The sequence below is a fragment of the Phyllobates terribilis genome, unplaced genomic scaffold (genome assembly GCF_046119375.1).
Source record: "Phyllobates terribilis strain yellow unplaced genomic scaffold, ASM4611937v1 Scaffold_1__5_contigs__length_1240528914, whole genome shotgun sequence".
Lineage (NCBI taxonomy): Eukaryota > Metazoa > Chordata > Amphibia > Anura > Dendrobatidae > Phyllobates > Phyllobates terribilis.
This window is the reverse complement of record NW_027362761.1, coordinates 815,014,864-815,159,042: the sequence shown is the minus strand read 5'-3', so window position 1 is coordinate 815,159,042 and position 144,179 is coordinate 815,014,864. Positions and strand designations below refer to the sequence as shown.

The following is a 144,179-nucleotide window of genomic DNA, read 5'->3' as shown; positions in this document are numbered from 1 at the left end:
AAGCGGCAACAGGCTGTGCTGAAGTTAATATGCTTAGGTGACAAACCGCACAATGCTGAAGAGTTGTGGACAGCTCTGAAAGAGCAGGCAGATCTGTGGCTCACACCGCTGAACCTACAGCCAGGCATGGTCGTGTGTGACAATGTCTGGAACCTGGTGGCGGCTCTGAGGCGAGGAGAACTCACACACGTACCATGCCTGACCCATGTGCTTAACCTCGTGGTTCAGCGGTTTCTCAAATTCTACCCGGAGCTGCCAGATCTGCTTGCTAAAGTACATCGCCTGTGTGCCCATTTTAGAAAGTCACCTACAGCTTCCGTCGCCCTTGCCGTGTTTCAGCAGCATTTGCAGCTTCCAACTCACAGACTGGTGTGTGATGTCCCCACACATTGGAACTCTACACTGCAGATGTTGGGAAGGATTTGTGAGCAGAAGAGGGCAATTGTTGAGTACCAGCATCAACAAGGCCGTCGGTATTCAGTTCAGACTCCACACATAAGATCTCAGGAGTGGACATGGATGTCAGACATATGTACCATCCTCCAAAACTTTGAGGACTCCACCAAGATGGTGAGCGACGATGATGCCATAATTAGCGTCACCATCCTGCTTCTCTGACTTCTGAAAAGCTCTCTGCTCACAATCAAAGAGGATGCATTGCAGGCGGAGCACAATGAGATGTAGCAAGGAACCATACAGGGTGATTCCACACAGCCCAGCCTCATCTCATCCTATCGTGGATTGGGTAACAATGAGGAAGAGGAGGAGGAGGATGAAGAACAGGAGCTAGTTTCATGCGTTATAGACTGTACTACCTGCACAACTGTCATGCCGTCTGTTCAGCGTGGATGGCCTGAGGAAAGAGAGGAGGAGGAGGAGGAGACCATCGTCACTCGTCCTCTTGGTGAGGACACGGAAGTCTTGCCTGTTAGCACATAGCAGAGTCACAAGACGTTTCAGCCCCTTACGGGCTTTTTTCAATTGTGGATAACAAAGTGGTTTGTAAACATATATAGGAAATAATAAGGAAATTACATCACAAATTTATGAAAAACACAAGAGAATATCTCAATCAAATCCATAGAAATAAGGTTAACAATAACAAAAATATATAATAAAAATATATAACAAAAATATAAATAAAAGATTTTTCCTAATATCATATAAATTAAATTTAAATAATTAAATCTTATAAGGACAAAATTGGTTACATACAGATTCAAATAAAAATCAATAATGTTGAAGAGAAACATAGATCCAGGGGTATTATTGATACCAAATTGGTGGAATATTTGATCAAAATTGATCCTATTACCCCTGTGATCTATGTATTACCTAAGGTCCATAAGACTTTGATTGACCCCCCTGGCAGACCAATTGTTGCATCAACAGAATCGGTGTGGAGTCCCCTGTCACTTGTTCTTGAACGTATTCTTACACCTTTCACCAAGATGAATAAATCCTTTTTGCTGGATACTGGCGACTTTTTACAAAAAATAAAGAGTACTGAAAATATATCTGAGGGAGCCATTCTTGCCACTATTGATGTGACGAGTCTTTATACGTTGATAGAACATCATAAGGGGTTGACAGCACACAATGCATTGATTGAATTTTTTTAATATTTGAATCAGATCTGGATTGAATTGAAATTTACTATATCACACAGTATCGAATGTATGAATTTTTTAGACACAATGGTTATAAAAAATGGCATTGGAGGAGTTGAGGTGGGTTTATATAGAAAGAATACAGATAAGAACAGTCTCCTACATTTAAAGAGTGCACACCCATATTCATTGAAAAATGCAATCTCTAAATCTCAATTGTTGAGGGTAAAAAGAATAGTAACTAATCCCCTAACCTGTAAAGATCGTATAGGTGAAATGAGAGAGAAATTTTACTCCCGTGGTTATCCCAAACATATCTTGGATCAAGCTGAAAATGATATTCAAATAGTGAGAACTGAAGAAGGTAGAAGATACGGATACCTTTTATCAGAGAATATCATCCTATTAATACTAAGGTGGACTACATTGTGAGAAAACACTGGCACATTTTGAGGGAAGCCCACCATCGCGTATATGTAACAAAAGAGTTCCCAATATTAGGGATAAGATCATACATGCTGACATTGGGAGTAACATACAAATTCCTAAACAGACATTTCTCTCTACAAGAATAAGGGAACTTTTCCGTGTTTGGGGTGTGCGCAGTGTAACAATGTTATTAAAGGTGAATATTTTTGTCATCCACATACGGGGAAAAGATTTTATATAAAAGGCTTTTTTACTTGTAAATCTACTAATGTAATCTATCTAATCAAGTGTCCCTGTGGTTCCATCTATATAGGGGAAACCACGCAAGCTGTTGGCACACACATAAATAAACATAAGTCTACAATTCGACGTTGCGATATTACATTACGGTTGCCACGACATTTTATTGAAAAAAATCATTCTGTGGCTCAATTAAAATATCAAGTCATAGAACAGATTGATACACCCAGGAGAGGGGGAAGTCTGAAGAAGCTCCTCTTGAAAAGAGAGGCTTTTTGGATCTTCACGTTGAATAGTCTATTTCCTAAAGGTTTAAACAGAAAGTACAACGTGAGTCATTTGTTTTGATTTTATTATTAATTGTAAATTATTTTTCTTCTTCTAGACTCAACAGGATCATTGAATATATTATACACCATGCGACAGAGTATTTGTGCAGGATAAGAAATCGTTCTGAGGAGTTGAAGTTGGGATATGTCGGGATGTGTTGGAATATATTCAATACGATAAATTGATGTTTTTGTGACATTGTACTATCTTGATGAAACATTTTGGATAAATTATAGTACAACTAGGGGTGATGGTTATTTTGATATATGGAATAAATAAAATGATTATGATAACATATTTGGATATATCCGCATATTCTCATGCGTTTTTTGAATAAGATGATGTGAATAATGATTTTTAGTCAAGAATGATTTATGAGATATATTGTCTAATAGGGATATTCTATTGATATAAAGGAAATATCGATCTTTGGTCAGGGATATATTTTTTAGTATTTACAATATAAATGGTATTTTTTGGGTGAAGCAATGGTATACATATATATAAAAAAAAAATACAAATTAAAAAACAAAAAAAGAAAAACTATTATAAAAATGTTATAAAAGTTTATAAAAATTATCTAAATCATTAAATGTGCTTATATACAGTATATGTAGGTCTGTATACATATGAGATATTGGAAGGTAGAATAGGTGATTGGAGGATTGATCATGTATGTAACCAATTTTGTCCTTAAAAGATTTAATTATTTAGGCATGGATTACATGATATTAAGAAAAATCATTTATTTATATTTTTTGTTATATATTTTTATTATATATTTTTGTTATTGTTAACCTTATTTCTATGGATTTGACTGAGATATTCTATTGTGGTTTTCTTAAATTTGTGATGTCATTTCCTTATTATTTCCTATATATGTTTACAAAACACTTTGTTATCCACAATTGAAAAAAGCCCGTAAGGGGCTGAAACGTCTTGTGACTCTGCTATGTGGAATAAATTAATTAACTACTTTCACTTAAGTGCCGGGTTTAATTTCTTTTCTATTGGATTTCCACCTTCCATGTACACCACAGAGGACTCTAGTGAATGGAGTGCAAACTATATTCTTTTTGTATATTGCCTGTTAGCAGTCTGGCACGCATGGCTGAGTTTATGCTACGCTGCCTTTCCCATGACCCTCGTGTTCTCAAAATTTTGGGTGACAGTCATTACTGGTTGGTGACACTTCTAGACCCATGCTACAAGGAGAACTTTATATCTCTTATTCCTGAGGCGGACAGGTCTACAAAAATGGGGCTGTACCAGAAGGCCCTTGTTGCAGAACTATTAAAAAAATTCCCATCTGAAAACGCTGGCGGCAGAGGTCATAGTTCGTTGGACAACTAAGGACTACAGGCGAGAGAGACACAACTTCAATCCAGCAGAGGCAGGGGAACACTGACAAAGTTCTGGGAGAATTATCTCAGCCCCTCCCATCGCACAGGCCCTGAGGCGCGGGGTACTCTCACAAGGAGTGCAAAGTTTGGGAAGATGCTGAGGGAGTACCTTGCCGACCATACCAACATCCTCCGTGATTCCTCTGTGCCTTGTAATTATTGGGTATCCAAGCTGGATACGAGGAATGAACTGGCTCTCTACGCCTTGGAGGTCCTGGCCTGCCCTGCTGCTAGCGCTTTATCAGAGTGGGTTTTTAGTGCCGCTGGTGGAATTATAACTGATAAGCGCATCCGCTTGTCAACTGAAAATGCTGACAGGCTGACTCTTATAAAATGAACAAGGGGTGGATTGGGCCAGACTTCTCAACACCACCGAATGACAGCAGCGTAACATAAACTCAAATCCAGTGTCTTTTTTTGCGAGGTGTATTCCCATGCACCTTTTCACACCCACACATGGGTATAACGCTTCCTGATTTGGGCTATTCGCTCTGGTCCTCCTCCTTCTCCTCATCCTCATCCTCCACCACCATATCACCAGGGTGACCGTGGTCTGTGATGCAACACCCACATAATTTTTTTAAAGCGTCTTTATGATGCCCGTAAAAAAAAATTTTATACAGTATGTTCATGTATACCCCCCAGGGGTAAATGTTTGTCAGCCTATACACTTAGTGCATGGGCATTACAAGTATAGGAGACCCGCTCCTTTCTAATGGGAACATTTTTTATGAGGCCCTCCTCCACGTCTCTTCCAAGGGGCATTGGAGTGCCTCGCAATTTTTGCCAGCCGTTGCATTCACTGCATAGGCCAACACTATGGGAGACCCACTTCCTAATAATGGGAACATTTTTTCATGAGGCCCTCTATGTCTCTTCCAAGGGGCATTGGAGTGCCTCCAAATTTTCAGCACCTTATGCATTCACTGCATAGGCAAACACTATGGGAGACCCACTTCCTAATAATGGGAACATTGTTTTTAGGAGGCTCTCCGACCTCTACATCTCTTGCAAGGGGCGTTGGAGTTCCTCCAAATTTTTGGCAGCCATTGCTTCACTGCATAGGCAAACAGTATGGGAGACCCTCTCCTTTCTAATGGGAATTTGTCGTTACTGTGGCCCTGCTCTATGTGTCTTTAAATTGTTAGTGGGGTTTTTCCTAAATTTTGTCAGCCGTTGGACTCACTGCATACCCTATAACTGTATAGCACACCCACTCCTTTGTAATGGAAACATGTCATTACTGTGGTCCTGCTCTATGTGTCTTTAAATTGTTAGTGGGGTTTTTCCCAAATTTTGGCAGCCCTTGCAGTCACAGCATGGGCATTACCACTATAGGAGACCCGCTCCTTTATAATGGGAACATTTTTTTTTGTACTGAGACCCTCCTCTATGTCTTCAAAGGGGTATTGGGCTGCGTCCGAATTTTTGGCAGCCCTTGCAGTCACTGCATACACAATAACAGTATAGGAGACCCACTCGTTAATAATGGGAACAACAAAGCATAGCCGGTTGATGGCTCTCTAATAATAGCGAGGGCCGACTGCTGGCCCTTTAAGAATAGTAAGGGCCACCTGATGGCCCTATAAAAATAGACTTTTTGACTTTCAGAGTCCCTCCATCATAAAAATGAAACAGGATGTCTCTGATGATGTGTCACACACCACATGGCCAGATAAGGTTGTAAAATGTTAAAATGACATTTCCTGGTGAATGCATTTGTCTTAATAAATAACGTAAAAAAAAACAAAACAGTAGGATCTTTTGTTAGTATAAAAAACAGAGTCGCCAATGTAACCTGAATGTAATCACATTGTTCAGCTCCTGCAATTCCTCCTCCATCTCCAAAATGACCACATCAGTCACAAGCTGAAAGCATTACAGCACAGCCTTGGCCAAGCGGCAACAGGCTGTGCTGAAGATAACATGCTTAATGCTTAAGTGACAAACCGCCCAGCGCTGCAGAGTTGTTGAAAGCTGTAACACAGCAGCCTGATCTGTGGCTCTCACCGCTGAACATACAGCCAGGCATGGTCATGAGTGACAATGGGCGGAACCTGGTGACGGAGAAATGACAGCCGGAGTAGATACGGTTTCCCTCTATGCCAGTCCTTTCACCAATTTAAAGAATATGGCTGTGGTGAAATACAACTCCAACTGAGAAGCTGTTTCAGATTGAAAAACATTGGGCCCACCAGAGGATTTGATTCTGAGGGCTCACCTTTTTCCCCCGCTCAAGAGCCCCATAGCAGCTGCAAAGTTTGCGCTATCATGAACTCTCCTGATGTAGAAGCCAGGGCACACCAGAGGATTCTCTGGTGGGACCGTCCAACCCTGCCGAGAAGCAGTCCTAGCTAAGAAAAGTGTGTGGGAAGGTTCCCGGACACTCTATGGCTGCTTTTTTTACTGACCTGGAAACCCACGCAAACACGGGGAAAACATACAAAATCCTTGCAGATGTTGTCCTTGCTGGGATTTGAACCCAGGATCCCAGCGACTCTCCTAACCCCCGCCTCCAGGCCCCAATTTAAAGGGGAAGCTCCCCTGAAACTGGGTTAGAGCTCCCCCTTCTGGTCTGGGGCCAGGAAAAGTGTTGGATACTGGTGTTACCTGATAAGGGGACTACTCCTTGCTTCCAGGGACTGGGATAAAGTTGGACACCTCCTAGCAGAAATTGTAACAGTAAAGACAAACATACAACATAGGACATAGAGGTCAGAAGACCTAGCAAAACTAACAGAGAAAGGTAACAAAGTATCAAGGTAGCTCAAGAGTAGAAAATACAATGAAGTCCAGCAAGGCCAGGAAGGCGGAGCCGGATTAAATAGGCAAAAATGGTCATGTGACCAGCAAACTAGAAAAAACCTAACAGGAGAGTTCTAACAGTACCCCCTCTTCTAAGAGGATCCTCCGGATCCCCTAGGACCGGGCTCATCAGGAAACCTCCTGTGAAACGCTCTGACAAGTCTGGAAGCAGAAACATCATCCGCCCTCACCCATGAGTTATCCTCGGGTCCGAAACCCTTCCAAGCGACGAGATACTGCAAACTCCCTCTATACCGTCTAGAATTTAGGATGCGGGAAATTTCATATTCCCCGTCCTCCACCACTGGAGGAACAGTGGCAGAGGCGTCACCAACCGACACATCAGCTTTTTTCAACAGAGAAACATGAAACACCGGATTAATCTTCCAGGAGGTAGGAACCTCCAACCTAACAGCAGATTGGTTAACTATCTGAAGCACCTTAAAGGGCCCTACAAACTTGGGACCCAATTTTTTTGAAGGAATCCTCAATCGCAGATTCTTAGAGGACAACCAAACCATGTCACCAATAGCAAACGAAACCTCTTGCCGTTTCCTATCAAAGTACCTCTTAGATTTTTTGTTAGCCTCCTGAAGATTATCACGCACATCCGTCCAAACTCTCTCCAAATCACCGGAAAACTCTCCTCCTCAGGCACAGCCGATACCAATTTGGAGAATGACCCAAAAGACGGATGTCTCCCAGAACAACAAAAAAAAGGCGAACACCCAGCAGAAGAGGATGTATGGTTGTTAAGAGCAAATTCAGCAAGTGGCAGAAACTCAGACCACCCCTCTTGATTGTCTGCCACAAAGCAATGCAAAAACTGCTCAACATCCTGGTTCTTTCTTTCTGTCTGGCCATTAGACTCAGGATGATATCCGGATGAAAACGACAAATGAACTCCCAACCTGTCACAAAAGGCACGCCAAAAACGAGCCATGAACTGAGGTCCCCTATCAGAAACAATGTCAGTAGGAACGCCATGTAGTCTGACAATTTCCTTGACAAAGGCCTTAGCGAGTGTCTTAGCGCAAGGCAGTTTGATGAAGGGAACCAAGTGACACATCTTGCTAAAACGGTCCACGACCACCCAGATGACCGTGAAACCTTCAGAGGGGGGAAGGTCAGTAATAAAGTCCATAGCCAGATGTGTCCAAGGTGCACTAGGAACCTCCAGAGGGCAAAGCAACCCCGCAGCAGGAGCATGCGAAGACTTAGATCTAGCACACACAGTACATTGACGCACCCACTTAATGACTTCCTTCTGCCATCCAGGCCACCAAAAACTGCGACCCACAAGTCTCTTGGTCTCAGAAATTCCTGGATGACCTGCCAACCGAGACTCATGACACTCAATAAACAAATCTCTCCTAAAGGTCCTAGGCACAAACAACTTCCCATGGGGAGTGTTAGATGGGGCATTCTCCTGAGCTTTAAGAATCTCATCCTCCAAAACGGAGTCCAAAGCAGCAATTACAACACCTTCTTGTAAAATGCTCTCCTCCTCCTCCTCAGCACTGACCATGGGAGAAAAGCTGCGAGACAAAGCATCCGCTTTAACATTTTTGGTACCCGGGATGTAAGTAACGGAAAAATTAAACCGCGAGAAAAAAAGTGCCCACCTAGCCTGACGGGCATTCAAGCGCTTGGCAGCATCAATATAGATCAGATTTTTATGATCAGTGAAAACCTGAATGGGAAATTCAGCACCTTCCAAGAGATGACGCCAGTGTTCAAATGCGAGTTTAATAGCCAGCAATTCCCAATTACCAATATCGTAATTAAGTTCAGTCTCAGAAATTTTTTTTGAAAAAAAGGCACAGGGATGTACTCCATCCTTGATTTCCTGAGACAACACCGCACCGACCGCCACAGAAGAAGCATCAACCTCAACCAAAAACGGCTTAGTCACATCAGGCTGCATAAGGATGGGAGCAGAGGTGAACCTCTCCTTTAGAAACACAAAAGCTTCAATGGCCTCAGAAGTCCACTGAACCGCATTAGCACCTTTCCTAGTGAGATCGGTCAGCGGTTTGACAATAATAGAAAATTTTTTTATGAATTTTCTGTAATAATTGGCGAAACCCAAAAACCTCTGTATCGATTTCAAACCAATAGGCCTAGGCCATTCCTGCACAGCTTGAACTTTAACCGGGTCCATCTCAAAACCTTCACTGGAGATAATGTAGCCCAAAAAACTAATTCTCTGTACAGCGAACTCACATTTCTCTAGCTTAGCAAAAAGCGAATTGTCCATTAATAACTGTAAAACCTCACGTACGCTCCGCCAATGAGACTCCAGATCAGGCGAATAAATCAGAATGTCATCCAAATACACACCCACATTTTTGCCGATCAAAGGTCTAAGGATGTCATTAATAAGATTCTGAAAAAATGCTGGAGCATTGGTGAGACTAAAAGGCATAACCAGATTCTCAAAATGACCCACAGGAGTGTTAAAAGCAGTCTTCCATTCATCACCCTCCTTCATGCGCAACAAATTGTATGCCCCCCGGAGATCAATTTTAGAGAACCACTTGGCCCCCACTAACTGGTTAAACAAATCAGGAATCAATGGCAGTGGGTAAGGATTGCGTACAGTAATTTTATTAATCTCACGAAAGTCCAGACAAGGACGTAAACCGCCATCTTTTTTTTTAACAAAAAAAAATCCAACAGCCACAGGAGACTTGGAAGGTCTAATGTGACCGGCGGCCAAGCTTGTCTGTATGTATTCCTCCAAAGCCTTTCTCTCAGGAATAGTAAAATTAAATAAACGACTTTTAGGAAGAGTCGCTCCAGGGACAAATTCAATGGTACAATCATAGTCTCTATGGGGAGGCAAAATTTGTGACTCCTCCTCAGAAAAAACTCTCCAAAAATCCTGAATAGGTACAGGTAATTCCCCTTTTTCCACCGCAGCAATACGTCCGTTACAACACTTGTCATAACATTTAGGGCTCCAGGACTTAATTTCATTCGTAGACCAATCCAGTACAGGATTATGAAATTTTAACCAGGGCAACCCCAATATTACTGGAGAAGGCAAATTATTCAATACTACCAAATCCAAATTCTCTTGATGAACACCATTAATAGTGAGGGGAAACTCACAGACCTTGTGAGTAACACTCTTCAAGGGAGAGCCATCAACAGAAACCACAGCAATAGGGGATGACAAAGGTTTAGGTTTTAATGTAAGTTTTTCCAAGAATCCCCCATCAATCACATTCAGAGTAGAACCACAATCCACAAATACCCGAAATTCAATTAATTCTGCCTGAGCAGCGGTAGTAGCAGATAGGAATACTCCCTTAGAATTTAAACAGGCAATACGGGCATAACTGACCTTTTTTTTTTTCTTTGTTCATACGAAGCACGCAGTTCTTAACAAAATGACCAGAATTTCCGCAATAGAAGCACAAACCTTCAGAAAGCCTGTGGTCTTTTTCCTGAGAGCGGGGTGTCATCGCCCCAATCTCCATCGGCTCTCCTTTGTCAGCACAGACCCTCTCAAGACTCGGAGCTGACATGGCAGAGGATTTACTTTCATTAACCCTTGCACGCAGTCTCCTGTCCACCCGTATAGCTAATTGCATAGCCTCCTGCAAGTTTCCAGGTGTGGGATAAGCAATCAGCAAATCTTTAACCCTTTCACCTAGCCCCGCAAGAAACAAACTTTTCAAAGCTGAATCGTTCCACCCCACCTGGGCAGACCACCGACGGAAGTGAGAACAATATTTTTCCACATTACCTGATCCCTGCCTCAAACGTCTCAATTCAGACTCAGCAGATGAGACACGATCAGGATCATCGTACAACAAACCCAAAGCAGAAAAAAAACTATCCACTGATCTAAAGCACGGATCACTAGGTTGGAGAGAAAAAGCCCATCCCTGAGGATCCTTGCGCAAAAGTGACATTATGAACCCTATGCGCTGTGATTCATCACCAGAGGATCCGGGTCTTAAACGAAAATACAATAAACAAGCATTTTTAAAAGAAAAAAATTCTTGTTGTTCACCAAAAAATAGATCAGGCAGACATACCTTTGGCTCCACAAAATGTGCTCCAGGGCAGCTACTCACGTGTTGTTGGAGCTTGACCACCTCCAGAGAGAGTCCATGCAAGCGTTGAGCCAAATCCTGAACCGAGACCATGATGGAAACTGAGGGTCTTTCCAAGAGAAATTTTTTGGGCTGGACTTACTGTTATGATCTGCTACAAGCACTAAGGAAAGACAGGAGATCTGTCCCTACAATAGAACTAAACTGGATCCCCACGATGTAATGGGGAACCTGATCCTGCGATCAGACCCGCTAAAGTCCTCGGCTAGTCTGTACGAAGACCTATAGATGCAAGGGAGGGATCCCTACAAGAACTAGGGACTGGGATAAAGTTGGACACCTCCTAGCAGAAATTGTAGCAGTAAAGACAAACACACAACATAGGACATAGAGGTCAGAAGACCTAGCAAAACTAACAGAGAAAGGTAACAAAGTACCAAGCTAGCTCAAGAGTAGAAAATACAATGAAGTCCAGCAAGGCCAGGAAGGCGGAGCCGGATTAAATAGGCAAAAATGGTCATGTGACCAGCAAACTAGAAAAAACCTAACAGGAGAGTTGTAACAATGGCATCACGCCCTGTGAGGGCGGCAATGCCAATGTGGCAACCGGACTCCTGGGGTGTCACATTCCCCCCTAGTTAAATTCAGTACTCCCGGACTGAGGACACCTTTAGAGTTAAACAATTAACAACAATAACGATTTATATTATCAAAAATTTACAAAGTCTCAAAAAGGCAAAAATTACAGAACAAAAAAATGGGAGCAGTCATTGTGGCGCTCATTCTTTTCGCCGCTATCCGGGAATTGTCTTTTTCCGGGTACCTGAAGGTTGGTTGGTGGGAACCGCCTTAACCCACTCCAAGTATCGTTTCTGGGCGTGGCTTCAGGGCACTCTGTCGATGGGCCTGGTTTTCAGCCACGCCTGTGGTTTATTTTCAAGGCTAACAATTAACTTTACTCAATATTGGTCTGATCCCATCTAGTCCTGTGGTCCATTTGCCCATAAATATAATAACTATATGCACTCATGATTGCTTAAAAGTTCTTACAGGAAGTCTCTGTAGGCTCTCATGCTTAACGGTTGCAATTATATACTATACACTATTATCTTATTACACCTTAGTCCCTATAACGGGCAGGGAGCTGACCTCTGGTACTACGGGTTGATCTACGCAGTACAGTTACTGCTAATGACCTACCCAGGTTTCTTGTATCTACTGCTGGTGTGGTGGGTGCACTATTCACTACGCTAGTTGAGGACCTACGTAGTACTGGTATACCAGATTGCCTACTGCGAACTCCTAAACTCACCATGGGACTGACAGATTCACCACTAGCAGAGGGTAGATTCACTTGTTCCACTGCGGTTGTGGCATCTGTTGCTGGGGCCCTCTGGTCTCCCAGCTGTTCTAGAGTCTCTGCAGCTTCTGGTAAGGCTACTTGGGGAAAGGTTAGGACAGGTACCACGAATGCTTGGTTCACCTGCGTCCAAGACCAGGGAAATTCTCCAAGGATGGTTTGGAACGTCTCTTCCACCTTTTCTGTGTACTGGGGGGAGTTTTGGTCTTCCTCTTGGTGTCTCAATTGATCAGGGCATATCTTTAGGTGGTCTCTTGAGACTGCCGCCGAGGTCTCTCCTCCATCTTTACTGATGAGGTATAACTTGGTGTTGTCGAAATTTGAAGGTAAGACAGTGTATGGCTCAACCTCCCCCTGATCGTCTAATTTGTGAACTTGTCTCTTCCTTTTGAGTACCTGTTTTCCAGGTGACAAGGGAACTGCAGGTGCGTGCTGATTATAAGTTCTTTCCTGCCTCTGTCTCGCCTGGGACAAACTTCTCTCTACACATTCTTGCACCTTGCGGTATTGTTGCTGTCGCTCCGTATCCCAGTCTGCATCTGGTGATGTCATCTCAGGTGTTAAAACTCCCATGTCTAAGTCAATGGGTAACTTGCCAGGTCTTGCCCTCATCAGGTAGGCGGGTGTACAGTTGGTGGAGTTCACCGGGATGTGGTTATATAGGTGTACCAAATCCGGTAACTTCTCTGGCCACAGGCTACGCTCTTCAAGGGGCAGCGTCTTCAACAGGTCTATTACTACCTGGTTTATTTTCTCGCATAACCCGTTGGTCTGGGGATGATACGGCGTCGTCCTTGTTTTCTTGCAGCTTTACAAGTTACAGAACTCCTGAAACACTTCTGCTTTAAAGGCTGTGCCTTGGTCGGTAAGCACTCGTTCAGGGTAACCGTGCGGGCGACAAAAGTGTTGTTGAAACGCTTTGGTTGCCGTCTTAGCCGTCTGATCCTTCACTGGCACTACTACCAGGAACCGGGAGTAGTGGTCTACTATGGTGAGAGCATAGACATAGCCTGACCGGCTTGGGGCTAGCTTCACATGGTCCAAGGCTACCAGCTCAAGTGGTTGTTTGGTGACTATGGGTTGCAGGGGAGCCCTCTGGCTATCACGGTCTTTCTGTCTCAGGTTGCATGGACCACATTCTTGACACCATCTCTCGATTGCTTTCCTCATGCCAACCCAGTAGAATCGCTCATGTAGCAGGACTTCCAACTTCTTCTACCCGAAGTGTCCTGCTCCATCGTGGTACGCCTCTAAGACCATTGGCGCATCCCGCTTCGGGACTACCACCTGCCAGACCAGTTTGTGTGTCCGGGAGTTGATGCTTCTCCGACACAGCTTTCCCTCGTAGATGAACAGCTTGCCCTTCTCCTTCCACAACTGTTGGGTCTCCTGTGGAGCATCTGGACCAGGGTGCGAGTCAGCTTGTGTCAGAAACTCCTTTACTAGGCGGACAGCCTGCGTCTCTGCCCATCCATGGTGGGGCAATGGGTTAAACGTGGCCTCTCTGTTGGCGGAGCACTTGTCCATCACACAGTGGGAGCACTGGGTCACCCCGTGACGATGGAAAGCTGGTAGCTCTATCTCCTCCAGCTCTTCAAGGTCTTCTCCCCCATCTGACAAGTCGGGCATCCTGGACAGTGCATCAGCATTAGCGTTTTTATGCCCCACCCGATAATTGATGGTAATCTGGTTGGACAGCCAGGCCATCCATCGCTGCTCCAACACACCTAGGTTCGCCGTTTCGAGGTGGGTCAGCGGATTATTGTCTGTGAAAATTGTAAACTTCACTGAAGCCAGGTAGTGTTTGAAGCGCTCCGTTAGAGCACAGACTATGGCTAGAAACTCCAACTTAAAGGAACTATAGTTGTTGGGGTTACTTTCCGTGGGTTGGAGCTTCTTGCTGGCATAGGCAATCACTCTCTCTCTCCCTTGCTGTACCTGGGACAGTACTGCTCCCAATGCGATGTTGCTGGCATCCGTATAGAGTATAAAGGGATGGCCATAGTCGGGGTAGGCCAGGACTTCGTCTCCCGTAAGAGCCACATTCAGCCGAGTGAAGGATTCTTCTTCTTTTTTACCCCACTCGAACGGAGGATTCATATTCTTGGCCTTCTTGGACTGGCCCACTAAGAGGTCCTGCGTGGGTGCCGCTATCTTGGTGAATCCCTTGGTGAATCTCATGTAGTAGCCTACCAGCCCGAGGAACTGCCGCACTTCCTTGATAGTGGAGGGTCTTGGCCAGTCCTTAATCACGTTGACTTTTTCAGGGTCTGGTGCTACACCTTCGGCGCTTACCACATGGCCTAGGTACTGCACCTTGGGCTTCAACAGGTGGCACTTGGACGGCTTTACTTTCAGGCCGAAACTGGATAAGGCCTCGAACACCTCGGCCAGGTGCTCCAGGAGTAGATGATTACACCGTCCAGGTACAGCAGAACGGTTTCGAAGTTTTTGTGTCCAAGGCAACACTCCATTAACCGCTGGAATGTTCCAGGGGCGTTGCAGAGCCCGAATGGCATGCAGTTGAATTCGCAGAGGCCCATTGGTGTCGTAAACGCGGTCTTCTCTCTGTCCACCTCTGCCACAGGAACTTGCCAATTCCCACTGGTGAGATCTAAAGTGGAGAAATAGTTAGCGGATCTCAGTGCAGGTAATGATTCCTCAATTCTGGGTAATGAGTAGGCGTCCTTATGTGTAATGCGGTTAATCTGTCTATAATCAACACACATCCTCATTGTACCATCTTTCTTTCTAACGAGGAGTAATGGAGCTGCCCAGGGTCTACAACTATCTCTGATCACCCCAGCCTCCTTCATCTCCCGTAACATTCCCTTGGCACATTGATAGTGAGCTGGGGGTACAGGCCGGTACCTCGCTTTAATGGGCGAATGATCTCCTGAGGGGATATGATGTTGGACCCCTTTTACCTGCCCAAAGTCTAGTGGGTGTTTTCTAAAGACTCGCTCATATTCTTGGACCACCCGGTATACCACAAGCTTTTGGTGCAAAGGGGTGGAGTCAGTGCCTACTTGTAGCTTCTGACACCAATCCTCCATCTGCCCCTTGGAGCCATTGTCCTCCGCCTGTTCAGACGGAGGCAAGGGTTCCACTGCCTTTATTGGGTTGTTACTGACAGTGAACAGCTTAGCAAGGGTGGCATACCGGGGTAAATGGACCTTTTTCTCCACACAATTCAGGATGCATATCGGTACTCTCGCCTTGCAGACATAGACTACCCCCCTGGCCGTCAAGATGGTGGGCCTACTATCAGAGTATACGGGTTCTACCAGGGCCTGATAATCTTGACCCCTGAGACCTATTGCTGCCCAACACCATATTAACATTTCACTCCTAGGGGGTATTGCAACGGGGAATGGATCACTCACTCTGACACTGCCGAATTCTCCACCAGACAGCTCTACCTGTTGACTCTGCATCAGGGCTTTGATCTCCTTCTGCAGAACTCGCTGCTGACTAGAACTGGCAGTCTCTGCGACCTGTTGCAACCATACAATAATTTCTCCAAGACAATTCTCTATCACATTGGTGCCTAAGGTTATCATAGGATGGCTTTCTCAGCGATCAATATCTACAATAATCAACCCTTGTGATGGCACTTCTACTCGGCTAACCTTTATGGTCACCTCTTTATACTCCACCTGAGGTAAGGGCTGAACATTGCTGGCAAAGTGTTCATCTGGACTGCAGGTAATGTCTGAATCAGCCCAGTACCATTTAAAAAGGATATATGGCATTGTTGTCACCTGGGAACCGGTGTCCAGTAACCCGTTCATCAGGACGCCATCAAGCATGACAGGCAGGACTGGTCGTCCTCCCACGTACTTGTCTTGCCAGCTTTGTGGGCCTGGTCGTCTTACTCCTGGGGTTTGACCCTCTGCCCCAGGGGTTGCTCGTTTAAATCGCAGAATCTTGCGATGTGCCCCGCCTTTTGACAGTGGGGGCAGATGGGTTGTCCGTTCTGGTCGTAGCGATCGCTGTCTCTCCCTCTGGTCGGTGGAATGCTTCTCTGCCGTCGCCACGGTACGTCATCTGGACTGGAAGCCAGCTGGATCCTTTCCTTTGGAGACACTTGTATGGCCTGCACGGTTTTGGTTAGTGTAGCCACACTTTTGGTCAGCTCCTGGACCTGAAGGCGTAGGTCTGCAGAGGGGTCATTATATAGGGTCTGTGCGTCAGCCTCCACAGGTGCCGGGGAAAAGGACGCCGCTTCCTGGTGGTATGTGATAGCTGGGCGCCGGAGGGGTGCAGTGCCACTTGGGGTTGATTCTCGCAGCACCTGGATGGCCCGGTCTTTAAATTGCGCAAAGTCTAGATCAGGGTTTTGCAGAGCCATAATGCGCAGCTGTGTCCGGTGAGCGTTAGACAGGAGCCCCTCAATAAACTGTTCGGTTAGCAATCTGTCCTCGTCTCGCACACTGTCGGGGTCTATCTGTTTAATGGCCCGCAGCGCCTCCAGCAGGTTTAGAGCATAGTCCCATATACTGTCCTGCACCCTTTGTTTGCACCCATAGAACTTCATTTTAATCTCCGCTGCTGTGCGGGTGTCAAAGGTATCCTTCAACCTGGCCAGAATTTGCTTAACAGTTCTTTTGTCCCTGCCCGGCCAGGACTTCACCTCCCTCTGGGCTGCACCGATTAGCTGGCCTATAAGGATGCTGACTTTTTGCTTCTCAGACAGGGGGTACACTTCGAACAAACTATGCAGTCTCTCCTCAAATTCGCTCAGGGTGTGCGACTCCCCTGAGTACTGAGGCAACCATGCCGCCCCTAGGATACACAGCATGGATAAAGGCATTACAGTTGCTGCGACCGCGCCCACATCTGGACCCTCTTCTAGGTTGGGCACCTTCCTCCTCCCCTAGTGAACCTCAGCCAGGTCCTGGGTTTCTGCTGGTGTACCACTCTGCTGCTCTGCAGGCGAGAGGGATTGCTTACCTGGCGGTTCCGGATAGGGGCCTCCTGCTTCCCCCCGGCTGATGTCAAATGATGCAATTATACAGTTCAGTAAAGTCTATGGCACACAGTACCCGGTTATACCGGGCTATGACAATCCTGTTCATGACGCCAAAAATGACGCGCCCCCTAGGACCATGGGGTACTCGCCAAAAGGGTCGGTCAGTTCCTTGGGATAGTCTTGGGGCGTGACCCGGTCCGGGACCCTGGGCGGTCAATAAAAAGGACAGTTTATTTAGCGGAAAATTTTGTGATGCCACCAGTGGTATGCGCTATAGGTGGCCGCCGCTGCTGAAAGAAACTGCTGGGGCCATTGGTCACACAGCTGGGATGGATTTGCTCCCCACGAGTAGAGCGGGGCCCCAGGGCTACCGGTACGGTTTATGTAGGGGATTGTGGATGTTGGGGTACAGGACTGAGGGTGCAGATAATGACCAGACAACACAGTAATGGTGGTTTCCTCTACCTTTACTTGATGTTTGATGGTGCAGACTGGGGCACTGGTAACAGAAGGTAATGGAGATCTGGGCAGCCGAGAAGCAATTTAAGATCCACCTCTCCAGGTGGGGTTGTAGGCCTTCCTTCTGTGCTGTCCTCTTTGGCCCTGCTGCCTAAAGCTATGCTGCGGCCCTCTTTCGTGAGTGATCGTTAAATCCTAGCCCGTATGGCAGGCAGCTCGAGCCTTTTACAGGTGTCGCTCCTTCGTGGCGGATCCGGGCTCTAGTATGCTGCTGAGCCGCCGGGTGTTTGGTGGGGCCAGGAGACCTGCAGTCTCCTGCCCTCCGGATTTAGCTGCCGGGACTTCAGTATCCGAGCAACCACGGACTCCAGTGTCCGGTTTATGGAGCTTTTCTCTGGAGCGAGCTTGGTCACAACTCCCCTCCCCAGGTTCTCCCTCGTCTTTCACTCACTCTCCTCCGTTCCCAACTGACTTTCTTCCGTCTCCAACTGACTCTCCTAACCCCCGCCTCTGGGCCCCAATTTAAAGGGGAAGCTCCCCTGAAATCGGGTTAGAGTTCCCCCTTCTGGTCTGGAGCCAGGAAAAGTGTTGGATACTGGTGTTATCTGATAAGGAGACCCCTCCTTGCTTCCAGGCATGGCATCACCCCCTGTGAGGTAGGCAATGCCAATGTGGCAACCGGACTCCTGGGGTGCCACAGATAACTGTTGTGAGGCAGTGAGGGGGATCATATGCGAGGGATGGTATGTATCCCCCAGGATGTGCATAGAGGCATATTGAACCCGCTGGAGTACATTGCAATCACAGAAAAAGGTGTGCTTGCAGTGAAGAATAAAAGTAAAAGTTTTGACTTGGTCAAGCTATTTGACAAAGTCAGATTTAAGAAAACCTGACCTGGGCTTTTATTTTTTGAGTGATCTACAGTGGGACGGGTCACTCCCTCTAGCTCGGGTCTTGTGAAGGCAATGTAATGGGTGCACCTCTAAGTAAAACGACACTGCCATCGCCCACGGCGGCCAGTTTACACAGACTGTTTGAACTACCTAGCTGCGATCCGGAGGACATTATTTTCATTTTTGCAAATAAAGAAATTTAAGTTGAACTTTCCTTGGGTCACTGCCTCATTACCACACAGTGTGAACACCACCGCACTACCCTGTCCACAACTCATTGATCAGTTTGACTGCGATATCCAAGGCATATTAATTGAAACACTGCCTGATTGCAGTGAACTCTGGCTGCGCAGTACTGAGATGGGGGGGGGATTCTATCTGCACTGTTGGAAGGTGTGTCTCATTAAGGCAGAGGTTAAGGGTGCAGGTGGAGGCCCTAGAGGAGGTGTGGGAGGCAGTAGCACTGGAGGAAGTGCTAGATACAGAGGTTTGTCCCGCAAGCCTTGGGGATTCCAAGACATGCGGTCTAGTGACACCGTGGTGTCTAGTGATTTAGTTCTCCATCGCCTGGTGTGTAGTAGTTTAGTTCTCCAACCCTAGCTGTTTATTAGTTTAGTTTTCCAATCCCTATTGTCTATTAGTTTAGTTCTCCATGTTCTGGTGTGTATTTGGTTCGTTCTCCAACCCATCCATGCCCACCCCCGGGGGTTAAAGTCTGGTGACAGGGGTTTGGATTCTGCTCCGACCCTACTTCGCCTGGCCCCGGATCAACTGAAAAAAAATTTGGGGCATTGCTATACATGCTTTCCCCCTCTTGAGTCTGTGAAGCTTTGGATCAGACCTCTGAAGCCCCAGAATAGAATGTGTGAACAGCTCTGAAGACTCGGCCATCTGTAATTCCCCAGAGTCAGTTGGGCGGTTGGTGAGCTGTGACGCAGGGGAAAACAAGGGTAATTGGGGTCCCACCTCTGAGGACTATACTGTGTGAGATGTTAAGGTGGAGGAAGAGAAGCAGAGGCCACTTGATGCAGCGCTTGTCTTCTAATGGAGCACATGTTCATTCTGGCCCTCATCTATAAAGCGTACCGCTGTCTCGGCTTCACAGACTTGGCCCTATTTTGGATCTCTTCATACCTAACCGACCGGACATTCAGTGTCTCCCACTCACACACCACCTCCTCATCTCGCCCACTATGTGTCGGTGTCCTCCAAGGTTCAGTTCTAGGACCCCTGCTCTTCTCCATCTACTCCTTCGGCCTGGGACAGCTCATAGAGTCTCATGTCTTTCAGTATCACCTCTATGCTGATGACACACAGATCTACCTCTCTGGAACTGATATCACCTCCTTACTAACCAGAATCCTACAATGTGTGTCCGCAATTTCAACTTTCTTCTCTGCTAGATTTGCAAAACTTAACATGGATAAAACCAAATTCATCATCTTTCCACCATCTCATTCATCCCCTCCAAACTGACCTATCCATCAAAGTCAATGGCTGCCCACTCTCCCCAGTCCCGCAAGCTTGACTCTGATCTGTCCTTCAAATGTCAGATCCAAGCCCTTTCCACTTGCTGCCGACTCCAACTCCAAAATATCTCTGGCATCCGCACATCCTCAACCATGAATCTACCAAACCACCAGTGCATGCCTTCATTATCTTCCGCCTCAACTACTGCAAGGCCTCCCTTCTACCACTCTCACACACCTCCAATCTATCCTAAACTGTGCTGGCCAACTAATTCACCTGTCACCCCCCTATTCCCCGGCTTCTCCTCTCTGCGCTGGCTCCCCATTGCCCAGAGACTAAGGTTGAAAAGCCTAACTTTGGCATACCAAGCCATCAAAAACCTGTCTCCTCCATATATGTGTGATCTAGTCTACCTGTACTTACCTGAGTGCAACCTCTCATCCTTACAAGATCTCCTTCTCTACTTCCCTCTTATCTCTTCTTGCCACAATCACATACAAGATTTGTCCCTTGCATCTCCCCTACTGTGGAACTTTGTATCCCAACACATCAGACTCTCGCTTACCGTGGAAACCTTCAAGGAAGACCCACTTCTTCTGACAAGTGTACAATGTGCAGTAACCCTCGCTCCAGCATACCGCTGCATGACAAGCTGTACCCTCACCTACTGTATACTCACCCATCCCTTGTATATTGTTTGTGCGCCCTCGCGGGCAGGGTACGACTCCTCTCTCTTCTTGTACCTGTCAGTGATCCTTTTTCACATGTAAATTGCCACGTAATAAATGGCGCTATAATAATAAATAATAATAATTATACTACTTGTACTCTGAGTCAATTGATTGCACTTTCCAGGTGTCTGCCCTTAATTTGATGTGTTTTGGCAGCTTTTGGGCCCGTTTGAAGGTGTTGTGTATGCATTTGTTTTTGCCCCCCCAATGAATCCAATGGCGTCCGGCAATGTTCGATGAATATTCGACAAATAAATTGGCGAATATTGCAAATTCCATCATCGTAATCCGAACTGAATATTTAAATATTCGCTCATCTCTAGTGAAGACAAAGGAGCTGTCTGAGGATATCAGAACTGCTATTATTACCAAACACAAGACTTCCAAAAGGTAGAAGGCCATCTCCAAAGACCTTGGTATCCCAGTTTCAACAGTGCGCAATGTTATTAAGAAGTTTGATAAGCATGGAACCTTCCTGGACGTGAGGGAAAGAGGAAAATTGACAAGAGATGTCCTCAAAGGTTGGAGACAATAGTGGAAAAAACACCACGTCAAATATCCAAAGACCTGAAGGCCAACCTGGGACAGTCTGGGGTCATGGTTTCAACAAGTACCATACGCCGCACACTAAACCAATCTTCGCTTTATGGGTGAAAGCCAAGGAAGAAACCATAAAAAGGAACATAAAAAGGAATGACTGATCTTTGCCAAAGAGCACCTTGACAAACCATGATCCTTCTGGGAAAATGTTCTGTGGACAGATAGAACAAAAATAGAGCTTTTTGAAAATGCAAAGCAGCAGTTTGTTTACAGATGGCGCAATGAAGCTTATAAGGAAAAGAACACTTTACCAACAGTTAAGCATGGTGGAGGATCCATAATGCTGTGGGGTTGCTTTGCTGCATCCGGTACTGGAGGCCTTGACTGTATCACAGGAATCATGAAATCAGAGAATTATCAAGAGATTTTAGAGCAAAATGTCCTACCCAGTGTAAGAAAACTTGGTTTGAGTCGAAGATCATGGGTCCTCCAGTAAGACAATGACCCAAAGCACACATCCAAAAGTACACAGGAATGGTTGAAAAAGAAAAAAATAATTGCTTTAAAATGGCCAGCAATGAGTCCTGACCTCAATCCCATTGAAAATCTTTGGGATGAGCTGAAATCTGCCACTGGGAAAAAGAACCCTGCAAACATTCAAGAGCTTGAACAAATTGCAAAGGAAGAGTGGGAGAAAATTCCATCTGAGAAGTGCAAGAAGCTTATAGTAGGCTATGAGAAACATTTGGAGGCTGTCATCAATGCCAAAGGGTGTGCAACCAAGTATTAATTGGGGTTGCTTTTATTGCTGCACATTCTGTTTATTCTGTTTCTTCTTTGAAATTACAACATGGAAGTTGAAAAACAATGTTTTATTGTTGTATTACTTTGGACCACTAATTAAAAAATCCTGAGGACATAATTGGTACATTCCCATTCATTTCTGAAGATATTGTACAGTCTATGAAAAAAATGAAGGGGTTCTAATAATGATGAGCAGCACTGTAGACTTTTTTTTTAGCTCTCCATCATTCGGTGACAATTACTGTGCTGAATATTGCATACTACTTGTTTTATATTGCTTTGCACTAGTCACATCAAATAGTTGCACTACAAAAGGCCAAAACTGTAATCTCATTTATTATAATAGCCATGTCAGGAAAAGCGATAGCGGCTCAATAAATCCAGTAAGTAAATGGTGAGGTTTTCTCTGATTGTAGTTTGTAGACATATTCATTGCTTTTCTTCTCCTGACCTCCCAGACTGCCATTATGACTTCTCCTAATTACTACAGTCTTTACTGTCAAGTCATATTATGTCTGAAGCCATCATGGGAACAAAAAATAATTTAGATCACAGACTAAACAAATTAACGCCCCAGACTATATTCATAAAAATATTAGACTCATTAACAGACCTTTCCTTATGCTTACACTCCTCACCCCAAGTTCCTCTTCCTTTGCATATGTTGCTGCACACCGAGTCCTTACTCAAGTAGTATAAAGATATAATGGGTTATACTAGACAGTGTCAAGAACCAAAATATTTGCGCTCTCAGAAGAAGAGAAATCCAGGAGCATGGAGGAAAAGTATTATCAAATACTATGTACTAGATTAAAATACTGCACTACTGGAAACCTTTTATTCCGCAGCATTTTTTGTATGAACTATAGGTTATGGCACATGTAGTGAACATGCTGGAACATGTATTTTTCCAGTGAATTGGTAAGATATTAAGGTCTCATGCAGGGCCGGCGTCAGCACCCGGCGCACCCGGGCAAATGCCGGGGCCCTGAGCAGGCAGAGGGGCCCACTGGCGGTCGCTCACCCCGCTGGGCTATGGGCGGAGGAGAGCGGTGTCAGCGCCCGCCCTTCTCCGCCGCTTGCTCAGGGCCCCGGCAGCTGGATACTTACCTCTCCCCGTGCCTCCGCAGATCAGCTGTCTTCCTGCTCTGCGCTCCCTGTGACGTCTCAGGTCAGAGGGCGCGGTAACGTCTTTACACCGCGCCCTCCCCTGAGCCGTCACAGGGAGCGCTGAGCGGGAAGACGCCGACAACGCTGGAGTTCGGACCCGAGCAGCGGGCAGCAGGTAGCAGGTGAGGAGAAGGGAGGTGAGTATTTGATTTTATTTTTTTAAATGTATGGAGGCATGGGGCATTATAAAGAGAAGGGGGGTGTGGCATCCTCCATGGAGCATTATAAAGAGGGGGGGCATCCTCCATGGGGCATTATAAGGTCGGGAACAGCCTGCATGGGGCATTATAAAGGGGGGCAGCCTGCATAGTGCATTATGTGGGGGGGAGCAGCCTGCATGGAGCATTATAAGGGGGGGGCAGCCTGTATGGGGCATTATGTGGGGGGTAACAGCCTGTATGGAGCATTAAAAGGGGGGGCTGTATGGGGCATTATGTGGGGGGTAACAGCCTGCATGGAGCATTATAAGGGGGGGCAGCTTGTATGGGGCATTATGTGGGGGGTAACAGCCTGCATGGAGCATTAAAAGGGGGGGGCCTGTATGGGGCATTATGTGGGGGGTAACAGCCTGCATGGAGCATTATAAGGGGGGGACAGCCTGTATGGGGCATTATGTGGGGGGTAACAGCCTGCATGCAGCATTATATGGGGGCCAGTATCCTGTATGGAGCGTTATAAGGGGACCGGTATCCTGTATGGAGCGTTATATGGGGGCCAGTATCCTGTATGGAGTTTTATAAGGGGACCAGTATCCTGTATGGAGCGTTATATGGGGGCCAGTATCCTGTATGGAGCATTATAAGGGGACCAGTATCCTGTATGGAGCGTTATATGGGGGCCAGTATTCTGTATGGAGCCTTATATGGGGGCCAGTATTCCGTATGGAGCCTTATATGGAGGCCAGTATTCCGTATGGAGCCTTATATGGGGGCCAGTATTCCGTATGGGGCCTTATATGGGGGCCAGTATTCCGTATGGAGCCTTATATGGGGGCCAGTATTCCGTATGGAGCCTTATATGGGGGCCAGTATTCCGTATGGAGCCTTATATGGGGGCCAGCATTCCGCATGGAGCCTTATATGGGGGCCAGTATTCCGTATGGAGCCTTATATGGGGGCCAGTATTCCGTATGGGGCCTTATATGGGGGCCAGTATTCCGTATGGGGCCTTATATGGGGGCCAGTATTCCGTATGAAGCCTTATATGGGGGCCAGTATTCCGTATGGGGCCTTATATGGGGGCCAGTATTCCGTATGGGGCCTTATATGGGGGCCAGTATTCCGTATGGAGCCTTATATGGGGGCCAGTATTCCGTATGGAGCCTTATATGGGGGCCAGTATTCCGTATGGGGCCTTATATGGGGGCCAGTATTCCGTATGGAGCCTTATATGGGGGCTAGTATTCCTTATGGAGCCTTATATGGGGGCCAGTATTCCGTATGGAGCCTTATATGGGGGCCAGTATTCCGTATGGAGCCTTATATGGGGGCCAGTATACTGCATGGAGCCTTATATGGGGGCCAGTATTCCGTATGGAGCCTTATATGGGGGTCAGTATTCCGCATGGAGCCTTATATGGGGGCCAGTATTCCGTATGGAGCCTTATATGGGGGCCAGTATTCCGTATGGAGCCTTATATGGGGGCTAGTATTCCGTATGGAGCCTTATATGGGGGCCAGTATTCCGTATGGAGCCTTATATGGGGGCCAGTATTCCGTATGGAGCCTTATATGGGGGCCAGTATACTGCATGGAGCCTTATATGGGGGCCAGTATTCCGTATGGAGCCTTATATGGGGGTCAGTATTCCGCATGGAGCCTTATATGGGGGCCAGTATTCCGTATGGGGCCTTATATGGGGGCCAGTGTTCCTTATGGGGCCTTATATGGGGGTCAGTATTCCGTATGGGGCCTTATATGGGGGCCAGTATTCCATATGAAGCGTTATATGGGGGCCAGTATTCCGTATGGAGCCTTATATAGGGGCCAGTATTCTGTGTGGAGCGATTCACCGGTTTCTGAGCTATTGTGGAATTTACAATAGATATCACTCATGTAATGTAAGAAGTGAAATCTTTGCATTCTACTATATATATATATATATATATATATATATATATATATATTTCTCCGCCGTATCTCTGCATCATGAATCGTGGTATGTGTTAAAGGGGCCCACTGAGACTCTTTCGCCCGGGGCCCAGAAAAACCTGGAGCAGGCCCTGGTCTCATGGTTCCAGCTTGAGCATGCATCTTTGTGTATATTCAAAGGTAGCAGTCATCGTATGGTTTACTGCCATGATGCCACAAGTTGCAGAAAAATGTATCGGTTTTCTCAAAATAGTAACAAAACCTTAACATTTTCCCATAACTTTTCTATAATCACGTCTATAAACTGCAACACAAACTTTACGTTTGAAAATTTAATAAAGTGTGGTTTTACTACTGATGGTACTTCTCCATAGTAGATACGTAGAAAGCTTATCTCGGCCTTCATCTCCATCTAGTGGTGATAATATTATTTCAGACACCAATAGTCCTTATATCATTAACTTTAGCATTAATTTAATTTGACAATGGATAAAAGAAATGGAATTTAAGGTAACTGTGACATTAAGATTGAGGAATATTGAGCTTGCACATTCTCTCCTTGGTCTTATGGATTTCAGCCAGACACTCCATTGGTCTCTCCCTAAAAGACTAATCTGATTTATTGGCTTCTTATTAAATTGACTCAAATATTTGTGAAATGCACAATTTAGATTGTGAACCCCACTGGGGAGAATGACCAACTTGATGGATAATAAGCAGCCAAATGCCTGCCTGGACAATAGTCAATAACATTTATTGTGCAGTTTTCACCTGGTGTTTGGCATAACCATTGCTGCAAAAATTCAAGTGAAATTGTGTTATTTTGTTCCACAAAGGTGTGCCTGCTCATAGATTTTGAACACTGTCAGACAGTTCCAAGTGAACCAAAATTTTAAGAGATGGGCACCTTATCAATAATTCCTATTTACTAATCAAAAGTTATGGCCTACAGATTATGGCAATGCAAAATCTAAGAGCATTTTATTAATAAGGGCTCATTCAGACTAACGTATAATCGGTCCGTGTGTTTGTGCGTATGCAAAACTGATTGCATACAGACAGCACAGTGACCAATGCAAGGCAATGTGGTACTTTACATGAACGTTTTTATACATGGACCAATGGTCTACATGTAAAAAAATAGCAACATTCTCTACTTTCATATTATGAATCAGACTTCCCCTTTATAAGGCCGGGTTCAGATGAACGCAATCGTCTGTTTATCATTAAAAAAAAATCATCATCAAAATTATCATTAAAAAAACTATCAACTTTTAATCTGTATTGACCGTATTATATCCGTGTCTGTTTTTTTACAACCATATTGTCATCCGTGTTCCTGTTTTGTACATCCGTATGGCATCCAGTTTTTAAATGAATAATTTAAGAAATAATAAACATCCAAATGCATTTTCCTATGTTAATAATTGCAATGGATCACTGAAAAGTACACGACATAACGGAAGATAACCCACATGTGATCCGTTTTTTGCGCACCCACTGACTTATAATGGGTGAGTCTGATCCGAAATATGGATCAAAGTAGCGCATGCTGCAATATTTTTATACTCAGACCATCGGTCTATGTGTAAAAATGTTTATGTGGACACCACATAGCATACGGACAGCACATTGAGCAATGTAGAGCAATCAGTTTTTTATACGGACAGCATACTTACTAGTTATATAAACCCTTGTCTCAACAAGGTGTTTTTATTATGCAACAGTAATGAAACATTAAAAATCGACATACATTTTGCAACAATGTAATGATGCATTCTCAGAATTGCTGTTTATTTTTTATCCCTTAACCTAATTTTTTTTATTTTTCTATACATTATAATATACAACTCATCCCTTAAAAAATAAAAGCCATATGGCTATTTTGACAGAAAAATAAAAAAGTTCATTACTCTACTATAAATTTTACAAGACAGACAACAATGTTCTTTTGGTTGCTGAATCTGAAAGTTGTTGCCATTGTAGGAACGTGATGAATGGTATCTTTTAATGCTTCCTCAAGGTACTTGTGATATTTCTACAAAGTAACTTATGTAAATCAGTATTATGTGAATTTCCCTAGAAAAGATTTAGGAGATCTAAATTGTAAGCTCTTGAGTAGAAGGCGGGATTCTGTAATCTGTGGAAGTTCTACAGGAAATCTTTTCTCCTCTGACATGAATCAGTCTGGGAGTATAAAAGAAAGTGGAGCAATGAAGAAGTAACACAGGCAGCAAACAGACAGAAGGGGAATCAGACTGACATACCTTTCCTTGTACAGCTAGAAAATGAAGTGCAAAGTCCTATCCTCTGAATTTGTTATCCTGGTTCAACTCTCTGCATTATTGTTTATCTGCTGTGGTAAGAGACATTTTCTTGCCTATAGTTGTACTTGTTTCATGGATTGTCCATTGTATTTGAATTTATAGCCTTATGTGGATAGACAGAATAAGTCTTAATATTCTGTCACCCTGAAAATGCAGTCTATTCTACAGGTATCATGTTATAGAGCAGGGGGTGGAGCAGCTAGATATATCGTTTTGTGGGAAAAGATTCAGTGTAACTTTTATTTTAAACAATTACACCTTTGCCCTTTCTGGGATTTTTGATCCAATGGGCAGTCCTGTCAATGACTGACAGCTTTCTTTATATAAATGTGCATAAAGAGATAGCTGTCAGTCACTGATATCCCTGCCCACTGGACCAAAAATGTTAGAAAAAGCAGAGGATTAAATGATGAAAATACAGATTACACTGAATCTTTTCTCACAAAACTCTATATCTAGAGCTCCCTGGCTCTATAACCTGGTGCCTGCAGATTGGACTGTAATTTCATGGTGAGAGGATCCCTCAAAGGATGGAGATATAATTGTAAACATTTGATAAATATTTTGCTGTATATAAATACAGTACAGACCAAAAGTTTGGACACACCGTCTCATTTAAATATTTTTCTGTATTTTCATGACTATGAAAATTGTACATTCACACTGAAGGCATCAAAACTATGAATTAACACATGTGGAATTATATACTTAACAAAAAAGTGTGAAACAACTGAAAATATGTCTTATATTCTAGGTTCTTCAAAGTAGCCACCTTTTGCTTTGATGACTGCTTTGCACACTCTTGGCATTCTCTTGATGCATGCAGTGTATGTGTAGGACGGTTGTACGGAAATGTGTGGGTAACCTTTATGAAGTGCAGTTTCTGAAAGTCAGCTGTGCATTTTATGTAACATTATAGTCTTTATTCTCTAACTAATTAATTCTGTCCAGATTGTGTTAAAGGGGTGGTCCGAAGGCAAAGCATTTTTCCCTATCTATTTAGTCCCATAATCTAAGCTATTTTCTAATATACTTGCTTTAAAAATTCCCTACCATTCCCTAACTACGCTATCTAACTACTTTTGTATTTTTTTCTCTACTTCCTGTCTGATGACGATTCGTTTGAGTATCCCCAGTGCATGCTCAAAGCATCATCAGAGCAGGTGGCAGAGGCTGCGGTCATTGTCACAGCCCCCTCAGTTCCCAAGATCTCAATCTGCGCATGCACCGCCTCTGCCAGCCATTATCCCACCGCAGGGAAATCAATGGGAAGGTGACTCCGCTTACCGCTGACATTTTATGAAAGCCCAGGGCCTGCAGCCTCGCAGCACCAGAACACCCCTTCCTCCCAGCCCGGAGCCCGCAGCATCGCCCCACTTCTGCCGGCGCCGGCCTCCTGCAGCAGCGACCCTGCCTCCTGTGATCCCGCTCCACCACCATGCGCCTTCCCTGGTAAGCTACCTTCAGATTATAAGACGCACCTCCATTTTCCTCCCAAATTTTGGTGGAAATAAAAGTGTCTTATAATCCAAAAAATACAGTAATTACTAAATACAAAACTGTAGAATTAATAGAAGAATGACATACATTACTATTACCTACCTCACAACTTTTGAAGATCAGAAAGAGGGACAAATTATACACGCTGCAGCAAATTCTGGCCATGCCCCTGGCCATAACCAAAGTCACACCCATTTACCATTTCTTTCTACCCTCGCAGGAGGAGATGTTAGAGGGGTGGTGGCAGTGAGGAACATTCAGGGCGTAGACCCATGTCAGAAACTGTCTACTGTATCGCTGTGCAGGCGCGATCACCGCCGGGTGTCAGCTGATTGTCACAGCTAACACCCGGTACTATGTGCAAGGAGCGGTCCCGCACTGCTCCCAGGATATTAACCCCCAAAATGCTGCGATCGAAGTCGATCGCAGCATTTCCGGGGCAAGCTGCGGTGACAGGGCCCCCTCTTACCTCTATCCGGCATCCCGCGCTGTGTCTGCCAGGTCCGGATAGTTGCCATGGTGACCCGAAGTTGTCATGACGATATCCGGGTCATCAGGCATCAGCAGGATAGGTAGATCGTGCTTAGTGTACAATCTACCTAGCTTATGTGTGCAGGGACTGACAGCCTACACAGCATAGGGCAGTGATGGCGAACCTTTTAGAGACCGAGTGCCCAAACTGCAAACCAAAACCCACTTATTTATTGCAAAATGCCAACACGGCAATTTAACCTGAATACTGAGGTTTTAGTTTAGAACAAACAACTCATACAGAGAGCAGGCGAGGGCAGCCGAGTAAGCAGGTATATCAGAGAGCAGGCAGGGCCAACAGAGAGCAGGCAGGGCCAACAGAGAGCAAACAGGGCCAACAGAGAGCAAACAGGGCCAACAGAGAGCAGGCAGGGCCGCCAGTGAGGAGGCATATCAGAGAGCAGGCACATCAGAGAGCAGGCAGGGCCAACAGAGAGCAGGCAGGGCCAACAGAGAGCAGGCAGGGGCAACAGAGAGCAGGCATATCAGAGAGCAGGCAGAGCCAACAGAGAGCAGGCAGGGGCAACAGAGAGCAGGCAGGGGCAACAGAGAGCAGGCAGGGGCAACAGAGAGCAGGCATATCAGAGAGCAGGCAGGGCCAACAGAGAGCAGGCAGGGCCAACAGAGAGCAGGCATATCAGAGAGCAGGCAGAGCCAACAGAGAGCAGGCAGGGGCAACAGAGAGCAGGCAGGGGCAACAGAGAGCAGGCAGGGGCAACAGAGAGCAGGCATATCAGAGAGCAGGCAGGGCCAACAGAGAGCAGGCAGGGCCAACAGAGAGCAGGCATATCAGAGAGCAGGCAGGGGCAACAGAGAGCAGGCAGGGGCAACAGAGAGCAGGCAGGGGCAACAGAGAGCAAGCAAGGGCACCAGAGAAGACAGGCGACAGAGCGCAGGTGGGGGCATCAGCTGGGGGGTGACAGAGCAGGCGGGGGCGTCAGCTGGGGGGTGACAGAGAGCAGGCGTGGGCGACAGAGAGCAGGCGTGGGCATCAGCTGGGGGGTAACAGAGAGCAGGCGAGGGCGACAGAGAGCAGGCGGGGGGGCATCAGCTGGGGGCGACAGAGCAGGCAGGGGCATCAGCTGGGGGGCAACAGATAGCAGGCGGGTGCGACAGAGAGCAGGCTTGGGCGACAGAGAGCAGGTGGGGGCATCAGCTGGGGGGCGACAAAGAGCAGGCGTGGGCGACAGAGAGAAGGCGGGGGCATCAGCTGGGGGCGACAGAGAGCAGGCGTGGGCAACAGAGAGAAGGCGGGGGCATCAGCTGGGGGCGACAGAGAGCAGGCGTGGGCAACAGAGAGCAGGCGGGGGCATCAGCTAGGGGGCGACAGAGAGCAGGAGGGGGACTAAGTGCAGCCACAGACAGGAGCAGGGCACCAGACTGCAGATATAAAGAGCAGTAAAGTGCAGGCAGCTGGCAAAGGAGAGACAGTGGTAAATTGCAGAATCAAGAAAGAGCAGAGATAGCAGAAAGCCAGGTAGAGAGTGTGGAGAGAAAATAGAGAGTAGAGATAGAGAAGAGCAGAGGGTTAACAGGCAGAACCCAGTTCCGGGCAGGGAGAGGTGCCGTAGTGCGATCCTCAGTGTAGAGCAGATCAGGTTACTGACAGGCAGTGGTTTCCGTGCGCACTGCAGGATGTATCTCCCCGGGCACCCGCCCCATCCTCCTCGGAGGTCCTGTTCCACTGCTCGCAGTGCAGCCAGGAGCACCTGGCCGCCTGCCTCATAGCCTCCTCCCGCCCCGCTTGTGTGGAGCTGATGCGGGCTCCGGCTCCATGTGCACCCGGCTGGAGGGGAAATCGTGCACTCGTGCAGGGTGTACGCTGCACTGCCGAACTGTGCTGCTACCCTAACCCCGGCACTGGTGCTGAGCTAATGGCGCGCGTGCCCACAGGGACGACTCTGCATGCCCGCTGTGGCACGTGTGCCATAGGTTCGCCACCAGTGGCATAGGGGATGATGCTTCATCCTTATGCTGTGCAAGCGATCAGACTGCAAAATATGAAAGTCCCATAGTGGGACAAAGTGTAAAAGTTAAAAAAAAAGTCTCAGAGAGTGAAAACAAAATAAAAAAAAATTGGAAGAATATTAAAAAAAAAAAGAAAAAATAATCCAAAAAATAAATAAAAATATACTGTACCCATAAATATTATAATGAAAAAGATAAAAAAAAAACAATAAAAGTACACATACTTGGTATCGCCACACCCGTAACGACCTGACCTATAGAACTGTTCCACTAGTTAACCCATTTAGTGAACACAGTAAAAAAAATAAAAAAATAAATAAAAAAATGATACTTTATCATCGTACCATGGAACAAAAAATGGAATAAAATGCAATCAAAAAGACGAATGTAAATAAAAATGGTACAACTGAAAACATCATCTTGTCCTGCAAAAAAAAGCCGCCATACAGCTCCATCAGCCGAAAAATAAAAAAGTTATAGCTCTCAGAATAAATCAATGCAAAAAAAAATATTTTTTCTATAAAATAGTTTTTATTGTGTAAAAGCGCCAAAACATAAAGAAATATATATAAATGTGGTACCGCTGTAAATGTACTGACCCGAAGAATAATTCTGCCTTATCAATTTTACGACATGTGGAACGGCATAAAAAAGCAATTACTGAATTGTTGGTTTTTGTTTATTCAGCCTCCCAAAAATCGGAATAGAAAGCGATCAAAAATGTCACGTGCCCGAAAATGGTACCAATAAAAACGTCAACTTGTCCCGCAAAAAAAAAAACACTCTTACATAACTGTAGGCTGAAATATGGAAAAATTATAGCTCTCAAAATATGGCAATGCAAATACTATTCTTTGCAAAAAAAAAAAAGGTGTGTTAGTGTGTGACAGCTGTCAATCATAAAAACCCGATAAAAATCTGGTATCGCTGTAATCACACCGACCCAAAGAGTAAAGTCGTCTAATTAGGGTTGGGCTAGGGTTTGGCTCGGGTTAAGGTTGAGCTAGGGTTAGGGTTGTGCTAGGGTTAGGATTGGGCTAGGTTTAGGATTGTGTTAGGGTTAGAGTTGTGCTAGGGTTAGGGTTTTGCTAGGGTTAGGGTTGTGCTAGGGTTGGGGTTATATTAGGATTGGGGTTAGGGTTGAGTTGGGATTTTTTCAAAAGTAAAGAAAAAAAATGACTACGATATGGTGACTAGTGTTGAGCATAAGTGCTTGCTACTTGAGTCTGTATCAGGTGCTCGGGTATGCACCAAGTATCGCGGGTGCTCGAGTGACATGCTCGAGTCTCCGCCCCATATGTTTTGCAGCTGTTTTACAGCCAAAAAAACTCGCGGGGATTGTCTGCCATGCACGAGCGATCCTGCATGTTTTTTTTGGGTGTCTAATAACCGTGAAACATGCGGGGCGGGGACTCGAGCATGTCACTTGAGCACCTACTTGGTAAATGCTCAAGTACCCGAAGTAAACTCAAGTAGCGAGCATTTGTGCTCAAGACTAATGACAACTTATTCAATATGATGACCTAATGTTATCAAATTCTGTGTCGTACCTCTGGGTTCAAAATGTTCACTATACCCCTTGATAAAATCCTTGAGGGGTGTAGTTTCCAAAATGGGGTCACTTGTGGGGGTTTCCACTGTTTAGGCGCATCATGGGCTCTCCAAATACGACAGGGCATCCGCTCTTGAGTCCAGCCAATTTTGCCTTCAAAAAGTCACACAGTGCTCCTTAACTTCTGAACTCTGCCAAGTGCCCAAACAGTGTATTTTCCCCATATGAGGTATCGGCGTACTCAATAGAAATTGCACAACAGTTTTTGTGGTTCATTTTCACCTCTTACCCTTGTGAAAATAAAAAATTTGTGACTAAAAGATAATTTTTGTGGAAAAGTTAGATTTTTTTATTTTCTTACGTAATAAACTTCTGTGAAGCACCTGGGGGTTCAGGGTGCTCACCACACATATAGAGAAGATCCCTGAGGGGTCTAGTTTCCAAAATGGTGTCACTTGTGGGGGGTTTCCACTGGTTAGGCACATCAGGTGCTCCCCAAATGCAACATGGCGTCTGCTAATTATTCAGGCAAATTTTACATTCAGAAAGTCAAATGGCGCTCCTTCCCTACCACATATGGGGTATCTGCAAGCTCAGGAGGAATTGCACAACAAATTTTGGGGTCCATTTTTTCCTGATACCCTTGCAAAAATAAAAAAATTGGGGTCTAAAGTAACATTTTTGTGAAAAAAGTTAAATGTTCACTTTCTTCTTCCACATTCCAAAAATTCCTGTGAAGCATCTGAAAAGTTAATAAACTTCATGAATGTTGTTTTGAGCACCTTGGGGGGTGCAGTTTTTAGAATGGTGTCATTTTTGTGTATTTTCTGTCATATATACCCCTCAAAGTCAATTCAAATGTGATGTGGTCCCTAAAAAAATGGTTTTGTAAATTTTGTTGAAAAATGAGAAATCGCTGGTCAACTTTTAACCCTTATAACTTCCTAACAAAAAAAAAATTTGTTTCCAAAATTGTGCAGATGTAAAGTAGACATGTGGGAAATGTTATTTATCAACTATTTTGTGTGACATATCTCTCTGATTCAAGGGCATGAAAATTCAAATTTTGAAAATTACGAAATTTTCTAAATTTTCACCAAATTTCCGATTTTTCACAAATAAACACAAGTCATATCGAAAAAACAGTCTCAGAATCAGGGGAATCCGTTAAAGCGTTCCAGAGTTCTTATCTCATAAAGTGACAGTGGTCAGAATTGTAAAAATTGTCTTGGTCATTAACGTGCAAACCACCTTCGAGGGTAAAGGGGTTAAACACAGCAGAATTTCTGGGCAAAAAAGCAGCAAAGAAAATGCAGCATTTACGCTGTATGTGAACATGATCTAAATGTCTATGCAAAGTGGATGTGATTTCATGAGATCTCCGCCCTCGGTGCGTCTAAAGATGCTGCTGAACTCTGTGGTTTTGGTGCTTTTTTCTCTATATACTTCTGAAAAAAATGCATGAAGAAAAAAAAATGCCATTGCATTTTTAAGCTCAAAATTAAAGCTTTTGTGTAGTATTAAAAAAGTATTAATAACGCGGATTCGCATCTTCACCAAAAACACATGACATATGGGGGGAAGATGCATAAATGAAACACAGCAAACACACAATAATCAGAGAAGATTGTTATTGTGTTGTGTGGTGAGGACATCTTCAGAAAAAAGGCAGGAGAAAAAATGCAGTATTTACGCTACATGTGAACATGACCTCAGCGTTACATTTTTATTACATTTTTTATGAGTTTAACCCCTTTACCACCTAAGGCTGTTTGTACATTAATGACCAGGCCAATTTTTACAATTTTGACCTGTATCACTTAATGACCACGGCTCCACTATCAGTATTTGGTCAGTATTCGGTCAGTATTTTTTCTCAGGAGTGGGAGCCAAAACCAGGAGTGGGTGATAAATGCAGAATTGGTGACTTGTTTCTATTATACCCTTTATCTGATTGTTCCTCACCCTATTTTGGCTCCCACTCCTGAGAAAATATACTGACCGAATACTGACCAAATACTGATAGTGGGGCCGTGGCCCATGAGGTAATAACTCTGGAAAGCTTCAACGGATCCTACTGATTCTGAGATTGTTTTTTTGTGGAAAAAAAAGAAAATTTTGCAATTTTCAAACTTTCAATTCTTATGCCCTTAAAGGGGTTTTCCCACGAACAAAAGTTCATTTTAAAAATTGTCTGTGTTTGATAGTGTACGGAACATACCACATCTCCTGGGCAGGCAGGAAGTGACTCGCCCCCTGGGCCGTGGGGCACTCGAGACCGGTCTTCAGGGCAATGCTGGGAGTAGTAGTGGCGACCCGGTCCCGTGGCTCAGGGTGGTCTATCCAGTGGTAGTCTATGATGTGCTGTAGGTAATGTCCGACTACGCCACCCGTGGATTGCGGTCAGGGCTAACCGCCGCTGCAGTGCAGACCGCTGAGGCTGATGGTGTTTGCAGCTGAGGTAGTGTTACTCCCCACGGGAAGAGTGCAGCCCCAGGGCAGTGTGGAGGATGGTGGGGGTGATGGTGTAGAGAGTCCCAGTGCCGTTAGTGCTGGAGGAGCAAGGAGTACACAGACAACGTACTGCAGTCCAATGTCTTTTACTCACAGTTCATATGCTCCGGGTCACTTCAGCGCCAGCAGTGACCAGCCAAGCCGTGCAGTGTCCACCAAGTGAGGGACTCGGTCAACCCCCAGGCACTTCAGGAGTATGGTTCAGAGCTCCTTCCTATCCTTCCTTCGGCTCATGCCCCGCCAGTGACCAAGCGTTTGTCCAGCTCCCGCGGGTCTATGCGGTCAAACGTGGGCCCCTTTTCCCGCTACCCTATATGGTATGCCTTCCTAGCAAGGTTTAGCAAGGGGTCGCACCAAGTGATGGTCACGACCTCCGGTTCTTGGCTGAAGATTATTAGCTTCCACCAAATTGGGATCCGGTACCCTCTTCTTGCTTGACCCGTCACCCGATTCACGTTGGTCCTTAGGGTCCCTTCCACCTTCTTGTTCCTGAGTCATTCTGTTTCTTGGCCACTTCTTTCCCTTTCCTGTTCCTTCTCTTCTCCTCCGTTCCTTCTCCTCTCAGGCCCCGGCCTTTTCTCTAGGCCTGCCTCTGAGCAGAGCTCCTACAAAGCCTCTGCTCCCTGTCTTCTCTTCTCTCTGTACTTCCCAGAACTAAGATGGTGCTCACCTTATATACCTCCCTCTAGAACATGAGCCCAGGTGACCAGCAACCAATGGGCTCCTACCTACGCTCAGGAACCGTCCCCTCCTGCTCCTACATCACCGGGTTTTCCTCCCCCCTCCCCACTCCAGCCAGGGACAGGTTCTGTCGTGCCTGCATTACTGTCTAATGGGAGCACCGTTGAGCTGTCCCCCGGAAATGGGGTGTGTGTGATGCATGCAGCCTACCGAGCCCTGGTCCATACTCCATCCTTACCCGGGAGTGGAATATCACACCTCTGGCAGAGGTGCAATACGTCTGTAGCGACCGAGCCCTCGGGGCGCTACAGAAGCAAAAGACAATACAGACATTACAGCAGGGGATCACAGAGGATTCATTTTGTGAGGTAAAATATTGTTTAAAAACAGGCAGGGAAATGTTTTACCTCACAGAAAGAATCAGCTGTGATCCCCTCTGTAATGTCTGTATACTCTTTCGCTTCCTCCAATGCCCAGGAGATGTGGTATGATCAGTACATGGTCAGACACAGACAATTTTTAAAATGAACTTTCGTTCGTGGGAAAACCCCTTTAAATCAGAGATATACAGTTGAAACCAGAAGTTTACATTCACTATATAAAAAGACACATTCATGTTTTTCTCAATATCTGACATGGAATCAGAATAAACCTTTCCAGTTTTAGGTCAATTAGGATTACCATAAATTTTAATATTTGCCAAATGCCAGAATAATGAGAGAGACAATGTTTTAAGGCATTTTTATTACTTACTGCAAAGTCAAAAGTTTACATAGATTTCATTAGTATTTGGCACCATTGCCCTTAAACTGAATGACTTGGGTCAAACGTTTGGGATATCCTTCCACAAGCTTCTCACAATAGTTGGTCGGAATTTGGGCCCATTCCTCCTGACAAAACTGGTGTAACTGATCCACGTTTGTAGGTCGCCTTGCTCGCAGCCTTTTCAGCTTTGCCCATAAATTTTCAAAAAGATTGAGATCAGGGCTTTGTGATGGCCACTCCAAAACATTTACTTTGTTGTCCTTAAGCCACTTTGTTACCATTTTGGCAGTATGCTTCGGGTAATTGTCCAATTGGAAGACCCATTTCTGCCCAAGCTTTAACTTTCTGGCTGATGTCTTGAGATGTTGCTTCAGTATTGCCACATAATCTTCTTTTCTCATGATGCCATCTATTTTGTGAAGTGCACCAGTCCCTCCTGCAGCAAAACAACCCCACAACATGATGCTGCCACCCCCGTGTTTCACAGTTGGGATGGTGTTCTTAGGCTTCCAAGCTTCTTCCTTTGTCCTCCAAACGTAACGTTGGTCATTATGCTCAAAAAGTTCAATTTTAGTTTCATCAGACCACAGGACATGTCTCCAAAAATTAAGGTCTTTGTTCCTGTGTGCATTTGCAAACATTAACCTGGCTTTTTTATGTTTCTTTTGGAGTAATGGCTTCTTCCTGGCAGAGTGGCCTTTCAGCCCATGTTGATACAGTACTCATTTCACTGTGGATCTTACACAATCTTACCAGCTTCCGCCATCATCTTCACAAGGTCTTTTGCTTTTGTCCTTGGGTTGATATGCACATTTCAGACCAAAGCACTTTCATCTCTGGGACACAGAACCCGTCGCCATCCTGAGCGGTATGATGGCTGGACATTCCCATCTTGTTTGTACTTGTGTATAATTGATTGCGCAGATGAAAGAGGCACCTTTAGGTATCTAGAAATTGTATCCAAAGATGAGCCAGACTTGTGCAAGTCCACAATTCTCTTCCTGATATCTTGGCTTATTTCTATAGACTTTCCCATGATTCTACACAAAGAAGCAGTGTGTTTCAGGTGTGCATTAAAATACATCCACAGGTGTGTCTCTAATTAACTCAGATGTTGCCAAAAAACCTATCATAAGCTTACAAACACATGACATCATCATATGGGCAGTCCAGAATTGTTTATAGGCATAGTAATCTTAGTGTATGTAAACTTTTGACTTTTCAGTAAGTATTTAAAATGCCTTAAAACATTCTCTCTCTCTCATTCTGGCATTTGGAAAATATTAAAAATGATGGTAATCCTAATTGACCTAAAACGAGAAAGGTTAATTCTGATTTCATGTCAGATATTGAGAAAAACATGCATTTTTTATGTCTTTTTATATAGTGTATACTGTATATATATATGTATATATTTATATTTATATATGAAAAAGATGTATTTTTATATAGTGTATGTAAACTTCTGGTTTCAACTGTATGTCACACCAAATAGTTAATAAATAACATTTCCCACATATCTACTTTACATCAGCACAATTTTTGAAGCAAAACTTTTTTTTGTTAGGAAGTTATAAGGGTTAAAAGTTGACCACCGATTTCTCATTTTTCCAACAAAATTTACAAAGCCATTTTTTTAAGGGACCACATCACATTTGAAGTGACTTTGAGGGGTATATATGACAGAAAATACACAAAAATGACATCATTCTAAAAACTGCACCCATCAAGGTGCTCAAAACTACATTCAAGAAGTTTATTAACCCTTCAGGTACTTCACAGGTATTAATGGAATGTGAAAGGAAAAAAAAATTTGCACAAAATTTTTAATTTAGACAAAAATTGTTTTATTTTCACAAGGGTAATAGGAAAAAATAGACCCCAAAATTTGTAGTGAAATTTCCCCTGAACATGCCGATACGCCACAGCAGGGCTCAGAAGGGAAAGAGCACCGTTTGACTTTTTCAGCGCAAAATTGGCTGGCATTGAGAGCGGACGCCATGTCGAGTGTGGACAGCCCCTTATGTGCCTGAACAGTGGAAACCCCCACACAAGTGACCCCATTTTGGAAACTAGACCACTCAAAGAACTTATCTAGATGTATGATGAGCACCTTGAACCCCCAGGTGCATGTCAGGGCTCGGAAGGGAAGGAGTGACATTTTGAAATGCAGACTTTGGTGGAATGGTCTGAAGGCATCATGTCACATTTGCAGAGCCCCTTGTGTGCCTAAACAGTGGAAATGCCTCACAAGTGACCCCGTTTTGGAACTGATCTACTGTTTCCTGGTATGTAAATTTTATAATGTAGTGGGATACAGAAGTTGTGTAGTGTTCATCAGGTTGGCATACGTGAGTTGTGTAATGTTTCTCAGGTTGGCATGCATCAGGTGTGTAAGTCAGAATTTAATTTAGTAGTCTATAGATTTGTGGTACAGTCTGAAACATTCTTTTATACACAGGCCAGGTTTGTTGGGGCAGGTGTCACATCCCCCTTCTGTAACACACTCGACACCTCTTTTGTGGCCTTTCTTTTTTGTGTGGTTTGAGTGACCTCCTTTAGCAAATGTTGGTCTAGTATGATACAAGCACCTTCAGTGCCCGAAGTACTGGGGCCTGCTCATTCCTGATCTCCAAAGATTAGGGCCTTTAGGGCCTTGATCACTACCTCCTGGAACTGAAGGTACAACATATCGGTCTGGCCTGCACATCGTGATAGAACAAAAGCATGGTGAATTGCCAACTGTTCGATGTGCACAGCCAGCTTCTTGTACCACACCCTGTCCTTTCTCATGGCACTGTATGGATGGAGGACTTGCTCAGAAAGATCAACTCCCCCCATGTTCTTTTTGTACCCCAGTACAAAGTGTGGTTTCTGGACCTGTGTAAAGGTACCTCGTACAGTGCTGGGAGTGCTGCCATTAACATGTATGGTGATGAAAAAAGGACATCCCTCTTGATCTTGTACTTGACCACCAGCATTTTGTTGCCACATTGGTCTCTGCTTTCACCTCTTCCGAGCAGCTGCCCAATTAGCGTTTTCAGGAGGCCTTTCTGATTTTTGCAGACAGTACCACAGGCTGCGGTAGCTCGTGCAGAGAGGGACTTGAAGCGTGGGATGCTGGTATAAAAGTTATCTACATAGAGGTGATAACCTTGATCCAGCAGTGGGTGCACCAAATCCCACACAATTTTCCCAGTCACTCCCAGGACAAGGGGGCATTCAGGGGTTTCAATCCGAGAGTCCTTCACATTATAAACCCTAAACTTGTGAGTGTACCCTGAGGTACTCTCACACAGTTTGTGCAGCTTAATTCCATATCTGGCCCTCTTAGGGGGCAGATACTGTTGGAATTAAAGCCTCCTCTTGAAATAGATTAGGGACTCATGCACGCAGATGTCCCTTATGGCACGTACACCTCTCCAAACTTTTTGCTGAAGTGCTCAGTGACCGGCCAAACTTTGAAAGGACCGTCAAAGTTGGGGTCATCTCGGGGAGGACACCATGCATTATCACTGTAATGCAAAAATTTTTGGATGGCCTCAAAACGATTATGGGTCATGGCCATTCTGAACAGTGGAGTACAATGGAGTACTCCACTGCAATTGTGGCGCCCCTGAGGGTTCAGTAGCCATAGAGATACTGCACCTCACCCCGAGGTGTGGTGTCACCCTTCTCTCAGGTAAGGAGGGAGTGTCGCACGGAACCCCAACCACCTACATCCAACACAACACTGCTCCAGGCCAGCCGGAGGGGCAAGACGCAATGTAGTTTTCTGCTGAGCCCTGGCCCTGGCTGGAGTAGGGGGGAACCCAAAGGTAGGGGGAACCAATAGTGGGTGTGGGTGGAGGAAACAGTTACACGGAGCACATATACAGTAAGTATTTAATAGGAAGCCATATTAGGTCTGTCGGTCAGTCAGTTCAGTACAGTCCGGGAACAGAGGCTCAGTCAGAGCTCTGCTCCACAAGTTAGGGCCCAGGATAGAGGCCCCGGAGGGGAGCAGGGAGCAGGCTCCATTCTACTTAAAGGATCCCAGGGGGTACGGCGCGTGCCGGACGGCACCCGTACGCCCCGCTCCTGCCAGGTGTTCAGGAGGGATCGGTTGCTACACTCAAAACCCCAGGGGGTCAGGTTGGTCCCGGATCCGACGTACAGGTAGGACTTCAGCATACCCGAGCGGGAATGAGAGTGAGCAGCGTAGGGCAGCGGTTAGAAGGACCGAGTCTGGAAAAGGTCAAGATAGGTACATAGGAATGCCTGGCGGAACCCCACGTTCATAAGTTGGCTGAGAAAGGACTGAACCCCTCCCCGGCGAACGCAGCACGACGAGCTAGGCCTTCACCTGCAAAGTGCATTTGTGACTTGCCTAAAGACTGTGAGTAAAACCTTGGATGACTGCAAGGAAATTTCCTCTGTCTGTCTCTTCACCGGCGCTAATATTCCTCACTGCACCACAACGTCCAGCGCACCCATCCATTCATCAATCTACACTGCCCTGAGGCCCGCTCCACCTGTGGGGAGTTGTACCATCTTTAGCTGCCTTGTCACCTGCCTCAGAGGACTGCTGCAGCGCTGGTGACCTTCACCAGACACCACAGGTGGCGTCACGAAATTCTCCGAACTTTATTAATAATCACTACCCCTTTTTGTGCACTGTCCGCCCTGGGCTGGCCACCGTGATATACATATATACTGTCCTCAAACAGTAAGGCCCATGGGGGCGCAACACAATATTGACAAAGTTCGGGCTTCTTAAATATCCCCATGTGAAGGACCAGGCCCCAAAACATCATCATTTCTACTGCGTCTACAGGAGTCCAGTTAGAAAATGATGAAGAATGGTTTTGTGCCAAAAATTGTTGGGCGTACAAATTTGTTTGGCTCACCGTGAGGTTTACAAAATCCTAAGAGAAAAAGACTTTGAAAAAGTCAATTTCTGTGAGGTTGGTGGTGTCAAATTTGATTCCTGATTGTGCGACACAATCAGGAATCAGAGGCCCATAATCTTTGGGGGCGAGGTCCTTGTGGAGTCAGTAACGGTGGGTGCTGGCTTACTTTCTGTCCTGGGCTGACTGCTTGGTGGTTCAGCATCACTTAAAGAGGTTGTGCACTACTATTAACAATGCCCCCATCGATTTAAACTGTGGAAACAAGTGTTTTTGTAAATACCTTCTGTGGTCATTCTTGCCTGTTAGCGACGCTATCGTGACCGCTCACTGAGCATCACATGACCCCGTCTGCAGCCTGCTCCTACATCCGCTGATGTCATGTCACTTTCCGGCTGCATCCGGGCGTAACTCAGTGATGCACATCCTCCTGATTGATGGGCGGTGGGCGGGTTTCACCGCATGTCACAGCCCAGCATCCACTGCTTGCTTTCCCTCTCCTCTGCTTTCATTGGGAAAGTACACGGCGGAGTCAAGGGGGTGCGCGTCACTGGGTTACGCACTTCTGCAGCCGGAACTTGATTGGACATCAGTGGATGTTGGAGCAGGCTGCAGCCTGTGTCACGTGATGCCTAGTGAGCGGTCAGCGATAGCACCACTCACAGGCAAGAATGACCTCAGAAGGTATTTACAAAAACACTTGTTTCCACAGTTTAAATCGATGGGGGCATTGTTAATAGCAGTGGACAACCTCTTTGAGGAAGAGGAGGAGGAAAATAAAAGAAGGTGGGATCCTCTCTCACTATCAGTGTCAGAGTGCCTCATTTGCTAAATACAGTGATTGGGATGAGCGGGACATTTTTTTTATGTACAGTACAGACCAAAACTTTGGACACACCTTCTCATTTAAGGATTTTTCTGTATTTTCATGACTATGAAAATTGTACATTCACACTGAAGGCATCAAAACTATGAATTAACACATGTGGAATTATATACTTAACAAAAAAGTGTGAAACAGCTGAAAATATGTCTTATATTCTAGGTTCTTCAAAGTAGCCACCTTTTGCTTTGATGACTGCTTTGCACACTCTTGGCATTCTCTTGATGAGCTTCAAATGGTAGTCACTGGAAATGGTTTTCACTTCACAGGTGTGCCCTCTCAGGTTTAATAAGTGGGATTTCTTGCCTTATAAATGGGGTTGGGACCATCAGTTGTGTTGTGCAGAAGTCAGGTGGATACACAGCTGATAGTCCTACTGAATAGACTGTTAGAATTTGTATTATGGCAAGAAAAAAGCAGCTAAGCAAAGAAAAACGAGTGGCCATCATTACTTTAAGAAATGAAGGTCAGTCAGTGCGAAAAATTGGGCAAACTTTGAAAGTGTCCCCAAGTGCAGTTGCAAAAACCATCAAGCGCTACAAAGAAACTGGCTCACATGAGGACCGTCCCAGGAAAGGAAGACCAAGAGTCACCTCTGCTACTGAGGATAAGTTTATCCGAGTCACCAGCCTCAGAAATCGCAGGTTAAAAGCAGCCTAGATTAGAGACCAGGTCAATGCCACACAGAGTTCTAGCAGCAGACACATCTCTTCAACAACTGTTAAGAGGAGACTTTGTGGAGCAGGCCTTCATGGTAAAATAGCTGCTAGGAAACCACTGCTAAGGACAGGCAACAAGCAGAAGAGACTTGTTTGGGCTAAAGAACACAAGGAATGGACATTAGACCAGTGGAAATCTGTGCTTTGGTCTGATGAGTCCAAATTTGAGATCTTTGGTTCCAACCACCGTGTCTTTGTGCGACGCAGAAAAGGTTAACGAATGGACTCTACAAGCCTGGTTCCCACCATGAAGCATGGAGGAGGAGGTGTGATGGTGTGGGGTGCTTTTCTGGTGACACTGTTGGGGATTTATTCAAAATTGAAGGCATACTGAACCTGCATGGCTACCACAGCATCTTGCAGCGGCATGCTATTCCATCCGGTTTGCATTTAGCTGGACCATCATTTATTTTTCAACAGGACAATGACCCCAAACACACCTCCAGGCTATGTAAGGGCTATTTGACCAAGAGGGAGAGTGATGGGGTGCTACGCCAGATGACCTGGCCTCCACAGTCACCAGACCTGAACCCAATCGAGATGGTTTGGGGTGAGCTGGACCGCAGACTGAAGGCAAAAGGGCCAACAAGTGCTAAGCATCTCTGGGAACTCCTTCAAGATTGTTGGAAGACCATTTCCAGTGACTACTTCTTGAAGCTCATCAAGAGAATGCCAAAAGTGTGCAAAGCAGTCATCAAAGCAAAAGGTGGCTACTTTGAAGAACCTAGAATATAAGACATATTTTCAGTTGTTTCACACTTTTTTATTAAGTATATAATTCCACATGTGTTAATTCATAGTTTTGATGCCTTCAATGTGAATGTACAATTTTCATAGTCATGAAAATACAGAAAAATCTTTAAATGAGAAGATGTGTCCAAACTTTTGGTCTGTACTGTATGTAGTGTTTGTGTGAGTACTAGTGTTGAGCGAGTATGTTCTGTTAACCCTTTCGCCGAGTATGCTCGGGCCGAGCTCCGAGTATTTACAGCTGCTCGTTGATATGTTTGAATCGCTCCCGTGTGCATGATTTGCAACTGTTTGACAGTTTTATTACATGTGAGGAATGTCTATTTCTTACACATTCCTCACATGTTATAAAGCTGTCAAACAGTTGCAAATCATGCACACGGGAGCGATTCAAACATAACACTGAGCAGCTGTAACTACTCGGTGCTCGGCCCGAGCATACTCGGAACAGAACATACTTTCTCAACACTAGTGAGTACCAAATTTTATTCAGGTGTGTGTGTGTGAGAGTGCTTAATGTAAACTTTTTTTGCTTAGAAAACAAAGAAAAAGATAAAAGAAAAAAAGCAACAACCAGAGGTTGAGCATTGATGTGCTTCAGTGATCAGCACTCGACGGCTGTAGGACGGATGCATGGATGATTCTTTTTTTCTGCGCTGACACAAACTCAATTCAGCAAAAAATACCATAGTAGCCAGCGATTACTAAGGTTTTTTTTTTTACTCTTTACTAACTCTAATTCAATTCTGTAAAAAATACCGTAGTACACAACGATTACTATGATATATTTTTTACTCTTTACTAATTAATACTCAATTCAGTAAAAAAATACCGTAGTAGACGACAATTACTATGGTAAATGTTTACTCTTTACTAACTATAACTCAATTCAGTAAAAAATACCTTACTAGAAGATGATTACTATGGTGTATTTTTGCTCTTTACTAACTCAATTCAGTAAAAAAGTACAGAAGAAGATGACAATTACTAAGGTATATTTTTACTGTTTACTAACTGAATTCAGTAAAAAATACCTTAGTAGACAACAATTACTATGGTATATTTTTACTCTTTGCTAACTATAACTGAATTCAGTAAAAAATACCTTAGTAGATCACAATTACTACGGTATATTTTTACTCTTTACTAGCTAACTCAATTCAGTATAAAATACTGTAGTAGACGACGATTACTACAGTATATTTTTACTGTTCCTAATCTAGTCCTATCAACTAATCTAAATGATTTTTTTTATTCTTTTTTTACAAAAACAAACAACCAGAGGCCAGTTAGTCATGTTCGTCACCAATCAGCGCTCGATGGCTGTATGACGCATGCACGGATGTGATGCTACTGCGCATTCGCAGCGCCATATTGCTGCACCCAAATTATTTTTCCAAAAGCAAAATGGCCCCCGCACGAGCGCAATAGCATCTCTCGGCAACTGAAAGATGCTACTTTGGGACATGTAAATTTCACAATGGCAGAGAAATTACAAAGACAATATTTAAAATAGTAGGCAGGTCACTGAAATCAAAGTGACCTGTCAGAGGCCAGAAATAGACATACGTAATGAGAGCACCAGTTATAGCCACTCCCTAAAATCCCGCTCCAGAGCACGAGCATATCATTATGGCAGAACTGAAAATAAAGATTATAAAAGAACCACTGGACGAATTTCATCAACAAAGGTATTATTTTACTCTGTGTAATGTCACCCACCTGACAGTGTATGTATTTTACTAAGCACAATCCTGCTGACAGGTGCGCTTTAAGGAAGGAACTGTAGCAGCCCAATGCCAAAACTGTGTAGGGAGTGATCCTTTTAAAATCTCTTAATGGAGGTTAAATCAGTGGAATTGAATCCTAGTGATTAAGTTAACAGTCATTTGAATTGAGGGCAAGATGCAATAATATCAATATCCAATACATATATGTGGCTGCAAAGTCCTTAAGGATGTGTAATTTGTGTTGCTAGTGCGATATGAATGTATTGTGAATATTTGAGGGTAAATTACAATAACAGACTGTAGGGTATTTTGAGAAAAAGAATAACTTCCTCATGATTATTTGAGGGTAAAATGTAACATCTTAGAAATCTGATATACGGTAGATATTTAAATAGAGACTGAGATATACATCGAGACTAAATACCTATAAGCACTACATTAAGTGATCTAAATTAGATTGAGTATTGTGCAACAGATAATACTCACCCATTAGTATATGTGTCTGACACTCAACAAGTGCGGACAGGATAGACTGCAATTTTGGTAAGGTGGATTTAGGGGATTTTATTGAATCTAATATAATAAAGGTTACATTTTAATTATTGGGGATTCCACCGTAGTCAGTGAATTTTGTTTAAGAATAGTGGAATCTTTTGTGTTTAATGGTCCTCGATCAGTGATTCTTGCAGGATAATAGACAAGCAGCTTGGTGAGAAGGCAACAACTGTTGGCACAATTATTAGAAAATGGAAGACACACAAGATGACTGTCAATCTTCCTCGGTCTGGGGCTCCATGCAAGTTCTCGCTTTGTGCGGTAAGGTTTTTCTGAGAAAGGTCAGGAATCAGCCCAGAACTACACGGGTGGAACTGGTCAATGACCTGAAGAGAGCTGGGACCACAGTCTCAAACATTACTGTTAGTAACACACTAAGCCGTCATGGATTAAAATCCATGACGGCACATGGCAGCACATATCCAGTCCCATTAGAAGTTCACCAATGATCATATGGATGATCCAGAGGAGGCATGGGAGAAGGTCATGTGATCAGATGAGACCAAAATAGAACTTTTTGGTATTAACTCCACTCGCCGTGTTTGGAGGAAGAAGAAGCATGAGTACAACCCCAAGAACACCATCCCAACCATGAAGCATGGTGGGGCAAACATCATACTTTGCAGGTGCTTTTTTTGCAAAGGAGACAGGACGACTGCACTCTATTAAAGAGGGGATGGATGGGGTCATGTTTCGCGAGATTTTGGCCAACAACCTCCTTCCCTCAGTAAGAGCATTGAAGATGGCTCGTGGCTGAGTATTCCAGCATGACAATGACCCAAAACACACAGACAGGCCAAGTAAAGAGTGGCTCATTAAGAAACATTTCAAGGCCCTAGAGTGGCCTTGATATTCTCCAGATCTGAACCCAATAGAAAATCTTTGGAGGGAGCTGAACCTCAATGTTGCCCAGTAACAGCCCTGAAACCTGAAAGATCTGGAGAAGATCTGTATGGAAGAGTGGACCAAAATCCCTGTTACAGTGTGTGCAAACTTGGTCAAGAACTACAGGAAAAGTCTGACCTCTGTAATTGCAAAGAAAGGTTTCTGTAGAAAATATTAAGTTCTGTTTTTCTATTGCATCAAATACTTATTCCATGCAATAAAATGCTAATTAATTATGTAAAAATCAAACAATGTGATTTTCTGAAATTTTATTTAAGATTCTGTTTCTCACAGTTGAAGTGTACCTACGATAAAAATTACAGACTTCTCCATTCTCTGTAGGTGGGAAAACATGCAAAATCGACAGTGTATCTGACTCGCCCAGAGGGATATGGGGGACTCGGTACCCGGGCCTTTACCTTCTTGGGATGTCACGGCAGTCGGCTCCCGGGCCCGTACCCTGGGGTCACTCTTAAAAGGGGGTGTGTTACTTGAAGGGATGAATAACAGTTTTTGTCTCGTGACGCCACCTGTGGTTCCCGGTAATGGGTACCGGTGCTGCTGCAGACCTCTGGAGCAGATGTTAGGGCAGCTGGGTTGGTGCGGCTCTCCACAGGCAGAGCACAGCACCAGGGCAGTGTAGGTGCAGATGGTGATGCTGTGCGTTGTAGTGCAGGAGCGATAACGTGGTAGAAATAACTGACAGAAACAGTGGGGTGCAGTCATCCGAGTTTACTCACAGTTATTTAGGTTCCTCAGGTAGCACTATACAGCTACGTCATGTTGCGTTTACCAGGCAGGGGTTCAGCACTCTCCCAAGTATTTCAAGAGCACTTAACGGGACTCCTTTCTGTATGTTCCTTTCTTAGCCAACTTCCCGCTCTGGGTCTTCTCCCTCCTGCCCTGCGCCCCGCCACACAAAGTCCCGATCGGGTACCTTGAGATCCCACTGGGCAACTTGAAGTTCCCGGACCTGGCTTGGTGCCCTTTTCGGTGGCTTAGGTGCGTATGTGGTAACTGCACACAAAGTGCAGAAGCCTCCAGTTTTCCAGCTGAGACCTAAAGTAACTCGGCTAGTCCAGGGACCGGTTCCCTTCTTGCGGCCTGATCCCTCTGACACCTGGCAGATTCTGGCGTACGGGTGCCGTCCTGCACTCACCGTACCCTCTGGAATCCCTTCAGTTCCTGGAGCCTTCCTTCCTTGCTCCCACTACTGGCAGATTTGCAATTTTTACTTAGCAACATCCATTGCTGCTTGTTTCTGGAAAACACCCATAGAGTCAAAATCCTCACTACACCTGTAGATAAATTCCCAGAGGGGTGTAATTTCCAAAATGGGGTCACATGAGGGGGAATCCTGCTCTTCGGGCACTTAAGTGCTCTGTATATGGACTCAGCAACCTATTCTATGAAAATTTGTTATCCAAGAGTCACCTAATGCTCCTTCCCTCAGAAGTCTCACTGTGTGGCTATGCAGTACTGTATAGCCATATATAGATTATTGCCATGTTCAGCTGAAAATATATGACAAATTTTGGTGCTATTTTTGCCCATTTCCTTTTGTGAAAATGTAAAACCTTGGGCTAAAACTAATTTTTATGGTAAAAATGTTATTATTTTTTCTTTACCGCCCAATGGTATAAAATTCTGTTACATACCTGTGGTGTCAACTTGATCGTTGTACCCCTAGATTAATTAATTGAGAGTTGTAGTTTTTAAAATAGGGTCGCTTATGGGAGGTACGGCTGTTTTGAAACCTCAGGGGCTCTGCCAATGTGATATGGAACCCGCAAACCATAATAGCAAAATCTGCACTGCAATGCGGCGCTCCTTCCATTCTGATCTTTGCACTGTGGCTCAAAAGTAGTTTTCGATTACTTATGGAGTATTGACATACTCAGGAGAAATTGCGTAACAAATTGTAATATTCATTTTCTCCTATTACCCATTTTGAAAATTACAAACTTGGGCCCAAATCAACATTTTAGTGGAAAAATGGTAATATTTCATTTACATAGCCCAAAATTATACAAGTTTCTGAATCGCCTGAGGGTTATAAATACTCCCTGCTCCCCTAGATGAATTCCTCGAGAGGTGTAATTTTTAAAATGGGGTCACTTGTGGGGCTTTCTGCTGTTTTGGCATGTCAGGGGCTCTTCAAATGTGATATGGCATCCGCAACCTATTCCAGAAAAAATGGCATCCCTTCCCTTCCGAGCCATGTGCCTAAACAGTAGTTTCTTACCACATTTAGGGTATTGACGTATTCAGGATCAGGACAAATTGAACACCAAATTGTATATTCATTTTTTTCGGTTACCCTTGTGGAAATAAAAACATTTTTTTTAATTTAACAGCTCAACATTATAAAATTCCTCTAGATAAATTCCTTGAGGGGTGTAGTTTCCAAAATGAATTCACATGTGAGGTGTTTCCACTGTTTAGGCACATCAGGAGCACTGCAAACATGACATGGTGTAAGCTACAGGTGCTTCTCACAAAATTAGAATATCATCAAAAAGTTAATTTATCTCAGTCCTTCAATACAAAAAGTGAAACTCATATATTATATAGTTATTACAAACAGAGTGATCTATTTCAAGTGTTTATTTCTGTTAATGTTGATGATTATGGATTACAGCCAATGAAAACACAAGTCATTATCTCAGTAAATTAGAATACATTATAACACCAGTTTGAAAAATTATTTTAAAATGTGAAATATTGGCCTACTGAAATGTATGTTCAGTAAATGCCCTCAATACTTGGTCAGGGCTCCTTTTGCATCAATGCGGTGTGGCATGGAAGCGATCAGCACACTGGGCTGAAACTCCTCTCCAGTTTATTAACTTATTGCTTTTTGCCAGCAGTGCAGGAGTTAATCTGGGTTGCTGGCTTTTCCTGAGATTCTGGTCTCTCAGCTTATTTGGGTTAGCTACACTTCCCTTCTATATAGACTCAGCTCTGACTTCCTGGGTTGTCAGTGATCAGTTCTTCTGCCTGACTTGGAGAGTGAAGGAGGAGCATTGTGTTTAGGAGCTTGGAGATTTACTTAAGCTATAGTGGTTGCTGTTTTGCTGCATGTTTACCTGCTTTCTCTCCTTTTTAGTTTCCCCTCCTTAAGGCTATGTGCACTCGATGCAGAAATGCTGCATATTTTTTCAGCTTCTCCCTGGCAGGAAAAACGCATGCGGTTTTTACATGCGTTTTTCCCGCCAGGTAGAAGCGTTTGTCAAGCGTTTTTGCATGCATTTCTGCATGCGGGTTATCAAGCGCTTTTCCAAACGATTTTAGCATCACTTGGAAAAGTGCTTGACAACTTGTTCACACTATATAAATCCATGCAACTGGCATGGAATTATAGTAGTGTGACCAAGTTAGTTAAAAAAAAAAAGAATCAGAATGGTAAAAAATAAAAAAAGATTATACTTACCTTCCGATATCCTCCCGATGTTTTCTCTGCTGCATCCGGTGTCTTGGGCGGCTCGCGGTGGTGTGAAGGACCTGCGGTGATGTCATGTGACAGGTCACATGACTCAATGACGTCATGGCAGGTCCTTCACAACAACGCGACTCATACAGCAGACCAGACGGAGGGGAGAAAACACTGGGAGGACATCGGAAGGTAAGTATAATCTTTATTTTTTATTTTAAATTCTTTTTTTACAGTTTCTATGGTACCCAGGTCTGGATGAGAGTCTCTTCTTCCCCAGACCTGGGTACCATCCGCACATTGAACCGTGTGATATCTGCTTGTGCAGATGCAGTGATGCGGATGTCACGTGATCCAATGCAAGTCAATGGCGGCGATTACGCTGCGTGTCCGCAAAATTAATGGACATGCTGCGTATTTTTCCGCAACGATAATCCGCAGCGGAAATTTCCGCAGCATGTGCACAGCACATGCGGATTATCATTGGGGACCATGGGGCACGTATTACCAAGCGTTTTTAAAGCGTTTTCGCTGCGGAAATTCCGCGGCAAAAAAACGCTTGAAAAACGCATAGTGGGCACACAGCCTAACTCTCTTGTGTTTCCTTTGTGGCAGAGTGAGCATTTCTTGTGACTGCTATTTATGTGCACCCTGTCTGTATTTCCCTGTCTTGTCACAGTATCATTATTTTGTACTGTCTTCCTCCCTGGGGGGAGAGGGGGTCACTGTCAGGGCCTGCGCTGGAGATAAGGAGACGCTGGCAGCTCAGGCCTCCTCACCTTCAGAGGTACTCCTGAGATAAGGGAAAGTCAGGGCCCCCCTAGTTTGGCAGGGACAGATGCAGGTCCCAACACTCTGCCTTTTCCTGGTTTCGCTGTTTACGGAGTGACACACAGGTTGCTTTGATAGCAGCCTTCAGCTCATCTGCATTGTTGGGTCTGGTGTCTCTCATCTTCCTCTTGACAATACCTGACAGATTCTTTAAGGGGTTAAGGTCAGGCGAGTTTGCTGGCCAATCAAGCACCGTGATACTGTTGTTTTTAAACCAGGTATTGGTACTTTTGGCAGTGTGGACAGGTGCCAAGTCCTGCTGGAGAATGAAATTTCCATCTCCAAAAAGCTTGTCGGCAGAAGGACACATGAAATGCTCGAAATTTCCTGGTAGATGGCTGCTCTGACTTTGATTTTGATAAAACACAGTGGACCCACACCAGCAGATGACATGGCTCCCCAAACCATGACTGATTGTGGAAACTTCCCATTAGACCTCAAGCAGCTTGGATTGTGTGCCTCTCTATTCTTCCTCCAGAATCTGGGACTTTGATTTCCAAATGAAATGCACAATTTACTTTCATCTGAAAACAACACCTTGGACCACTGAGCAACAGTCCAGGTCTTTTTCTCCTTGGCCCAGGTAAGACGCTTCTGGCGTTGTCTATTGGTCATGAGTGGCTTGACACAAGGAATTCAACACTTGTAGCCCATGTCCTGGATACGTCTGTGTGGGGTGGCTCTTGAAGCAATGATTCCAGCAGCAGTCCACTCCTTCCCAACATTTTTGAATGGCCTTTTCTTAACAATCCTTTCAAGGCTGCGGTTATCCAGGTTGCTTGTGTATCTTTTTCTACCACACTTTTTCCTTCCTCTCAACTTTCCCTTAATATGCTTAGATACAGCACTCTGTGAACAGCCAGCTTCTTTAGCAATGACCTTTTGTGGCTTACCCTCCTTGTGAAGTGTGTCAATGACTGCCTTCTTGACATCTGTCAAGTCAACAGTCTTCCCCATGATTGTGGAGCCTACTGAAACAGACTAAGGGACTTTTTTAAACTCGTAGGAAACTTTTGTAGGTGTTTTTTTGTTAATTATTCTAATTTACTGAGATAATGACTTTTGTGTTTTCATTCCATAATGATTAGCATTAATAAAAATAAACACTTGAAATAGATCACTCTGTTTGTAATGACTATATAATATGAGTTTCACTTTTTCTAATGAAGAACTGAAATTAACTTTTTGATGATATTCTAATTTTGTGAGGAGCACCTGTATTTCAACAAATTTTGCGTTCCAAAAGTCAAATGGAGCTCCTTTCATTCCAGGCCCTCCCGTGTGCCCAAACAGTAGCTTTCCACCACATAAGGGGTATCAGCGTACTCAGAAGATATTGTGGCTAAAGTAACATTTTTGTGGGACAAGTAAAATTTTCCTTACATATTGCTTTAATTCCCGTGATACACCTGAAAGGTTAATCAACTTCTTGAATGTGGTTTTGGGCACTTTGAGGGTTGCAGTTTTTAAAATGGTGTCACTTTGGGGTATTTAATGTCACATAGGCCCCTCAAAGTCACTTCAAATGTGATGTGGTCACTATAAAAATTGGTTGTGTAAATGTTGTTGGAATAATGAGAAATTGCTGATATACTTTTAACCCTTCTAACTTCCTAACAAAAAAAATATGCTTAAAAAATGTAGCTGATATAAAGTAGACTTATGGTAAGTGTTATTTATTAACTATTTTGTGTGATATCACTATCTGGCTTAAGGGAGTAAAAAAAAGTTTGAAAATTCTGAAGTTTTTTTACATTTTTGCCAATATTCCGATATTTTCACAAATAAATGCAAAAAAATATCAACCTAAATTTACCACTAACATGAAGTAAAATATGTTACACAAAAAAACCAGAATCCTCAGAATCACTGGGACAAGTTGAATCGTTCCAGAGTTATTAGCACATAAAGTGACACTGGTCAGAATTGAAAAAACTGGCCTGGTCAGGAAGGCGAAAACAGGCTCTGGTGCAAAAGGGTTAAACCACTTTAAATGCTACAGTTTTAAGAAATTATCAATACTAAACATCTTATCCTTCATTTACAGGTATAACCGGGGCAGCAAAAGCTGATCTGCGTTGTCAATGTATTAAAAGTGCTACTCTGTCAAAACCTATTAAAAAGATACAGGTTATGGATATGCAGCTTATTAGCAGCGGTCCTCACTGCTCCAGAGTGGAACTCATGTGAGTAATAATATACCAGTTGTTAAATTCAGATGCTGTCACTTGTTTGTATGTTGGATATAGTTAGTCCACTCCTGGATAAAGTTTATGTCAGTCATATGTTTGAATGGACATATATTTAATTCAAATAAGGGCATGTCTGTTAAAGTGGAAGCCACTGATACTCAGTGGCTCTTCGCTTACTCATAGAAATGGTCAGTGTAGAGAGCCATCCAACCTACAGGTGCATCTCACTAAATTAGAATATCATCAAAAAGTTAATTTATTTTAGTTCTTGAATGCAAAAAGTGAAACTCATATTATATAGAGTCATTACAAACAGAGTGATCTATTTCAAGTGTTTATTTCTGTTAATGTTGTTGATTATGGCTTACAGCCAATGAAAACACAAGTCATTATCTCAGTAAATTAGAATACTTTATAACAACAGCTTGAAAAATGTTTTTAAAATCCAAAATGTTGGCCTACTGAAATGTATGTTCAGTAAATGCCCTCAATACTTGGTCGGGGCTCCTTTTGCATCAATTACTGCATCAATGTGGCGTGGCATGGAGGCGATCAGCCTGTGGCACTGCTGAGGTGTTATGGAAGCCCAGGTTGCTTTGATAGCAGCCTTCAGCTCGTCTGCATTGTTGGGTCTGGTGTCTCTCATCTTCCTCTCAACAATACCCAATAGATTCTTTATGGGGTTAAGGTCAGGCGAGTTTGCTGCCCAATCAAGCACCGTAATACTGTTGTTTTTAAACCAGGTATTAGTACTTTTGGCATTGTGGACAGGTGCCAAGTCGGCTAGAGAATAAAATTGCCATCTCCAAAAATCTTGTCAGCAGAGGGAAGCATGAAGTGCTCTAAAATGTCCTGGTAGATGGCTGCGGCGACTTTGGTCTTGATAAAACACAGTGGACCTACACCAGCAGCTGACTTGGCTCCCCAAACCATCACTGATTGTGGAAACTTCACACTAGACCTCAAACAGCTTAGATTGTGTGCCTCTCCACTCTTCCTCCAGATTCTGGGACCTTGATTTCCAAATGAAATGCAAAATTTACTTAGCATTTACTTAGTGTCAATGACTGCCTTCTGGACATCTGTCAAGTCAGCAGTCTTCCCCATGATTGTGGAGCCTACTGAAACAGACTAAGGGACTTTTTTAAACGCGTAGGAAGCTTTTGTAGGTTTTTTTGTTAATTATTCTAATTTACTGAGATAATGACTTTTGTGATTTCATTGGCTGTAAACCATAATCATCAACATTAACAGAAATAAACACTTGAAATGCAAAGCAAGGTTCGAAGTACCAGGAGGTGGAGCCTTGGGCATGACCTTGGCTAGGCAGCTGGAAGCACAGTGCGGTCCCCAATGAAGTACCTGACCTGAGAACCAGTCAATATATGGCGTGTGTAGGTGCAGCCATGGAATGCCCAGGAGAACAGAATTCACAGACCTGGGTAACACATAGAAGACTCCAAATCGCAATCGTTGTGCCAGGAGTTGTCCGTCTATGTAGGTGACAGACAAAGGATAATCCAGTTGTTGTGTAGGGTGCTGAAGTAGACGGACCAGATCAAGATCAATGAAGTTGCCGGCGGAGCTGGAATCCAGATGTTCAGTGGCCAAGAGGACCTCTCCTGCCAAGTCAAGGCGACTTCAGACAATACTTTTGTAGAGCAATTACTCCAGTCTGACCAGGCACTTGAGAACAAAATGTCCCTTGCCTCCACAATACATACAAATGTTCTGTCTTTATCTCTGCTGTCATTCATGTATAGGAAGTGTAGTCCGCTCAACCTGCATTGGCTCAGAAGCTAGTGGTGTCACTTGAGGTAGCCAAGGGGACCTGAAAGTTCAGAGCCAGTCTGGGTGGTCCTCTGGCACGAGGAGACACTGACGTTTGTTCCTGAGCTTGCTCATGGAAGCAAAGATCTATCCTGGTGGCCAGTTGTATCATGGCGTCCAGCAAGGATGGTAAATCTCTGCCAGCCAACACATTCTTAATTCAACTGGACAGACCCTGCCAGAAGGTCACCACCAGGCCAAGGTTTTTTTTATTCCAAGCCAGCTCCACTGCCAAGGTACGGAAACGTAAGACATACTGGGCCACGGTATCTGTGCCCTGTCTTAGACTCATCAGGGATGAGTGTAAGGAGGTAGACAAGAGAAAAGACGAGTATAGTAAGTGGTTAGCCGAGTAACTGCAAGCGAACACCGCCATCTGTTGGTCAATGGCTATAAAGGAAGTGAAAGCAAAAAGGATCAAGGTAGTAGGAACCCCAGAGTAGAAGTTCTGGTCCTCCTGAGAAGAGTTTGAAGATGATGGCAGGTCAGGTGACAGTTGTGTCACAGTTACTAAATATAAAAGATTAATCTCATATGTCCAAAAATAACAATACTAGACAGTTATACATATACTATACACTGGATCCCTATTGGCCACAATGAAGGCTGAAAGATTGAAGAGACTCTAGCTCAATATAAAACATATAGTTTATTAGTGACAATAATTTAAAAAAAGCAACAATAAAATCAGGACAAAAAGGGGAACCTCCAGAAAATGGGGAGACACAAAAAATACTCAATCCCGGTGGTAAAGTGGATATATAAATTAATCAGGTAAACAGTAAACTTTAGAACATGATTATATATCAAAAAATAATTGTACACTGCTATCTCTAATATTGAATAATATTACATGATTGCACTGTGCACTTTATTAAGTTATACTATTGGAAGGATGGCTTATTTATTGGATTTTCGGCAGCGTTATTGGCCACAGACATTGCACTGTCAGTCTTCACTTTCTGCTGTCATGATTTCTGCATGGCTATACCTTGATATTATCCAATATTAGAGATAGCAGTGTACAAATATTCTTTGATATATAATCATGTTTTAAAGTTTATTGTTTACCTGATTCATTTATATATCCACTTTACCACCGGGGTTGTGTATTTTTTTTTTTTGTGTCTCCCCATTTTCTGGAGGTTCCCCTTTGTTGTCCTGATTTTATTGTTGTTTTTCAAAATTGTCACTAATAAACTATATGTTTCATATTGAGCTAGAGTCTATTCAAACCTTCAGCCCTCCTTGTGGCGAATAGAGATCCTGGGTATACTAAATATAAAAGGCCTGGCTGGGCTAAGAAGGGGGTAGTTGGCATTAGAGTCTTTACCAGGCAGGTCATGTGGCTGCAAAGTTAGCTTACAGCCACCATCTCCACAAAAGGGTCCAAGAGCAGTCAGATCCTAGAGAAAGCCTGAGCTAAGTAGAAGACCGTGACCCGCGCCAGTGGAAGACTGTGACCGGAGTCGAACGAGGCAGGAGATGCAATCTGGCTGTAGCGGTGGACCGTTCCTGTGGGCCGTTACTTCCAGTGTAAGCGTACGGTAAAGAGTGTAGGCCCGGGCCATGCTTCAGGGAACAAAGACGGCCAGTGTCATGAGAACACTGTGTACCAAGTACCTCACACATCTAGGACTCATGGCCTAATGAGAAATACCGGTGACCCCTGTTACGGCCAGTGTAATGATCAGAGTCACTTAAAGAGAATAAGACAGTGATGGGCCTTGTATTGAGAGTGGTACCCGTTAAGCTGAAGCAGAAAGGTTGAGCATAGCTGATCAAGCATGGTTTACTTGCTACATAATAAGGACAGTGTATATGTAAATAGAATGTTGATTAGATATCGTACGTAGTCGCATTGCTGCGTTCTGATAGTATGCTAATATACAGTATTGACCTTTTTTCTGTTACCCACAATATAGTGCCTACTTGTATACAGATATACTTATAGATAGATTTTCTTTCTGTGTTAGTCAAATAAATAGTGTTGGTTGATTACCACTGTCTCCTCATTGTCTGTGCCGTTGTATCCAAACAACCTGTTTACACAAAGCAGCAGAGAAAGTACAGCCTGGAGCCTCAAAGACCACATGGAACATCTCCAGGAACCTCTCAAAATTGCGGGTCTCCGGACCTCCACACTCCCAAATGGAGTTTGCCCAGGTCAGGGCTTATCCAGACAGCAGAGAGACCATAAACTCTACCTTAGTCTGGTGGTTCAAAGGAAAGAGGAGAGCGTGGAGTGTGAAGTGGATCTTAAACTGATTAATAAAGCTGCGGCTCTCCTTAGGGTCTCCATCATAGCGAGAGGGAAGTGGAAGCTGAAGCTTAGCCGTTCCACCAGACACTGGAGCGAAAGACGGAACCCTCGGAGAGGAGGTTTGGCCAGACATGGTAGAAGCGGAGGGCAGGGCGGACATAGTGGTGGACAGACCCAGCAGCTGAGTTGGCACCACATTCATGGCCTGCATCAGCTGGTCCTGACGCTCACGCTGAGAGCGGACTTCATCGTACAATATTTGTAAACATGTCTTGGGATACCTGGGTCTTGACTTGTCAGCGAGGTCCATGGTCCGAACGTAATGTAACACTGATGGATGTCGACCCACTATGCCACGGGCCAGGTTTACCCTGGAGGGGTGTGACTAAGTGTCTACCGGGTCTTCACTGGGGCCTCTCATGGTGAAGATAGGCTCGGCAGAGAATCAGAGGCACAGGTAATTGGTACTGAAGTGCAAGATAGTGGCATAGTCAGACGGTCTGAGGCCGGGTCAGGCAGCACAAGATCAGAGTATAAAGCTGAGGCCATGAGCGGAAAGGTCAGACAGGACGAGTGTACAAGTCAGATTGATAACGGGTGAATCAATACAAGTAAATGCATGAACAGGACACTAGGCAGACAAACTCACCAAGAACCAAAGTTTGGGTGGGGAGTGGTAGGCGGAGCTGTCTAATAAAGGCTCTGCCAGCACGAGATGGGCCGGGGAACCTAATCTCTGCAGGACCTACCCGGGTTAAATTCCTGTAGAGACCGGTCACGCACCCCTAAGGCTAAATAAATGCCACAAGCAGGTGCAGCATGAGGCAGACTAGCAGAATGGTCTTATGTGGGTAGAAACCGCCAGGGGACAAGAAGGGCACTGAGGAGTCATGCGAGTTACTGTCGTGACAGAAAATTGGATGTGTGCAAACCTGGGAGACCACAGTCCCAAATATCCACCATGCATAAATATGAAAAAAATAGCAAATAATGAAGCCGCACCCTAAATGATATTCCACAGTATATTCAAATCCAAGATGCAACATTTCTCTTACTGGAGTAAAAATTGTAGCGAGGTGCACACAGAGGTGTCCACCACTTTTCAGATATGCCTGATTCATTAAGAAGCATGTGCCTCTCCCGCCTACTATACCCAATGCAAACCATCCCTTTACTATTAAAACACGGAGACATTAGGAAAATACAGTCAACATTTGTGAAATTCATCTGGAAGGGAAAGAGACCAAGAATATCTTATAATAAATTAGCTTTAAGAAAAGAAGGAGGAACCCAGGCACCCGTAATCAGAATATACTATTTTGCAGACATATAAAAGACTGGATACACGGGACATCACATTTTTCTAATATAAAACTGGAGAGAGAATTAGCAAGCCCACTAGATCTTATGCACAGCACATGCGGATTATCATTGGGGAACATGGCAGGCCTTCTACCATGCGTTTTTTAAGCGTTTCTGCCGCTGCGGAAACGCTTAAAAAACGCATGGTGGACACACAGCCTTAGAGCAATTTTACACATGAATTGGTGAAATCTGCCGTCATATATTAAAGCAAGCTGCCTATTGAGAGACACGGTGGGAGCCTGGAGAGTAATTAGAAGATTATATAAACTACCATTTAAAATATATAAATATACTCCGTTGTGGGGAGACCCGACATTTACCCAGGGAAAACAAAACAAATTATTTGGAATATGGAGGGAGAAAGAAATTAATTATCTGGGAGATATATTAAAGATAGAAGAAGTTGGTCGGAATTGTCATTCAAATACAATTTGGAAAGTAAGCAATATTTACAGTTCCTCCAAGTGGTCAATCATTACAATTCATGTATAACAAATCTGGGGAAAGTGGAAAAGAGAAATAATTTTGACAAATTGATAGGGGACAAAACAAGACATGATTCATTATCTTATATCTATAGTCAAATGCGAACACATACACAAATGTCATGGAGCGAAAAAGTGTTCGGATTCTGGGAAAAAGCTCTGGGAGATGAAGATTTATATGACAAAATAATAAGGGATGGTTAAAAGTGAGGAAAATAATAACAAATGAACAATGGAGAGAAATGCATTTTAAACTAATACATAATGCAATATACGCCTTTGGATTCTCATACCAAAACTCTCTGGCTCATTTCATTACTAGCTGCCCAAAATGCAATTTACACAAAGCAAATTTACTACATAGCATCTGGGAGTGTCCAAATATTCAAGATGCCTGGGAGGATGTACTTATCTATATAAATAGAATATTGAAGATAAAAATCCCCAAAACCACACATAGTGAACCTGATTTTGTTGGTAACAAAAAAATGCATTCTTATACATTGGTTGGAAAAACAAACACCTAGGATAACAGAAATAACTGATACATTGAAATCATTATTATTGTTTAACAAAATAGACACAGAAAGACAAAAAGACAAAAAAACACAGGAAAATTCTTTAATAAATGGAGAACGTTTATTGAGTAAAATTACCCTCTATCAGAAATATCAAAGCTGATGGTTACGTTTAAAGGCATATCATGGTACAATTTTAAAGACTTGGGAGGAAATTTGGGAAAACTGAAAGTTCAATGTTAATACTCTGAGATTGGTTATTGGAGAATTGTGAAATGTTTATTGCAAATTTATCTAACTAAGGTATTGTTGAGACATTCTAAATATTGTAAATCTGATGAGACGAAAATGATGATGTTTGTTTACCTTTGAAATGTATGTTTTTGATTTTCTCATCAAATAAAAAAATTGGTTAAAAAAAAAGCATGTGCCTCTTAAAAGGGGTGTTCTTAAGTTCTTAAATTGCTTTAACTAGTTAGCATGAAAATAAGCAAGTTTGCAATTGAGTTGCTTTTTCTATCTGCTGTCATTTTCCTGCAATCAGAGATTTTATCTTTTACTGTGTACAGCTCTTTTTCCATGGAGCCCAGAGTCTTGTACTGATCCAAAGTGTGCAATAGTTACATTCCAAGAGACAGGTGTGCTCTTAACATCCCAGTCAGCTCTCTCCAGTCCATTGAATTCTATACAAGGTCGGACTGGGGTGCCTGGGGTCCACAGGGGGAATTGACTCTGGGGTCCACCCTACAGCGTCGACCGTAAGACACAGGCGGCTCCTGCACATCTACTGTGCGCCACCATAACTGGGATGTTCAATTATGATAGTTTGCATTAAAGTGATTCTTTGGTTAAAACAAGTTATCACCGATCCACAGTGGATCGGTGGAATCCAAGCAGTGGAAACTGCACCGATCAGAAGAATGGGGAACTTTTATCCCTGGCAGGGCACTTTTATCCCCATTTTAAAATGCAGCGGCATATGGGACATCTGACCACAGTTCCATTCCCCTATTCTTTTGGGCTTCCCAAGTGCAGCCACTTAGGCAATGAATGGATCAGTGGTCGAGTCGTGCGTGCCGCTCCTTACTAATGGGGATAAAAGCTCCACATTCTGCAGATCGGTGCAGGTCCCAGCAGTTGTCCCCCACCAATAAATAACTTATCATTTATCCTTTGGCCACATTCAGACGTTCAGCATTTTACCTCAGTATTTGTAAGCCAAAAGCAGAAGTGAGACAATCAGAGGAAAAGTGTAATAGAAACACGTCACCACTTCTGTATTTATCACCCACTCCTGGTTTTGACTTACAAATACTGAGGTAAAATATTGACCAAATACTGAAAGTCTGAACAAGGCCTTAGAATAGCTGAGGATTGTTTTTACTGTAGAACTCCTGTAAGTGCATATTTGCTATTGTGTAATAGTCACAGGAAAGGGAGGGGTTAAACATCCAAGTAATTAATCTCTATTGGAGATAATTATTTCCTTTATTGATATCAGAGAGAATAAATTACCTCCATACACAGCACAATCCACTACACCAGGACCAATAATACCACATACAAGGGAGAAATACTGCCACACCATGACCAGGCCACATATTACCACCACATAGTGACCGAATAATACCATATTCAATGGACAAATACCACCACAATATGACCGGACCACATATTACCATCACATAGTGACCTAATAATACCACTTACAGGGGATATATACCGCCACACCATGACCAGACCACATATTACCACCACATAGTGACCTAATAATATCACATACAAGGAACAAAAACTGCCACACCACAACTAGACCACATAGTGATCGAATAATATCACATATAAGCGAGAAATACTGCCACACCATGACCAGACCACATATTACCACAACATAGTGACCGAATACTACAATACTAATAACAGTAATATTACCACTGGTGACATTATACACAGGAGCTCTGTATATAGTGTCAGTGTGCAGGTAATACAGTGATCACCAGTGACATTACACTATGTAGAAAGCTCCTGCATATAATGTCACTGGTGATCACTGCATTACCTGTACACTGACACTATATACAGAGCTCCTGTTTATATAGTATACATCTAATACAGTGATGACCAGTGACATTATATACAGGAGCTCTGTATATAGTGTCAGTGTAGAGGTAATACAGTGATCACCAGTGACATTACACACAGGAGCACTGTACACTAAAAGTTTGGGGTCATTTAGAAATTTAATTATTTTTGAAAGAAAAGCACATTTTTTTCAATGAAGCTAACATTAAATGAATCAGAAATACACTCTATACATTGTTAATGTGGTAAATGACTATTCTAGCTGCAAATGTCTTGTTTTTATTGCAATATCTACATAGGTGTATAGAGGCCTATTTCCAGCAACCACCAGTCCAGTGTTTTAATGGTACATTGTGTTTGCTAACTGTGTAAGAAGGCTAATGGATGTTTAGAAAACCCCAGAGGAAGATTGGAAAAAAGTTTTATGGACAAAGTTTGAGGTGCAGTGACAATCGTCTCCCGTGCTCCCAATTGCATGCTTGGGAGCCGCTTGTCACTGCGTATGTGCGGGAGCCGATTGTTGAGGTGACACACGGCTTTACAATACACATGGCATAAGCGTGGGTGACAGCACACAGTGCGCAAGTGCGGGACCACAACAAACCTAATCATGTGACGTCGGTGCAAACCAGGGACAATTCAAATTGAGTGGGCGACGACAAGTTGGACTGAATAAAGAAAGGAACACCCCTATGACTAAACGAGCAAGTAAGATATAAGTATATAAAGTGATTTTTTTACTAAAGATTATAGCACCGATATTAATGCAAAAAGCATGTTAGTGATGCATATTGCAGTGGGCAGTTTACATGCTCCAACTGACATGACAGGTTCCCTTAAATGGAGTCCCCACCCTGAGCCCCTTTATTTAACCCTAGAACGCATGACCATAAAAATCTGCACTTTCACATACCTGGGGCCTTTTAGGCCCGTGTGCAAATAATAAATAAATGACCAACTGGAAATGACAAACAACTATATACCTGAGGAATACCTAGAGTTTCAAAATTCTAACTAAAGTAATCTTGCAGAAAATAGAAAACAATTAACAGGGCGGGCCTGCGAGGCCCCAGGTATGCGTTCTAGGGTTAATAATGTCCCAGATCCTGGGCCCCTCCACCTAGTGGTGTCCCCATCCTGGGCCCCTCCAACTAGTAGTATCCCTATCATGGGCTCCTCTACCTAGTAGTGTCCCCATCATGGGCCCCTCCATATAGTAGTGTCCCCATCCTGGGCCCCTCCACCTAGTAGTGTCCCTATCCTGGACCCCTCCAACTAGTAGTGTCCCTATCCTGGGCCCCTCCAGCTCTGACAGGCCACGCTCTTACATCATATAGCAGGAACACTGAAAGGCTGCCGGCTCATTAGAGACCGCAAGCTAACAAGTGCGGCCTCTGTTAGGCCAACGGCCATGTAATGTCACTGCTATGTAACATCGGCGCGTGGCCTGTCAGAGCAGAGCGCCCTCCACTGCTGCAACCAGCATTCATCTTGATGTGCGTCGCCACGGCGGGTCAGGCAAGAACCCTGAGTGTGCGCGCCTCTGCCTTCGCCTTTAAAGGGCCAGTGTCGTGCCAAAAATTTTTTTTTTCCTTTTTTATTTTCTTCCCTCCTTCTTCTCTGGGGCCCACCTGATATTTCACCGGTACCTCGCCAGGCCAGTCTGACCCTGATTCTATACAGAAGTTAGCTGCTCATGACGCGCCCCCAGGGCCGTGGGGTACTCGGCAGCCGGGCCTTCAGATGCTTGGGTTAAATAACGGTGGCTGGCCCGGTCCGCGGCCCAGGGCGGTCAACAAAATGGGGAATGATTATATTTATAGGGTTTTTAGAATAATTTGTGACGCCACCTGTGGATTCTGGTAAGAGGTTACCAGCGCTGCGACAGTCCACTGAGGCTGATGTTAGGGGCAGCTATGATGGGACGGCTCCCCACAGGTGGAGCAGGCCTAAGGGCAGTGTAGAGGTGTAGAAAGATGGTGGAAGCAGGAGAGAGACGGCAGGATGGTCCCAGAGGAAGTACAGGCACACACACAAGGGCAAACTTCAATACCTTTACTGGTGGTGATGCAGGTACGGTCCAGGGCACTCAGGGCAAAGGGTACATTTCTGGACTCTCCCCAGTGAGAAGGTGTAAGGCCTCCTGGTCTGTGTCTTTTACTCTCTAAGCTTCGGGCCTGCCTGGAGCTAGGTCTGGCTTGCTTACTGCTTCCTTCTTGTACCTACTGACCTGGAGGTAGGGTTTTCTCCTGGTTCCCACTATTCCTGGTCGCTGGAGCCTTAGTGGTACCTAACCCTGTTGCTGTGGTCAGCGGTTGGTTAACCTGGGACTTGTAGTTCTCCAGGGATTCCGGTTGTTCCTACGGGTCATAAAGATCCCTGTAACAAAGAAAATGACGGCACTTCCACTACAAAAACTAGGTGTGAACAGGTGCTTACTAAGAGCAGCTGTGGCACCCCAGGGGTCTGGTTTTCCACAGTAATGTAATGTTAGGTCTGAGAGCAGGTGGGAGGTCCTTTGGTCAGGGATCCTGTGCATGCCACACCTCCTGCCCAGTCTTGGGAGGGGAAGAACTTCCCCTGTATAAACCCTGGGCTGAGGCAGGGTTAGTCAGTCAAGGAGAGTAGAGACAAGAAACAGCAGAAGCAATACTACTACGAGTCAGGGGCTGGCAGCTGCAGAGCTCGCCCTGACTGAGAAGCTTTCTTACCGGACCCGGCGTCCGAGGCTGTGGGGACTAACTCTTACCCAGCAGCAGAAGCCGACCGGCAGGGGATTTCAGGTCCTCAGGCCCAGAAACCCGAAGGCACGGTCCCACGCGTGGGACCAGCACCGCCATCGTGGAGCGGAAGCCATTAGAAGGCCCCGAGTCACCGGCCATACGGGTGAGCACCACACGGTACACTCAGGGACGTGGGCTACTTATATCCGCTTCTAGCAAGGTAGCCAGAAGAGTACAGTCAGTTTGGGAGGCCTACAACTCCGCCTGGCCAGGGGAGATCCCATCTGCTCAAGGACTGACCAGGCCCCGTTCACTAGCAAGTACTCCGGGAGGATCTATCGTTGTTACCAGTAAAGACCCTGAATTACACCGCACCGTCTCTGAGTGGTTCCTGCTACCCCCATCATCCACATCTGCTGCCCTGAGGCCATACCCCTCCCGTTGGGGGTTATACCATCTACGCTGCACCATCCATCCACCGGCCTCAGCGGACTGTCCTGCAGCGGCAGCTCCATAGCTGCATTCAACGGGTGGCGTAGTCGTCCTACATCTACCGCTGTTACATCGCCGCTCAGTTTGACTCCCTGGGCACGGACCGGGTCACCGCCACGAGACTACAACCCTCAAGAGATCCGGCTCCGGGTAAGCTCCCGCGTGCGCAACGCAGCGCGACACAGGCCCAGGGGCGCGTCAACTTTGGCGTAGTCGGCAGGATTTCGTGCCCGCAACCACCGGGTACTGCGTGCCTGAAAAAGAGACTTTTCAAACTTACCTGTGGTGAAGATTCCCGCCATCCGGCGCCATCTTCAGCCTTCTTCCCGCCATCGGTGAAGTTTCCCGCCATCCGGCGCCATCTTCTGCCTTCTTCCCGCCATCCGTGGAGTTTTCCCGCCATTGGACGCCATCTTGAGGACGCCGCGCGGGAAGAAGAGGGGCGTGGACTCCGAAAGCGCGCGAGAACTGAAGCCCCGCCTCACGTCCGGACGTTGCGTAAGGTCCTGGAAGGAGCCCAGCAGACGCCGACGTCACAGGAGCGCGACGGAAGGTCCTCAACCCTGACGATCCACTGCGGAGCCGCGGCCTACGGAACAGAATCATCGCAAGGTAGGCCACGGTCCACTAGGGGGGAGGAAGATGTCGGATACGGAGGAGAGCTTCACTGCCTCAACCCCCGCCAGCGCTACCGCTGCTGCAGTTATGCCCTTCACCATGCCCTATATCCCGGGAGCAGCTTGGCTACCCCAGTACTCAGGGGAGTCACATACCCTGCATGACTTTAGAGAAAAGCTGGATAGCCTCTTCCAGGTGTACCCCCTCACAGAAGAGCAAAAAGTGAGCATCCTGGTGGCCCAACTAACCGGGGCAGCCAAAAGGGAAGTAAAATCCTGGCCACCTGGGAGGAAGACTGTCGCAGGGATACTAACCCGGCTGAAGGACACCTTTGATACCCGCACCTCAGCCGAGATTAAGCTTAGATTCTACGGGTGCAAGCAGCGAGCGCATGAGAGTATAAGGGACTATGCACTAAACCTACAAGAGGCCCTGAGGGCCATTAAGCAGACCGACCCTGATGGAGTGGGAAACGAGGACAGGCTGTTGACCGAACAGTTTATAGAGGGACTGTATTGTAATACCAACCGAACCCAGTTGCGGGCAATGGCCTTACAGGATCCCTATCTGGGCTTTGCACAGTTCAAGGACAGAGCCATCCGGGTGCTCCGAGAACCAGCACCGGGTGGCGTTGTGACCCACAAGCGCCCTGCTATCACTTACCACCAGGAGGCGGCGCCCTTGTCGGCAGGGCCTGTGGGAGCTGATGCGCAGGCTTTGGACAATGACCCGGCTCCAGACCTACACCATCAGGTCCAAGAGCTAGCTAAGAGCGTTGCTGCGCTAACCCGAACTGTGCAGTCTTTACAGGCTTCCACCCCAGGGAAGATCCAGCTGGCATCCGGACCGGAGGACATCCCGTGGCGTCGACCAAGGAGGACCCCACCGGCCAGAGGAAGACCCAGTGACCGATACAGCGAGGACGGACGACCCATCTGCCGCCGCTGCAATCAACCTGGACATATGGCAAGGTACTGTTCTTTAAACGGGCACAACCTGGGGTAGAAGGCCAACCCCCAGGAAAAAGATCACCAGGCCCATCGAACTGGCGCGACAGATATGTGGGAGGACGTCCAGTCTTGCCTGTGGTACTGGATGGCATTCCCATGTGTGCCCTACTGGACACCGGGTCACAGGTCACCACCATCCCGTACGTGCTCTTTAAGCAGTACTGGAATGACTCGGATATTACCCGCTACCCTGACGACGACTTGAGTATCATCGCCAGCAATGGCCAGCCCGTGCCACAGATCGGATTTAAAGAGGTGACCATCAAAATCGGTAGAGTCGAACTGGCAGCACAGGGACTGATCATTGTAGATATTGACAAACATGAGAGTCACCCAAAAATAACTCTAGGAACTAATGTAATTGAAAATTGTCTTGCAGAGGTGATTTTTCTTTTACAGCAGGTTGCCAAGAACGCCAGCTCCGGCGAGCAGCGGGTGCTCCAGAAAGAGATCCGGGCACTGATGCGACGGCAACAGGTGGAACTCTCCGGCGGTGAGATTGGTAGCGTAAGAATGTGTGACCCTTTTCCTATTGCCATGCCCCCAAAAAGTGAAATGATGATTTGGTGCCGGGCAGCTATTGGTCTGAGAGGTAGAGATTACCAGGCAATGGTAGAACCAGTTTACTCGGACAGTAGGCCCACCATTTTGACAGCACGGGGGTTGGTTGATGTACGCCATGGGAGGGTGCCCATTCGCATAATAAATATCGGGGAGAGGGAAGTGTACCTGCCCCGGTATGCCACGCTAGCCAAATTATATACCATTAACCAAAATTCTATACAATCTGTGGAACCCTTGCCTCCATCTCACCCGGAGGAAGGTAACGGCTCTAAGAAAAACATGGAGGACTGGTGTCAGCAACTACATCTGGGTACTGACTCCACTCCCGCACACCAGAAACAAGGAGTCTATCGGGTGGTTCAGGAGTACGAGAGTGTTCAGTAAACACCCGTTGGACTTCGGGCGAGTCAAGGGGGTAGAACACCACATCCCCACGGGAGACCATCCTCCTATAAAAGAGAGGTATCGACCCGTACCCCCTGCCCACTACCAACACGCCAAGGGGATGCTTAGAGACATGAAGGAGGCTGGGGTGATCAGGGATAGCTGTAGCCCCTGGGCAGCTCCACTAGTCTTAGTCCGAAAGAAAGACAACACCATGAGGATGTGTGTAGATTACCGGAAAATCAATCGTATCACACACAAGGATGCGTACCCCTTACCAAGGATAGAGGAGTCATTGGCTGCTTTAAGATCTGCTAACTTCTTCTCTACCTTGGATCTCACTAGCGGGTACTGGCAGGTTCCTGTAGCAGAGGCGGACCGGGAGAAGACCGCATTCACCACCCCGATGGGACTTAGCGAGTTCACCTGCATGCCGTTCGGACTCTGCAACGCACCGGGAACCTTCCAACGACTAATGGAGTGTTGTCTGGGCCACAGAAACTTCGAGACGGTCCTGTTGTACCTGGACGATGTCATCGTATATTCCAAGACGTATGAGGACCACCTGAAACACCTGGCGGAAGTGTTCGAAGCTCTGGCAAGTTACGGCCTAAAGGTGAAACCCTCCAAGTGTCACCTCCTGAAACCAAAGGTGCAGTACCTGGGACACGTGGTGAGCGCTGACGGAGTGGCTCCCGACCCTGATAAGATCACCGCAATTAAGGAATGGCCAAGCCCCTCCAGCGTAAAAGAAGTGCGGCAGTTCCTCGGGTTGGTAGGCTACTACCGAAGGTTTATTCCCGGTTTCACCAAAAAGGCAGCACCTATGCAGGACCTCCTGATAGGCCAGTCCCGGAAGGCCAAGAACCAGAAGCCGCCCTTCAAATGGGAGGAGCTGGAAGAAGAGTCCTTCCGCCAGCTGAAGATGGCCCTCACGGGGGACGAAATCCTGGCGTACCCGGATTATAGCCAGCCCTTTATCCTCTACACCGACGCCAGTAACATCGGGCTAGGAGGCGTACTGTCCCAGATCCAGCAGGGGAAGGAACGAGTAATTGCCTACGCCAGCCGAAAACTGCGACCCACCGAAAGGAACCCCGAGAATTACAGCTCATTTAAGTTAGAGTTCCTGGCCGTAGTATGGGCAGTCACCGAGCGCTTTAAGCATTACCTCGCTTCTTCCCGGTTCACCGTGTACACGGATAACAACCCGTTGACACACCTGGACACGGCAAGACTCGGTGCCCTGGAGCAGAGGTGGATGGCCCGTCTGTCCAACTACGAGTTCACAATCAAATACCGGGCAGGACGCTCCAATACCAACGCGGACGCCCTGTCCAGGATGCCCAACCTGCCGGACGGAGGAGAAGATCCGGAGGGACTGGAAGAAGTTGAACTCCCTGCATTCCACCGTCATGGGACTATCCAGTATTCCCACCGGGTAAGGAGTAAGCAGGCTGCTACGTTGAACCCCTTTCCCCACTACAACTGGGCGGAAACGCAAGACAGCGACCCTGCCGTCCGACTGGTGAAGGAGATGCTGACTCGGCCGGAGGCTCGCCTTGAACCAGACGCTCCGGAGGAAGCCAAACAACTATGGGCAGAGAAGAGTCGACTGTTCCTTTACAAAGGGAAGTTGTGCCGCAGAATGGTTAACTCCCGGACGCATGAATTACTCTGGCAAGTAGTGGTGCCACGAAGAGACGCAGCCATGGTGATGGAGGCATACCACGACGGAGCTGGACACTTCGGGTGGAAGAAGCTGGAGTTCCTGCTGCGCGAGCGGTTCCACTGGGTAGGCATGAGGGGAACCATCGAGAAGTGGTGCAGAGACTGTGGCCCGTGCAACCTGAGAAGGAAGGACCGTGCCAGCCAGAAGACTCCCCTGCAGTCCATCGTCACCCGGCAACCGTTGGAACTGGTAGCCTTGGATCATGTAAAACTGACCCCAAGCAGAAGTGGCTACGTCTACGCGTTAACCATCGTGGATCATTACTCCCGGTTTCTGGTTGTCGTCCCCGTCAAGGACTTAACGGCTCAAACAGCGGCTAGAGCCTTCCAGCAGCACTTTTGCCGTCCACACGGGTACCCGGACCAAGTGCTGACGGACCAGGGACCTGCCTTTGAAGCGGAGGTCTTCCAGGAATTCTGCAATCTGTATGGCTGCCGGAAGATAAGGACGACACCCTACCATCCGCAAACTAATGGACTTTGTGAGAAAATGAACCAGGTGGTAATGGATCTTCTAAAAACGTTGCCCCTGGAAGAACGCAGTCTGTGGCCTGAGAAGTTGCCCGATCTGGTGGACCTATACAACCACATCCCGGTAGGTTCCACCAACTGTACCCCGGCTTACCTAATGAGGGCAAGACCTGGTAAGTTACCTGTTGACCTGGAAATGGGAGTCCTGACACCCGAGGACACTTCACCAGAAACAGACTGGGACACAGAGAGGCAGCAGCAGTACCGGAGAGTACAGGAGAGCGTGGAGCGAAGTCTCTGTCAGGCTAGGGAAAGACAAGAGAAAACTTACAACCAGTATGCTCCCGCTGTTCCCCTGGTACCCGGAGAGCAGGTCTTGAAGAGGAAGAGACGGCTCCACAAGTTGGATGACCAGTGGGAGAAGGACCCGTACACCGTACTGCCCTCAAGCCACGAGAACCCGAAGGTTTGTACCATCAGTAAAGACGGAGGGGAAACCACAGCCATTGTATCCCGGGACCACCTGAAGAAGTGTCCCGAACAACTGAGGAACCCTGAAGAGGAACAAGAAGACCATCGACCCGTAGAGGAAAGGGAAGATATGGTTAGTACTGTGCTCGGGGACTTCCCTCGGTCTTGGACTCAAGTCAATGGTGCAGTTGTGGTATCCGTACTCACCTTCCTCCAACCAGCATCCCAAGCACCTACGGAGCAACAGGTAGAGCTGGAAGAACAGCCGGTCCAGGAGGCAGAAGACTCCACACAAGCAGAACAGGAGGATCAACCCTCTGCTTATAGTGAGCCTGCCGTACCCCTAGTGAGACAAAGAGCCGGTAGACAGCTGCCCAGTTTACCCTTGACAGCTCCTACACCCTGTAGTTCAGGGCCAGACAGTCAGCTCCGTAGGTCCACTAGGGCCACTAGAGGCCAGTTACCCGCACGCTGGAGGATTTGAAGTGTATAAATTGTTTTATTTATGTTTATCTGTGTATTGTTGCTTGTGTATAATTTTGTGTTTCCAGTTATTTTTAGGAATCCTTGGTGGATTTACCGGGAATCCTTGTACATAGTTGGAGCATAACCCAGGATGGACTAGAGACTGTTAAGAACTCGGGGTAGGACAGACCCCTACCTGGTTACGTCTCCCTGTTTTGGTGAAATGGACACCTTGCTTTCTTCAAAGACTACACCCGGTTACGGACATGCCGTGACCACCTTTATGTGTTTCTTCTTATTGTACTATTATTGTTGTTATATCTTGTTATGTTTTTTCTAAAATATGTTTAGTCCCGGAGTACTAAATTTCACTAGGGGGGAATGTGGCACCCCAGGGGTCTGGTTTTCCACAGTAATGTAATGTTATGTCTGAGAGCAGGTGGGAGGTCCTTTGGTCAGGGATCCTGTGCATGCCACACCTCCTGCCCAGTCTTGGGAGGGGAAGAACTTCCCCTGTATAAACCCTGGGCTGAGGCAGGGTTAGTCAGTCATGGAGAGTAGAGACAAGAAACAGCAGAAGCAATACTACTACGAGTCAGGGGCTGGCAGCTGCAGAGCTCGCCCTGACTGAGAAGCTTTCTTACCGGACCCGGCGTCCGAGGCTGTGGGGGCTAACTCTTACCCAGCAGCAGAAGCCGACCGGCAGGGGATTTCAGGTCCTCAGGCCCAGAAACCCGAAGGCACGGTCACACGCGTGGGACCAGCACCGCCATCGTGGAGCGGAAGCCATTAGAAGGCCCCGAGTCACCCGCCATACGGGTGAGCACCACACGGTACACTCAGGGACGTGGGCTACTTATATCCGCTTCTAGCAAGGTAGCCAGAAGAGTACAGTCAGTTTGGGAGGCCTACAACTCCGCCTGGCCAGGGGAGATCCCATCTGCTCAAGGACTGACCAGGCCCCGTTCACTAGCAAGTACTCCGGGAGGGTCTATCATTGTTACCAGTAAAGACCCTGAATTACACCGCACCGTCTCTGAGTGGTTCCTGCTACCCCCATCATCCACATCTGCTGCCCTGAGGCCATACCCCTCCCGTTGGGGGTTATACCATCTACGCTGCACCATCCATCCACCGGCCTCAGCGGACTGTCCTGCAGCGGCAGCTCCATAGCTGCATTCAACGGGTGGCGTAGTCGTCCTACATCTACCGCTGTTACATCGCCGCTCAGTTTGACTCCCTGGGCACGGACCGGGTCACCGCCACGAGACTACAACCCTCAAGAGATCCGGCTCCGGGTAAGCTCCCGCGTGCGCAACGCAGCGCGACACAGGCCCAGGGGCCCCAGGGGCGCGTCACAGCTACCTCCATATATAATGAACAAATAAAGTAGCACACTGTAACACTGAGTATATAGATATGAAATATGAATAGCATAACTGCTGTAGAAAATGGAAATAAATGAAAAAAATTTTTGAAAAATTTTTTTTTTTTTTTAGCGCATGTAAATATGAAGTATGGAAAATGAATAGCATTACTGCTGTAAATAAATGAGAAATCTTAGCGCATAAATTGGCCAATTCAGGTGTACCTGACAGCCGCGGTAAGGCGTTTCTCGAGATCCCTGTAGGCGCGGACCCGGTGTCCGGTATAGAAATCGGGGTGTGCTTACTATGCTCCTCTGCCCCCTTAGTTCCACTTGCCTTCGGCCGCTCGGGGCCCTCACTAGGCTTCAGGGCTGCTGGAGGCCTAGCTTGCCTTACACATCAGACTGCGTGCAGCTACATCCTGTCTCTCTGCAGACTGAACACTGACTGAGCTGCCTGGCTCCACCTTCCCTTTATATATGCCTATCAGGGCTCCCTCTGCTGGTATGAGGTGGAAGGTGGAGGTGTTTGCATGTAGTGAGGGCCTCTTGTGGAGAAATCCATCTATGCACCCTTCTAGGTTCTGTGGCACCAATGCGCAGCAGGGGCGCCACACTCACCTCCCTCCTCTCCCTCTCATCTTCTGAAGAGATGCAGTGATAGGCAGCTTTCACAGGAGGTCCCCTAATCATGGCTTTCTGTTCTGGCTGTCCAGACCTGTGTGCTTGTTCAAATGCATTGTTACCTCTGTGTATAAATACAGGCATATCAGTAGATCACTATTAGCTGAATGTGTTATATCATAACTTGTGCTGGGCTTCACAGTTCTACTAATACTACTGTTCTGTTCATCACAGCTGTCATTGGAGGAGGAGAATCTGCCCTGCCAGAAACCAGGAAGGAAACCATAAGGAGATTGTATAGCTCTGAGCTGCTCAAGAGACAACTTGAGAATACCCCATTTATGAATCGGGCGTCTCTGACTCCAGCACACTCCCTCATCAAGACTGGTGTGAACAGCATCTGTCTTGAGGAATATGGATCACAGTTCTGAATGGAATATTTATTTAAAAGATTTACTTTTAGGATAATAGTTAATTTTGCATAAAAGGTATTTTATAATCGAGAAACAAAATTGCAAAAAGGCATAATTTTAAGTGTATTTTCTTTACCTTTTCCAGTGTGACATTTAAAAATGGGAACAAAGACTGTTTAAATCCAGAAGTCAAGTGGGTGAAACGCATGATCAAAAAAATGTTAAGAAAAAGGTATTATTTTTAAATTCTCTCAACATATTCAGTCTGTGAAAATCTTATTCAATACAGAAACACATACATATCCCTATAATCTCATCTCACAGGATTGTGACTACAATCAGATTACATGGCTAGTTGTATTTGTGATAAGGCTGTTCAAAAATCGTGTTAATTTTCTCATTTTCCGCTATTAGAACAGCTCTAGAATCTGATCTGGAAAATAATAATTCAAATTACATGGACTATACTCATAAAACCAAGTAGCAATGTAGGCATATGCACAGTTATAAATATCAATATAACTTTTTAAGTATATAATGATAGCATTAATAATATAAGTGAGAAGCAACACAGAACAAAAGTTCATGAGAAATTAATCACATAAGGGGGACACATACGTGGCCAGTATAAAGTCAGAACATGATATCACATGTGCCCTCAAAATAAAGGATATATGTAAAATGAAATAGTAAGTGCAAGATGAGATAAGGGGACATGGATCCACAACAAGTCATATTAAAGGGCATCTGTCAGTAGGATCAACCCTCCCAAGTCGTCTATATGGGCATGTAGGTCATAGGAAGCTGAATAAAATGATACGTTGATATCTCCAAGCCAGTGTTTTATACCCGAGAAATCCATGCTTTACTTATATGTTAATTAACTGTTAAGACCTATGGGCCAGACATAGATCTACCTTAGAATCTGCCTCCACAGCTTATTTTAAATGAAAGGGGGTGGGGGGGTGGGGGGGGGGGGTTTCCAGTGTGAGACATACCAGTGTAGATCAAGAGAGCAGACTGTTAAGGCCCCGTCACACTTAGCGACGCTGCAACGATCCCGACAACGATACGACCTGTCAGGGATCGTTGCTGCGTCGCTATGTGATCGCTGGTGAGCTGTCAAACAGGCAGGCTCACCAACGATCAGGGGAGCAGCGACATCGTGGAAAGAATCTTTCCACGATGTCCTGCTCCTGGTTACGAGCCTGCTGAAGCAGGAGCAGGCTGGTAACTATGGTAAACATCGGGTTACTAGGGGCACACGCGCTCCTAGTAACCTGTTGTTTATCATGGTTACCACTCTGCTACAGTGAGCGGGAGGTTACCGCTCACCGTAGCAGGCTCCTAACCATGATAAACAGCGGGTTACTAGGTGCGCGTGTGCCCCTAGTAACCCAATGTTTACCATAGTTACCAGCCTGATCGCTGCTACCCCTAGTCACACATAGCGATGTGTGCTAACCAGCGGGAGAGCAACGACCAAAAAATGGTCCAGGACACTTTGCAGCGACCAGCGACCTCACAGCAGGGGCCTGATCGTTGCAAAGTGTCACACATAGCGACATCGCTGGTGAGGTCGCTCTTGCGTCACCAAAACCGTGACACAGCAGCGATCTCGCTAGCGATCTCGCTATGTGAGACGGGGGCTTTAGTAATTACATTACAAATAAACTTATCTGCAACACATATGAGGCATAAGGGAGCATCATAGTCAAAATATACCTGAGGGATCCACTCAATGTAAAATCCACAAAACCAGTTGAAGACAGTGCTCCTTCTGAAGTTTTAGAAATAAGTTCTTTATTCCTCCATATGATAGCAGCAACGTTTTGAAACTTCTTAAGGAGCACGGTCTTCAATTGGTTCTGGGAAAATGTTTATCTTTGTACCCTGTTAGCCAGTAGATAGAAAAATATTAAGATTTGAGAGTTCTCGGTGGTTGATACCATCTTTTCAGTTAGCCATTAAAAGGTAACAAATTGCAAGCTTTCGAGACTACTTAGGTCTCTTCAAAAGGCATAGTATAACACAAAATCTGAAGAGTCACATATTTATACACAATAGGACACAGAAATAATGCAATAGATGAGACAAGTGATGTGAAGCTGAACTTTGAGTATGGTAGACGGATAAACAAATGTAGCTGTAAATATTAGAGCACTTCATATATAAGGAGTATGAAAGTTTTATTGTTATGTGATTGAGGTCTGGTCGAGTTTTGTGATGATCCCACAGGTCCCGAGGAGCACATTCCTTAGTTGATGTAGAATGACATAAATCCATGCGACACATTCATTCCTGCATTGAGTGTGTCAAAGGTTGTAATAAGTTTATATTCCCAGAATCTTCTGTCTCTCTGAGATCTGAAATTACCTTTTAATACCAGTAATTTCATGTCCATGATGTTGTGATCAGGGAAACAAATGTTTTGCCACAGGTAGATCTATTCTTTCTTCTTTTATTGTGTGGTGATGAGAATTCATCCTTGTTCTAAGTTTTTGTCCTGTCTCCCCTATATACAGACCCCAGCTGGACATTTGATACATATAATTAAGTACACCACATTAGATGTGATGCAGCTGAAAGTACCTGGGATCTTGTATTCCTAACGTGAGTTGGGAATCTTTATCTTGTCTGCGGTCATTATAAATGGACAGGTTTTACATTTTTTCTGGTTGCAGGGAAAGGTTCCTGTAGCTGGTGGAGAGGACAGGGAGCTTCTGACAATGATGCTTCTTAGATTTGGGTGCTGCCAAAAACACAGGAGTGGGGGGTCTGGAAATATGGATTGTAATCGGGCATCTTTTTGTAGTAAAGATTGAGTTTCCGTGCAACTCCCCTTAGCGCCTCCAGATTTGGATTGTATGTGACTACTAGAGGCACCCGATTGCTTTCTTGTTTAGTTTTGTAATGTAGGAGGTGATTCCTTGGTATTCTGGTGGCTTTTGTAATCTGGTTCTCAATTGTTCTTGGATGGTAGCCCTGATTTAAAAAGGTCTTTCTGAGGCCACCAAGGTGTTTGTCTCTATCCATAGGGTTGGAACATATCCGATTGTATCTGATGGCTTGACAGTAGACAATAGAGTTTTTTATGTGTTTTGGATGGAAACTGTCCCATTTAAGGTATGTTGGACGGTCGATTGGCTTCCGGTACAGGGATGTCTCTATTTCAATGTTCTGTAGCTTAATGATGGTGTCCAAAAAGTTAATTTCAGTACAAGAGTAGTTGAGTGTTAGGTTGATGGTGGGAGGAAATTGATTAAAGTGTTAATGGAACTTCTTTAGCAATATTAAATTATTATTTAGGACTATTACAAGGAACTAAACAAGTTGGTATCTTGTCTGCCTGATGAATCCATAAGAGCCGATGACCTGATACCAGAGAGTCCAAGAATAAGGACATTCTATATGCTTCCCAAAATCCACAAATCTGGAAACCCAGGAAGACCAATTATTTCATGTGTGGCACCCTTACTGAACAATTTTCTGGATGGGTAGAGGGTGTTCTTAAACTCCTGGTAAAGAGTACACCCAGCTACATTCAGGATATAATGGACCTAATGAATAAACTACCAGCAATAGGTCCTCTACCAGAAGGAACCATCCTGGCCACCATGGATGTGGAGTCTTTGTACTCTAATAACCCACACCAGGATGGATTAAATGGCTAGAAAATCTTCATGAAAAATACAGGAATTGATGCAGATTTTGTGGTGAAACTTACAAAATTCATCCTTACCCGCAATTACTTTGAATTTGATAACATATATCTACAGGAGACTGGTACAGCGATGGGAAGTAAAATGGTTCCACAGTACGCAAATCTTTTCATGGCCAAGCTTGAAAGTGACTTTTTGTCCTCATGTCCCATCAGGCCTCTGGCCTACTATCGTTACATTGACGATATTTTAATCATCTGGACGGAGTCTGAGCAACAGCTAAAGACGTTCCATGAACACTTTAATCAATTTCATCCCACCATCAACCTAACACTCAACTATTCTTGTACTGAAATTAACTTTTGGACACAATCATTAAGCTACAGAACATTGAAATAGAGACAACCCTGCACTGGAAGCCAATCGACCGTCAAACATACCTTAAATGGGACAGTTTCCATCCAAAACACATAAAAACTATTGTCTACAGTCAAGCCATCAGATACAATCGGATATGTTCCAACCCTATGGATATAGACAAACACCTTGGTGGCCTCAGAAAGACCTTTTTAAATCAGGGCTACCATCCAAGAACAATTGAGAACCAGATTACAAGAGCCACCAGAATACCAAGGAATCACCTCCTACATTACAAAACTAAACAAGAAAGCTATCGGGTGCCTCTAGTAGTCACCTACAATCCAAATCTGGAGGCGCTAACGGGAGCTGCACGGAAACTACAACCTTTACTACAAAAAGATGCCCGATTACAATCCATATTTCCAGACCCCCCCACTCCTGTGTTTCAGGCAGCCCTAAATCTAAGAAGCATCATTGTCAGAAGCTCCCTGTCCTCTCCACCAGCTACAGGAACCTTTGCCTGCAACCAGAAAAAATGTAAAACCTGTCCATTTATAATGACCACAGACAAGATAAAGATTCCCAACTTAGTTACATAGTTACATAGTTAATAAGGCCAAAAAAAGACAAGCGTCCATCCAGTTCAGCCTATTTCTTGTGCACTGCAGCTATTCCGCAGCGTTGATCCAGGGGAAGGCAACAAAAAACCATGCGGTATAGGCCAATTTACATCATTGAGGAAAAATTCACTTCCCGACACCAATCTGGCAGTCAGATTAAATCCCTGGATTAATTAACTAAGCATAAGATGTAATTTTATTGTTCTCAAGAAAGGCGTCCAGGCCTCTCTTGAACTCATTAAGTGAGTTGGACATCACCACTTCCTCTCCCAGAGAGTTCCAGAGTCTCACGGCTCTGACCGTAAAGAATCCCCTTCTATGCTGGTGCAGGAACCTCCTTTCCTCCAGACGCATTGTGTGCCCCCTCGTCTTTGTCACCATCCTTGGTATAAACAGGTCATGGGAGAGATCTCTGTACTGCCCCCTGATGTATTTATACATGTTTATGAGGTCTCCCCTAAGCCTTCTCTTTTCCAACGTAAATAGGCCTAATTTTGACAACCTCTCTGGGTATTCTAGTCCCTCCATTCCCTTTATTACCTTAGTCGCCCTCCTTTGTACCCTCTCTAGCTCCAATATGTCTTTCCTGTGCACCGGAGCCCAGAACTGTGCACAATATTCTAAGTGCGGCCTTACCAGCGCTTTATACAGAGGAAGAACAATGTTCTCATCATATGCCCCTATTCCTCTTCTGATGCATGCCATGACTCTATTTGCCTTCGCAGCTGCTGCCTGACACTGGGCACTCCAATTTAATTTGCTATTAACCAAGACGCCCAGGTCCTTCTCCATGTCAGATTTCCCCAAACTCACATCAGGAATACAAGATACCAGGTACTTTCAGCTGCATCATATCTAATGTGGTCTACTTAATTATATGTATCAAAAGTCCAGCTGGGGGTCCGTATGTAGGGGAGACAAAAACTTAGAACAAGCATGAATTCTCATCGCCACACAATAAAAGAAGAAAGAATAGATCTACCTGTGGCAAAACATTTATGTTTCCCTGATCACAACATCATGGACATGAAATTACTGGTATTAAAAAGTAATTTCAAATCTCAGAGAGACAGAAGATTCTGGGAATATAAACTTATTAAAACCTTTGACACACTCAATGCAGGAATGAATGTGTCACATGTATTTATGTCATTCTACATCAACTAAGAAATGTACTCCTCGGGACCTGTAGGATCATCACAAAACTCGACCAGACCTCAATCACATAACAATAAAACTTTCACACTCCTTATCTATGAAGTGCTCCAATATTTACGGCCACATTTGTTTATCCCTCTCCCTCACTCAAAGTTCTGCTTCACGTCACTTGTCTCATCTATTGCATTATTTCTGTGTCCTATTGTGTATAAATATGTGACTCTTAAGATTTTGTGTTATACTATGCCTGTTGAAGAGACCTGAGTCATCTCGAAAGCTTGCCATTTTTTCAGTTAGACATTAAAAGGTATCAACCACTGAGGACTCTCAAATTTTAATATTTTTCAATTGGCTCTGTCAGTCATTACATGTCTCACACTTGTAACGCCCCCTATTACAGTGAAGGAAATAATTATTTGATCCCTTGCTGTTTTTGTAAGTTTGCCCACTGACAAAGACATGAACAATCTATAATTTTAAGGGAAGGTTAACTTTAACATTGACAGATAGAATATCCCCCCAAAAAATCAAGAAAATCACATTGTATAAATTAGATACATTTATTTGCATTTTGCAGTGAGAAATAAGTATTTGATTCCTCTGGCAAACAACACTTAATACTTGGTGGCAAAAGCCTTGTTGGCAAGCACAGCAATCAGACATTTTTTGTAGTTGATGAGGGCTGTGCACACGTCAGGAGGAATTTTGGTCCACTCCTTTTTGCAGATCATCTCTAAATCATTCAGATTTTAAGGCTGTCGCTTGGCAACTCGGAGCTTCAACTCCCTCCATAAGTTTTCTATGGGTTAAGGTCTGGAGACTGGCTAGGCCACTCCATGACCTTAATGTGCTTCTTTCTGAGCCACTCCTTTGTTGCCTTGGCTGTATGTTTTGGGTCATTGTCTTGCTGGAAGACCCAACCACGACCCATTTTAATGTCCTGGTGGAGGGAAGGAGGTTGTCACTCAGGATTTTACGGTACACGGCTCCATCCATTCTCCCATTGATGCGGTGAAGTAGTCCTGCGCCCTTAGCAGAGAAACACCCCCAAAACATAATGTTTCCACCTCCATGCTTGACAGTGGGGACGGTGTTCTTTGGGTCACAGGCAGCATTTCTCTTCCTCCAAACACGGCAAGTTGAGTTAATGCCAAAGAGCTCAATTTTTGTCTCATCTGACCACAGCACCTTTTCTCAATAACTCCCAGAATCATCCAGGTGTTCATTGGCAAACTTCAGATGGGCCTGCACATGTGCTTTCTTGAGCAGGGGATCATGCGGGCACTGCAGGATTTTAAACCTTTAAGGCTTAATGTGTTACCAATGGGTTTCTTGGTGACTGTGGTCCCATCTGCCTTGAGATCATTAACAAGTTCCCCCCGTGTAGTTTTAGGCTGATCTCTCACCTTACTCATGATCAAGTATACCCCACAAGGTGAGATTTTGCATGGTGCCCCAGATCGATGTCGATTGACAGTTATTTTGTATTTCTTCCATTTTCTTACTATTGCACCAACAGTTGTCTGCTTCTCACCCAGCGCCTTACTTATGGTTTTGTAGTCCATTCCATCTTTGTGCAGGTCTATGATCTTGTCCCCGACATCCTTAGAAAGCTCTTTGGTCTTGCTCATGTTGTAGAGGTTAGAGTCTGACTGATTAATTGTGGACAGGAGTCTTTTATACAGGTGACTATGTAAGACAGCTGTCTTTAATACAGGTAACGAGTTGATTAGGAGCGTCTAACTGGTCTGTAGGAGCCAGAACTCATAATGGTTTGTAGGGGACCAAATACTTATTTCTCACTGCAAAATGCAAATAAATGTATCTAATTTATGCAATGTGATTTTCTTGATTTTTTGGGGGGATATTCTATATCTCAATGTTAAAATTAACCTACCCTTAAAATTATAGACTCTTCATGTCTTTGTCAGTGGGCAAACTTACAAAAGCAGCAAGGGATCAAATAAATATTTCCTTCACTATATATAAAATAAGCTCTAGAGACAGATTTTCTGAGAGATCTTTTCCCCCCATAGTTCTTAAAAGTTTATATATTGAGAAAAATGTGGATTTCTCTGGAATAAGACATCAGATTGCAGATATATTGCATACCCATATAGACAGCTTGGGAGGGTTGATCATACTGACAGAGTCCCTTTAAATAGAAAAAATACTATTGTTTAAATTCCCATAATAATAGTTAGATTGACTAAGGAGAAAAAAGCCCCAGAACTCCAACACACACTTCATCTTGACTTTTTCATAGAGTAGACAGAAGCTAAAATATATTTTTTATGTTTAGAAATATCTGAATTTTATTCCACCACTTAAATAAAAAAAAATCTATTCAAGTTTGGTAATCGTTGTAATGCACACGCCCGGGCTGAGCGGCGTGTGCGTGTATATGTAGTGATTCCACTTGACCGTGCCGGAGAGTGAATGCCTGGAGGGGCATAACTAAGTATTCACCCGATCCGACCAGGGTCGCACGACGGCATACGACGCCAGTGCACCAAGGAGGAACCGAGCAGAGGGACCAGGTGCTACTCCAGGACAGACCCCGGACACGGCTGTTGACCCACACAGGGGAATACAGGAACAGACAGGTTAGGCAGGCACACAGACTGATGGGTATAGGCAGGCACGACTGGTATGCAGGCAGGGGGGTACAGGCAAGCACGGCTAGAGTGCAGACAGGGAGGCACTAGCAGGTAGGAACACAGGCGGGATAGGACCCAGAACACACTGGGACTCAGGAACAGAACCACAGATGTGGTGGACAAACACAGCAGAGTGAGGCCGCCCAGAGTGGTGAGCGAGAGCAGGGCAAGACGAGACCGCCTAGAGCGGTGAGAGAGAGAAGAGCAGGATGAGACCGCCTGGAGCGGTGAGCAAGAGTAGAGCAGGACGAGACCGCCTGGAGCGGTGAGCAAGAGTAGAGCAGGACGAGACCGCCTGGAGCGGCGAGCAAAGGGTCAGAGCAGAGCGAAACTGCCGGAGCAGCGAGCAAAGGGTCAGAGCAGAGCGAAACTGCCGGAGCAGCGAGCAAAGGGTCAGAGCAGAGCGAGACTGCCGGAGCAGCGAGCAAAGGGTCAGAGCAGAGCGAGACTGCCGGAGCAGCGAGCAAAGAGTCAGAGCAGAGCGAGACTGCCGGAGCAGCGAGCAAAGGGTCAGAGCAGAGCGAGACTGCCGGAGCAGCGAGCAAAGGGTCAGAGCAGAGCGAGACTGCCGGAGCAGCGAGCAAAGGGTCAGAGCAGAGCGAGACTGCCGGAGCAGCGAGCAAAGGGTCAGAGCAGAGCGAGACTGCCGGAGCAGCGAGCAAAGGGTCAGAGCAGAGCGAGACTGCCGGAGCAGCGAGCAAAGGGTCAGAGCAGAGCGAGACTGCCGGAGCAGCGAGCAAAGAGTCAGAGCAGAGCGGAAACCGCAGGAGCGGAGAGCGAGGCAGGGCAGAGGGGACAGGGCTCTGTTCACATGGAACAGACAGGAAGGGAAAGGCAGAACCAGATACCCACAGGGTACTTGCAGTGAAGTAGCGAGTGGACCACAAACTCACAAACGGAAGTACAGTGACAACGAGCAGGAGTTAGGTACGAGTTCAGACTCTGCAGAAAAAGGAAAGGTACGGACATAGAGAAAAACAGGAAACAGGCTAGAAGAGTATTCAGACAAGAACAGACACAGTAGCAAGATACAGGAGCGGGTCTAGGTATGCAGCCCCTAGAAGGCGGAAGGAACAGGCTAGGAGCGTGTTCCGACAGCCTCCAGGAAAGGCAGGCAAGCAAACACAGAAAGGGACCTGGCACATTCAGAGTGAAAGAGCACACTGAATGAAACACAATGCTCAGACAGGGTTTCCTGGGAGGAGCTGGGTTAAATACCAGGTGACAGACAGCAATAGGCTGAGGACGCACAAGGAGTGTGCCCGCAGCAGGTACAAGAAACAGGAAGTGATCGGGCGCCGCCCTTAAGCAGCAAAAACAGAGGCAAGCAAACAGCATGGAGGGAAGCCAGGCTAGCAGACTGGACTGGAGATCAAGTGCGTGCTCTTGCACAGTGGGAGATGGACCACTATGCAAGGACGCCGCCAGGTATATTACAATCGTACTGATCAGGAAAATCATGTTTCCAGTTCATTTTTACCATACAATGAACACTGTAAAAACAAAACCCAAAAACCTATGGCAGAATTGCATTTTGTTCATCAGGTCAATGATGGCAGTGTTTATCATTATCGCTTGGCTTTCTCTACTTCTTTGTTAAAAACTTCAATCTGCTCTAACATTGTTGTCATTGTACCCTGAATTAACTTGTCCACCTATGCTCTCCAACCTTGGCCTGACTTTAACCTTACTCTATCTTGTCTTTCTCTGCTTATTAGACACCCTGACTTTCCTGTACTTCACCTAATTTTTTCCTTGCTCACAGCTTTCCGTTTTCCCATTTTCTGACCCATTCACTTCTTCTCAGAATGACAGCACAATGCATATCCACTCAGGTGTTCCCTGGTGAAGACTACAGACTCAGTATACTTTGAAAGCATGTAACCACCAGTCTCACTTTCTGGAGGTACAGTGGTCATACTTACTACCACATGAGCGCTGGGTATTTTTCCAATTATTCTGTCAGGATCACATTACTGTGCTCAATCCCACCACTGTTAAACCAATGAGTATATACACTCCTTTAGGGATGAATAAGTATGTATTACCAAGTTAGCCAAGGGGTAAATAAGCCATAATTAAGGGATGCATTAAAACATGGCTTTTATTATTAATCATAAAAACTAGTAGATTAATTTAATTTAAAATTACACTAGTTTTTCTGTGTTATTTCTATGATATTCAATCTCTAGGACCTGTATAGTTAATTAATCAGTCTGATTGCATTGCTCAATCTATGCTATCTCTACTATGACTGCAGTTCATAGGTTAGAATTGACTTATCAGAAGGATTGTTTGCAATGATGCACACAGATCATATATCCACCTCAACAAGTGGTGGCATGTGTGCATAAATATTAAAGGGAATCTGTGATGAAAGAAGTTGTCCACTACTTTATATGAACCCCCCCAATGTATCCCCCCGGGGCCCAGAAGTATTTTTGTAAATACCTTGCGGTGCCTTTTCTGCCTCTGAGCGGCGCTATCGTTGGCTGCTCAGAGGCATCACGTGACCCGTCACTGATGTCACGTGAAGTGAGGCGTGACATCAGTGACGCGCTCCCTGCGGTGGCTGCTGGGTTGTGGGCGGGGTCACCCCATGCGTCACACCCAGCATCCACCGCGCGCTTTCCCAGTGAATGAGGAGAGGGAGAGCGCGCGGTGGATGCCGGGTGTGACGTGCTGGGTAACCCCGTCCACAGCCCAGCATCCACCGTGGAACGCAAAAGTGAGTACCCCCTGATGCAGCCAGAACTTGACGTGACATCAGCGGATGTCAGAGTCGGTTGCAGCCGGGAACACGTGATGCCTTTTGAGCAGCCAGTGATAGCGCAACTCACAGGCAGAAAAGGCACCACAAGGTATTTAGAGAAACACTTATGGGCCCTGGGGGAATACATTGGGGGAACATATAAAGTAGTGGACAACCCCTTTAAGATCAACCCAATACCCTCTACCACCTACCCCGACCCCCAAACAACATACACTAAATACAAATATAAAGGTGACACTTTTGTTTTTGTTCCCATTTTTCATGAGCTGAGCTCAAAGATCTAAGACTTTTTCTATGTACACAAACGTCCTATTTTTTCTCAAATATTGTTAACAAATTTGTCTAAATCTGTGTTAGTGAGCTCTTCTCCTTTGCTGAGATAATCCGCCCACCTCACAGGTGTGGCATATCAAGATGATGATTCTACAGCATGATTACTGCATGGGTGTGCCTTAGGCAGACCACAATAAAAGGCCTGAGAAATTTGAATTTTGATTCATATGCCAAAGGGGTTGTAAGTGTTTTGGCCATGACAAAGCATTTGAGGAGCCACTGCCTCCAGTGCTTGTTTCACTGGCGTAAGGAATAGTGTTGAGTGAATTTGTTCGGAGAATGTTCGAAAGTTTCAAATTCAGCACAAATATGGCACATTCGGATTCGTGATCGCAAAGGCGAGCAAATTTTCTTAAAATCTGAAAAGTTCGACGAATTTGCGCGGGACCGCGAATACAGGGCAACCACGGCATTTTGAACAGTTTTGTTAGCATAGTGCAAGTGTATGATGAGCTGTGACATGTGCCATCTCAGTTTGAAATTGTTTGGAGAATATCTCGTAAGTTTTAATCGGCCTCATGCACACTAACAAATTTCTTTTGTCTGTTAGTAACGTTATACGGCAGGCAATATCTTACCTTGTCGTTTAGTGTCGCTGAAATTTAGGTGTGCTGTGCTATTGTACAGGAAAAAAAACATTTTTCTTTAGTTAGTTGCGTGCTCCTACCACTGTATCTGACCAACATGAGTGGGAAAAAGAGAGGTCGTGGTGGAAGGGGGAATAGACTTGGTTTTCAAGGTGTACGTGGGGTACGTGGTAATGTTCGTGAAAGCACTAGTGAACCAACACAAACAGGTCCTATCCAAAGACAACTGACAACTTATGTTAATGGACGGCCTACTGCACTCCCTTCCTTTGGCAGACGCACAGCGATACGCCTTGTTGATAAGGCCCAGAAAGAGCAGGTGCTCCAGTGGATGGCAATGTCTGCTTCCAGTGGCCTCTCCTCTTCTTCCTCCACCTCAACATCACACGCTGTACAGTCCACAAAGGAGGCACCTAAATTACCCATGCTTCCCCCCACGTCACAACTGGCCAACTGCCCAATTGACTGTAGCGAACCACAGATGGGGGCGTCAGTAGAACTCTTCACCCATTGTACACCACGGGCATTAGAAGTGTTCTCCAAACAGTCACAGAGTCAAGGGGAGGAAAGCATCTGCACCGATGCCCAAATTTGTTTTTAGCTTGGATTCGGGGCAGGACGAAGTAGGGTCCGAGCAGGTTTCTGACCCTCGTCATCAGACGTTAACCGCTGGGGAGAGAGGTGATCCCGATGAGACTCAGATACCTGAGGCTCATGCGGACTGTACTGTGCTGTCAGGGCAACAAGAGGAGAGGGGTCACTCTGAGGGCGAGGAATGGGATAATACATAGGATGATGACGAGGTTGAAGATCCTACTTGGTGTGAACCCAGAGTCATGCAGCCGTGTAGCTCATATGAGGAGGTGGAGGAGGAAGAAGAGGAGGTTTCATTTCGCCCTACGGCGCAGACATGGAGTGATGCAAGCACGAGGAGCACTGCATCTCTGTGGCCAGCAGCGCTCACGGGTCTGCAGCTCGCCAGGGCAGCAAGGGTTGCCTAGCATGGGCCTTTTTTGTCACTGCAAAGGATGAGCCAACTCACGTTATCTGCAAACTTTGCAATAAAAAACTCAGTAGAAGGAAAAACTGCAATAATTTGACTACTACATGCATGAACGTTCACATGCTCAAACAACATTCTTTACGCTGGGAATCTTACCGCGCTGAAATGCGGACCAGCGCACCTCAACAACCATCAGCTGCTTCTTCCTCCTCCTCTGTTACCATGCCAAGTATTTTCATGCAAGTCTCCCATCGCAGAAACTCCGGTTCTTTACCCACTCCAGGCAGGCTGACTGACAGCTGTAACAGAAGCGGACACGCATGCTTTGTTTCACAGAGCACACCGTATGCTTCTCAATCCACCATAACATCTGCACCTCACTCACGCTCCACCAGTTTTTCCGGTTCACCATACTCCACCCTCTCTCAGAACCTTAGCCAGCCCTCGGTCCCGCAGTTGTGGTCACGTAAGAGATTGTTTCATCCTACGCATGACAAAGCTAAGAGGTTGAACTCCACCATTTCCAATCTGTTGGCCATGGAAATGCTGACTTTCCGCCTGGTAGATACAGACGGTTTCCGAAAACTGATGGCCGTCGTAGTCCCCCAGTACCAGTTGCCCAGTCGCCATTACTTCTCTAAGAAAGCTGTGCCTGCGCTACACCAGCATGTCGCAGTAACATCACCCGTTCCTTGTCTAAATCTACGTGTGCCAGGGTGCATTTCACCACAGACACTTGGACAAGTAAGCATGGCCAAGGGCGCTACATCTCGCTGACTGGGCACTGGGTGACTTTGGGTGGCTGTGGGGGCAGGTGGGGAAGGGGCTGCTCCACAAATCTTGGAATCCCCAAGGCTTGCAGAAGAAACCTCTGTATTTCCCACTTCCTCCGCTGCTTCTGCGTCCTCCACCTCCCATAGGGCCTCCACCTGCATACTCAACTTCTGCCTTAACGTGACACACGTTCCAAGGGTGCGGAGTGAATACACACCACTTCCGTACTGCGCAGTCAGGGCTCATCGTAATCAAGCAGTCTTCAAATTAATATGCCTTGGAGGTCGCAGTCATACAGGTGAAGAGTTGTGGGCAGCTCTCCAGGCTCAGTTTGAGCAATGGCCGTCTCTGCTGAACCTAGAGCCAGGGAAGGCCGTGTGCAATAAAGGTGCGAACCTGTTAGCGGCCCTAGGCCAAGACAAACAGACACATGCCTTCCATGGCTCACGTCCTCAACCTGGTGGTACAGCGATTTCTTCGCCACTATATCCTGGCCTGGATGAGCTGCTTCACAAAGTACAGAAGCTGTGTGCTCACTTCCGCCGTTCGCACCCCTCATGTCATGGACTTGCATCAATACAGAGGTCTTTGTCCGTGCCAGTTAACAGGTTGATCTGTGATGTGCCGACACAGTGGAATTCCACTCTGCACATGTTGCAGCGACTGTGCCAGCAGCAACGAGCTTTTGCACGGTTTTGAAATGGCTACTAATATGGTTAGCGCTGACTATGCAGTCATCGGCATCACTATTCCAGTCATATACATGCTAGAGCAAACTTTGAATAACCGGCGGCAGGAGGTGGTGGACACAGAAGAAGAGGAGGATGCGGAAGTGATACCAATGTCTCAAATTTCCAGACTGTCGTTACACAAGCAGATGCCAGGTGACGGTGGATTACAGCGATCAGTAACAGGCAAACTGTTACTGAAGGTGCAAGAGCCGAGGAACTAATGGAGAAAGAAGATGTGATGGGCAAGCAGCTGTCAGATGATGAAGAGGATAATCATCCCCTCTCGTTTGAATGTGGTTGGCAGGAGGGACGGAGGAAACAAGCATCGGTGTTACGCAGCCAACAATTCAGCCTGGCTTTGGACCTCCTGGAAGAGCCCGACATATGAGTTCTTCTTGATGCACCATGATCCCCATATAGTTAGAAATCAAAATAAATGCTGACTACTGGGTTGCCACTCTGTTAGATCCACGTTATAAGAGTCAATGTTGCCAGATGCTTCCTGCCCTGGAAAGGGACCCGCTTATGTTGGAGTATCGAAACAAGCTTTTAAGCAACCATAATAGAGGTTTTCCCCAAGATAACAGTGAGGCACACAGTGTGCATCGCAGCTGTAGTCTTTCAACCTCCGGCACATCAGTTAGTCAACGCCAAAACATTAGCAGCAGCAAAGTAAGCGGCAGAAGCAATTTCGGGGAGTCCGTTCAAACATTTTTTGCACCAGCTCGTGCACCAGCACAACAAAGTACAAGTCTGACATGTGGTGAACGACTGGAGAGGATGGTGGAGTAGTATCTAGAGCTTAATATGAATACCATCAGGGAGGATTTTAACCCTTTTACATTTTGGTCTTAAAGAATGGATGAATGGCCTGAAAATCATTAAGGAAGGTGAAGAGTTCTTAGAGCAGAATTATCTCTTCATGATATAGAAAGAGAAGAAATTCGAACTGCACCTGACGAAACAGAGGAATGGAAGCATGTGACCCAGAGAAGCAGGAGGATTGAGAGGCAGTCAGCACCTATACTGCTCAGGAACAAGTACCAGGCTCTCACACAGGAGAACCATGAAGAAATACAGCAAGATAAGACTTTGCCCACAATGAATAACCTTGTAAGCTCTCAGAATCCTCCTGGATGGAGAAAGAAAAATGTTGTGAAGAAAAAAAGGGAGAGTGGTGGTCATGGGGGATTCCCTGTTGAAAAGAACTGAGGCAACTATCTGCAGACCAGACATAACCTCAAGAGAAATGTGCTGTCTTCCAGGAGCAAAAATTTTAAAGATGTGTCTGACAGGATATCAAGACTCTTCAGACCTACAGATCACTACTCATTCCTGCTAATACATGTGGGGACAAATGAGACTGCAAGAAAGGACCTGGAAACCATCTGCAGTGACATTGAAGACTTAGGCAAGAAAATGAAAGAATTGGGAGCGCAGGTGGTCTTCTCATCCATCCTCCCAGTGGATGGCCATGGAACAATGAGGTGGAATAAGATTCTACAGGTGAACAACTGGCTACGTCGATGGTGCCGTCAACAAGGATTTGGATTTCTGGATCACGGAATGAATTACCTATATGATGGACTACTTGCTAGAGATGGGGTGCACATTACGAAGACTGGAAAATATGTATTTGGAAGTCACCTTGCTACACTCATCAGGAGAGCTTTAAACTAGAACAATGTGGGAAGGGAAGCAAAAGGCCAGAAAAAGATATACAGCTGACAAATACTATTGAGATCTCTGCTACTGGGAGTGGAAAGGAAGAACAAAGGCAAAAAAATGTAAATAAAAATATGGGAGGAAGAGAAACCAATCACAAACTAAAATGTTTTTATACAAATGCACAAAGCATGGGCAACAAACAAGGAGAATTGGAACTACTAACGCAGGAAAAGGAATATGATGTCATTGGAATCACTGAAACTTGGTGGGACGATACACATGATTGGAATACAAGGCTAAAAGGATACAACTTATTTGCAAGAAACAGACTTGATAAACGAGGAAGAGGTGTTGCATTGTGACGCACCCCTGGGCCTGTGTCGCACAGCGTTGCGCATGCAGGAGCTTACCCGGAGCCGGATCTGTTGAGGGTTGTAGTCTCGTGGCGGTGACCCGGTCCGTGCCCAGGGAGTCAGACTAAGTGGCGTTGTATTAGCGGTAGATGTTGGACGACTACGCCACCCGTTGAATGCAGCGAAGGAGCTGCCGCTGCAGGGCAGACCGCTGAGGCCAGTGGTAGGATTGTGCAGCGTGATAGTATCACCCCCAACGGGAGGGGTATGGCCTCAGGGCAGCCGACGTGGATGATGGGGGTAGCAGGAATCACTCAGACGATGCGGTGTAGTTCAGAGTCTTTACTGGTGATAAAGATAGACCCTCCCGGAGTACTGGCTAGCGATCGGGGCCTGGTCAGTCCTTGAGCAGATGGGATCTCCCCTGGCCAGGCGGAGTTGTAGGCCTCCCAAACTGACTGTACTCTTCTGGCTACCTTGCTAGAGGCGGGTATAAGTAGCCCACGTCCCTGAGTGTACCGTGTGGTGCTCACCCGTATGGCCGGTGACTCGGGGCCTTCTAGTGGCGTCCGCTCCACGACGGCGGTGCTGGTCCCACGCGTGTGACCGTGCCTTCGGGTTTCTTGGCCAGAGGACCTGAAATCCCCTGCCGGGCGGTTTCTGCTGCTGGGTAAAGATTAGTCCCCACAGCCTCGGACTCCGGGTCCGGTGATAGCTTCTCAGTCAGGGCGAGCTCTGCAGCTGCCAGCCCCTGACTCCTTATAGCACTGCTCCCACAGAGCTCCTGATGTTCTTTTCCTATATCTGCTTCTCTTCTCTGTCTCTTCTTCTTCTCTACCCTAACCCTGCCTCAGCCCTAGGTTTATATAGGGGAAGTTCTTCCCCTCCCAGGACTGGGCAGGAGGTGTGGCATGCATAGGATCCCTGACCAAGAGACCTCCCACCTGCTCTCAGACATAACATTGCTGTTACTGTGGAAACCAGACCCCTGGGGTGCCACATTCCCCCCTAGTGAAATTTAGTACTCCGGGACTAAACATATTTTTAGAAAAACATAACAAGGTATAACAATAATAATACAATAAGAAAAACACAAAGATGGTTACGGCGTGTCCACAACCGGGTGCAGTTTTGAAGAAAAGCAAGGTGTCCATTTCACCAAAACAGGGAGACGTAACCAGGTAGGGGTCTGTCCTGCCCCGAGTCCTTAACAGTCTTTAGTCCATTCCTAGGTTACGCTCCAACCAATTGTACAAGGATTCCCGGTAAATCCACCAAGGACTCCTAAAAATAACTAGAAACACATAATTATTTACAAGTAACAGACAGGTGACCACAAATAAAACAATTTAAACACTTCAAATCCTCCAACGTGCGGGTAACTGGCCTCTAGTGGCCCTAGTGGACCTACGGAGCTGACTGTCTGGCCCTGAACTACAGGGTGTAGGAGCTGTCAAGGGTAAACTGGGCAGCTGTCTACGGGCTCTTTGGCTCACTAGGGGTACGGCAGGCTCACTATGAGCAGAGGGTTGATCCTCCTGTTCTGCGTGTGTGGAGTCTGCTGCCTCCTGGACCGGCTGCTCTTCCAGCTCTACCTGTTGCTCCGTAGGCACTTGGGATGCTGGTTGGAGGAACGTGAGGACGGGTACCACAACTGCACCATTGACTTGAGTCCAGGACCGAGGGAAGTCTCCGAGCACAGTACTAACCATATCTTCCCTTTCCTCTACGGGTCGAGGGTCTTCTTGCTCTCCTTCTGGGTTCCGTAGCTGTTCGGGACACTTCTTCAGGTGATCCCGGGATACAATGGCTGTGGTTTCCCCTCCGTCTTTACTGATGGTACAAACCTTTGGGTTGTCGTGGCTTGAGGGCAGTACGGTGTACGGGTCCTTCTCCCACTGGTCGTCCAACTTGTGGAGCCGTCTCTTCCTCTTCAGGACCTGCTCTCCGGGTACCAGGGGAACAGCGGGAGCATACTGGTTGTAAGTTTTCTCTTGTCTTTCCCTATCGAGACAGAGACTTCGCTCCACGCTCTCCTGTACTTTCCGGTACTGCTGCTGCCTCTCTGTGTCGCAGTCTGCTTCCGGTGAAGTGTCCTCGGGTGTCAGGACTCCCATCTCCAGGTCAACAGGTAGCTTACCAGGCCTTGCCCTCATTAGGTAAGCCGGGGTACAGTTGGTGGAACCTACAGGGATGTAGTTGTATAGGTCCACCAGGTCGGGCAGCTTCTCAGGCCACAGACTGCGTTCTTCCAGCGGCAACGTTTTCAGAAGATCCATTACCACCTGGTTCATTTTCTCACAAAGTCCATTAGTTTGCGGATGATAGGGTGTCGTCCTTATCTTCCGGCAGCCATACAGATTGCAGAATTCCTGGAAGACCTCCGCTTCAAAGGCAGGTCCCTGGTCCGTCAGCACTTGGTCCGGGTACCCGTGTGGACGGCAGAAGTGCTGCTGGAAGGCTCTAGCTGCTGTTTGAGCTGTTAAGTCCTTAACGGGGACGACAACCAAGAACCGGGAGTAATGATCCACAATGGTTAACGCGTAGACGTAGCCACTTCTGCTTGGGGTCAGTTTTACATGATCCAAGGCTACCAGTTCCAACGGCTGCTTGGTGACGATGGACTGAAGGGGGGTCTTCTGGCTGGCACGGTCCTTCCTTCTTAGGTTGCACGGGCCACAGTCTCTGCACCACCTCTCGATGGTTCCCCTCATGCCTACCCAGTGGAACCGCCCGCGCAGCAGGAACTCCAGCTTCTTCCATCCGAAGTGTCCAGCCCCGTCGTGGTATGCCTCCATCACCATGGCTGCGTCTCTTCGTGGCACCACTACTTGCCAGATTAGTTCATGCGTCCGGGAGTTAACCATTCTGCGGCACAACTTCCCCTTGTAAAGGAACAGTCGACTCTTCTCAGCCCACAGTTGTTTGGCTTCCTCCGGAGCGTCTGGGTCAAGGCGAGCCTCTGGCCGAGTCAGCATCTCCTTCACCAGTCGGACGGCAGGGTCACTGTCTTGCGTTTCCTCCCAGTTGTAGTGAGGCAAGGGGTTAAACGTAGCGGCTTGCTTACTCCTTACCCGATGGGAATACTGGATAGTCCCATGACTGTGGAACGCGGGGAGTTCGACTTCTTCCAGTCCCTCTGGATCTTCTCCTACGTCCAGTAGGTTTGGCATCCTGGACAGGGCGTCCGCGTTGGTATTGGAGCGTCCTACCCGGTATTTGATTGTGAACTCGTAGTTGGACAGACGGGCCATCCATCTCTGCTCTAGGGCACCGAGTCTTGCCGTGTCCAGGTGTGTCAACGGGTTGTTATCCGTGTACACGGTGAACCGGGAAGAAGCGAGGTAGTGCTTAAAGCGTTCGGTGACTGCCCACACCACTGCCAGGAACTCTAGCTTAAATGAGCTGTAATTCTCAGGGTTTCTTTCGGTGGGTCGCAGTTTGACTGGCGTAAGCGATTACTCGTTCTTTCCCCTGCTGGATCTGGGACAGTACGGCTCCTAGCCCGATGTTACTTGCGTCGGTGTAGAGGATAAAGGGCTGGCTGTAATCAGGGTACGCCAGGATATCATCCCCCGTGAGGGCCATCTTCAGCTGGCGGAAGGACTCTTCTTCTAACTTCTCCCATTTGAAGGGCGGCTTCTGGTTCTTGGCCTTCCGGGACTGGCCTATCAGGAGGTCCTGCATAGGAGCTGCCTTTGGTGAAACCGGGGATGAATCTGCGGTAATAGCCTACCAACCCGAGGAACTGCCGCACTTCCTTTACACTGGAGGGACTTGGCCATTCCTTAATTGCGGTGATCTTATCAGGGTCGGGAGCCACTCCGTCAGCGCTCACCACGTGTCCCAGGTACTGCACCTTTGGTTTTAGGAGGTGACACTTGGAGGGTTTTACCTTTAGGCCGTAGTTTGCCAGAGCTTCGAACACTTCCGCCAGGTGTTTCAGGTGGTCCTCTTAAGTCTTGGAATATACGATGACATCGTCCAGGTACAACAGGACCGTCTCGAAGTTTTTGTGGCCCAGACAGCACTCCATTAATCGTTGAAAGGTTCCTGGTGCGTTACAGAGTCCGAACGGCATGCAGGTGAACTCGCTAAGTCCCATCGGGGTGGTGAATGCGGTCTTCTCCCGGTCCGCCTCTGCTACAGGAACCTGCCAGTACCCGCTAGTGAGATCCAAGGTAGAGAAGAAGTTAGCAGATCTTAAAGCAGCCAAAGACTCCTATCCTTGGTAAGGGGTACGCATCCTTGTGTGTGATACGGTTGATTTTCCGGTAATCTACACACATCCTCATGGTGTTGTCTTTCTTTTTGACTAAGACTAGTGGAGCTGCCCAGGGGCTACAGCTATCCCTGATCACCCCAGCCTCCTTCATGTCCCTAAGCATCCCCTTGGCGTGTTGGTAGTGTGCAGGGGGTACGGGTCGATACCGCTCTTTTATGGGAAGATGGTCTCCCGTGGGGATGTGGTGTTCTACCCCCTTGACTCGCCCGAAGTCTAACGGGTGTTTACTAAACACTCTCTCGTACTCTTGAACCACCCGATAGACTCCCTGTCTCTGGTGTGAGGGAGTGGAGTCAGTACCCAACTGTAGTTGCTGACACCAGTCCTCCATTGTTTCCTTAGAGCCGTTACTTTCCTCCGGGGAAGATGGAGGCAAGGGTTCTACGGACTGTATGGAATTTTGATTGATGGTATACAATTTGGCTAGCGTGGCATACCGGGGCAGGTACACTTCCCTCTTCCCGATATTTCTTATGGGAACGGGCACCCTCCCATGGCGTACATTGACCACCCCCCGTGCTGTCAAAATGGTGGGCCTACTGTCCGAGTAAACTGGTTCTACCATTGCCTGGTAATCTCTACCTCTCAGACCAATAGCTGCCCGGCACCAAATCATCATTTCACTTTTTGGGGGCATGGCAATAGGAAAAGGGTCACACATTCTTACGCTACCAATCTCACCACCGGAGAGTTCTATCTGTTGCCGTCGCATCAGTGCCCGGATCTCTTTCTGGAGCACTCGCTGCTGGCCGGAGCTGGCGTTCTTGGCAACCTGCTGTAAAAGGAAAATCACCTCTGCAAGACAATTTTCAATTACATTAGTTCCTAGAGTTATCTTTGGGTGACTCTCGTGCTTGTCAATGTCTACAATGATCAGTCCCTGTGCCGCCAGTTCAACTCTACCGATTTTAATGGTCACCTGTTTAAATCCAATCTGTGGCACGGGCTGACCATTGCTGGCGATGATACTCAAATCGTCGTCAGGGTAGCGGGTGATATCCGAGTCATTCCAGTACTGCTTGAAGAGCACGTACGGGATAGTGGTAACCTGTGACCCGGTATCCAGTAGGGCACTCATAGGGATGCCATCCAGTACCACAGGCAAGACTGGACGTCCTCCCACATATTTGTCGCGCCAGTTCGATGGGCCTGATGATCTTTTTCCTGGGGTTTGGCCCTCTACCCCAGGTTGTGCCAGTTTAAAGGACAGTACCTTGCCATATGTCCGGGTTGATTGCAGCGGCGGCAGATGGGTTGTCCGTCCTCGTTGTATCGGTCGCTGGGTCTTCCTCTGGCCGGTGGGGTCCTCCTTGGTCGACGCCACGGGATGTCCTCCGGTCCGGATGCCAGCTGGATCTTCCCTGGAGTGGAAACCTGTAAAGACTGCACAGTTCGGGTTAGCGCGGCAACGCTTTTAGCTAGCTCTTGGACCTGATGGTGCAGGTCTGGAGCCGGGTCATTGTTCAAAGCCTGCGCATCAGCTCCCACAGGCCCTGCCGACAAGGGCGCCGCCTCCTGGTGGTAAGTGGTAGTGGGGCGTCTGTGGGTCACAACGCCACCTGGTGCCGGTTCTCGGAGCACCCGGATGGCTCTGTCCTTGAACTGTGCAAATCCCAGATGAGGGTCCTGTAAGGCCATTGCCCGCAACTGGGTTCGGTGGGCATTGCAATATAAACCCTCTATAAATTGTTCAGTCAACAGCCTGTCCTAGTCTCCCACGCCGTCAGGGTCGGTCTGCTTAATGGCTCTCAGGGCCTCTTGTAGGTTCAGGGCATAGTCCCTTATACTCTCGTGTGCTCGCTGCTTGCACCCGTAGAATCTAAGCTGGATCTCGGCTGAGGTGCGGGTATCAAAAGGTGTCCCTCAGCCGGGTTAGTATCCCTGCAACAGTCCTCCCCCCAGGTGGCCAGGACTTTACCTCCCTTTGGGCTGCCCCGGTTAATTGGGCCACCAGGATGCTCACTTTTTGCTCTTCTGTGAGGGGATACACCTGGAAGAGGCTATCCAGCTTTTCTCTAAAGTCATGCAGGGTATGTGACTCCCCTGAGTACTGGGGTAGCCAGGCCGCTCCCGGGATATAGGGCATGGTGAAAGGCATGACTGCAGCAGCGGTGGCGCTGGCGGGGGTTGAGGCAGTGAAGCTCTCCTCCGTATCAGACATCTTCCTCCCCCCTAGTGGACCGTGGCCTACCTTGCGATGATCCTCTTCCGTAGGCCGCGGCTCCGCAGTGGATCGTCAGGGTTGAGGACCTTCCGTCGCGCTCCTGTGACGTCGGCGTCTGCTGGGCTCCTTCCAGGACCTTACGCAACGTCCGGACGTGAGGCGGGGCTTCAGTTCTCGCGCGCTTTCGGAGTCCACGCCCCTCTTCTTCCCGCGCGGCGTCTTCAAGATGGCGTCCAACGGCGGGAAAACTCCACGGATGGCGGGAAGAAGGCAGAAGATGGCGCCGGATGGCGGGAAAACTCCACGGATGGCGGGAAGATGGCGGGAAACCTCCACGGATGGCGGGAATCTTCACCACTGGTAAGTTTGAACAGTCTTTTTCAGGCACGCAGTACCCGGTGGTTGCGGGCACGAGATCCTGCCGACTACGCCAAAGTTGACGCACCCCTGGGCCTGTGTCGCACAGCGTTGCGCATGCAGGAGCTTACTCGGAGCCGGATCTGTTGAGGGTTGTAGTCTCGTGGCGGTGACCCGGTCCGTGCCCAGGGAGTCAGACTAAGTGGCGTTGTATTAGCGGTAGATGTTGGACGACTACGCCACCCGTTGAATGCAGCGAAGGAGCTGCCGCTGCAGGGCAGACCGCTGAGGCCGGTGGTAGGATTGTGCAGCGTGATAGTATCACCCCCAACGGGAGGGGTATGGCCTCAGGGCAGCCGACGTGGATGATGGGGGTAGCAGGAATCACTCAGAGACGATGCGGTGTAGTTCAGGGTCTTTACTGGTGATAAAGATAGACCCTCCCGGAGTACTGGCTAGCGATCGGGGCCTGGTCAGTCCTTGAGCAGATGGGATCTCCCCTGGCCAGGCGGAGTTGTAGGCCTCCCAAACTGACTGTACTCTTCTGGCTACCTTGCTAGAGGCGGGTATAAGTAGCCCACGTCCCTGAGTGTACCGTGTGGTGCTCACCCGTATGGCCGGTGACTCGGGGCCTTCTAGTGGCGTCCGCTCCACGACGGCGGTGCTGGTCCCACGCGTGTGACCGTGCCTTCGGGTTTCTTGGCCAGAGGACCTGAAATCCCCTGCCGGGCGGTTTCTGCTACTGGGTAAAGATTAGTCCCCACAGCCTCAGACTCCGGGTCCGGTGATAGCTTCTCAGTCAGGGCGAGCTCTGCAGCTGCCAGCCCCTGACTCCTTATAGCACTGCTCCCACAGAGCTCCTGATGTTCTTTTCCTATATCTGCTTCTCGTCTCTGTCTCTTCTTCTTCTCTACCCTAACCCTGCCTCAGCCCTAGGTTTATATAGGGGAAGTTCTTCCCCTCCCAGGACTGGGCAGGAGGTGTGGCATGCATAGGATCCCTGACCAAGAGACCTCCCACCTGCTCTCAGACATAACATTGCTGTTACTGTGGAAACCAGACCCCTGGGGTGCCACAATTGTATGTTAGAAAAGCGTATATCTGCACAGAGATTGAAGAAGAGACTGGGAGTTCTGTGGAAACTGTTTGGGTAAGAATACAAGGAGAGAACAATGGAAAGGACACCAATGTAGGCATTTACTACAGGCCACCTGGGCAAACTGAAGATATGGATGAACTCTTTACGTATCAAATGACCTAGTTCTCCAAACAATATGACATAGTGGTCATGGGAGATTTCAACTATCCAGACATTTGTTGGGAATCTCTCTCAAGTAAAGCTAACAGGTCAAGCAAATTCTTATCCTCTCTTGCTGACAACTTTATCTTCCAAAAAGGTAGGGGAGAAAACAAGGGGATCTGCTACTTTGGATCTAATCCTTATAAACAGGGAGGAAATGGTTGAGGATGTAAAAGTGGCTGGAACCCTAGAAGGCAGCGATCATGCTATTATAGAATTTTGGATAACTAGAGGAGGAAGACATGTGAAGACTCAAACTTTAAGGTTAGATTTCAGAAACGCAGATTTTAAGCGACTCAGAAAGAGAATAGGAGGGATCCAATGTCTGGATGTCCTTAAGGACAAAAATGTCCAGGAAGGATGGGAAATTTTTAAAAATGGGATTCTCAAAACACAATCGTTAACAATCCCAAAAAGTAGGAAGAATGGGAAGCATTTAAGGAAACCAGGATGGATGAACACAGAACTTAAAAACATGCTAAAAAGAAAGAAAGAAATGTTTATCAAATGGAAAGAGGGAGGCATATCTAAAGAAGATTATAATGCAGTCTGCAGATCCTGCAGGGCACGTATCAGGTTAGCTAAAGCTGACAATGAATTAAGGCTTGCAAGAGATGTCAAAAGCAATAAAAAAGGATTTTAGGAGTATGTCAAAAGTAAAAGAAAAGTCAAAGATGCTATAGGATTTTTACAGGATGAAAATGGTGAAATGGTAAGAAAGGATGTTGAGAAGGCAGAACTTTTTAATTCCTATTTTGCATCTGTTTTCTCTCAGAAAGAAAATGTAACATCAACTGATCTTCACTGTCCTATTAAAGGAATAGAAGAATCCAAGTTATCTGTAAACAGAGAGATTGTGAGGGAATATTTAGCTAACATAAATGAGTTCAAGTCTCCAGGTCCAGATGAATTACACCCCAGGGTACTGAAGGAGATCGTAGAAGAAATTTTAGAACCACTCTCCATAATCTTTGAAAATTCTTGGAGAACAGGAGAAGTCCCAGACGACTGGAGAAGAGCAAATGTTGTTCCTATCTTCAAAAAGGGGAAGAAGGTGGACCCAGGGAACTATAGGCCGGTGAGTCTGACTTCTATACCAGGAAAGATCTTTGAACAAATTATTAAACAACATCTATGTAAGTAGCTGGATAAGAATAAAGTGATTAACCAGAGTCAGCATGGGTTTGTAATTAACAAGTCATGTCAGACTAACTTAATTTCCTTCTATGACAGAATCACTGACTGGGTGGATCAGGGAAATGCTGTAGATATAGTATATCTTGACTTCAGCAAAGCATTTGACAAAGTATCTCACACCATCTTTATTGAAAAAATTACCAAGTATGGAATGGACAAGGCAACTGCAAGGTGAATTCATAACTGGCTTAGTGATCGGACTCAAAGAGTGGTCGTTAATGGCTTCACATCCAGTTGGATGAATATCTCAAGTGGGGTACCACAGGGCTCTGTCCTGGGACCTGTATTGTTCAACATCTTTATCAATGATTTAGATGAAGGAATTGAGGGTAAACTGATTAAATTTGCTGATGACACAAAGCTAGGAGGGATAGCTAATACTAGAGAAGAGAGAGAGAGGATTCAAACAGACCTAAATAAACTGGAGCAGTGGGCAGTAACTAACAGAATGTTTTTTTAACAGGGAAAAATGCAAAGGACTACATCTGGGCAATAAAAATGAAAAAAGCATATACAAAATGGGAGGAATAGAGCTAAGCCACAGTACATGTGAAAAAGACTTAGGTATACTAATAGATCATAGACTGAACATGAGTCAACAGTGTGATGCAGCAGCAAAAAAGGGAAATACAATTCTGGGATGTATTAACAGAAGCATACAGTCTAGATCACGTGAAGTCATTATCGGACTTTACTCCTCTTTGGTCAGACCTCATCTGGAATACTGCCAGTTTTGGGCACCACATTTTAAAAAAGACATCGACAAACTGGAGCAAGTTCAGAGAAGAGCGACCAGAATGGTGACCGGTCTGCAAACCATGTCCTATGAGGAACGGTTACAGGATTTGGGAATGTTTAGCTTGCAAAAAAGAAGACTGAGAGGAGACTTAATAGCTGTCTACAAATATCTCAAGGGCTGTCACATTGTAGAAGGATCATCTTTATTCTCATTTGCATAGGAAAGACTAGAAGAAATGGGATGAAACTGAATGGGAGGAGACACAGATTAGATATTAGAAAAAACTTTTTGACAGTTAGGGTGATCAATGATTGAAACAGGCTGCCACGAGAGGTGGTGAGTTCCACTTCAATGGACATCTTAAAACAGAGGCTGGACAGATATCTGTCTGAGATGATTTAGTGAATCCTGCTTTGAGCAGGGGGTTGGACTAGATGACCCAGGAGGTCCCCTCCAACTCTACCATTCTATGATTCTATGAACTCGCCTCTCAAGCCTTGGAGGTTTTATTATAGCCAGCAGCCAGCATTCTCTCTGAACGTGTCTTCAGCGCTGCTGGTAGTGTCTTGACGGCTAAGCGCACCTAGCTGTCCCCTGAAAGTCTAGACCGCTTAACTTTCATCAAGACGAACAAGTCATGGATCTCCAAGGACTTTTGCACTCCAATTGCAGACTGTATAGAGTAGGCGATGTTGTCGTTTTGAGTGAGCTGCATTGATCTCTTGAAATTGCAGTCTGTGATATGACTTTTGTGCCTGCTCTTGCTGCTGCTGGTTTTAGGCCCTAATTTTGGGAAATGTGGAGAATTCTGATTGTGTCTCCATCCATTGGGTTGGCTGTAGTGGGACAGGTTTGGGTCTGCATTAAACTACTTGTAGTCTGATGACATTGATGTCACTTCGGTGGTGTTAGGCCCTCATTTAGAGCAATGTGAACACTCCTGGTTAGCTCTCCATATCCTGAGTTGGCTGTACTAGAAGAGGTGTGGGTCTTATTTACACTATTTCTACTGTAGTGAAATTGATTAGACATTCCTAGTATCTGCCACTAATTTTTTGAAATGTGGAGAATCCTGATTGGGTCTCCATCTATTGGGTTGGCTGTAGTGGAACTGGTTTAGGCCTCCTTTGCAATACTTATACTCTAGTGAAATTGATGCCACTTCGATGGTGTTAGGCCCTCATTTAGGGCAATGTGAACACTCCTGGTTAGGTTGTACTGGAAGAGGTGTGGGTCTTATTTACACTATTTTTACTGTAGTAAAATTGATTAGACATTGCTAGTGTCTGCCACAAATTTTTTGAAATGTGGGGAATCCTGATTAGGTCTCCATCTATTGGGTTGGCTGTAGTGGAACCTTCCTGTTCTGCAGTCTAAGTTGTGTAAGGTTGCATACCAGTCCTTGCTGCACTCCTGATGCAGACCCTGCCTGCTGCACTCCTGATGCAGACCCTGCCTGCTGCATCACCTAGTCTGTCCTACTGGGTCCAGCTGCTGCGCATCCACTGGTCTGTCCAGGAGTGGCACCTGGCGTTCACCGGGAGCCAAGTCTAACCTCACCATCAGAGGCTATAGTGAACAGTCCGGTGATCGCTTAGTCATGCCTTTCCAGGCTCTTCAGGGTCCGTGGCACAGTGGTTCCACAAACCATGTCCGTGACAGTGCGCCCTCGCAGGCAGGGTCCTCTCTCCTGTTGTACCAGTCGGTGATCCCTTTTGACATGTAAAGCGCAACTGAATAAATGTCGCTGTCACAGTAATAATAATTATAGTACTTGTTCTCTGGGTCAATTGATGGCACTTCCCTGGTGTCTACACCTAATTTGATGTTTTGGCAGCTTTTGGTCCTGTTTTTAGGTGTTGTCTATGCATTTTTTTGGTCGTCCCCCCATTGACTCCTATGGGATTTGGAAATGTTCGACGAACATTCGGTGAATAAATTCGGCGACTATCAATTTGTTTGGCGAACTTTTCCGAACAAAACATTGAAATGTTCGCTCATGCCTAGTAATAGTAAGGAACACCACCACTCATCATGAAGTTGATGAGATGGGCTCGACACATCCTATCCCAACCCTTTCCGTCCTACAAAAATGGAACATTTTTGCGCAAACTTACATTGCTACTTTCCAAAGCTTTTTACCCCAGTTTTCTTGAGTAAAAGCTTTGATAAATCAAGGCCTATGTAATTATATACTGTAAACCTGTCTTTTCATGCCCCTTACATTTTAACATTGTTTATTTCTCATCCATACTTGAAAATGTCTTTTTTTGTAATCTAAAAAATATGTTATCAATGCATGTAATCACATATCTATCCTATATATGGGTTTTATTTTTCTGCAGGAAATCTAAATGTGAGTGACATGCTTTTTAGTTCAGCAAGACATCAGGTTCATATTCAAGGAACACAATGCTTAAAGGTGTCGTCCACTTAAAAAAAAAAACAAAAACAAAACTAATTCTGTTATAAAAATTAAAAATATACTTTCATTTTACTGATCTTCAGCTGTCACTGTGATTTCCCATTAAGGCCACGGCCCCACTATCAGTATTTGGTTAGTATTTTTTTCTCAGGAGAGGGAGCCAAAACCAGGTGAGGAACAATCAGAGAAAAGAAACAAGTCACCAATTCTGCATTTATCACCCACTCCTGGTTTTGGCTCCCACTCCTGAGAAAAAATACTGACCGAATACTGACCAAATACTGATAGTGGGGCCGTGGCCTAAGTCCTGTGCTCAACACTTGAGATGTTTCCTGTGTCAGGACAATGTGTGTGTACATGCGTGTGGACTTAAGAGTCTGACTCACAGGCTCATTTCAATAGCAAAACCAGCCCCCTTTTCTTTCATGGCCGACACATAGATAGAGAAGGGGTTAGCTTCGCTATTGAAATAAATAAAAATTGAAAATAAAAATATTAGAGCTTCTTTAAAAGTTAATATTTTTTAAATGGGCAATCTCTTTAATTACCTGCTTGATATGCAAAATATGTTCACATTTCTATCTACAGTACATTCCATAAAAATATTTCTATACCCCACAAGTAATAACACCTTCTATTGTGATCGCCTTCACAGAACATCAAGAACAAAGTAAAGCTGCAATGAAAGAATAACACGAGCACCTGCAATGAAAACCTCATTGTCACCAGAGTTCAGATACGTTGCATGTATCAGTCTTTGAACTATGGACAGTGTACAAATATGAGATTTTTATTCAGTTCCCTTATTTCTTAGAGCAAAAACAGCTATTGCAAGTTATGAAATATAAAATCTTTACACGGATGTCAACTATGAAGTATATAATGACTTTATCTTACAGCTTGTACTACCATTATATGATATTATCGTATTATTGTAGCTACTTGTATCATTTGGTACATGTTCTATGAAGTTACTTATAGAGGATTTCTAGTGAAAAATGAAATAATAGTTAGGCTATGTGCCCACGATGCAGAAATGCTCCGGATTTTTCCTGAGCGTTTCTGCATCTCCCTGGCAGAAAAAACGCATGCGGATTGTACATGCGTTTTCCTGCCAGGGACATGCGGATGTGAAGCGTTCTTCACTTGCATTTCCGCATGCGGGTTGTCAAGCGCTTTCCAAGCGATTTTAGCATCACTTGGAAAGTGCTTGACAACTTGGTCACACTATATAAATCCATGCAAACGGCATGGATTTATATAGTGTGACCTTAAAGAATGTTAAAAAATAAAAAAATAAATCTATACTTACCTTCCGATGGCCCCCGCAGTCTTGCTTCACCGTCCTGGCTGCCGGCAGATCGTGTTACACTGAAGGACCTGCCGACGTCAGCGTCGCGTGACCCGTCACATGACTCTGACGTCAGCGCAGGTCCTTCAGTCCATTGCGAACTGGCGGCATGCGAGGAGGACGAGCGCACCGCGGGCCGCCAGCAGGTAAGTATATATTTATTTTTTATTTTATTCTTTTTTTTACAGTTTTCTATGGTACCCAGGTCCAGAGGAGAGTCTCCTGTCCTCTAGACCCGGGTACCATAAGCACATTGGAACGCATGGAATGCGCATCTACATATACAGTGATGCGTAATCCATGCGATCTAATGCAAGTCAATGGCGGCGAAAACGCAGCACTTCCGCAAAATAATTGGTAGTGCTGCGTTTTTTTCCGCGATGATAATCCGCAGCGGAAATTTCCACATGTGCACAGCACATGTGGATTATCATTGGGAGACATGGCAGGCCTTCTACCATGCGTTTAAGCATTTCTGCAGCGTTTTTACCGCTGCGGAAATGCTTAAAAAAGGCATTGCGGGCACACAGCCTTAAATTGGTACTAGATGTTAGATATGGGCAGCCTTATTGGTTGGCCCTTTCAATTAACATAAAATGTACCTGTTGCTATATAGCCACCTGGTGCTCGATTTTTTACGTTTTGCGCCACTGGCCTGACAATTCCGAGGCACCTCTTCTGTTATCTAAGACTTTCTAGGTTAATATATTAAGTCCCATGGACCCAAATCAAAGAAATTTTGCCATCATTTTGGCCTAAATTGCTTTGAAAAGTCACAAAATTTTTGAGAAACCTGTAGTTACGCAAAAAATGTTATGACTTTTTTATGCCAGTTTTGCGAAGCTGGGGCGTAGCAGGGGCATGATGCCACAGCTGGTCTAATTCATGATGAAGTGTGGCATTCCTTATGCTAGAAATCATACTCCAGACAGTGACTAGAGTAAGATTTCTGTCATGGCGCACAACACTCTTCAGACACTCCAGATTCATTAAGAGGTACGAGCCTCTCAATGAATCAGGACTCAGGAGCGTCTGACTCCTACATGCACCCTTCATCAAGACTGGCGAGAAAATCCTGATTTATTTGGGCCTGAATGTTTTTCAAGATTTTAAATGTATAGTTTGTGTGCAAGATATTACATTTTATATTTCTTTGTTCTTCTCTTTTTTTACATTTATTTTGCAAATAAATATTTTTTGAATCAAAAGGAAAATGTTTTAAATTGTTTATTTTTTACTTATTTTTAGAATAGACATTTTAAACAATATTTCTTAAAGTAATAGAATTGTGATATTTTAGTTGTGCACAAAATGAGTATGAATGGTGTCATATTTTATGTTAAAGAGGGGAAATGATGTAATTGGAATCACTGAAACTTGGTGGGACGATACACATGATTGGAATAAAAGGCTAAAAGGATACAACTTATTTGCAAGAAACAGACTTGATAAACGAGGAGGAGGTGTTGCATTGTATGTTAGAAAAGCGTATATCTGCACAGAGATTGAAGCTTCAGAGACTGGGAGTTCTGTGGAAACTGTTTGGGTAAGAATACAAGGAGAGAACAACGGAAAGGACACCATTGTAGGCATTTACTACAGGCCACCTGGGCAAGCTGAAGATATGGATGAACTCTTTATGTATCAAATGACCTAGTTCTCCAAAAAATATGACGTAGTGGTCATGGGAGATTTCAACTATCCAGACATTTGTTGGGAATCTCTCTCAAGTAAAACTAACAGGTCAAGCAAATTCTTATCCTCTCTTGCGGACAACTTTATCTTCCAAAAAGGTAGGGGAGAAAACAAGGGGATCTGCTACTTTGGATCTAATTCTTATAAACAGGGAGGAAATGGTTGAGGAGGTAAAAGTGGCTGGGACCCTAGGAGGCAGCGACCATGCTATTATAGAATTTTGGATAACTAGAGGCGGAAGACATGTGAAGACTCAAACTTCAAGGTTAGATTTTAGAAAGGCAGATTTTAAGAGACTCAGAAAGAGAATAGGAGGGATCCAATGGCTGGATGTCCTTAAGGACAAAAATGTCCAGGAAGGATGGGAAGTTTTTAAAAATGAGATTCTCAAAGCACAATCGTTAACAATCCCGAAAAGTAGAAAGAATGGGAAGCATTTAAGGAAACCAGGATGGATGAACACAGAACTTAAAAACATGCTAAAAAGAAAGAAAGAAATGTTTATTAAATGGAAAGAGGGAGGCATATCTAAAAAAGATTATAATGCAGTCTGCAGATCCTGCAGGGCACGTATCAGGTTAGCTAAAGCTGACAATGAATTAAGGCTTGCAAGAGATGTCAAAAGCAATAGAAAAGGATTTTGGGGGTATGTCAAAAGTAAAAGAAAAGTCAAAGATGCTATAGGATTTTTACAGGATGAAAATGGAGAAATGGTAAGAGAGGATGTTGAGAAGGCCGAACTTTTTAATTCCTATTTTGCATCTGTTTTCTCTCAGAAAGAAAATGTAACATCAACTGATCTTCACTGTCCTTTTAAAGGAATAGAGGAATCCAAGTTATCTGTAAACAGAAAGATTGTGAGGGAATATTTAGCTAACATAAATGAGTTCAAGTCTCCAGGTCCAGATGAATTACACCCCAGAGTACTGAAGGAGATCGTAGAAGAAATTTTAGAACCACTCTCCATAATCTTTGAAAATTCTTGGAGAACAGGAGAAGTCCCAGAAGACTGGAGAAGAGCATGTTGTTCCTATCTTCAAAAAGGGGAAGAAGGTGGACCCAGGGAACTATAGGCCGGTGAGTCTGACTTCTATACCAGGAAAGATCTTTGAACAAATTATTAAACAACATGTATGTAAGTACATGGATAAGAATGAAGTGATTAACCAGAGTCAGCATGGGTTTGTAACTAACAAGTCATGTCAGACTAACTTAATTTCCTTCTATGACAGAATCACTGACTGGGTGGATCAGGGAAATGCTGTAGATATAGTATATCTTGACTTCAGCAAAGCATTTGACAAAGTATCTCACACCATCCTTATTGAAAAAATGACCAAGTATGCAATGGACCAGGCAACTGTTAGGTGGATTCATAACTGGCTTAGTGATCGGACTCAAAGGGTGGTTGTAAATGGCTTCACATCCAGCTGGATGAATGTCTCAAGTGGGGTACCACAGGGCTCCGTCCTGGGACCTGTATTGTTCAACATCTTTATCAATGATTTAGATGAAGGAATTGAGGGTAAACTGATTAAATTTGCTGATGACACAAAGCTAGGAGGGATAGTTAATACTAGAGAAGAGAGAGAGAGAGGATTCAAAAAGACCTAAATAAACTGGAGCAGTGGGCAGCAACCAACAGAATGGTTTTTAACAGGGAAAAATGCAAAGTACTACATCTGGGCAATAAAAATGAAAAAAGCATATACAGAATGGGAGGAATAGAGCTAAGCAACAGTACATGTGAAAAAGACTTAGGTATACTAATAGATCATAGACTGAACATGAGTCAACAGTGTGATGCAGCAGCAAAAAAGGCAAATACAATTCTGGGATGTATTAACAGAAGCATACAGTCTAGATCACGTGAAGTCATTATCGGTCTTTACTCCTCTTTGGTCAGACCTCATCTGGAATACTGTGTACAGTTTTGGGCACCACATTTTAAAAAAGACATAGACAAACTGGAGCAAGTTCAGAGAAGAGCGACCAGAATGGTGACTGGTCTGCAAACCATGTCCTATGAGGAACGGTTGCAGGATTTGGGAATGTTTAGCTTGCAAAAAAGAAGACTGAGGAGACTTAATAGCTGTCTACAAATATGTCAAGGGCTGTCACATTGTAGAAGGATCATCTTTATTCTCATTTGCACAAGGAAAGACTAGAAGCAATGGGATGAAACTAAATGGGAGGAGACACAGATTAGATATTAGAAAAAACTTTTTGACAGTTAGGGTGATTAATGAGTGGAACAGGCTGCCACAAGAGGTGGCGAGTTCCCCTTCAATGGACGTCTTCAAACAGAGGCTGGACAGACATCTGTCTGAGATGATCTAGTGAATCCTGCTTTGAGCAGGGGGTTGGACAAGACGACCCAGGAGGTCCCTTCCAACTCTACCATTCTATGATTCTATGAAATCGGCAAACATTCTTCAAACATATCATAGGCATATGTGTAATCCAGCTATAAACTGGGTAAACAAACTTAGATCCCACCACTCTAATCTTTACATTCATCTCTCTTTGATAATACAACTCTATGGGCCTGATTCATCAAGGCTTTAAAAAGTTGTAAAATTTTAGCGCAACTCAAAGCTGCGCTAAAATTTTGCAGCTTTTCCCATTCTATGACATTTTTGCCCAGCCTCAACAAAGTGGGCGGATATAGGGTGGGGCGGGGGAAAATTCATGACGATAGGCGGCGTTTGCCATGCTACTCAGTCATGAACAGGTGTATGCGTCTTCATGAATCAAGAGCGTCTGACTCCACTATGCCTCCTCATAAAGAATGGCTTGAAAAACACTGGTTTTGATGAATCTGGCCATTTTTGTTTTTTGTCATGCCATTACCTGCTCCACTATTGAACATTATCAGTTCCTTCTGGCCTTGGTAGATCTGCAAAAATGTTTTCAGTATAAAGATAAATTTCGTCAGTAAGTGATCCTGATGTCCCAATCTTAGCACCCATTCCCATGTCTTATATTTGCGGACATTAGTTACTGAATAAACAGTATGGTATGATTGAAATAAGCAAGATGCACCACTAACCAAACAACACCATGAAGACCAAGGAGATCTCCAAACAAGTCAGGGACAAAGTTGTTGAGAAGTACAAGTCAGAGTTGGGTTATAATAAAATGTCCCTATCTCTGATAATTCCCCGGAGCACCATTAAATCCATTATCATCAAATGCAAAGAATATGGTACCACAACAAACCTACCAAGAGTGGGTCGCTCACCAAAACTCTCGGCTCGAGCAAGGAGGACATTAATCAGAGAAGAAGCACAGAGACCAAAAGGTAGCCTTGAAGGAGCTCCAGAGTTCCCAAGCAGAAACTGGAGTATCTGTCCATACGACCACAATAAGCCGTACTCTCCATAGAGGTGACCTTTCTGGAAGAGTGGGCTGAAAAAAGCCTTTACTTACACACAAAAATTGTAAGGCTCGTTTTGAGTTTGCCAAAAGACATGTGAGAGATGCCCCAAATGTATGGAGGAAGGTGCTGGGGTCAGATGAGACCAAAATTGAACTTTTTGTCCACCAAGGTAAACGCTGTGTCTGGTGCCAAACCCCAAATGTATGGAGGAAGGTGCTGTGGTCAAATGAGACCAAAATTGAACTTTTTGTCCACCAAGGTAAATGCTGTGTCTGGTGCCAAACCAACACAGCTCATCACCCCAAGAACACCATCCTTACAGTGAAACATGGTGGCAGCAGCATCATGCTGTGGGGATGTTTTTCGTCAGCAGGGACAGGGAAAATGGTCCTAGTTGAGGGGAATATGAATGGTACGAAATACGGGGATATTCTTGTGCAAAATCTGTTTCAGTCTGTCACTGATTTGAGACTGGGACAGAGGTTCACCTTCCAACAAGATACTGACCCAAAGCATACTGCTAAAACACTAGACTGGTTTAAGAGGAAACATGTAAATGTTTTGAAGTGGCCTAGTCAAAGCCCAGACCTTAATCCAATTGAGAATCTGTGGTGAGACTTGAAGATTGCTGTTTACCAGAGTAAACTATTTAACTTGAAGGAGCTGGAGCAGTTTTTCCTTGAAAAATGGGCAAAAATCCCAGTGGCAAAATGTGGAAAGCTCAGAGACTTATCCAAAGTGACTTGCAGCTGTAATTGCCGGAAAAGGAGGTTCTACAAAGTACTGACTTTAGGGGGTGAATAGTTGTGCACAGTGAAGTTTATAGTTATTTTGTCCTATTTGTTGTTTGCTTCACAATAAAAAGAAAACCAAATGTTCACAGTTGTAGGCATGTTCTTTACCTGAACTGAGGCCAACCCTAAAAAAAAAAATTCCAGGTTGTAAGGTAACAAAATACAATACAAAAAATGTCAAGAGGGGTGAATACTTTCACAAGCCACTGCATCTATACAACTATACTGGAAGGAGAATTGGACATTTTTTGCACTCCTATTACTTATACTGACCTGGCTTGATCATGGCCAAGCATCAGCTCAAAGCAATAAGCGCAAAGTCAGGCCAGGAAAAATGTGCCCTAATTAATTCCAAGGGAAACTAGACTTGATATAATTTTTTACTATAATTTATGAGAATCATTTTTCTTCTATTGAGATTTTTGTATCCAACTTTGTGGCTATCTATATTCATAGCTCCCAACCATCCTGGTTTCAGCGGGACTGTCACGCTTTGAGGGCTCAGTCCCGCGTCCCGTCACGGCTCAGCTGTTCTCCCGGCAGTGGAGGGTGGTGGGGCTGGTTGCGGTGGTGGAACAGCGGGCACAGGTAGTAGCCGGCTGCTGCAGCTACCACTTGTGCCCACTGCTAAAGAAAATTAATATTCACTCCTCTCCACGCCCATGGGAGTGGAGAGGAGTGAATATTCATTTTCCTTAATAGCACACACTGTCAATCGCAGCCGCCGGCTTCCTGCTGCAGCTCCGCTATCCTGTGTGCCTGCTATTAGAGCGAATGAATATTCACTCTTCTCCACTCCCATGGGCGTGGAGAAGAGTGAATAAACATTCTCTTTAGTAGCAGGCACAGAGGATCGCGGAGCAGCAGCAGGAGCTTGGCCGCTGCTGTGTGCGCTATTAAGGAGAACTATTCACTCCTCTCCACGCCCATAGTCCCGGCATGGAGAGGAGTGAATATCCCCGCAGGTCACCTCGGCATCTGAGGGCACATGGCAGTGATGTCATGTGCTGCTCAGATGCTGACATGAGCTGCTGGCAGACAGGATGCAGTGCTGGAGCCAAGCAGAGGGGAGGAAGGTGAGTAGAATTGTTTATTTTTTTCATGTATGCAGCGATGGGGCATGTATATCAGGACTGGGGATGAGGGGGCCATGCCTACCAGGATTGGGTCTGAGGGGGCCATGCATACCAGGATTGAGTGTGAGGGGACCATGCATAAGAGGATTGGGTCTGAGGGGACCATGCATACCAGGATGATGTCTGAGGAGGCCATGCATAAAAGGGATCGGGTCTGAGGGGGCCATGCATACCAGGATTGGGGATGAGGAGGCCATGCATACCAGGAATGGGTATGAGGGCCGTCTGCTGAATGCCCCTCATTACCAGCGCCCCTCTGACAACTCCTCCTGCCAGGGGAAAAATAAATGGTAAATGGGCGTGGATTTGGGTGTGACCAGGGGCGTGGCCAAAATTTGCCGCAGTACGCTAAGCGCGCTGCATGATCTGTCCCTCTTTTCTTCAAAAGTTGGAAGGTATGTATATTAAATGTTCTAAGTACATATTTCAATTGTATATTGTACATATTGTATTATATATTTGTTTACTGTTAGTATTCTTCAATACAAAGCTATTAGGCAAATGAGAAATAAATAAATAATTTTGAAAAAAGTACTATCCTTAAAGAAGCGCTCCCGCTTTTATTTTTTCAAGTAAATACGCTTGTCCTGCAATTTTAATCGTAAAACTATATCAGCTTTTTTACGATCACATTATCTTTTTCAAAAGCATTTCAGTCACAGTGGCCAGCACCATCTTGCTACCATCTTCTCCTGCTTTCTCTGGACTGGATATGGCTGATTCAATGTAAAAATGTGCACACATAGGCAATCTCGGACTACAAGTCCCATGATTCATCTCAGCTGGTGATGCTTCTAAATGCGTTGTTACACCCACTGACAATGCTGAAGGCATGCCTTGACATTCCTCACTTGGATGACGTTCCATCCAGTCCTCAGCATTGTAATTCTGTGATCTCTAAGAGTATGTGTTCATCCAACTGCCCTCCGCCAACATACCTAATTTTCTTTCTACTAAACTACAATTTGCTTCCATTCTAATATATTATATGTGATATTCAGAAAAACATGTACATAAATGAATATAAATATCCCCTTCCCTCTTCCATATATTGATAGCAATATGCACATAAAATAAAGACCGTCATGACCAAAAGTGATGGCGCGCTTGAAATTGTTCCAGAAAATGATTGCACTTACACATGATTTATTATACATGTTTATTTCCTTTGTGTATACTGGAAGTACACGAAAAACAGGGAAAAAAGACAAATTGAACATCATTTCACACAAAACCCCCAAAATGGGACGGACAAAATTGTTGCCACCTATCCAAAAATTTGGGCAACTTTGTGTCAAGCATGTGATACTTGTTCAAACTCACCTGTGTTCCAATACACATAAAAGGAAATAAACGTGTACAACAAAATGTGTACCGTAATTGTAATAATTTTCTGGGAGAAATAATTCATTTTCTGGAGCAATTTCAATGGTGGCAACACTTTCGGCCATGACTGTGTGTATGTGTGCGTGTGTGTATATATACACACACACACACACACACACACACACACACACACAGCTCTGGCAAAAATTTCAGTTTCTCTGATTTTTCTCTTTATAGGTATATTTTTTGAGTAAAATGTACATTGTAGTTTTAGTCTATAAACTACTGACAACATGTCTCCGAAATTCAAAGCTAAAAATGTTGTATTTATTTGCAGCAAATGATAAAGCGCCAAAATACTAAAAAAGAAACAGTGCTTTCAAACCTCAAATTACTCATGTTTTAACTGAGGAACAGTTCAGAAATCAATATTTGGTGGACTAACCATGATTTTTAATCACATCTTTCATGTGTCTTGGCATTCTTTCCACCAGTCTTTCCATGCTTTCCAATAGAAAACTGTTCAGTGGTCTCTTTATGTTTTTGAGCAGTGTATATACAGCTCTGGCAAAAATTAAGGGAACACTTAAACAACAGAATATAACTCCAAGTAAATCAAATTTCTGTGAAATCAAATTGTCCACTTAGGAAGCAACACTGATTGACAATCAATTTCACATGCTGTTGTGCAAATGGAATAGACAATAGATGGAAATTATTGGCAATTATCAAGACACCCTCAATAAAGGAGTGGTTCTGCAGGTGGGGACCACAGACCACATCTCAGTACCAATGCTTTCTGGCTGATGTTTTGGTCACTTTTGAATGTTGGTTGTGCTTTCACACTCGTGGTAGTATGAGACGGACTCTACAACCCACAGAAGTTGCTCAGGTAGTGCAGCTCATCCGGGATGGCACATCAATGCGAGCTGTTGCAAGAAGGTTTGCTGTGTGTCAGCATAGTGTCCAGAGGCTGGAGGCGCTACCAGTAGACAGGCCAATACACCAGGAGACGTGGAGGGGGCCATAGAAGGGCAACAACCCAACAGCAGGACCGCTACCTCCTGCTTTGTGCAAGGAGGAACAGGAGGAGCACTGCCAGAGCCCTGCAAAATGATCTCCAGCAGGCCACAAATGTGCATGTGTCTGCACAAACGGTTAGAAACCGACTCCATGAGGGTGGTATGAGGGCCCGACGTCCACAGATGGGGGTTGTGCTCACAGCCCAACACCATGCAGGACGCTTGGCAATTGCCACAGAACAACAGGATTGGCAAAGTCGCCACTGGCGCCCTGTGCTCTTTACAGATGAAAGCAGGTTCACACTGAGCACATGTGACAGACGTGACAGAGTCTGGAGATGCCGTATAGAGCGATCTGCTGCCTGCAATATCCTTCAGCATGACTGGTTTGGCAGTGGGTCAGTAATGGTGTGGGGTGGCATAGCCCTCCAAAGGTAGCCTGACTGCCATTAGGTACCGAGGTGAGATCCTCAGACCCCTTGTGAGACCAAATGCTGGTGCGGTTGGCCCTGGGTTCCTCCTAATGCAGGACAATGCCAGACCTCATGTTGCTGGAGTGTTTCAGCAGTTCCTGCAAGATGAAGGCTCCTCTTAGGAGCACCAATCCTAGGCTGCAGATCACTGTTTCCGGCAATCATATTGCCGGAAACAGTGAGAAATGCTGTGATTGGCTGTTCAAATCTGAACAGCCAATCACAGCGATCGCTGGTGCAGGGGGGGGGGGGGGCGGCGACACCCCCCCGGGATAACGGCGCCATCTACCCAGAGGTAAGATGGCGCCGGAAATTTAATGCGATCACCGCGGTGAGTCGCGGTGCCGCATTAAAGATATGACGTACTAATACGGGTCAGGCTCTTAAGTCCCAGGGCACAGACGCATATTAGTACGTCATGGGCTTTAAAGGGGTTAAAAAAAAGAGTACCCATCTTTTTTTAAGTTTTATGTACTACCTTACTTGTTCTGCAAATCCAGGTTTTCAGATCACCACTGACCACTCAATAGGCCACTGTGAAACAGAGATTTTAGGCAAAAGCAATTAGAATCTGCTTGAGCGGTGAATAGGCTGAAAAGAAAGTCTATGAGCCTGTATACAGGATGAAGTGTGGGCTCATAGATTTTCCATTGAGACTGTGCACTGCTCTATGCAAATTCTGAGGCAGAAGCTGCATGTTTCAAAGCAGCTTTTTGAGTGATCTCAGGAACTGGACAACTACTGATCTGCAGAACATGTCAGGTAGAACCTAATAAATCATAGGATAGGTATTTTTTGGTGTACTTTGTTACTATGCAGATGATCTTATATTACTGCCATATACTGTATGATAGGAACCAGTATAATGAAAAAGATGGATTTTGGTAAGACCTTACCTGTAAAATCCTTTTCAGCGAAGGAAGAGAGACACAGATCCATTACTAGTGGGTAGGCGGAGCCCCACAGGATAGTTCACCTCAGATTAGAAAAAGTGACGACCGGCCCCTCCAGCTTAGGCTCCTCTTACTCCCATGTTCTTCAGTCCGCACACAAGCTAAGGAAGAGCAGACAACACCAGCGGAACAACACAACCCCTTCCGAAAATTCAGAAATGCGAGAGAACAGGTTATGCATATAACAGAAAAAACACAGTCCCAGGCACTACTCACTGGACCTGACAACTGCGATGAGCTGGCAATGCTGGAACAGAGCCCTAGCGCGCCGACCCCCGCCCAGATGACCGCCAGAGAGGAGTCGCGCCGCATCTGGAAAACAATAATCACTTCTGCCATGGGAGGGTGCTGTGTCTCCCTTCCTTCCTTCGCTGAAAAGGATTTTACAGGTAAGGTCTTACCAAAATCAGTCTTTGAGCAGCAGAAGGGAAGGAAGGGAGACACAGATCCATTACTAGTGGGACGTCCCAAAGCAGTCCAGAACTCAAGGGTGGGAAACAGTGGCAGAATCGCCAATACCCCAACAACTTAGGCACGCAACAAGCGCCAAAACTAGATAAAGAGATAACCTAAACCACCGCCGCCTGCAGGACCCTGCGTCCCAAGGCCGCATCGGCGGAAGCACTCAAGTCCACTTTATAAAATTTAGTAATAGTGTGAACGGAGCGCCAGGTAGGCGCCCGGCAGAGCTGCGCTGCCGAGGCCCCCTGCTGAAAAGCCCACGACGAACCAACAGCTCTCGTGGAATGAGCTCGAACCTTAACCGGACAAGGCTCGCCCTTGAGCCGGTACGCTTCCAGGATAGCCGAACGTATCCACCGAGCTATAGTGTCCTTGGAGGCCCGCTGACCACGCCGACGACCAGCAGGAATCACAAAAAGAGAGTCCGACTTCCGAAACCCTTGCGTGACTGAAAGATAGAACTTCAAAGCCCACACCAAATCCAAAGAGTGCAAGGCTCGCTCCTTTGGACTTTTCGGATTCGGACAGAGGGAGGGCAACACGATGTCCTGATTGACGTGGAAACGCGACACCACTTTAGGCAGAAAATCGCCACAGGTACGAAGCACCACGCGATCCGAGTGGAACTCCAGAAAAGGGGGCGAGCAAGACAGCGCCGCCAACTCAGAAACCCTTCTCAAAGAGGTGACCGCCACCAGGAAGGCCACCTTCCAAGAAAGTAAGTAAAGCGTAGCTGAATCCATAGGCTCAAACGGCCCATGCTGAAGAGCCTCCAAGACTAGATTGAGCCGCCAAGGAGCCACAAACGCCCTCCGAGGCGGAAACTGACGTGCAACCCCGCGAAAAAACGAGCGCACATCCCTGCGCGAGGCAATAGCCTTCCGAAAAAGCACGGATAGTGCAGATACCTGACCTCGCAAGGAACCAACCGCCAGACCCTTGGCCAAACCACATTGCAGAAAAGCCAATAAGTTGGGAATGGAAAAAACCCTCGGGTTCCTTGACGATCCAGAACACCATGAATAGAAGGCCTCCCAAGTTCTGTGATAAATCCTAGTCGTAGCTGGACCTCTGGCCACCTGCAAGGTGGCAATGACCTCGGCCGAAAACCCACGACGGGTCAAGATCTCGGTCTCAAGTGCCACGCCGTCAAACGAAGTGACTTCAGGTCCGGATGACGAATGGGCCCTTGGGTTAACAGGTCCGGGCGAAGAGGCAGTGGAAACGGAGGCGCCGCCAGAAGAGACACCAGCGTTGAACACCACGCCCTCCGCGGCCAATCCGGCGCCACCAAAATTGCCGGAATTCGTTCGCGTTTGATCTGCCGGATGACCAGAGGAAGCAAGGATACCGGCGGAAACACGTAGATCAGCTCGAACTGGTGCGACGGGGCCACTAGAGCATCTACCGCCACAGCCTCCGGGTCCCTGTACCTGGACATGAATGTCGGAATTCTGGCGTTCAGCCTGGATGCCATCAAGTCCACCTGGGGAGTCCCCCAACGGGAGCACAGCAGTGTAAAAACTTCCGGATGAAGACTCCATTCTCGGGGATCCACCTGCTCGCGACTGAGGAAGTCCGCCGTGATATTCAGCACTCCTGGGATGTGAATCGCGGAGATGGCTGGGACCCTGGACTCGGCCCATACCAGGATCCGAGAGACCTCCATCATGAGTCTGGAACTCCTCGTCCCGCCCTGATGGTTGATATACGCGACCGCTGTCGCATTGTCCGTTTGAATCCGGACCGGCAGGGGACCGTCCAATGTCGGAGGCAGAGAAATATCGCTCTCAACTCCAGGATGTTGATCGGCAGAGACGACTCCTCTGACGACCAGATCCCCTGAACCCAGAGATCGTTCCAAACCCCCCCCCCCAGCCAGTCAGGCTGGCATCGGTGGTAATGACCGACCACCGTGGGAGGAGGAAGGATTTCCCCAGGGATAAAGCCTCCGGACGTAACCAAGAGACTCTCACACCCTGCGGGAGATACAGACACAGCGATCTAGCGAAGCCGGCGATCGGTCCCAATGGGTCAGAATAAGATTTTGGAGACCCCGGGAATGAAATTGTGCAAACGGTACTGCTTCCATTGCTGCCACCATCAGACCCAGAAGGCGCATACACTTCCGAAGGGACATCGCCATCGCCGACCTCATATCCTGGACATGGTGACGAAGGTTCGCTTGTTTGTCCGGAGGCAGGGACACCACTGCTCGAACCGTGTCGAAATGCATCCCCAAGAACAGGATTGACTGCGACGGCTCCAAAGACTACTTCTTCCAATTGACCAGCCACCCGAAGTCCTCCAGGTGCTGAAGGGAGAGATCGCGAGCCGTCACCGCCTCCTCCGCTGTGGATGACACAATTAACAGGTCAAACTGGTAATGGGCCTGACCTATGGCGAAATGCAGGAAGCGCTGGTGAGCCTTGCCAATAGGGACATGCAAATAGGCGTCGCGGATGTCGATCGACACCAAGAAATCGTACTGCGACAGGGCCGCCACGACAGAGCGAAGAGACTCCATACGGAATTTCCGGGTCCGGACATGAACATTCAATTCTTTGAGGTCCAGAACAGGGCGAAACTTGTCCTCCTTTTTGGGGACCACAAAAAGGTTGGAGTAAAACCCCCTTCCCCGGTCCTCCGGCGGAACCGGAACCACCACCCCCTGCTGCAGAAGAGAGTCGACCTCCCACAGCAGTGCGGCAGCCAGCTTGGGCTCGGACGGGATGCGTGACTGAGGAAATCTGTCCGGGGGTCGAGAATGAAACTCTATGAAATAGCCTGCAGACATAACCCGCGTTACCCAGGAGTCCGATACGCTGGACGCCCAAATCGACCAGGATTGAAGCAGACGACCTCCCACCCGAGAGCCCTCGAGGGGATTCCTGGTGTCAGTCCGCCTTAGCGGGCTTTTTGTCAACCTCCCGTTTGTCCTGACGGAAATGTTGTTTCCAGGGTGTACGGGATTTCTGGGTGGTCTTCTTTCCGGAAGACGAGGGACGACCGGATCTCCAAGAGGGCTGACCGAACCGTCCCCTGGGCCGAAAGGACCGACGCCCACTACCGGCACTTGACTTGCCAGACGTAGAAGCCGCTGCTTTCCGCTGCGGCAAAGCCGAATCCTTGGCCTTGGCAATCAGCTCCGTGAGGTCCGAACCAAAAAGCTGACCGCCCTTGTACGCCAGACTTAGCAAACCTCGTTTGGATACCGCGTCTCCAGTCCACTGTTTAAGCCACAGTGCTCTCTTGACTGAGACGGCCGAGGATTGAGCCCTGGACAGAACCGAAGTAGTATCCATCCCTGCCATATCGGGCTGCCTCTTCCAACAGCTGGAAGAGCCTTTCCACCTCAGACAGCGGAGTCCCATCTTGCCACGCCGTCCGCAGCTGATCCAACCACCGCAGAGAAGCCTCACTAGCCCACATGGCCCCCAAGGCCGCTCGGAATCCATGACCCCGCGGCCTCGTAGATGGACTTCGCTTCTAACTCCGTCCTTCTATCCAGCGGGTCCTGTAGACTCGCCTTCCCTTTAACAGGAAACAAAGAGGATTTGCTCAGCTGAGACAATGGCACGTCCACTTCAGGAGAGGGGACCCAATTAGCGATCATCTCCGTGGAGCAGGGATACAGGACATCAAAAAAACGCATCCCCTGGAAGCGTTTATCCGGACACAGGCGTTCTTTCTCCACCGCCTCGTTAAGTTCATCGTGCGCCGGCAGCGTCGAACGAGCCCACGCGACTCCAGATACAGCCGGGCCGACTTGCCAGGGCGCTCGTCACCTCTTCAGACAGCTGTAACGCTTCCCGCATAGCCCCAATAAAAGCGTCCACGCGGCCCGAAAGCGAAGCAGAGCGACCCTGCCGATCCTCTTCATCAGAATCGGAGATCTCACCAGCAGAGTCTGTCCGAGATTCCGAAGCCTCTGACGCACTGCGCGGAGGAGACAGCGCCACCACAGGCCTGTGGCGCTTCTTGCCTCGTGACGTCGGTTGGGACTTACCAATGACCCAGGAGGTCAGACAGACTGTCAATGGAGCGAGTGAGCACTTCCACTTTAACATCACTGAGACCCCCGACCAGTGTCGAACCCGACGCCGTCGAAGACCCCGGCGTATCAGATACGCGTGACCGATACTGAAGCGGACCGGGAGAGAGGTCCGCGCCCCCTGGTCCCTGATCCGACATGCCCTCACACAGTTGCGAGCATCGTGGATAAGGCGGTAACAACCCCTTACAATGGGTACGGGAACCGAGGATGTGTGATTCTGCTACCACAGCCTGTTCCTACACACAAACCCCCCAAACACTGAAGGGTTAAAGCTCCTCCTTAAAGGGAGAAGAGCTACCCCAGCTGCCTGCAGAGCAAAAGTTAACCTAACAGACTAGGGTCCAGAAAGGGTTAACTGCCCTGGAGAGGCCAGACCCCTCAGAAGGGGTTAATGCTGCTGACCACGCAATACGCCTTTGCCTTAGAAGGATAGCGGTGTGCCAGTCCCTCAGTGGAGAAGTAGCAGCGCTGTATATAGCACACTCTGTCTGCCATAAGAGGCCAGCAGTAAGGTGCTCTGCGCTGCAATAGTGTGAGAAAGTAATCTTCTGCCTTAAGAGACAGAAGTGACTCACCAGCTGGCCGGGGTGACTGCTCTTCCTTACACAGTGCTCGGTGTCTGGTGTAGAGAGCGGGGAGCAGGAGGTAGCACAAGGTAATGGCCGGAGGAAGAAGAGGGGGCTGGGACAGCTCCAGTGCACGCTTTCCTGGCACTTCCTGTCTGAGCTATGATGACAGGCAGCAGAGAGGCGCGAAGCCACGCCCCCCGCCGCCACCAACGGAGCCCGCGCTCCTCCGTCCCTGCTCCCCTGCCGATAACACAAACGCCTGCAGCGAAGATATCCTCCTGCAGGGACAAAACAAGCAGTCACCACTTGAAAATAGTAACAGCGGCTGCCACAGCAGCCGCTGAAGCACTCAGACCACAGAGAGCACTTACCCAGCTGAGCGCCACAGGGACCCCCAGGGATATGTGGCGCCGTGGCCCTTTGCTCCCCCCCACGGCGGAGCGCGCAGGGACCCCACAGAAGCAGTGTGCGTCTCCGCCAGGGAGCGCCCTGTATCCCCCGGGGCCGGCAGGCTTCTGCGGGGACCTCCTTAGGGGGTACACAGATCTGCCAGGGGAGGGTCGGAGGTCCCAGCAGCGCTGAGACCCCCTGAGACCTCTAGACCACGGGGGGGTCCAGGTCTCCAGAGTAAAATAAAAAATTCTTCTGAGGAGCTGCAAAGGCAGTGACTATCCTCTGCGACCTCAAATTTTAGACTGAAGAACATGGGAGTAGGAGGAGCCTAAGCTGGAGGGGCCGGTCGTCACTTTCTAATCTGAGGTGAATTATCCTGTGGGGCTCCGCCTACCCACTAGTAATGGATCTGTGTCTCCCTTCCTTCCCTTCTGCTGCTGAAAGGTATAAATTACCCTTTTTCCTGTGTTTATGATACATGTTTAAAATAACAATTTTCATTACATAAACAGGTATTCTTATTGGATGGGTGTACAATACAGAAGGTGTAGATCACCAACTATAAGAATAGAAGAGACAATCTGTATAAAGTAATGTGATTTAATCATAAACCATAAGTAATGGCATGCAGATCACAAATATTAAGAGAGACTTTAAACATTGTTAGGTCAGATCCCATACTGAATGACCAAATACATGTTTTGTGTACTTGCTTCCTTTACACTTTAATGATGAGCGCTGTAAGAGTCCTTGCTGGGAGCAAGTGTTTGGAGCGGGCTCAAGAGATGAACCTGCACCATTAATCTGTTAAATGCCACTGTCAAGTTCTAACATGGGCATTTACAGAGAGCAGCAGTGTTGCGCTGTTCCACGCACCCATTAACCTCCCCCACAATGCGAACATGGGGCATTGATAAATGCAATGGCAGTCGGGGGTCTGCAGAAGAGCCTGCCATGACGATGCTACTCTGAAGACCAGCCTGTGGTTGGGCTTCATAGGAGAATATGATTTGTCCTATATACTGCAACACAATTATATTTCAGTATCCAGTATAGGCGATCAGATGATCATAGGTTCAAGTTCCCCAAGGGAACGTGATATATATAAAAAATATTATATATATATATATATATATATATATATATATATATATTCCCCCTCTGTCACCACATTTAAAATAAAATTACAAAAATTTAAAAAAATCAAATATATTTTTTACCACCTCATCAGTAAAAGTCCAACCTATTAAGATATAAAATTAACCCATTTGGTAAATACCATAAAGAGAAAAAAGTGAAAACAGCAAAATGAAAGTTTTTTGGTCGTTGCAACTCTGCCAAAAAATAAGCGATAAAAATATCAAACCAAAAAATTAAAATGTTATGGGTCTCGGGAAAATGTAAACCCAAGCAAATCTTTATTTCACCACCGAATTTATTTAAAAAAAAAAAAAAAAAAAGAAACGCTACAAGATTGGTATCGCCGTAATTGTAATGACCTGGAGAATCCTACTGCCAGGTAATTTTTACCGCACAATGAATGTCATAAAAAAGGAAACTCAAAAAACAATTGTGGAGATGCAGGTTTTTTTTTCCCCAGTAAATGACATGATAAAATAGATGGTGTCATTCAAATGTACATCTTATCCCACAAAAAAAACAAGATTTCATACAGCTATGTCTGAGAAAAAATAAAAAAGTTATGGAGGAAGGTGAGGGAAAAAAAGGACGAAAACGGAAAATCACTCAGATTGGCCATTACTTTATTGATGGCCTATCCCAAGGATAGACCATCAATATCTGAACATTGGGGGTGCGACACCTTGAACCTTGCCGATCAGTGGTTACCATACCTGGCCGGAAGTTCTCGGATGCTGCCAAAACACAGCAGCTCCATCAAAACTGGGAGACCCAACAACGGCCTGAGCTTAGTGGTCTGTAATTGGATCTAGGAAGTTATTTTGCTGAAAGTTCATACATTTCACAACTCTGGGACCATTCTTGACTGGCCCAGCCAGAGCCCTGACCTAAACCCAATTGAGCACCTCTGGAGAGACCTGAAAATGGCTGTCCACCAACGTTCACCATCCAATCTGACGAAACTGGAGAGGATCTGCAAGGAAGAATGGCAGAGGATCCCCAAATCCAGGTGTGAAAAACTTGTTGATTCAAGAAGACTCATGGCTGTACTAGCTCAAAAGGGTGCTTCTACTCAATACTGAGCAAAGGGTCTGAATACTTATGACCATGTGATATTTCAGTTTTTCTTTAATAAATTTGCAAAAATTTCTAAATGTTTTTTTTTTCAGTCACGATGGGGTGCAGAGTGTACTTTAATGAGAAAAAATGAACTTTAGAATTTACCAAATGGCTGCAATAAAACAAAGAGTGAACATTTTAAAAGGGGCTGAATACTTTCCGTAACCACTGTATATCTCTCAAGGTCATAGCCATATCGATAGTGAAATAGAAAAATAGTGTAATAGATGACTCGCCCAGGGGAATGGGGATGACTCAGTACCCGGGCCTTTAGGGATGTCGCGGTGGTCGGCTCCCGGGCCCGTACCCTGGGGTTTCTCCTTAAAAGCATTTATGGTTGTTTATTTTATTAAAGAGTTCGTGACACCACCCGTGGCTTCTGGTGAGGATCACCAGCGCTGCACAGTCCACTGAGGCCGATAAGGCAGCTTGATGGTATAGCTCCCCACGGCTGGAGCTAGGCCTCAGGGCAGTGTATGACGGGGAATGCAGGACAGGCAAGACCGAGCCGGGTCAAAGCAAGAACAGGGACAGACACGATAGTCACTTCAGTACCTTTTACTGATGGAAATTCAGGCACGTCCCGGAGCACTGTAGGGTGAAGGGTGCATGTCAGGATCCTCCCAAATGAGCGGGTTTTGGGCCTCCTGTTTCTTGCCTCTGCGTAGTAAGTTTCTGACCTGCCTGGAGCTAGGCCTAACTTTGTCTCTGTCCTGGGCTGGCTGACCTTGTGGTAGGGCCTTTCCTTGGAGTACACGCTCCTCAGCTTGCGGGGCCTGTGTGTCTCCTGGCTCTGTTACGTATCAGCACTTTAGCGATCCTGGGACTTGTAGTTCCCCAGGGTTTCCGGTTTATCTTACTGGGTCATAGAGATCCCGGTAAACGTCGGACCTGGTGTCCGGAAAATGCTCCGGGGTGAGCAAGTTAAGCTCCTCCGCCCCCTATGTACTAACTCTCCACTCGCCTTCGGCCTACTCGGGCCCTCACTAGGCTACTCACACTGACGGCAGATTGCCGCGCTTCACCGATCTTATGGCGCCGGCACACCTAAAGCTCACTCCTTTGAGCTACAACCGAGTCTGGACTGTGCTCCACTGCAGACTGACCTCTTTCAGGCTTCTCTACTGCAGGAACTCTCTCAACAGGTTCTGCTCTCTGTCAACTCCAGTCTAGACCAAAAGACCTACTGCTGCCTGGCTCCACCTTCCCTTTTATATCCCTAACGGGCTCCCTCTGGTGGTCTGAGGTGGAAGTTTGAGATGTGTGAATGGTTATGGGGGCCTGTTGTGGAGGAATCCATCAATACACGCTTCTAGGATCTGTGATAATAAGCGCAGCTGAGCGTCACATAAAGACATTTAAAAAGTGTCAATCCTATTCAGGACAATAGTGAAAATGAGAGGGGTTTTTTTTTGTGTGTGTATCTCCCAAATAATCCCACTAATAAGAATCCATAAAAAAGGATTAGGAGATGAATAGATGTATGCCTTCATATATTAGAACGGAGTGAATATTATGGATAAACTGTGTGACTACTTTATGTACGGTATATATTTTTATATTATAAATACCTTCATGAACTGAAGGGGAGTGAATTGCAATGTGACAAGTGAATGCTAGGGATACAGAGGGAAAGGAGAAGGGAAATGAGAGATTGTTGCCCACTATGCGAGTATAAATAGTTGATCACATCACGATTACTGGTATGAACATGTTAGTAACATTATATGAGACCATATGAACAGGATTAGTAGTTCTAAAAATTATATGTTTATACAGTAATCATGATTTCATAATCTCACACGTAAATTCAATTACACAATAATATAAAAAAAATTTATATCTAGATTTCAGAAACATTCATCCCACGCCAGGCGTTACTCCATAATCATATTGTATGGTGGAAATTCTGTCAAACAACCTTTTCAGTTGAGCTGTAACTAGGATATATATATATATATATATATATATATATATATATATATATATATATATATATATATATATATATATATATATATATATATATATATAATAAAACCAATGAAACCTCTGTAAATAAAAAGTAATTATGAGATAATCAGATGTTTAGCATATTCAAAAAGATTCATAAGAATGGAGCGAAACCTAAATTTATCGCCTCATTGGAGGACACAGGTAGCTAGAAGGCTCCAAGAAAGATTTTACGGTGAGAAGGACCAAAAAAAAAAAAAACAAAACAAAAAAAAAAAAACGCTCTTTCATTGAGTCCTGTGGGAAACATGGAATCTAGAGTCACAATCCATCTGCGCTAATGAACGTTTTAAATCTCCTCCTCTAATGCCACAGTGAAGCCATGCAATACCTCTAATCAATAATACCTTTGGATCACAGCCACGTAAGGCCCGAAAATGTCTCGGCAACATTTAACAAGGAAACATCTTCCACTTCCTGAGCATTTATTATATCTCGGACGTGCTCACGAAAGTGCACATGAAGCTGTCTAGTAGTTAGCCCGACATAAATCCTTGAGCAAGGACATGTGGCATAGTATAGAACAGGAGTACTGCTGCATGAAATGTGATGTATGATGTCGAATTTTCTCTCGAATCCCAAATACAAACAGATATAGGTCATGTTACTTTTTTTGACCTTTATGCACTTTATCTTTTGCAGACTGTAATATATATTACCAATGCAATAGGAGTGTTAATTGTAATTCGAGAACATTTTATGTATGTAATGTAAATATTTCTATATGCTTTGTGGGGGGGAAACAAAAAAAATCATTTTACTAGGAATAATGAGCTGCTAAAAAGGGAAAGTGCAGAGTAGACCAGTAGGCAGAGTACATACTGACATCTACTGGGCAATATGAAAACTAATCTATTTTATATATACACACAGTAGACAAGATGAGAAGAAAAAAAATTGTTCGCCAAAAAAATGTGGCTGCAGACTTCTAAATCGCGATGGGTGGTGCACACACGATCAGGATTCACTGATATTGCCAATGAAAGTGGGCAGTCACGTGCCCGTGTAAATAGTGTACCGGGATGAGCTCTTCAGGATACAGCAAAGTCAGGAGCGAGAAAAACAAATCCTACATCGTTCTCTCCGTAGTTATTTTACTTACAGTATGTAGATGACTCAACCAGAAAATGAAAACATTATATAGACATTCAAGCAGGAGGCTGAGACCCTTGTGCAGTACAGCATGGCACCCTAACAATCTACCTACTATACTTTCTAAAAATCTACCTCCTGGCATGACTGTAAACCAGGCACCTGTTAACACACTGGGAACTGGGACAATTATATGAGGAGTGTAACGTACAGGCTCGCCTGCAGTACAGCACAACAGTTTACAATCACCTCTATCCCCCAAACTAAATATCCCTCTCCCATCCCAATGTGACTTCAATGAACTCAGAGGAATAGTCCATTCTCAACTATACCGAAAATAACCCAGCCGTTAACCAACTGCAGGTTAATAGCGTTATTATGCTGCCCAGCATCCACATGCAGCGGGGAGAAAATTAACTTTATTCTCCCTGCCAGCATTTGGTTTCAGTCATGAAGGCAGGGGCAGTTCGATCACCGCTCTGACTATACAGAGCACCCGCTCTGTATTCTCAGAGCAATGACTGAATCGGCGCCGGCACAGACCCCAAGACTGAAACCGAATGCTCCCCAATCCTGCCTATGCTACTGTTTCATCACTACTCAACTTGTATGCGTTATTTAATGGCGCCGGAATCAGTGCGTGCTCATATCGCACTATCTGGCGCCATTTTGCTCAAGACAGTCTAAATTTGTCTTTAACAAAATGTAGCCAGAGATTGCGCTATGCGCAGGTGCCGACTCTGGTGCCACACTCCTCAAGCCTCACCGGAGATCGAGGAATGTCATAATGACGCCAGAGGTGGAGCTATGCGGTCAACGCCTATGCATACCGCAATCTCTGGCGCCACACTCCTCCATCCTCATCCCTGTCACAGCCGGATGTGTTCTTCTGTCTGCAGCCACAGTGCACAGTCTATAGAGGATTCAGACAGAAGGACACATCCCCGATTATATACACTGCTCAAAAAAATAAAGGGAACACTCAAATAACACATCCTAGATCTGAACGAATTAAATATTCTCATTGAATACTTTGTTCTGTACAAAGTTGAATATGCTGACAAAATCACACAAAAATCATCAATGGAAATCAACTTTATTAACCAATGGAGGCCTGGATTTGGAGTCACCCCCAAAATTAAAGTGGAAAAACACACTATAGGCGGATCCAGCTTTGATGTAATGTCCTTAAAACAAGTCAAAATGAGGCTCAGTATTGTGTGTGGCCTCCACGTGCCTGTATGACCTTCCTACAACACCTGGGCATGCTCCTGATGAGGTTGCAGATGGTCTCCTGCGAGATCTCTTCCCAGACCTGGACTAAGGCATCCGCCAACTCCTGGACAGTCTGTGGTGCAACGTGACGTTGGTGGATGGAGTGAGACATGATGTCCCAGATGTGCTCAATCGGATTCAGGTCTGGGGAGCGGGCGGGCCAGTCCATAGCTTCAATGCCCTCATCTTGCAGGAACTTCTGACTCACCCCAGCCACATGAGGTCTGGCATTGTCCCTCATTAGGAGGAACCCAGGGCCAACCGCACCAGCATATGGTCTCACAAGGGGTCTGAGGATCTCATCTCGGTACCTAATGGCAGTCAGGCTACCTCTGGCGAGCACATGGAGGGCTGTATGGCCCTCCAACGAAATGCCACCCCACACCATTACTGACTCACTGCCAAACCAGTCATGCAGAAGGATGTTGCAGGCAGCAGATCACTCTCCACGGTGTCTCCAGACTCTGTCATGCCTGTCACATGTGCTCAGTGTGAACCTGCTTTCATCTGTGAAGAGCACAGGGCGCCAGTGGCGACTTTGCCAATCTTGGTGTTCTGTGGCAAATGCCAAGCGTCCTGCACGGTGTTGGGCTGTGAGCACAACCCCCATCTGTGGACGTCGGGCCCTCATACCACCCTCATGGAATCGGTTTCTAACCGTTTATGCAGACACATGCACATTTGTGGTCTGCTGGAGGTCATTTTGCAGGGCTCTGGCAGTGCTCCTCCTGTTCCTCCTTGCACAAAGGCGGAGGTAGCTGTCCTGCTGCTGTGTTGCTGCCCTCCTACGGCCCCCTCCACTTCTCCTGGTGTACAGGCCTGTCTCCTGGTAGCGCCTCCAGCCTCTGGACACTACGCTGACAGACACAGCAAACCTTCTTGCCACAGCTCACATTGATGTGCCATCCTGGATGAGCAGCACTACCTGAGCAATGTCTGTGGGTTGTAGAGACCGTCTCATGCTACCACGAGTGTGAAAGCACAACCAACGTTCAAAAGTTACCAAAACATCAGCCAGAAAGCATTGGTACTGAGATGTGGTCTGTTGTCCCCACCTGCAGAACCACTCCTTTATTGAGGGTCTTGATAATTGCCAATAATTTCCATCTATTGTCTATTCCATTTGCACAACAGCATGTGAAATTGATTGTCAATCAGTATTGCTTCCTAAGTGGACAGTTTGATTTCACAGAAGTTTGATTTACTTGGAGTTATATTCTGTTTAAGTGTTCCCTTTATTTTTTTTGATCAGTGTATTATAGATAAAATAATAGTGGCTTTTTAATGGTGTCATTAGGACTGCTTGACCCTTTTTCCCTGCGATTAAATGTACAAAGTGATGGATAATACACCTTCTAATATCCAGGAAAAGAAACTTAACATTTCCCTAGGAGATTTAGGGTGGTCACAAATCCAGTGAAGAACAATTTCTTGGGACCTGTAAAAATTAGAATCCACATTGGAAGGAATTTAGTACCCCAGTTCAGCCATCCATCTAGGGTCTGGCTTTATTAGAACCCTATGTGGATAATTCACACGCAAAAAAAAAAAAAAAAAAAGTTGATTGGTATGGAGAGTAGCTCATCAATCCTCCAGGCTGATTTGAGAGCTACTAAACGCAAAATTTAAGTGTTCACTCTAGTGGTAACTGCAGAAAGAGGCTCAAAAGGAGTAAACTGATAAGAGCAGTAAGCACAAGGGCCAATCTGTAGGCCTACTACTGGTATGGACTTAACGTATGCCCTAACAAATCTTACAACCCAAACAGCATTGACCAAAAAAGCCTTAGTTACTTACCGGTAACGGGATTTTTCAGAGCCCATGACAGCACCACGTGAGAGAGAGGATCCGCCCATCAAGGACAGGAAACCTACAGGTTAAAAAGGGCGGCCCTCTCCTCCCGCCTCAGTTTAGTTAACAGAGCATGAGAGTACCGCCAAGGTTAGTTATGACAAAACATAATCACATTAAATACATTACTTTTGATAAATTTCCCGCAAGGGTGCACAAACAGAAATCAAATCTACGGGAGTGCACAACACCAGTGAAGGGAGGGAATATAAAGGTGCTGTCATGGGCTCCGAAAAATCCTGTTACCAGTAAGTAACTAAGGCTTTATTCGATCGCCCATGACAGCACCACGTGAGAGAATTACAGAGACGAAGGAAATTAGGGAGGGACCACAGCTTGAAGCACCCTTCTCCCGAAAGTGAGATCTGCAGAGCCACCCAGATCCAATCTATAGCGCCTATAGAAAGTAGAGGGAGAAGACCAAGTGGCAGCCTTACAAATTTCCTCAATGGAAAGCCCTGTCTTCTCCGCCCAGGAGGTGGATACCGCTCTGGTAGAATGCGCCCTCAATCCCTCTGGTATCTCTTTATCCCCTGAGGAGTATGCGAGGGAAATGGCCTCCTTGATCCATCTAGCGATTGTAGCCTTTGAGGCCTTACAACCCTTTCTAGCCCCCTGATAGCATACAAATAGGGACTTATCCTTTCTAAAGCCACGTGATACTTCTAAGTACTTTAGTACGCACCTCCTAACGTCTAAAGTGTGAAGTCTCTCCTCCTTTTGATTTTTGGGCGGGAAGCAAAAAGTCGGGAGAACTATTTCCTGGGTTCTATGGAATCGAGTGGCCACTTTAGGAAGAAAGGCTGGATCAGGTTTTAATATAATTCTATTGTCCAGAATTTGCGTAAAAGGAAGGCATATTGAAAGGGCCTGTAGGTCACTAACTCTCCTGGCTGAAGTTAGGGCTACTAACAGGACCATCTTTAGGAAAATAATTTTGGGGGAGACTAAATCTAGTGGCTCAAAAGGAGGACTGGTCAAGGCATCTAAGACAAAATTCAAATCCCAGGGAGACATCTTTACTTTGGTAATGGGTCTACACCTAAAGGAAGCTTTTATAAAACGGGCTATCCAATAGTTATCTGCAATATTGGAAGAAAATAAAGCTCCCAACGCCGACACCTGTACTTTCAAGGTACTGGCAGTGAGACCCAATTCTAAGCCCCGCTGCAGAAATTCCAGAATTTTCCCAATAGGTGGCCCCTCCTCCACCTTAACTTCTGCAAAAGACAAACTTTCTCCAGGTCCTGGCATAAATACAGGTGGTAACAGGTTTTCTGCTAGCCAGGAGAGTATTCACTACATTTGCGGGGAATCCTTTGTTGGTCAATAACACCCTCTCAAATTCCACGCCGTCAAATGTAGACTCGGGGATGGAGGATGGGAAAGTGGCCCTTGAGTGAGGAGGTCCGGAATAACCCAGGGATCTGATATGGACATCTTCCGGAGACAAGGGAACCACGGTCTTTTGGGCCAAAAGGGGCATATGATTATCACTCTGGCCTGGTCTGCCCTGATCTTTCTTATCACCGCTGGGAGCAGGATCATGGGAGGGAAGGCATATGCCAGAGGAAATCTCCAGGGAACCATGAAGGCATCCACTGCCAGGGGTCCTTCTCTGGGGTTTAAGGAACAAAAATTTCCCACTTTCCGATTGGCTCTTGTTGCGAATAAGTCCACAGTCGGAAGGCCCCACATTTCTACGATTCTGGAGAATATTTGTGTATTTAGGGACCACTCGCCCTCTTTTACAGAAGTACGGCTGAGGAAATCCGCTGTGATGTTTTCCTTCCCTTTTAGATGAGTAGCCGAAAGAGAGAGACAGTGATCTTCGGCTTTCAGCAGAAGTGCGTTCGCTACCCTCATCAAGTTTGAGCGGGTTCCCCCTTGGTGGTTTATGTAAGCTACCGTGACTTGATTGTCCGAGAGTATACGGACATGCTGGCCCTGTAAATATATAAGGAACTTGTTGAACGCATGCTGCACTGCCAGAAGCTCCTTAACATTTGATGACAGCTGTCGCTCACTGCTTGACCAGGTTCCCTGCACTAATTTCCCTTCAAAGTGAGCTCCCCAACCTGTAGCACTTGCATCAGTGGACAAGACTGCAGTTGGACTACATTCCATTTAGCAAGATTGTCTTGTCGTAACCACCAACGAAGGGACCGTATGGCACGAGGACCTAGCGTAAACTTAAGGTCTAGATGCCCCTCTAAAGCTGCGTTATTGTACAACACATCCCACTGAAAGGCTCTTGAATGCAATTGTGACCAACGAACCGCAGGAAAGGTGGAGGTGAAGGTTCCCAATAGTGACATGGCTTTACGGAGTGACATAGAAGGTTTACGTATACATTGTGCTACCAACTCCCGGATTCTATCAATTTTTTCTTCTGGAAGACAACATAGCTGTTTCCTGGAATCTAATATGACCCCCAGATATTGTTGTACCTTGAGTGGAGATCGTCTAGACTTTTCTAAATTTAGAAGCCACCCCAAGCTCTTTAAGACTGACATGGTCTCCTGCAGGTGGGTCTCGCACTGAACCAACGAATTCCCCACTATCAGGAGATCATCCAGGTAAGGGATAATTAGAATGTCCCTTTCTCTTATATGGGCCATAACTTCCACCATTACTTTAGTAAAAACCCGTGGGGCTATAGCTAAACCGAAGGAGAGTGCAGTGTATTGGAAGTGTTTAACCACCCCGTCTATTTCAATGGCCAGCCTCAAGTATTTCTGGTAATTACTATGAATTGGAATATGGTAATACGCATCTTTGAGATCGAGCACTACCACATAGCAGTGGGGAAAAAGTAACTTTATTACGGATTTTAAAGGTGTGTATTTTAAGGAAATTATTCAGGGATTTCAGATTTATAATTGTCCTGAAACTTCCATCCGGTTTCGGAATCAAGAAGAGCGGGGAGTAGAAACCAAGACCCTTTTCAGCTTCCGGAACCTCAATCAGGACGTGCTTTCTTATTAGGGTTTGTACTTCCGAAACGAGGGCAGCCTGGCGTTCTGGGGAAGAACTGGAGGGAACAACCATGAACCTTTTGTGAGGCAATGCTTTAAATTGAAATTTAAGACCATACTTAATCAGGCTCAAAATCCAATTACTATGAGAAATCTGTTCCCAAGCTGGGACAAAAAAAAAAAAAAATGACAATCTCCCTCCCACCTGGGCTGATTGTGTATCCCCTGGCTTCTGCTCAATTTTTGGAGACGGACCAAAGAGTAGACCTCTACCTTTTCGACCTCTCATCAGACTTGTCTTGCTCCCTGAAATATCTCTTCCGGAAGAGGAAATTTTTCCGGAACGATCTCTTAAAGGAGGGTAGAGGTACTGATGGAAACCCCTTCTTAGGGTCCCCCGATTTCTCAAATAAGTCATCCATGGTCTGACCAAAGAGGTATTCCCCTTCACACGGGATTGTACACAGTCTGGACTTAGTCTGTAAATCCCCTGGCCAGCTTTTAATCCACAAGGCTCGCCGAGCCGCATTTGACAGTGCTGCTGACTTTACTGCCAACCTCACCAGAGGCCACAGATGCATCAGCAAGAAAAGCTGCTGCCCCCTGAACCAGTGGAAGGGAAGAAATAATGTCTTTCCTAGAAGTCCCATCCTTCAACTGACTGTCTAGCTGTTCAAGCCACACCATCAGGGCTCTGGACGTACAGGTAGCTACTACTGTTGGTCTCAGTGCTCCCGCAGCTGTCTCCCATGCCCCTTTCAGGAAAGTATCAGCCCGTCTGTCTAGGGGATCTCTCAATGCATCCATATCATCGAACGGGAGGGAAGTTCTTTTCGCTGCTTTGGTAACAGCAACATCCAGCTTGGGTGCTTTTAACCAGGAGGAACACATAGCATCCTCAAATGGATATTTCCTTTTAAAGGATGGAGAAACACTACCCTTCTTGTCAGGCTCTCCACTCCTTATCAATGAGGTCTTTCACCTTTGAATTTACTGGAAAGACCCTTCTCTTCTTTAGCCCCAGACCACCAAACATAACATCCTCAGCTGACTTCTCTACCCTCGAGTCCACTATCCCCATTGTAGATCGGACGGCTTTTACTAGGGCATCGACCTCCTTCAGGGGGAAGCACTGTCTATCTGGCTCAGGAGGAAGAGAAGGCGGAGGAGGAAGCGACCGCTAGCTCAGAGTCTGAACCCAGCTGGGTTTCTTGAGGAATATGCTCAGACTCTGAACCTTGCAATGCTTTGCCTATTTCTTCCCTTATTAAAGTTCTTAGGCCTAGGGAAAAATCTGGGGTCTCCTCCGATATCATTTTGCTGATACAAAGCTGACATAACCTTTTGCTATATGAATCAGGGAGCGGATAGCTGCATAAGGCACACTCTGTGCTTGGATTTCGAGGAACATTTCTTGCTCTAAAAGAAAGTCATAGATAGAAAGAAGGAGGAAACATTAGCAGAACTTTCACGAAGATTCCACTCACCCCACAGAACCTTCGGTACCGTAGAAGCAGAAGAATCCAGCATGCATGGCGAGGAATCACGCCGCACCGGACCGTCCTTCCTGCTCTTAGTGGTAGCTCTTCTAGCTGTACGACCAGACCCTAGCCGGGAATGACGCTGCGCCACTAGTTGTGAGGGCTCCCCAGAGGGCAGCTCCTGCAGCAGATGTTGTTGCCTAGGTGACAGCTCCTGTGAATCTTCCATAGCTTAATGTAAGAATGGGCTGGGAAGCACCTCTGTATGTTACCAGACCCTTTATATACTGGCCATACCGGTACCATGTGTGGGTGTGTGTTTACTTTTTTTTTTTTTTTTTTTTTTACCCAGGAGGTCATTACCTGCTCCTTGGTCTTCCTCCCCAGGTCCAGGTGGGATCCAGGTGGGCTCCTCGCCGCCAGGTCCTCAATCCCCCGGCGTTCAGCTGCTCGCGCCAAAAATTCAAACGAGCCCCGCCCCTTCCAGTGACGTCACAGTGCCCGGCGCACCGGAAGTCACGTCAGAAGGTCGCACCCGTCACGTGCGCCGCCGGCGCGCTCTGGATCTCCTGCAAGCTGTAGGGGGGGGGGCCCGCTAGCGGCCCCACACCTGGCGGGCATCTACCTCCCGTGAGGCGATGTCGCGCCCGCCGCAACGCTCACGGAGGAGCCTCCATGAGCCCTGCCGTGGCGTCTCCAGAGGACCAGCTCCAACCACCTGCTGTGGCCCTCTCTGGGACAGGAGTCCATCTTCTGCAGGTAAGCCTGCGAGGTCCCCCATCATGGACAGGAAACCTAAACTGAGGCGGGAGGAGAGGGCCGCCCTTTTTAACCTGTAGGTTTCCTGTCCTTGATGGGCGGATCCTCTCTCTCACGTGGTGCTGTCATGGGCGACCGAATAAACAGACATAAAAAGTTTAGATCGCCGCTTCAGGGGTGCAAAAAAACTTGTAAAATTATAAAATGGGAAAAAAAAAAAAAGTGTTAGGCGTCACTCTTTTCCTACTTTTCAAATGGGGCAAAACTCAAGATAATCCCTTTAAAAGGCAAGACCATGCACTTAAAAGGCATGCAGTCAGGAAGATTGATTGTTAATGGTAGGGAATCTACTACAGGAGATCTGGAATTTCTAGAACCCTCAAATCTGGGACTGCAATTACATTAAACCATATAAGCCAAGCCCTTCTGGGGTTAAAGGAGGAAAAAAAAAAATAAGAGGTCCCTTGCCCAGTTCTCCCAATTATTAGCATACCCCAAGTTAAAGGGATCAGAAGAAAGGCATAAATTAGCTGAAAGCAACCTACGATCCTGAATAATTGATGAAAAGTGACTATAGATTTCTGATCAGTCACAGTTCCTTTCCTCCTGATACTAAATGGCAACTGCAGTGCTAAGTCTACACCATGCTTCTTCCTTTACTGTAGGATGGCAAAGGCAGGGAATGTATGGTTTAGGCTTCTTATTGCTGTCCCCAGGGTTTGTGGCAACCATCTTGGAATTAACAGTCAAAAAAAGGCAGCAGTGTTTACCTGCCCATATCTCAGAACTAATACACAATCAGGATGCAGCAAACCCATATAATAAAAGGTGGCAGCAAAACCAGTGCAAAATAAAGATGAGACAACCACTCACAACCTACCAGTTCATGTAGGGAGTGATTGCACACAAAAAAAAAAAAAAAAAAAAAAAGGTTGTATAGTGCACTGTTCACACACAGGTAGTGCACAGTGCCTGGCTTACTGCCTATTGGTTACACCCATACTATTAGATTAGGCAGGCTGCCCAGCACTATCACCCACTCAATGAACTGGTTGGCTGTGAGTGGTTGTCTCATCAGTATTTTACACCCATGTTGCCACAATCCTGATGGAGCATTCGTTTTGAGACCTGGGCAGGTAAACCCTGCTACCCTTTTTGTTGTGTCAACACTTGAATTTTTGGGGGAATTCTAATTCCTCTTACTGTGGCTTTGCTTTTAACAACCATGCTGGAAGCAGAAGGCACAGAATGCCAATCTGTGCAGAGCAGGCAAAAAGGAGGGCACTGGGTAGGAGGATTTCATTTGTATAGTTACTTTTCAGTCCCAGGCGTAGAGTCAGTTTAAAATCCCACAAGGATTTCATGCAATCCAGAGAAAATTAGGCTTTTCACCATTTTTTTCTCAGGATGCAAACAGGTGACCTTCTGGTATTCCAGACAAATCTTGCTATTATACTAGCTTAACATCCATTCTTCTAGACTTGATAAGTGGGTTACTTCATTTTCTGTCTGAAACCATTCCCTAAGGTTATGGACTGAAAAGGACAGAATATTGAAAGAAAAAAAAAATTTCTATTGGTTGCACCCAAACATTAAAAACTTCAACATTGTGCCCCTCTAACAGTTGCCATATGATATCATGGTCCTATGGACCTACAGGGTTACCTCTTGTTCATAATATGAAGTAGAGTCAGACCATATTAATGGTCACTGATTGGCAGCAGCAGTCACATAATAGCACCCTCTGCCAGAAGAGTCACTAGACCAGTGGGGGACACCGCAATATAGAGGAGCAGCTGACCGCATGAGCCACTGAGCCAGATTGGCAGCAAAGATGCTGCCATGACATAAGCACCGCAGAACAGAAAAGACGCCAGGCGGAGACTCAGAACTGTACACAAAAACTGCAGTCAGGCGACAAGTTTTCTTTCAACAAGGGGGCATGTGCGAAGGTCCCCATTTCTTGTCCCTGTTAGTAAAGCCTCTCCAATGAAGTGATGAGGAAAGGCAGACATTGCAAAGCCTGTGCAGGCCTTTTTACGCTTTCGTAAGTCTCATAATGCATGTTACTACGCATGAGACTTCTGTACACAGGAGCAGCTGGTATTCAGGGATCAAGCTGAAGTGTCCTCCTCGTCCCTCTAGAGGGGACATGGAGCTGAAATTATCTGATTCCTGCCACAAAAATGCTGAAGACAGCGCAGTCTTGATTACATGAAGCTTCCTTCCTCGAGTTGGGCTGTTATGGGTTTCTAGCAATGAGATGAAGTATAGAGGCATGCTGGGAGGACAGGATCTGTTTTCTCAGCAATCCTCTGCCAGTAGATTACTTCTAATATTGATTTAAAAAGCAAGCAAACATTAAATCACTTATCGAGTAGCATCCTTATATGCTGCTGTATTGTTTCCATCCCACTCAAGGTTGGTTGCTGCACTATACATCAATCAGCACAAAGGATCGTGATCACAATGACTATAAATTCTAATTAGATTTCTTGTAGGATGTAATATCAGTTTAGAAGTACCTCAACCCACTTGTAAGGACAGATTAACATGGGACCCAGTTACCAAGAGGGAAGCTTCAACTTAGTGTGGTTGGCCTCAAGGAACATTAAGTCACCAACACATCACACGTCTCCGATCAGCCACACTCTAAGGCTGTGTGCCCACGTAGCATTTTTCAAGCGTATATGCTGCGGAATTTCCGCAGCGTAAACGCTTGAAAAACGCATGTATATCCGCACCCCATGGTCCCCAATGGGGTTCTGCAAGTTCTATGCACATGCTGCGGATTTTTCCGCAGCGTTTATGCCGCGTTCAAAAATCCGCAGCATGTCAATTAATTTTGCGTTTCCGCAAGCGGAATTGCCTTTGTCCTATGCATAAAAAACGCAAGGCAATTCCGCATGTGGAAAACGCGTGATAAACGCGCGAAAAATGCGCGATAAACGCGTGCGGAATTCCGCATGCGTTTTTCCGGGAGAGGACTTGCATTTATGCAGCAGAAATTTTCTGCTTCATAAATGCAACGTGGGCACATAGCCTTAATAATTTGAAGAAGATGGAGTCCAAATATTAAGAACCCCTTGCCACACAGACATAATAGATGAAAATTGTTCCTCTTACAGTATTCCCGAGGAGAGATTCCTATTAAAAAGGATATTCACAAATCACAATGTGGTCTTCTAATATATACAACCTTATAAGTTAGTCCACAAGTTGTTTTATTTTTATATAAAAAACATTTCAAACATTAATACACCGTTTCGAAAAACGTAAAAGCAAGTTTAATCAGTGGCTGCTGTAATTTTATGTAAGATTTTACAAGCATGCAATGGCACATATATGTAACAATCCAGTTGTCTGGTCAATATTGTAAGGCAGGCCCCATTCATCTGTATGTTACTATGCTTTTCAAGGTTAGAACACGTACCCATTATAGTCTTTGGCCTTTTCACTTTTTGTGTGGCCTGGGGTGAGAATGGCAAGAAACATTTAGGGATGGACCAAACTCACCAACTTTAAAGCATCACTCCAGGGTGTTTTTTTTTTTTTTTATACAGCACTGGAGTGGTGCTACTAATCTAAGTATTACACGCCAGGATCTTCAGTTTTTCCCAGCACCGCTGCGGGCTCAAGTTGTCATCTTATGACTGCATCTCCTGCCTAGTGATGAGAGAGTATGTTCGGTTAACCCTGTCGCCGAGTATGCTCGGCCGAGCACCGAGTATTTATAGCGTGCTCGGGCTTTAAGTTTTCGTCGCTCCGTGAACATGATTTGCGACTGTTAGGCATTCCTCACATGTATTAAATCTGTCAAAGAGTCGCAAATCATGTTCACGGAGCGACGAAAGCTTAAAGCCCGGGCACGCTATAAATACTCGGCAAAAGGGTTAAACGAACATACTCTCATCCCTACTCCTGACTACTTTGAGAGCTTATGACTATGAAAGCCTGGTTCTGGCTCATGGATTTACACCAAGTTGTGACTATTGAATGAGCCCAACAAACACTGGAGCAATCCGGCAGGTCACAAACTGCTGGAGACCGATAGGAGCAGCACTGGGAACAGTTGAAGACAGCGGTTTATAATTATAAAGGCTGGAAGCGAGGAACTTGGATTAGTAGCGTCACTCCAGTGCTGCAATATAAAAAAAAAAGTGTAGGACTTTAATGTGAATTCACACGTGTCTGAAGCAGACTGCAAATCTGTGTTGGGAGCCACCCATTTCCTAACAATGAACTGAAATATCTTAGAGTTTCTCAATACATTATCATAAGGCTGCTTTTTAGACAGTTTTAGTTTGTGTGCTTCATTACACTTACAATCTTCATATAACACCAGGAGTGCCTTCACGAGACTATGGTGACCCAAGTGGACATGGTACATGTGCACTTGGAAAAATATTTGGGAAACAAACACTTTAGAGTGGTTTCTCCACAAAGTACATTTTAAAAATATATACAGTAGATCTTAGAATAAGTTTCATAATTTGTGTTATAAAAAAAAAATGTTCCTGTGCTGAGATAATCTTATAAATGTGCCCCTGCTGTGTACTGTGTAATGGCTGTGTCTGACCCTACAGGAACATGGTCTGATCATACCACAGCTCCTTGGCAGGGGAGAGGTGTATATAAACAGGACATCATGGGATCACAGCTGATTTTTTTTGTGAGGTAAAACATATCCCTGCCTGTTTTTAAGCAATGTTTTACTTCACAGAAAAAAAAAATTATTTGCAATCCCATGCTGTAATATCTGTATACTCTCCCCCCTCCCCAGGAGATGTGGTATGATCAGACCATGTCCCTGTATGGTCAGACACAGCCATTACACAGTACACAGCAGGGGCACAATTATAAGATTATCTCAGCACAGGAACATTAATTAATTAATTTATTTTTTTAACATCCAATTGTGAAGCTGATTATTATTCAAAGATCTACTGATTAAAACTGTTAGTGGGAAAACCCCTTTAATGCCAAGTTCCCACAATGAGCATCTGCTGCATTTTTGATGCTGCACAAAAAAAAAATAGTACATTACAGTTCCCAAACAGCAGTTTTTTGTAAGGTCATGTTTTAAATAAATGAAAAAAAGAGCAGCTAAAACCAAACACCCCCCCCCCCTCAAAAACGCAATATAACACAAAAATGCCAATAACCCAGTTTGACCAATTATGGCACAAATGCTGGAGCATCAATAAACACACCAACCTATTCAGAATATGGAAACCAAAAATGTGTTGGCTAGATGCATCTGTATACATTTTGTTTAATTATAGTAAACAGCAGAATGAGCTTTTCTATAGAGAGAGACCCCAAAACGTATACCATGCAGTAGAAGGGGGTTTTGTTTTAAAGAACTGGTGGAAGGATGCCAGGCGTATACACATGACTGTGGCCATAAACTAAGTGTTCCCTAGCTTAATTAAAGCTCCCATAAACCATGAGAGGTCCAGCAGTTGTGTCCCATATGGGATTAAAAAGCATCCGTAGTGGGGCACTTGAGAGCTTACTTTAAAAATTCGACATGGAATTGTAAGAATAGCTTTTAGATGGGCTAACAATCATGTAAAGCATCATAATCATGCATGCAGCCCCTACAGGGAAGACTCAATACTCGGGCTTTCATCAAATACGTATAGCCAATGTTATAAATCTGTGGTGTGCAACTAAAAAAAAAATAAAAATAAAATAAAACACTCATTGACAAAGCTGCGGATTATAAAACGTGCATTAACAGTAGCCTAAAAAAAAAAAATACAAAATAAATCAGTGTGCAGTCATTTTTAAATATATGTACATATACATAAATCAATAACAAAATCTGTTAAGGTTTTTAAGTGCTGACAATGAATAGTAGAAAATAAAATAAAAATACTCCCTCAAAAAAACACACCAAGCGTTCACTGCACAATGATGCATACTGTCACTTCATTAAAAAAAAGGGGAAATGCTTCAACTAAGTGCTTGTTACAGTCTTCTGGATGTTATAACGTACTGAGGAATTCTTTAACCTGGAAAAAGGAGAAAGGACTTCAATTGAGAACAGCCAAACACAGTCCTATAGAGACTATTGAAGCATGCAAAAATTAAAAAAAAAGCTTTTTAAAATATTAAAAAAAAAGGGCTCTGGAAAGAAGAGGGAACAATAAACAAAAACGCAAAAAGTCCCAGTCATTAAGGCTCTGATTAAAAGGTTTTACGAGTACTGTCAAGGACAAAGTTAGATCATGTCCTATTTGAGCAGCATAGGGTTTTACGTTCTCCAAGTACAGGATATACAGATTATATTAGCTATTTTTTTCAGTGGGGCAAAAGGGGGGGGGGGATTTTAACTTGTTGAGAGTGACATTAAATAAAAACACAAGGAGAAACGTTACCCGTTAGACCTCAGTACAGAGCCTCTCACCTAGCCAAATCAGTTCTTTAAAGTGGTGGAAAGAAAAATTGCTAATGTCACCATGTTTTTTGCACCCAGATTTGATAGTGTGGACACCATGAAACTGACACAGAGCCCTGCTGCTGGGAGGAAATGAACTTAAATGCCCCTGGCAGCCTCACTCTTGGTCATAGGGGTGGCACCAGCAGTTTGTCACCTCCGTGTTTAGAGAACTGTGGCTGCAAGCACGCCTCCAGCATGACCGACCGCTGGCTTATAGTTAGAGCCGGCTGTCAGTCAGTGACGGGCACCCTCTCTACAAACAGTATTGGTACTCCAATTATATAGACACGAGTACAGGTGTTACAAAGCAATAAGAGAAGCATAGTATAAGTTTAGGGGCTTTGAGGAAATTTAAGGGGTATTCCCATCTCCAAGATCCTATCCCAATACGTAGTAGGTCTAATATTAGCAAACACCTCCAATTAGAAATTGAGAATAGTTTTTCTGATTCGCTATGTCTCTTTCCTCATGTACAGACATGGCAGGAGCTTAGGTATCCATGACTATGAACTCTGCTATAGTGACAGCTGCTAGTGGTTGTAACCATGGATACCTAAGGTTCTGCCATGCCTGCACATGAGGAAAGACATAGCAAATCAGAATAACTATACTACATTTCTAATTGGCGTTATTTGTTTTTACACCTACTATATATTGGGATAGGATCTTGGAGATGGGAATACCCCTTTAACTAATTTTTTTTAACAGGAAAGAAGTCAAGCTTTCAATAATGGGAGTGGGAGAGTTTAGCTATTGTTTTATTTTCCCACTGTAGAACTAAATGTAGGTGGTTCCACTATACCTTTTCTATAAGGCACTCTTGCTTTTGTTTATCATCTTTAAAATCTTCATTCACATCAAGGGTCAAAATGGGTATATCTTGCAAATACGGAAAATCCATCCTGCAAAAATCAAAGATTGTCATTTATCTAGTTAATTGTTTAATTTGTATAGGACTCCTTATTTCATCAGCCAGAGACACTTAGGCTATGTGCCCACGATGCAGAAATGCTCTGGATTTTTTCCTGAGCGTTTCTGCATCTCCCTGGCAGAAAAAAACGCATGCGGATTGTACATGCGGATTATACATGCGTTTTTCCTGCCAGGGACAAGTGGAAGTGAAGCGTTCTTCACATGCATTTCCGCATGCGAGTTGACAAGTGCCTTCCAAGCGATTTTAGCATCACTTGGAAAGTGCTTGACAACTTGGTCACACTATCAATCCATGCAACCGTTTTTTTTTTTTTCCCCAGGTACTATGGTACCCGAGTCCAGAGGAGAGTCGTCTCCTCTCCTCCACACCCGGGTACCGTCCACACATTGAAAAGCATGGAATCCGCATGTACAGATCCAGTGATGCGGATTCCATCCGTTCCAATGAAAGTCAATGGCGGCGAAAACGCTGCAAAATAATTGGTAGTGCTGTGTATTTTTCCGCACTGATAATCTGCAGCATGTGCACAGCAGATGCGGATCATTGGGAACATGGCAGGCCTTCTACCAAGCGTTTAAGCGTTTCTGCAGCGGAATTGCTGCTGCGGAAAAGCTTTAAAAAAAAAAAAAAAAACCCTAGTGGGCACACAGCCTTAGCCATACCATTGATAATGCTATTTTTACACAAGATTTTTCCCCATTTTATATGGGTGGCACGGTGGTTAACACAGCAGCCTTGCAGCGCTGGGGTCCTGGGTTCAAATCCCACCAAGGACAACATCTGCAAGGAGTTTGTATGTTCTCCTCGTGTTTGCGTGGGTTCCTCCAGGGTCTCCGGTTTCCACACTCCAAAGTCATACAGTGCCCATAATGTCTGTAAAGTGCTGTGGAATTAATGGCGTTCTATAAAAAAAGTGAGTAAAATAAATCAAACCTTTACACAAATATCACTTTTTTGCAAATGGAAACAGTCTCAATACCATACAACGTTTCAAAATTCAGTTATTTGTGCAGTCATAATTTTAACCCCTACCACATCCATGGTGGAAGTTTAAAGAAGTTGTATGGAGCAGCCTCCATACATATCAGGTGCTAGGCGGCTTATATGACTCGCCCAGGGGGATATGGGGGACTCGGTACCCGGGCCTTTACTTTCTTGGGATGTCACGGCAGTCGGCTCCCGGGCCCTTACCCTGGGGTCACTCTTTAAAAGGGGTGTTACTTGAAGGGATGAATAACAGTTTTGTCTCGTGACGCCACCTGTGGTTCCCGGTAATGGGTACCGGCGCTGCAGCAGATGTTAGGGCAGCTTGGTTGGTGCGGCTCTCCACAGGCAGAGCACAGCTCCAGGGCAGTGTAGGTGCAGATGGTGATGCTGGGCGTTGTAGTGCAGGAGGGATATCCACCCCACCTCCCCAAAAACAATCTTTTTAGCAGCAAGTTAAAATGGGTTGTATGGCTGCTGAAGGCAGGCAACTGACCCCTTATTGATATATGGATATAGGACGACTCTCTGACTTTAATGCTGGCTGACATGCAGAGCCTGCATCTTTCCCGGCAGATGATGGCCCACAGCTGTTAACATGTTAAATGCAGTTGTCAATCTCTGACAGCGCCATTAAACATGCGTCAGCAGGGGGACAATTCATTCTGCTGAAGACCCCCGTGCCTGTCATTACAATAGTCCTATATATAGCAGAGCTGATGTACACTGCAGTGTAGCACAAGTGATCAGATCACAGCTTCAAGTCCCCTAAGGGGGCTATTAAATACAGAGGAGAGGAGGAGGGGGGGGGGGGGGGGGTAGAGTTTAAAAATATTTACATGTTTGGTATCTGCATCCTGTCACTGACATGGAGAATCATATTGTCAGGTCAGTTTTACATTATAGAGACAATGGTAAATAGAATTGTGGACTTGCACTGTTTTATGTAATTTCAACAGACTTGGAATTTTTCCCCTGCGTATCACATGATAAAATTAATGGAGTCATTCAAAAGTACAATTTGTCCCGCTAAAAACAAGCCTTCGTACGGTTATGTGGATGGAGGGGGGGTCGTCACCAAAACGGAAAATAACCCTAGGAAAACCCCTTAAAATAATTTGTGGCAATAGAAATGCAAAAAGGTCATTCACAAGGGGCAGAATATGTCTCTCTTGGATATGGTCTTACCACTAGAAACTGGAAGTTGGGGGCGTGGCCTGGCCGGGCATGTGAGTAGACGCGAGGCAGAAGAGCTCCTATAACCCTGTCCTGTAATCCTTCCTGCCCGAGGGAATCATGGCTTCTAAAAGATCTCACCAGGTGGCCTGGGGTCTCAGGAGTGCGGGGGGAGCAGTCGGTGGTGCAGAACGAGATGACCCGACGA

The 144,179-nt window shown here is 45.6% G+C and overlaps 2 protein-coding genes across 4 annotated transcripts in view; one reads left to right on the top strand and one right to left on the bottom strand.

Moving 5' to 3' along the window:
* The first annotated feature begins 27,530 nt into the window (after window positions 1–27,530).
* LOC141152817 (alveolar macrophage chemotactic factor-like) lies at window positions 27,531–105,673 on the top strand. 3 transcript variants are annotated; one of them, XM_073637472.1, is made up of 4 exons: window positions 27,531–27,740; window positions 53,940–54,078; window positions 74,105–74,191; window positions 84,227–84,319. In XM_073637472.1, exons 1-4 carry the CDS (start codon window positions 27,668–27,670, stop codon window positions 84,291–84,293), a joined length of 366 nt encoding a protein of 121 aa, XP_073493573.1. In that variant the 5' UTR covers window positions 27,531–27,667; the 3' UTR covers window positions 84,294–84,319. The 3 variants fall into 3 exon arrangements, with proteins under 3 accessions (XP_073493573.1, XP_073493582.1, XP_073493575.1); XM_073637481.1 differs by lacking the exon at window positions 84,227–84,319 and adding an exon at window positions 99,523–99,836 and having other exon boundaries at window positions 27,532–27,740; XM_073637474.1 differs by lacking the exon at window positions 84,227–84,319 and adding an exon at window positions 103,764–105,673 and having other exon boundaries at window positions 27,533–27,740.
* A 31,956-nt stretch (window positions 105,674–137,629) lies between these two features.
* Window positions 137,630–144,179, bottom strand: part of DCK (deoxycytidine kinase) — a 32,915-nt gene continuing 26,365 nt past the window's right edge. The window contains exons 6-7 of the mRNA XM_073637462.1: window positions 141,680–141,779; window positions 137,630–140,449 (exon numbers count right to left, since the gene is read on the bottom strand). Coding sequence (XP_073493563.1) covers window positions 140,423–140,449; window positions 141,680–141,779 — 127 coding nt within the window. The 3' untranslated portion in view covers window positions 137,630–140,422. The remainder of the gene's footprint in view (window positions 140,450–141,679; window positions 141,780–144,179) is intronic.

Excerpts from the sequence above, each read along its gene's own strand:
- LOC141152817 (XM_073637472.1), top strand. The coding sequence starts at position 27,668 with ATGAAGTGCAAAGTCCTATCCTCTGAATTTGTTATCCTGGTTCAACTC. Across the intron at positions 27,741-53,939 it reads ATTATTGTTTATCTGCTGTG|GTATAACCGGGGCAGCAAAA; the intron begins GTAAGAGACATT and ends CTTCATTTACAG. Across the intron at positions 74,192-84,226 it reads AAAAAAATGTTAAGAAAAAG|AATGACAGCACAATGCATAT; the intron begins GTATTATTTTTA and ends ACTTCTTCTCAG.